The sequence below is a fragment of the Nycticebus coucang genome, chromosome 14, assembly GCF_027406575.1.
Source record: "Nycticebus coucang isolate mNycCou1 chromosome 14, mNycCou1.pri, whole genome shotgun sequence".
NCBI lineage: Eukaryota > Metazoa > Chordata > Mammalia > Primates > Lorisidae > Nycticebus > Nycticebus coucang.
Genome location: NC_069793.1, coordinates 46,948,415 through 47,077,860, shown reverse-complemented (window position 1 = coordinate 47,077,860; position 129,446 = coordinate 46,948,415). Strand labels below are relative to the sequence as shown.

At 46.8% G+C, this 129,446-nt stretch overlaps 3 protein-coding genes, 1 long non-coding RNA gene and 2 pseudogenes across 15 annotated transcripts; 2 read left to right on the top strand and 4 right to left on the bottom strand.

Moving 5' to 3' along the window:
• Window positions 1–14,420: 14,420 nt before the first annotated feature.
• On the bottom strand, window positions 14,421–16,529 carry LOC128565978 (progestin and adipoQ receptor family member 3-like; annotated as a pseudogene).
• A 720-nt stretch (window positions 16,530–17,249) lies between these two features.
• NCR3LG1 (natural killer cell cytotoxicity receptor 3 ligand 1) lies at window positions 17,250–46,145 on the top strand. The gene is given in 5 exon segments (XM_053559880.1): window positions 17,250–17,338; window positions 19,053–19,208; window positions 19,211–19,399; window positions 38,359–38,685; window positions 46,132–46,145. Coding segments are annotated over 5 exon segments (759 nt in total). The 5' UTR covers window positions 17,250–17,265.
• Window positions 46,146–47,958: 1,813 nt separating this feature from the next.
• Window positions 47,959–51,384, bottom strand: KCNJ11 (potassium inwardly rectifying channel subfamily J member 11). Its single transcript, XM_053560740.1, has one exon. It carries the CDS (start codon window positions 50,811–50,813, stop codon window positions 49,641–49,643), a length of 1,173 nt encoding a protein of 390 aa, XP_053416715.1. The 5' UTR covers window positions 50,814–51,384; the 3' UTR covers window positions 47,959–49,640.
• A 14-nt stretch (window positions 51,385–51,398) lies between these two features.
• LOC128564388 (translation initiation factor IF-2-like) lies at window positions 51,399–54,579 on the bottom strand (annotated as a pseudogene).
• Window positions 54,580–55,725: 1,146 nt separating this feature from the next.
• Window positions 55,726–128,312, bottom strand: ABCC8 (ATP binding cassette subfamily C member 8). Of its 12 annotated transcripts, none has more exons than XM_053560736.1 (39): window positions 128,061–128,308; window positions 126,629–126,770; window positions 121,501–121,622; window positions 117,124–117,290; window positions 115,319–115,561; window positions 114,239–114,427; window positions 108,488–108,652; window positions 105,068–105,223; window positions 99,969–100,103; window positions 99,533–99,695; window positions 90,535–90,575; window positions 89,207–89,352; window positions 86,973–87,078; window positions 86,703–86,813; window positions 86,263–86,338; window positions 85,451–85,556; window positions 77,128–77,163; window positions 75,572–75,607; window positions 75,077–75,175; window positions 74,041–74,125; window positions 73,304–73,384; window positions 72,201–72,338; window positions 70,640–70,765; window positions 69,689–69,791; window positions 69,223–69,467; window positions 68,963–69,129; window positions 67,634–67,703; window positions 66,618–66,775; window positions 64,847–64,939; window positions 60,908–61,010; window positions 60,280–60,393; window positions 59,504–59,624; window positions 59,235–59,377; window positions 58,206–58,284; window positions 57,891–57,999; window positions 57,496–57,599; window positions 56,803–56,936; window positions 56,484–56,546; window positions 55,726–55,984 (listed from the first exon to the last, which is right to left on the bottom strand). In XM_053560736.1, exons 1-39 carry the CDS (start codon window positions 128,206–128,208, stop codon window positions 55,901–55,903), a joined length of 4,707 nt encoding a protein of 1,568 aa, XP_053416711.1. In that variant the 5' UTR covers window positions 128,209–128,308; the 3' UTR covers window positions 55,726–55,900. The 12 variants fall into 12 exon arrangements, with proteins under 12 accessions (XP_053416711.1, XP_053416702.1, XP_053416703.1 ...); XM_053560727.1 differs by having other exon boundaries at window positions 55,726–55,965; window positions 128,061–128,307; XM_053560728.1 differs by having other exon boundaries at window positions 55,726–55,965; window positions 77,128–77,160; window positions 128,061–128,307.
• On the top strand, window positions 59,606–62,374 carry LOC128564847 (uncharacterized). Its single transcript, XR_008374163.1, has 3 exons — window positions 59,606–59,674; window positions 60,021–60,176; window positions 62,045–62,374. It is a non-coding gene; the product is annotated as an uncharacterized LOC128564847 (long non-coding RNA).
• Window positions 128,313–129,446: the final 1,134 nt, after the last annotated feature.

Here is a 129,446-nt window from a genome sequence, read left to right as displayed (position 1 = left end):
TGTGATGATTAAGGATGATGAGCTTTTTTTCATGTGTTTGCAGATCGTGCATCTGTCTTCTTTAGAGAAGTTTCTCTTCAAGTCCCTTGCCTACCCTGAGATGGGATCACATGTTCTTTTCTTGCTAAAACGTTTGAGTTCTCTGTGGATTCTGGTTATTAGACCTTTATCGGAGGTATAAGCTGCAAATATTTTCTCCCATTCTGAGGGCTGTCTGCTTGCTTTACTTACTATGTTCTTGGCTGTGCAGAAGCTTTTTAGTTTGACCAGGTCCCAGTAGTATATTTTTGATACTGCTTCAATTGCCTGAGGAGTCCTCCTCATAAAATATTCACCCAGGCTGATTAGTTCAAGAGTTTTCCCTGCACTTTCTTCAAGTATTTTTATAGTTTCATGTCTTAAGTTTAAATCTTTAATCCAGTGAGAGTCTATCTTAGTTAATGGTGAAAGGTGTGGGTCCAGTTTCAATCTTCTACAGGTTGCCAGCCAGTTCACCCAGCACCATTTGTTAAATAGGGAATCTTTTCCCCACTGAATGTTTTTAATTGGCTTGTCAAAGATCAAGTAACAGTAAGTAGCTGGATTCATCTCTTGGTTCTCTATTCTGTTCCAGACATCTACTTCTCTGTTTTTGTGCCAGTACCATGCTGTTTTGATCATGCTGTATCGATTTATAGTACAGTCTCAGGTCTGGTAGCGTGATTCCTCCTGCTGTGTTTTTATTGCTGAGTAATGTTTTGGCTGTTTGAGGTTTTTTCTGATTCCATATAAAACGTATTATTTTTTCGAGATCTTTAAAATATGACAATGGAGCTTTAATAGGAATTGCATTAAAATTATATATTGCTTTGGGTAGTATAGACATTTTAACCATGTTGATTCTTCCCAGCCTGAGCATGGTATGTTTTTCCATTTGTTAACATCTTCAGCTATTTCTTTTCTTAAAGTTTCATAGTTCTCTTTGTAGAGATCTTTCACGTCCTTTGTTAGGTATACTCCCAAATATTTCCTCTTCTTTGGCACTACTGTGAGAGGAATAGAGTCCTTGACTGTTTGTTCGGCTTGGTTATTGTTAGTATATATAAAGGCTACAGATTTATGGGTGTTGATTTTGTAGCCTGAGACATTGCTGTATTCCTTGATCACTTCTAAAAGTTTTGTAGTTGAATCCCTAGTGTTTTCCAGATATACAATCATATCATCTGCGAAGAGTGAAAGTTTGATCTCTTCTGACCCTATGTGGATACCCTTGATCGCCTTTTCTTCCCTAATTGCAATGGCTAAAACTTCCATTACAATGTTAAAGAGCAATGGAGACAATGGGCAACCTTGCCTGGTTCCTGATCTAAGTGGAAATGATTTCAATTTAACTCCATTCAATACGATATTGGCTGTGGGTTTGCTGTAGATGGTCTCTATTAGTTTAAGAAATGTCCCTTCTATACCAATTTTCTTAAGTGTTCTGATCATGAAGGGATGCTGGATATTATCAAAAGCTTTTTCTGCATCAATTGAAAGAATCATATGGTCCTTATTTTTTAGTTTGTTTATGTGCTGAATTACATTCATAGATTTACATATACTGAACCAGCCTTGAGACCCTGAGCTAAATCCCACTTGGTCGTGATGTGTAATTTTTTGGATGTGTTGTTGGATTCTGCTTGTTAGGATCTTACTGAGTATTTTAGCATCAATATTCATTAGTGATATTGGTCTGTAATTTTCTTTTCTTGTTGGGTCTTTCCCTGGTTTGGGGATCAAGGTGATGTTTGCTTCGTAGAATGTGTTGGGTAATATTTCTTCTTTTTCTATATTTTGGAAGAGGTTTAGTAATATAGGTACTAGTTCTTCTTTAAAGGTTTGGTAGAATTCTGATGTAAAGCCATCTGGTCCTGGGCTTTTCTTTTTAGGGAGATTTTGTATAGTCGATGCTATTTCAGAACTTGTTATAGGCCTGTTTAACATTTCCACTTCGTTCTGGCTAAGTCTTGGTAGGTGGCGTACTTCCACGTATTGGTCGATTTATTGCAGATTTTTATATTTCTGAGAGTAGAGTTTCTTGTAGTATTCATTAAGGATTTTTGAATTTCTGAGGGGTCTTTCGTTATTTCATCATTACCATTTCTGATTAATGAAATTAGAGATTTTACTCTTTGTTTCCTGGTTAGGTTGGCCAAAGGTTTATCTATTTTATTGATCTTTTCAAAAAACCAACTTTTTGATTTATTGATCTATTGTATAATTCTTTTATGTTCAATTTCATTTAGTTCTGCTCTGATTTTGGTTATTTCTTTTCTTCTGCTGGGTTTGGGGTTGGAGTGTTCTTCCTTCTCCAGTTGCTTGAGATGTCCCATTAAGGTATTAACTTTCTGTCTTTCCATTTTCTTGAGGAAGGCTTGAAGTGCTATAAATTTCCCTCTTAGGAAAATTTTGCAGTATCCCAGAGGTTCTGGTAATTCGTGTCTTGATTCAAAAAATTCATGTTTTGTTCCAAAAATTTGGTGATTTCCTTCTTAATCTCGTCTATAACCCATCTATTCCTCAGCATAAGGTTATTTAGCTTCCATGTTTTTGTATGGGTATGCAGGTTCCTGTTGTTATTGAGTTCAACTTTTATTACATGATGGTCTGAGAAGATGTAAGGAATAATTCCTATTTTTTTAAATTTGCTGAGGTTAGATTTGTGGCCTAGGATGTGGTCGATTTTGGAGTATGTTTTGTGGGCTGATGAGAAGAATGTGTATTTAGTTTTGCTGGGATGAAATGTTCTGTAGATGTCTGTTAAGTCCAGATGTTGAATGGTTATGTTTAAATCTAAAATTTCTTTGCTTAGCTTCTTTTTGGAGGATCTATCCTGCACTGCTAAAGGGATGTTAAAATCTCCAACTACCATGGAACTGGAGGAAATCAAGTTGCTCATGCCTGTTAAGAGTTTCTCTTATGAAGTGAGGTGTGTTCTGGTTGGGTGCATGAATATTAATAATTGAAATCTCATCATATTGAGTATTACCTTTAACAAATATGAAGTGTCCATCCTTATCCTTCCTTATTTCAGTTGGTTTAAAGCCTATTGCGTCTGTGAATAGGATTGCAACGCCTGCTTTTTTCTGCTTTCCATTTGCCTGGAGTATAGATGACCATCCCTTCACCTCGAGTCTATATTTGTCCTTTAATGTAAGATGTGATTCTTGTATGCAGCAGATATCTTGAGTTTTTGTATCCAGTCAGCCAACCTGTGCATCTTTAGAGGACAATTTAAACCATTCAAATTAATTGAGAATATTGATAAGCCTTTCGAGAGTCTGGTGGACATTTTTAATCCTTTTGCGACTGTGGAAGTTGGAATTTGATCAAAATTTTCTGGGTGGGTTTACTTTTGTGGTGGAGGATTATGCTGGTCTTTATGGAGGTTAGGTCTGAGAATATCCTGGAGAGCTGGTTTAGTTATGGCAAATTTCTTCAACATGTGAATGTCATTGAAGTATTTCATTTCTCCGTCATAAGTGAAACTCAGTTTAGCTGGGTACAGGATCCTGGGTTGAAAGTTATTTTGTTTTAGGAAATTAAAAGTTGATGACCATCCTCTTCTAGCTTGAAAGGTTTCAGCAGAGAGATCTGCAGTTATTCTAATATTCTTGCCCTTGTAGGTGATGGTTTTCTTTCGTCTGGCTGCTTTCAGAATTTTCTCCTTCATATTAACTTTAGTGAAATTAATTATGATGTGTCTGGGGAATATCTTATTTGGGTTAAGTCATGCTGGAGTTCTGAAACTGTCTCCTATCTGAATTTCAGAATCTCTTGGCATGTCTGGAAAGTTCTCCTTCATAATCTCATGGAGAAGAGACTCTGTGCCTTGTGAAGCCACTTCATCACTTTTGGGGATCCCTATAAGATGAATATTGGTTTCCTTCAAGTTATCCCAGAGCTCTGTGAGAGAGTGATCTGTTTTGCCCTCCATTTGTCTTCCTCTTTGAGAGTTCAGGAGCTTTGTCTTCAATGTCAGAAATCCTTTCTTCTGCTTGCTCCATTCTGTTACTGAGGGATTGGGGAAGTTGATCTACTCTGATTATTCATATTGCCAGAGTTTTTCTGTTGATTTCGCCTCATGATTGTTTTTCACTGTTGCCTCTGGCCGTCCCCAGAGTTGTGGAGGTGTCTCTTTAAGATTAGACCCCAGCGGGCTCACTCTATTGTTGCTGGATCTTTGTAGGGAGTGACCCTGTGTAGTTCCTCTGGGGCTGCCCCAGCCAGGGAGTTCTGGTTGTGGAAGCAGCTCCAGAGTGTGACACACCCGGATCCAGCAATAGGGTGGGAGGTGGTGCACATGGTTCTGGGAGTGCCTGGCGCCCAATGACTTTGACACAGAGAGCCCAAGGCTCCAGCAGTCTCTGGCCGGGAGAAGGGCTCTGCACAGAGGCAGGGAGGGCTCCGGAGGGCACACAGCTACCAGAGTCCCTGGCCAGATGAGCGGGTTGGTGTGGAGGCAAGGAGGGTACAGGAGGGAGGACGCAGGGTTGCGCGGCTCCCACAGTTCCTGGTCAGGGCATGCAGAGGCCCAGCGGGCGCAGGTCACAGATCGGGGTCGCGGCACAGCTCTTATGGAGGTCTGGGCAGCGCCAAGCCCAGGAGTTTGAGGTTGCTATGAGCTGTGACGCCACAGCACTCTACCCAGGGCAACAGCCCAAGGCTCAAGTGTGCCAAAACCGGTCTCACTCTGCACCTGAGGGTTAAGGCTGTAAGGCAGGTCAGTCCCCGCCTTTAGGCTGCTCAGTCACTAGGTTACTAGCTCCCGCCCTTTCCTTGCTCTGCGACCCTGAGGGCGGAGCTTGCCAGGGCAGTTCTCTCACAGTGGCTCCCTGTGGCCCACAGCCAAACACTATTAGCTCCGTCCAGCTCAGCGGCTCAGTCTGGGGCCCTAGACAATGCCCAAAGTTCTCCACACTCCTGCTCAAGCTCTCCCCAAGGCAGTTTAACTGAGTGCCAAGTCCAAAAACACTGAAACAGTTCACAGGAAAGGCCTTTCTGGTTTGCAGTCTCACTGCTGCTTATACTTACAGCTGCCAGTGGGATTAGGTTGATAGAACACACGCAACCACTTGCCAGTTTTCCACTGTTTTGTCCTCCTCTTGGGGTCCAGAAGTCCCTTGCTGACTCCCTATATCCTCAAAGGGATGATTGTAGGCAGATCCCACCAGCCAGAGATGCCTGGAGTCTTATCTCCCCAGACTCACCGTGCCCAGTTGCAGGGAAGCTGTTATTTGGCCGCTATCTTGCTCCACCTCTCTCTCTTTTTTTTTTTTTTTTTTTGAGACAGGGTATCACTTTGTTGCCCTGGGTAGAGTGCTGTGGTGTCATCTTAGCTCACAGTAACCTCAAACTCTTGGGTTCAAGCCATCCTCTTGCCTCAGCCTCTCAACTGGCTGGGACTGGGGGTGCCTGCCAGGACACCTAGCTAGTTTTTCTATTTTTAGTAGAGACAGTGTCTTGATCTTTTGCAGGCTTGTCTTCAACTTATGAGCTCAGGCAATCCACCTGTCTCAGTCTCCCAGAGTGCTAGGATTACAGGCATAAGCCACCATGCCTGGCATTCATCTGTTTCTGAATACAAAATTTACTTTTTCGTTTCTTGTGGGTGGTATAATGAGAAGACTGTAATGATGATCTGTTAGTAGGGCGCCGGCCCCATATGCCGAGGGTGGCGGGTTCAGACCCAGCCCCGGCCAAACTGCAACAGAAAAATAGCCGGGCGTTGTGGTGCACACCTGTAGTCCCAGCTGCTCGGGAGGCTGAGGCAAGAGAATCGCGTAAGCCCAAGAGTTAGAGGTTGCTGTGAGCCGTGTGATGCCACGGCACTCTACCCGAGGGTGGTACAGTGAGACTCTGTCTCTACAAAAAAAAAAAAAAAAGATGATCTGTTTTCAAAGTGTGAGATACGAAGGAAATCAGATCTTTTCCTTGATTTTTTTTTTTTTTTTGTGGTTTTTGGCCGGGGCTGGGTTTGAACCCGTCACCTCTGGCATATGGGACTGGTGCCCTACTCCTTGAGCCACAGGCGCCGCCCCCTTGATTTTTTTTTTTAAACACTGTATCATTAGGAGTATTCCTATCTTCCTACCCACTTTTTAATTTGTTTTTTAAATGACCAGTTAGCTGTGAATTAGTAACCCCCCCTTCTTTTTGAGACAGAGTCTCACTATTTGTTTATAATGTATTGCAAGTAATACATCTGACTTCTGGTGTGCAAGTATTTCCTAGGCCTTTCTGGATTTATGACTATACATCTCAAAGTGTTAAAATATTTATTTTACAATTCTTATCATTTATTTTACAAACTTTTTTTTTTTTTTTTTTGAGACAGAGTTTCACTATGTTGCCCTCGGTAGAGTGCCATGACGTCACAGTTCACAGCAATCTCAAACTTTTGGACTGAAGTGATTCTCTTGCCTCAGTCTCCCGAGTAGCTGGGGCTACAGGCACCTGCCACAATGCCTGGCTATTTTTGTTGTTGTTGTAGTTGTCATTATTGTTTCTCAGCCTCAGGCTGGATTCAAACCTGCCAGCCCTGGTGTCTGTGGCTGGCTCCTTAGCTGCTGAGCTGTAAGCCTGTTTTACAAACTTTTTATAATTTGCTACTCTGTGGAATTTATTTTTTATTTTTTGCCCATGGAATTTTTAAATGATTCCTTATTTATTTTCCACATGATTTTAAAATTATGACTTGTCCAAGGGATTTGAAAGTTGGGAGTGAAAGAATAAAATTGCATCTTCTCCTTTATCTCATTGGACATATTAAACGTGCATTTTTAGTGATGTCACAGTATGTGTCATTTAATTAAATCCTCTTTAGATTCCCTGTGTCTGGGGTGGGAAACACATAGCCTGTGCCATCCTGCATCTATTTGGTACTATGTTGCTTTGCCTGCTTTGCTCTCCATTCTGACCCTTCCATGTTAAAGTAATTTGGATTTGCTTCACTTCTGAAATGTTCCCTTTCTGTTCTTGGTGCCACTACTTTCCGACTGTTTCCTTAGAGTAGTGATGTATAGATTACTTCCTTTTTACAACATGTCTGCTAGCTGGACATGGTCACTAATGCCTGTAATCACAACTGGGAGGCTGAGGGGAGAGGATCATTGTGGCCAGGAATTTGAGACCAGCTTGGACAACATAGTGAGACCTCATTTCTGCAAAAAATACCACCTTTTTGTGTCTGTAGTTGTAGCTACTCAGGAGGCTGAGGTAGGAGGATCTCTTGAGCCTGGAAGTTTGAGGTTGCAGTGAGGTATGACAGTGCCACTGTAGTCTACTCTGGGAAACAGACCAACACCCCATCTCAAAAAAAAAAAAGAAAAGAAAACCACCAAAAAAACAAATAACAACCCCCCAAACATATTTACCATGTCCTTTAATGTTTTAAACATTTTTATGATGGTATTTTTTGAAGTATTTTTATGAAACATGACATTTAAAACCTGTATCTTTGTATAGTGATTCCTCGTTCTAAGATACTAAGTAATATATAGGAGTTAGCATCTTTTTTTTTTTTTGTAGAGACAGAGTCTCACTTTATGCCCTCGGTAGAGTGCCGTGGCCTCACACAGCTCACAGCAACCTCCAACTCCTGGGCTTAAGTGATTCTTTTGCCTCAGCCTCCCGAGTAGCTGGGACTACAGGCGCCCGCCACAACGCCCGGCAAGGAGTTAGCATCTTAAATTTTTCGGACTAAATCTCAGTTCTAATCCCAAATGTATTTCTTATTTCTCTTGATATGTGTGTATTTATTCTCTTTGATGTTCATAGTATATTTCATTGAGATTCAAAGTTGATTTTGGGGAAAAGAAAAGCATCTTTGCAGAAAAGTGAGCATTTAAAAGAGCTAGTTATGCAAGCAGGCACTCATTCCTGGAGTGGATTCTGAACAGTATTGGGAGTGTTTCTCAGCCTGGAGAGAATCTCTGACTCATGGTGTGGGTCCCTGACTCCTAATTTCTTTCTCTGATAGAGTCAACCAGCTTATGAGGCCAAGGCACAGCAGTCTGGTGGAGTGAACCAGCTTATGAGGCCAAGGCATAAGAGTCAGTTTCTGATGAATGTCCCTTGTTCAGTTCTTTGACTTTTTTATACCCTCTTTTGTTGCAGGACTGGTAAATTAAAACTATTAGACTCTCACCAAAGATTATAGGGGAAGGAATTTTATTTCAGCTTGTGGAGTCAAGACAGACTAGAATCCAAAATGGCTGAGCTCCCCAATCAGCTCTGTCCCTGTCCTTTTATTGGACTAACAAGTTGACAGACAAAGGAATTACCATATTACCTCTCATTGGAGGTGTCAAATCGTGTGCAGGGTTTACAAAAGTGGAAGCAAGCAGTAAGCGTTAGTTTCCAGGACCCAGGAAGCTAAATATTACAAATTAAGAGCTGGGTTGCCATGGGGAGGACCTTGCAGGTGTGTCCTTGGACTTCTCTGAGAAGTCTTTGTTGTTTTAGACTTGATAGAGTGCCATGGTCTTAGCCTAGCTCACAGCAACCTCAAACTCCTGGGCTCAAGTGATCCTCTTGCCTCAGCCTCCCGAGTAGCTGGGACTGCAGGTGCCCATCACAATACCCAGGTAGTTTTTCTATTTTTAGTAGAGATGGGGGTCTCACTCTTGCTCAGGCTGGTTTTGAACTCCTGAGCTCAAGCAATCCACCTGCCTCAGCCTCCCAGAGTGCTAAGATTACAGATGTAAGCTACTGCACCTGACCCATTATGAAAGAAAATCTAGAAATGTAAAATCCACATGGATGGAAACAAATGAAGCTCTCTCAGAAATACTGATAAGCTGAACAAGGTGAAATTTGCACGGGTGAATCAGAAAGGATGCTATTGACTGTGTTTCTTGTAAGTGAAATAATAGACCATAGACAGTCTGTCTCAAAGTTTTTGTAGTGACCCACATATACATCCCAGCAAGCATTATCCTGTTATAGTTAGTATAGGAAAACATACTTTGATACAGGAAGATCAGGACATGAATAAAGCAATCTTTGATTAGAAGAAAAAGTAACATTGTTTTTGTTACTTTTGCATGGATAATCTGAGTTTTAATCGAGGTCTTTCCTTTCTATGCACTCTCCCATTTTTCCACTTTTGTATTGACTTTTCCACTGTTATATTTCTAATTTACTTCCTTAATCATCAGATAAAAGTTTTGAGTGATGTAAGATTGTTGTAGAGCCATTTTCAGTCTTAAAGTATCATACCCATCAGCTTCATGGGACTTTATTGTCAGGCCTTTTCAGATAAATTCTTGCCTTGCCCCACAACCTCAAGCTATTCATCTTTTTAAGAGAGTCTGCTGTATTACTAATTAAGCCTCAGTGACTTCATTGAAATGGGATATTTTCTAAAATATTCATAGAAAAGATAAAAGAGAGGCTAAATATTTTATTTCAAGGACAATTTGAAGTTAGTGCCCAGAGTGACTGTTTCATTTTTATGTAATAGCTTTAGTGACTTTCTGGTAATTCTATCTGAGCCACTCTGCCCCGTTCTAGGGCCTGAGAATGTGAGAGAGAGTTCTGGAAGCTGAAAATGGAAGGAGCTCCTTTTCAGTGAAAGTGTGGCCTTCTGAAGTTCTTATTCCAGGATCTGTTTGCACACATGAAAGTTGTAAGCCTGTGCAACTTTATAAGTATACTATCTGTGTGGGACATGCTATGCACCAACTTATATAGCTTCCGATTGAAAGATCATATTTTTGGATGACATATGTGTCTTTATGGGTAAGTTTATGTCTAAAATAGGTATGGATGGAAGATAATTCAGTGTCTTCTAAAAAATTATCTTCTGGAATTAAAACATGAAAATTTCTCCCCATTATTGCTTTTCCTTTTAACAAAGAAAACCAGTGCTGATAATCCATATTTTATCAAAATTTACTATGTTTTAAAGCCATTTGGGCCAGGTGTAGTGAGTCATGCCTGTAATCCCAGCACTTAGGGCAGAAGCCCAGAAGTTTGAGGCTGTGGTGAGCTATGATCCTACCACTGGACTCCAGCCTTGGTGACAGAGCTAGACTGTTTCTAAAACAAACAATAAATCCACAACAACAACCAAAAATCTCATTTAGTAAGGATAATTTATACATACTAATTCAAAGTCAGGATTTGAAAGAACTTTTATTTGCTATTACTAATTTTGCAGGGAATTTTGAAAATTTTTCAGTTTAAATGTTGAATAAAAAATGTAACCTTTTATAAATGTGGCTGAAAATGTTCTATTAATTTTAAATTTTGGAAAAATTTCTACTAACTTGATGATTACTTATATTTAATTCTTCTTGGCTTATTTAGATATTTGGACTATTTTCAAAACTACAAATAAATAATTGGATGTTAATTTTATGGAGAATGAGAAAATAAAGACTTTATTAACTTTTTGTTATATTTGATTCATTTCATGAATATGTTATAAAATTCTCCCAATGTAATATTTGTTGGAAAATGTTGTTCTAGGCATCATTTGTATAGGTTCATTTTTAATGACATTAAATATAAAATCAGAAAAATACATAATATTTATTGGAATTTTCTAGAGAAAAAGACAAATTTGACAAATGTTGGTAGAATGGATTATTGGCAAAACTCTAACATTTATAGACCCTTAAGGGCCTTCAAGATTATCTACCAGTGAGGGAACTTCTCCCAGCATTCCTCGTAAATGGTTATCTAGCCTCTGCCTGGAGTCTTCCAGTGATAGCATTGAAGTGGAAATCACAGTGGTTTCTAGGCTTGTCTGTGTACTGAAATCTCCTAAGGGATTAAAAAAATAGAAGCTTGGGTCCCATCTCTAGAGATTGTGATTTAAGTCTTGTGGTGTGTGGTCTGGGCTTTGGAATTTCTAAAAGAGCTCCAGGTGATCCTAATGTGCAGAAGAGTTGGGGAAGCACAACAACCTTTTCAAGGTTAGAGAAACCACTCTGAGGAGGAAATTCTGCTGATGATAGGGAGGCTCTATAAAGGTCACTAGGTTTACACTGTGTAATACATAGGAAATATTTCCAAGAACCATTTAATAAGAGATCTGATACACAGAGCCATGATGGTGGTATAATGTGAAGTACTGGACTGGTCTGTCACTTTCTGATTTTTTTTTTTTTTTTCCCTCTACAGCAGTGGTTCTCCACCTTCCTAATGCCACAGCCCTTTAATACAGTTCCTGTGGGTTGTGACCCATAGGTTCAGAACCACTGCTCTAGAGTCTAGAGAAAAAAGTCTAGAAGTTCTAGACTGTCAGGGTTTAAATTTTTTTTTAATTTCTCAATTTTTTTTTTTTGCCAGGGCCAGGTTTGAACCCACCACCTCCAGTAAAGGAGGCCAGTGCCCTACTCCTTTGAGCCATAAGTGCTGCCCTTAATTTCTCAATTTTAAATAATTTCAGACTTACAAAAAACTTGTAAAAATAATACAGGCATAAAGAATTCCCATATGCCCGTCCCTTTGCTTCACCAAATATTGACATGGCATATTGTTCTACACTATAATTATTAAAATCAGGTAATTAACACTAATACAATTCTATTATCTGCAAATTTTTCCAGTTATCCCACTACTATACTTTCTCTGGTCTAAGATCCAATATGAAATCACACATTGTATTTGGTTGTGTATGTGTAGTAACACATACACATTTGGAAAAAATAAACCTATCCAAAAAAGTTGGAACAATACTACAGTGAATTTTAGTATGCCCTGTTCTTTCTCTCTGTACAATTTATCAATTCTTTTTTTTTTTTAAAGACAGAGTCTCACTGTCTTGCCCTGGGAAGAGTGTCATGGCATCACAGCTCATAACAACCTCAAACTCTTGGACTTGAGCAATCCTCTTGCCTTAGCCTCCCAAGTAGCTGGGACTACAGGTGCCCACCACAAAGCCTGGCTATTTTTCTTATTTTTAGTGGAGACGGGTCTTACTCTTGCTCAGGCTGGTCTCGAACTCGTGAGCTCAGGCGATCCACCTGCCCCAGCCTCCCAGAGTGATACACAATTTTTTACTGAAGCATTTCAGAATTAAGTTGTAGATATTGTGATCCTTTACTCTAAGTATATGAAAATCTTTTAAGAACAAGGACATTCTTTTATAACTGTCATATAACTATAAAATTGAGGAAATTTAACATTGTTACAATGCTGTTAATCTAACATATGATTCATATTCACATTTTACCAGTTGTCTCTATTCTTTCCTTTATAATAATGTTTTTCATGATCCCTGGATTTAATTTAGGATCATGTTTTTCATTTAATTGTTATGTCTGTTTAAATTCCTTTAATCTGGAATAGTTCCTTAGTCTCTTTGTTTTTCATGACATTGACTTTTTTTTTTTTTTAAGAGTCCAGATTGTTTGTTTTGTGGAATGGCCGTCAATTTACTGTATGTTTAGGCCAGTCTTTTCTCAAAGTTTGGTCTCTGCTGGCATTAGCCTAGCATGGCTATTCTCCAACAGTGATGGGGCCAATGTAGAAATCAAGATTACTTATGCCATTGAACATTTTTATAGCATTTAAAAAATAATTTTATGGGGGGGCTTCCCATTCAGATTTCCTTCCTCCACTGCAGGAGGTTCAGTTCTCCCTCTTCTGTTGCCCTCTTGCTTATCATGCTAATTTCTCCCTATTAATAAACTCTATCCTGTAGCTTAAAATTTTTGATATGTCTTTTGAATCTAAGAATAAAAATTGGGGACTCTGTTTTTATGTCTTGATTTCATTTCTCTAATAATTCATTCTTAGTGCCTTTTACAAAGTGTCAGTTCTCCATGGGTGGGACTACTTTTTAAAAAGGGTCCTTTATTACTGCTTTGAACAACATTGATTTAAATTGAGGTTTTTGAGACTAAGGACTGAGTTTTATTTATTCACCTCTGAACAGTTTCACCTAAATCATGCCGGCAGAGTTCAATAAATGGTTGCTGTGGAGTGACTTGAAATAATCCCTTCCTTTGCTACAGAAGCTTTTTCTAGCTGAGCCAAAACCCCACTCCAACTTACTTTTGCTTTCCAGAACATCACAACAGGTCTACTCAGGTACTTAGGTGTTAGCTTTTAGAGATTTAAAGACTGGTACCATGTCTTAAATGCCCGGTCTGCTCCAAGCAAATATGGCACAGTTCCTTTATTCATTTGTAGTGATTAGAATAAAGTTCTGCTGAAATAAGCTCGTAATAAGCTTATTTGAGGTATTCTCATTTTCGGCAGAACTTTATACCAGATGGGGACTTCCCCTCAAGAAAGGCTCCATGGAGGAGGTAGAAGTTGAGAAGGCTTTTAGAATTCTATAGCTGGACCTAACTTTGCACATCTCTACCCATTAAAACTGGTCCAGAGAATGGTGCCTTTCTGAAGGCCCCCTGAGCTAGTTGGTGTCAGTGTGGGATCTCTGCTCATCTCTCAGTCTGTACTCTTTTCATTATATGTGCTATTAGTTCTCCTGCAGATAAGTTAGAATAAAAATACTTGCTAAGTTAGTGACACTAACTGTAAACTCATCTGCTAATTTAATAGTTATTTTGTACCTCTAATAATGAAAACTAAAAAATAATTTTAAGTAAAAATTCACTATACCAATAAGACTACTCATTACTGGGGATTTGCTCCATGCTCTGCCTAGTTCTGTAATTTAATTTTTACAACAGCACTGCAAGGAAGATTTTACTATCTCAGTTTTAGAGGAGTAGAAACAGGCTGGGATGTGAGGTACTTGACCTTTGCCCCACGGCAGATGGCATGGCCAGAAATGGAATCCAGCTTCTGCCTATCCTTTTCTTTTTTTTTTTAATAGGCAATTTTAAAATATTTTAATGTTAACAATGTCTTAAAAATTTTACCAGTAGTGCTGTGCGCACAGTAGGTGGTCATTAAATGCTGACATACGGAAGTGTTTATAGTTGACAGCAATTCACATTCATTCATTCCCTACTTTACAGTAAATGTATCATAGTAAATAAAAGAGAGGATAGCTTTCTTATAATATTTAACATTTTTATAAGAAGCCGAAATGTTTACATAGAACAATTCTCCCTCTAGTCAGATTCCGAATGCCTTTTAAATTCAAAGAAATCATCATAACCAGACTCTCCCCTCTTTTTAACTTAATTACAACTACTCAGTGTTATTTTGTTTGGCCAAAATGACAGATTACCTATTTTAAAGCTACATATCAGACGAGATCGGGCGCGTTCAGGGTGGTATGGCCGTAGACTAAAGCTACATATCATGTAGCCCTAGAAGGGATGTTTTAGGGGAAATACATCCTACTATATTGTAGGACCAAAATATTCTATCACTTAGCATATGGATCAAGTTTATGGCCTTATAAAATAGGCACTTCAAAATAGCATTCCATCATAACAATGGGTATGGCTGAGCCTACTAGCATGGGGAATTTATGTTCCAAAACCACTACACTGGAAAGAAAAACAATATTTTACAGTTGTATAAACTGAGGCACAATTAACTTTTCCTAATATATGTACAAAGGCATTTTGGGAATGAGTTTCATCATCAATCAACATTTTTCTGATACTTAGTAATTCTACTATTCTGAAAATATACCAGTATTTAAAATGGCTCACATCAACTCATTAAGAAACTTGGGTAATATTTTATTTTCCATTAAACCATGTACATTTTTATAAATGTCTCCTTTAAGGGATTTAATTTATGCATATGAAAAGACTAGAGGATAAGAGTTACACTGTATGTTAGGGCAGTGAGATCTATTTTTTTAAGTATATACAATAAAGAGCAAGTTTAATGCTTCAGGTCCAAATATTAGATTAGGTGTTTATCAATACTGAGTCATCAATGGAATGCTGGCACATGCATAAATGAGGGCTAGAGTGCAGATGCGTAAGCACATCATCGAATGGGGCCTCTGCATGACTGTGTTCTAAGGCTCAAGGTTCATTTCAGGGTCTAGGCGGCTTTCTAGATTTTATGGCCTTGAAAGTAGCACCCATACAGGTGGGAACCCCCATCAGGAAATTCAGGACTGCAAAATTCAGAGAGGCAAAAGGTCCTTCAGAATTTTAGAATCAAAAACTTTCTGCAATCCGTTCACAAGAATTCAGTGTTTATATGAAATTAATCTCTGATATTAAAATGTTTAGATGGCCACTGATTCAGTAATTAGACCACAAAATCTGTCAACTAATGGTGTAGTTTATAAACTGCCTCCCCTCTGATAGAAAATGGCAATGCAAGTCCTTCTCCTCTTCTCAATACCGCTCAATAGAAATTTAATGTTTTTATTCTGGCAAACTAAAATACCCAGTGTTTCTAGGGAAAAGAGAACCCATAGCTAAAGAAAATAATATCTTAAATGCCAGTGTCTCATAAACCATGTATTTAAAGTACAGTGATCACTCAAAATCACCATCCTAGCTTGTATTAAGCATTGGCGGTAACTACTCTTGCCTTGATTAGGCACTTAAACTTGATATTTACTGAAAATATCTCCTAGTAATCACACAGGATGACTCCATTTTCTAATGGAGATGAGCCCTTCCTAAGGAAATTAAGCTGGTGTTAAGTAAAATTAATCTTATTTCTACACTAGTTTCACACTCATTGTTATTTAGATGTTTCTTATGATCATCAACTAATTTTTTGTACAAGCAGCAAATTAGTAGTTTTAAGGGCCTGTAAAGCAGTTAATACTATAGAGCCCCAAATACACATTTTCCGTTTTTATAAAGCATTACTCATGACAAGAGGAAACAAGAAAAACTGATGGGGGCCTTACAAATAGTGGGGTACAAAACTCCCCCCTATTTATTGCTTAACAACTGAGTCCAGCGGCTGTACCTGAATTCGCAAGTGTGAAACGTGGTCAGGACAAGGCTTGCTGTGTCTGTACTTCAAGACGTACACTGTTGACTGAAGCCACCAATACAACATCACCACTGCAAGGACATGCCAGATCTGGTGGCTGGATTCGAGGTAGTTTAGTTGTCCTGGAAAGTATCGTTCTGGGACTTTGGAAAGTAGAATAGGAAAGCAAGAAGAGCAATCACATACATCACAATTACACGGGGTGCAAAGTCCTGTACAATAGGAGCACCAATTCCTCCATAAAGCCAAACCCAGTGGAGGGTAGGAATCACTCCATATCCAGAAACAGCAAAATATGATAGAACGCAGCCTCGGCCATTGCTGAGTGAGGTAATTGGGATGAATCTGTGCAAAGAACACTGCCAGGATCAGAGCAAGCACTGTGACCAAGTACACTTGACGCCAGTACTTTTGATACACAGCCTGGAGGGCAGGTAGGCCCGGTAGCCGTCGGTGATGTACGGGTTGTCCTTGAGGGACACGGGGATCTGCTCGTAGGTGTAGAGGCGGATGCCACGGGGCACCAGGACCAGCCAGTACTGGTAGCTGCCCAGCTCAATGTAATGCGCGCTCTTCAGCAGCTTCTGATGCATTGTCTTGGCCGCCGCCGCCGCTCCCGGCTTGGGAGCTCTCCCAGGCCCCGCTTCCCCGGGGAGGGGCTTCGGCGCTGGAGCCCCCGCCCCGGAGCCCGCGGACGCCACGCGAGGTCCTACGGTCCCTCAGCGGATCGGCCCCGCCACGGCCGTCAACGCAGGCGCCCCGCCTGCCTATCCTTTTAAGTACTGTGTGTGGGTGGGAGGAAATGAAGCAGGATAAATGAGACAAGTAGAATGCAGCGTGCTGGAGATAGAGGGGTTTGCATTTGCAATACACACATTTACAGTGCCACTTCGGTTCTGAACTTTGCGGTTAAACTGATTTTAAAATTGGCCTAGATGTGGTAAAAATTGCTGAACGAGCATTTTAGGGTTTACTAAATGGGAAATTAAGGGCCACCTGAAGGCGTTTAAAAGAAGCGTCCTGGAGATTTTATTTGGATTTTGGCTTTAATAAAGTTTGTCATACCCATGGTTAAGAGCCAGAATACTCTGGCATTCGCTAAGTACGGACCCCATCCTGGTCACTGAGGCGCCCCGGGCGAGTCTGATGTCAGTGGAGAGGACGAGGAAACTCCCTGGCCAAGAAGTTGCGCTTGCAGAGGGAGGCGGGGAGAGACCCCGGCGAGGACGGAAAGGACATCGGGCCGGCAAGAAGGAAACCAATAGGAATGCAAATCTCCAGTCACGTCTGGCTATTGCACGAGAGCTGTGACATTCATTTATTGGTCTGTAGTCCCCGTTAATGGGGGAGAAAACTTTACAGGGTGGCGTTCTCATAACTACTGTGGCGATGGCCGGGAGGTTCGCAGCCTTCGTGTCCTGGGTGCTGCTCCGGGTCCTGTGGCACTCGCCGATGACCGCAGGTAGGTGGGGGAGGAGGCAGGGCTGCTGGTCCCTAGATAGTAGTCGCCGGTCGGCTCCCTGGGTGCCCACAACATCCTGGGGCTGCATTTCTAAAGCTCCCCTGCCATGAGCGTTCCTTTGTAAAATGCCGGTTCATCTGTTGATTCAACAGATTTATATTGAAGGGCTGTTAGGTGCAGCGCCGGGCACTCCTGCGGTTACCGCAGCCTCTCCGGCACTGCCACTCCGCGCAGGCGCCGAGAAAACCCGCACGCCCTCCCTTCCTGGCGCGTACTGCGTGCCTGGCGCAGTGGCTCCCGCCTGCAATCCCGGCGCTCTGGGAGGCCCAGGCGGAAGGATTGCTTTAGCACAGGAGTTTGAGACCAGCCTGAGTAAGGCGAGACCCCTCTCTACTAAAAATAGAAACAATTAGCTGGGCTTGGTGGCGGGCACTTGTAGTTCCAGCTACTCGTGGGGCTGAGGTAGGAGAATCGCTTGAGCCCAGGAGTTTGAGGATGCTGTGAGCTATGAGCTATCTAGTCAGGGCGACAGAGAGAGACGGTATCTCAACAAACAGCCACAAAAACTCAAGCTGCATCTCAGAGATGCAGAGATATCTTTATTGAGAGTGGGAGGGGGGTTGTGTTTGAACCCCACGGGGCAATCAAACGCTCTCTTTTACATTTTTGAGAATGCTGATAGACATATTTTGTCTGATCTATCGAACAGAAAACTAAAAGGCTGAAACCTCTGAAGAGATATTTAAACTCATTCCCAACTAGAAGAATAGAAATTAAACAACAATGAGCTATCACTTGACACTTCTTAGATTGGCCAAAGTAGCTCTGGGATGTCAAGGAGTGCTATAAGTGCGTGGAAATATAGGAGATCTAGGTGACCCAAAGCTGGGCGCTCACCGTGGAGAATCAGGCAGCCACATGGAGCAAACTAGCCAAGCATATTGCGATGTGGAAGGGTCTTGAAAGCGTAGTACCAAGAAGAGAAACAGTGAGACGTGTAAGTCAATACCGTTGCTGTACTTTTGAGAATCAAAGCAAGACACAGTCTTTAAAAGAATGAAAATGCAGATGTTAGACAACTTCCAATGGTTGCCTGAGCAGTGAGGTAAATGGAAATAAAAAGGAATTAACAGTATTTCTGTATATTTCAATGAGCAATATGAAAATAAAATTAAAAATATATCGTTTACCACACCATCAAAAAGAATAAAATATTTAAGAATAAATTTAACAAAAGGAACAAAGTATATACCTGGAAATGCAAAATATTACTGAAAGATATTTGAGATGATAAATGAAATGGAAAAAAATCCTGTCTCAGTCTATTTGGACTGCCATAGCAATATCATAGACTGGGTGACTTAAACAGAAACTATTTCTAACAGTTTTGGAAGCTGGGAAGTCCAAGATGATGGTGTGGCTGATTGGGTTTCTGGTGAGGGCTCTATTTGGTTTGCAGAAGGACATCTGCAAGTCTACATCTGCATTAGTAAGTCAATTCTAAAATTCGTATGGAATTGACAGAGATTCAGAATAGCCAAAGTTGGAGGGATCTCGTGGATTGATAAGGGTACATGAACTAAGAATCTATGTACTGAGTCCTTCTTCCCACCCCTAAAAGGTATTTGTTTCCAATTACATGGTAGTGTTTGAGAGTGCCAGGCCTATGTTTTTTGTAAGGGTCTCCCCTAACTGTGTTTCCTTACTGCCACAGATTTTCTGAAAGTGGAGGTGGCAAGGAGTCCCCAGATTGTGCTTCTGAATGAAAATGTGACCATCTCCTGCAAGATTCTTGGTTCTCCACACTTGGACATCAATATTATGGGTATTACCTGGTTTCGGAAGAGTCAGATATCTGGAAAAGAGGTCAAGCGTTTGAACTTTATGGAGATCACCAAAAGGCATTCCGACCTGGTGCCATCGTGTTTCCATGGAGGCTGGAGAAGGGGGATGCCTCACTGCAGCTGCCTAGAGTCCAGCTGGAGGATGCAGGGGACTACCCATGTCAGGTGGTGGTCACTCCTGAGAAGGCACAGGGAAGGGTCTGGATCAAAGTTGTGGGTGAGTGTCTGAGGGAAGTACTCTGTGGTTCCCATGGTGCTGGGACTTGGGATGGAGATGTTAGGTGGGCTGATGGAAGCATGGACCTGGGAGGCAGACAGATAAGATTTGAGTCCTGGGCTTCCATAGACATTTGGACAATTTGGGGCAAGTTATCAATCACCCTGAACCTCAACGCTCTTCCCTCTATACAAAGGTAACCGTACTTACTTAAGAGGATTTTAGGGAACAATCTATGAAAAATGTATAAAATGCTTAGCATAGTGCTTGGTCCATGGTAACTGCTCAGTAAAAGATAGCTATACTAATTATTATATAATTCACCTATTGTGTGCATAGTCAGACTTTACTGAAGAGGTACCTATAAAAAGTATCTGGGAAAGGAAAGAGATGGCTGGGCTCAGGCTCCACAAATCTGAATCTTAATCCAGCCTTGCGGCGTGTACGCAGTGATTGGGCTAACAACCATTTAGTATCTCTGCTTGAATTTTCCCATATACAAAATGGGGTGTTAACTCATACCTGCCTCAAATTAAGATAATGTGTGAAAATGTCCATCTATGTACCTGTCGTGAGGTAGTTCAGTTCTCAGTCAAGACTTAGAACAATAACACCATCCCCCAACCCCGCACCTCTTTGAGCTTTCTTCTATTATAAAATGGTCTGATGATACATGTCTGAGCTTGGTGGATGTATTAGTTTTGTGCCACAAAATACCACAAAGTTAAACAACGTTTATTTTCTTACAACTTGGGAGGCTAGAAGTCTGAGAGCAAGGTGTCAGCAGGGTTGATTTTTTCTGAGGCCTCTTTTGTCCATCTTCCTGTAGTCACATGGTCTTTCCTTTGTCCATGTGTTTGTGTCTTAATTTCCTTTTCTTATTAGGACACCTATCACAGCAGTTAGTATTAGAGCCCATCCTGATGACCTTCTTTTAATTTAATCACATCTTTAAAGACATATTTCCGAATACAGTCACATTCACAGACACTGGGAATTTGAGAAGGATGTATGAATTTTACAGGAACAAAATTCAGACCATGGCAGAAGAGCAGTATCTATGAACCTTCCATAATTATACATAAGACTTTGAATGTATGCATTAATTTTGGGAGTGGGGAAGTATATTAGATAGGATTCATTTCCTTAGGCTTGCTTTCTTTCTCCTTCCCCTCCCCTCCCTTTTCCTCCCCTTCGTCCCTCCCTCCCTTCCTTCCTTTCTTCCTTTCTTTCCTTTTTTCTTTCCCCTCCCTCCCTCCTACTCTCTCTCTCTCTCTCTTTCTTTCTTACCTACTTCCTTCCTTCCTTCCTTCCTTCCTTCCTTCCTTCTTTCCTCCCTCCCTCCCTCCCTCCCTCCTTCTTTCTTTCATCTTACTCTGTCATAGCTCACATGTCATCATAGCTCACAGCAACCTCAAACTTTTGGGCTCAAATAATCCTCATGCCTTAGCTTCCTGAGTAGCTGAGACTATAGGCACCTGCCACAACACCCAGATAATTTTTCTATTTTAGTAGAGATAGGGTCTTGTTCATTCTTAGGCTGGTCTTAAACTCCTGAGCTCAAGCAATCCACCAGCCTTGGCTTACCAGAGTTCTAAGATTACAGGTGTGAGCCACCATGCCTATTTTTTAGGGCAATTTTAGATTTATGAAAAAATTGGAAAGGTAATTCAGAGAATTCCTGTATCACTCCGACTCCTACATATCATTTCATTTCCCCTATTGTGTATAACTCTTTTTAACATCTTGCATCAGCATGGTACATTTGGAATAATGAATGAAACAATGTTTACATATTACTTTTAATTGAAGTCCATGGTCTGTTCTATTTCTTTAGTTTTTATTCAAATGTTCTTTTTCTGTTCTGGGAACTTATCTAGAATATCACATTACATTTAATTATCATGTGTCCTCATGCTCTTTTTGGCTGTTATAATTTTTCAGATTTTCCTTGTTTTTGATGTCCTTGACAATTTTGAGGAATACCAGTCAGATTTATTGTAGGATGCCCATCTATTGGAATTTACCTGTTTTTTTTTATTTTTCATAAATAGGTTTTGGAAGGAGTTCTAGGATGCTTTTTTTTTTTTGAGCCAGAGTCTCACTTTGTTGCCCTCAGCAGAATGCCATGTTGTCATAGCTCACAGCAACCTCAAACTCTTGGGCTCAAGCGATTTTCTTGCCTCAGCCTTTTGAGTAGCTGGGGCTATAGGTGCCCACCACAACACCAGGCTATTTTTAGAGATGAGGTCATGCTCTGGATCAGGCTGTTCTCGAACCTGTGAGCTCAGGCAATCCACCCGCCTCCGCCTTCCAGAGTGCTAGGATTACAGGTGTGAGCCACCATGCCTGGCCTTAGGATGCTTTTTATTTATTTTTGGTAAAATCTTTGCGATTTTTCTGCATAAATCATGTTGTCTTTGAAAAGTGTTTTTATTTCTTCCTTCCTAATTTGCATACTGTTCCTTTTCTTGTCCAGTTATACTAGCTAGAAATTCCATTACAATGCTGAATATAGAAGTGGTAGGGGATATCTTGCCTATTTCTGATCTTACTTTCTCACCATTAAATCTGATGTTAACTATAGGGGTTTTTGTAGCTGTTCTTTATCAAGTTGAAGAAGTTCCCCTTTATTCCTACAGGTGCCACCCTTCCTAGTTTGTTCAGAGTTTTTTATTATGAATGGGTATTACATTTTGTCAAATGCATGAGTTGATATGATCATATTAGCTTGTTAATGAGAGGGATTAGCTGATTTTTAAAGGATAAACTAGGCTTGTATACCTGTAATAAGTCCCTCTTGGTTGTGGTGTATAATTCTTTTTACACATTGTTGGATTAGATTTGCAAATATTTTGTTGAGGACTTTTGTATGTATTTTAATAAGAGATATTGGTCTGTAGTTGTATTTTCTTTTTTTTAATCCAGAAAGCATTTTATATTTAATTGGCCAGTATTGTATCACATATCACCATGATTCATATTAAACCAATCACCCTCTTTCCCTTAGGAATAGCCACCACATTTGGCTTGGGCAAATCAATAATCACAATGGGGATTTTGTCATCACCTCTATCAATTAATCACATGTACCCTATAAATACATACAACTATCATGTACCCATAATAATTAAAAATAAATTTAAAAAAAGAAAAAGGATTTAAAAAACCATCAATAATACCTGGCTGGGGAATTCATTGGTTGAATTTATGAATCTGTGCCTTGTTTCCTATGAGAACAGAACTCAAGGCAGCGTTATGATCATTAGTGGAATTTAGGCCCATATGTCTGAGGCAAATAATAAGGAAAACACATTCCTAGAGTTTTGTACCCCAAACTCTTAACTTTCTTTTTTTTTTTATGCTTGTAGGTACTTTATTCTTTTTATTTATTTATTTATTTATTTTTATTGTTGGGGATTCATTGAGGGTACAATAAGCCAGGTTACATTGATTGCAATTGTTAGGCAAAGTCCCTCTTGCAATCATGTCTTGCCCCCATAAAGTGTGACACACACCAAGGCCCCACCCCCCTCCCTCCGTCCCTCTTTCTGCTTTTCCTCCCCCCCACATAACCTTAATTGTCATTAATTGTCCTCATATCAAAATTGAGTACATAGGATTCACGCTTCTCCATTCTTGTGATGCTTTACTAAGAATAATGTCTTCCACTTCCATCCAGGTTAATACGAAGGATGTAAAGTCTCCATTTTTTTTAATAGCTGAATAGTATTCCATGGTATACATATACCACAGTTTGTTAATCCATTCCTGGGTTGGTGGGCATTTAGGCTGTTTCCACATTTTGGCGATTGTAAATTGAGCTGCAATAAACAGTCTAGTACAAGTGTCCTTATGATAAAAGGATTTTTTTCCTTCTGGGTAGATGCCCAGTAATGGGATTGCAGGATCAAATGGGAGGTCTAGCTTGAGTGCTTTGAGGTTTCTCCATACTTCCTTCCAGAAAGGTTGTACTAGTTTGCAGTCCCACCAGCAGTGTAAAAGTGTTCCCTTCTCTCCACATCCACGCCAGCATCTGCAGTTTTGAGATTTTGTGATGTGGGCCATTCTCACTGGGGTTAGATGATATCTCAGGGTTGTTTTGCTTTGCATTTCTCTAATATATAGAGATGATAAACATTTTTTCATATATTTGTTAGCCATTCGTCTGTCATCTTTAGAGAAGGTTCTATTCATGTCTCTTGCCCATTGATGGGATTGTTGGCTTTTTTCATGTGGATTAATTTGAGTTCTCTATAGATCCTAGTTATCAAGCTTTTGTCTGATTGAAAATATGCAAATATCCTTTCCCATTGTGTAGGTTGTCTCTTTGCTTTGGTTATTGTCTCCTTAGCTGTACAGAAGCTTTTCAGTTTAATGAAGTCCCATTTGTTTATTTTTGTTGTTGTTGCAATTGCCATGGCAGTCTTCTTCATGAAGTCTTTCCCCAGGCCAATATTTTCCAGTGTTTTTCCTATGCTTTCTTTGAGGATTTTTATTGTTTCATGCCTTAAATTAAAGTCCTTTATCCATTTTGAATCAATTTTTGTGAGTGGGGAAAGGTGTGGGTCCAGTTTCAGTCTTTTACATGTAGACATCCAGTTCTCCCAACACCATTTATTGAATAGGGAGTCTTTCCCCCAAGGTATGTTCTTGTTTGGTTTATCGAAGATTAGGTGGTTGTAAGATGTTAGTTTCATTTCTTGGTTTTCAATTCGATTCCAAGTGTCTATGTCTCTGTTTTTGTGCCAGTACCATGCTGTCTTGAGCACTATGGCTTTGTAGTACAGACTAAAATCTGGTATGTTGATGCCCCCAGCTTTATTTTTGTTACTAAGAACTGCCTTAGCTATACGGGGTTTTTTCCAGTTCCATACAAAACGCAGAATCATTTTCTCCAAATCTTGAAAGTACAATGTTGGTATTTTGATAGGAATGGCATTGCTAGCAATGGTAGATTGCTTTGGGAAGTATAGACATTTTAACAATATTGATTCTTCCCATCCATGAGCATGGTATATTCTTCCATTTGTTAATATCCTCTGCTATTTCCTTTCTGAGGATTTCATAATTTTCTTTACAGAGGTCCTTCACCTCCTTCGTCAGGTATATTCCTAGGTATTTCATTTTCTTTGAGACTATGGTGAAGGGAGTTGTGTCCTTAATTAGCTTCTCATCTTGACTGTTATTGGTGTATACAAAGGCTACTGACTTGTGGACATTGATTTTATATCCTGAAACATTACTGTATTTTTTGATGACTTCTAGGAGTCTTGTGGTTGAGTCTTTGGGGTTCTCTAAATAAAAGATCCTGTCGTCAGCAAAGAGGGAGAGTTTGACCTCCTCTGCTCCTATTTGGATTCCCTTTATTTCCTTGTTTTGCCTGATTGTATTGGCTAGAACTTCCAGCACTATGTTGAATAGTAAAGGTGACAGAGGATAACCTTGTCTGGTTCCAGTTTTAAGAGGAAAAGCTTTCAGTTTTACTCCATTCAGTAAAATACTAGCTGTGGGTTTGTCATAGATAGCTTCAATCAGTTTTAGAAATGTGCCACCTATGCCTATACTCTTCAGTGTTCTAATTAGAAAAGGATGTTGGATTTTATCAAATGCTTTTTCTGCATCTATTGAGAGGATCATGTGATCTTTATTTTTGCCTCTGTTAATATGGTGGATAACATTTATGGACTTCCTTATGTTAAGCCAGCCTTGCATCCCTGGGATGAAGCCTACTTGATCATGATGAATGACTTTTTTGATGATAAGCTGTAATCTATTGGCTAGGATTTTGTTGAGAATTTTTGCATCTATATTCATGAGTGAGATTGGTCTGAAATTCTTTTTGCTTGGGTCTTTTCCTGGTTTTGGTATCAGGGTGATGTTTGCTTCATAGAATGTGTTGGGAAGATTCCTTCTTCCTCAATTTTTTGGAATAATTTCTGCAGTACAGGAATAAGCTCTTCCTTGAAGGTTTGATAGAAATCTGGAGTGAAGCCATCTGGACCAGGGCATTTTTTGGTTGGAAGATTTTTTATTGTTTCTTTGATGTCAGTGCTTGAAATTGGTCTGTTCAGGAGCTCTATTTCTTCCTGGGTGAGTCTAGGGAGAGGGTGTGATTCCAAATATTTATCCATTTCTTTCACATTGTCAAATTTCTGGGCATAGAGTTTCTGGTAGTATTCAGAGATGATCTCTTGTATCTCTGTGGGATCAGTTGTTATTTCCCCTTTATCATTTCTGATTGAGGTTACTAGAGATTTTACTTTTCTATTCCTCGTTAGTCTGGCCAATGGTTTATCTATTTTATTTATTTTTTCAAAAAACCAACTCCTTGTTTCATTAATTTTCTGAATGATTCTTTTGTTTTCAATTTCATTGACCCCTGATTTGATTTGGGATATTTCTTTTCTTCTACTGAGTTTAGGCTTCGATTGTTCTCCTTTTTCCAATTCCATAAGATGGCTTGTGAGATTGGTGATGCGCTCTCTTTCTGTTTTTCGAGTGTAGGCATCTAAAGTGATGAATTTTCCTCTCAAAACTGCTTTTGCAGTATCCCACCGGTTTTGGTAGCTTGTGTCTTCATTGTTGTTATGTTCAAGGAAGTTAATGATTTCCTGTTTTATTTCTTCCTGCACCCATCTGTTATTCAACAGAATATTGTTTACTTTCCATGCCTTTGTGTGGGGTCGAGCGTTTTTGTTAGAGTTGAGTTCCACCTTTAGTGCCTTATTGTCTGAGAAGATACAAGGTAAAATTTCAATTCTTTTGATTCTGTTGATATTTGTTTTGTGTCCCAGCATATGATCAATTTTGGAGAATGTTCCATGGGGTGATGAGAAGAATGTATATTCTTTATCTTTGGGATGGAGTGTTCTATATGCGTCTATCAAGCACAGTTGTTCTAGGGTCTCATTTAAGTCTCTTATATCCTTGTTTAATTTCTGTTTAGAGGATCTGTCCAGCTCTGTAAGAGGCGTGTTAAGGTCCCCTGTTATTATGGTATTATCAGATATCATATTGCTCAGACTGAGTAAGGTCTGTTTCAAGAATCTGGGAGCATTTAAATTGGGTGCATAGATATTTAGAATTCAAATGTCTTCTTGTTGTATTTTTCCCTTGACCAATATAAAGTGACCATCTTTGTCTTTTTTAACTTTAGTTGCTTTAAATCCACATGTATCTGAAAATAAGATTGCAACTCCTCTTTTCTTCTGAATTCCATTTGCCTTAAAAATTGTCTTTCAACCCTTGACTCGGAGCTTTAATTTGTCTTTTGAAGCCAGGTGTGTTTCTTGCAGACAGCAAATGGATGGCTTGTGTTTTTTAATCCAGTCAACCAATCTATGTCTCTTCAGTGGGGAATTCAAGCCATTAACATTTATTGAGATAATTGATAAGTGTGGTAGTATTCTATTCATCTTATTTGGTGAGAGTCCATTGCTTAGTTTTATCTTTTGCATCAGTGTGGAGGTTTGGTTCTGTCCTTTAATTTCTGAGTTCTTACTTTGCTGCTGATCCATTGTGGTGGTCAGTGTGCAGAACAGGTTGAAGTATTTCCTGTAGAGCTGGTCTTGTTGTGGCGAATTTCCTCAATGTTTGTATATCCGTAAATGATTTGATTTCTCCGTCAATTTTGAAGCTTAGCTTAGCAGGGTACAGAATTCTGGGCTGGAAATTGTTCTGTTTAAGTAGATTAAAGATAGATGTCCATTGTCTTCTTGCTTGGAAAGTTTCATTAGAGAAGTCTGCCTTCACTCTGATGGATTTGCCCCTGTAGGTCAACTGGCGCTTACTCCTGGCAGCTTGCAGAATCTTTTCTTTTGTCTTTTGGACAGGTTCATCACAATGTCTCTTGGAGAAGCTCGGTTAGAGTTGAGGCGACCTGGGGTCCGATAGCCCTCTGAAAGCAGTGTGTCAGAATCTTTGGTGATACTTGGGAAATTTTCTTTTATAATATTCTCTAGTATGGCTTCCATTCCTCTGGGGCATTCTTCTTCCCCTTCTGGAATTCCTATAACTCGTATGTTGGAACGCTTCATAAAGTCCCATAATTCTGACAGTGAACGTTCTGCTTTCTCTCTCTTCTTTTCTGCCTCTTTTACTATCTGAGTTATCTCAAGAACTTTGTCTTCTACCTCTGAAATTCTTTCTTCTGCATGGTCTAACCTGTTGCTGATATTTTCCATTGCATCTTTAAGTTCCCTAATTGACTGTTTCAGTTCCTTCAGCTCTGCTATATCCTTTTTATATTCTTCATATCGTTCATCTCTTATTTGATTCTGTTTTTGGATTTCCTTTTGGTCATTTTCCACTTTATTAGCAGTTTCCTTCATTATTTCCATCATTTCTTTCATTGTTTTCATCATGTGTATTCTAAATTCCCTTTCTTTCATTCCTAACATTTCTTTACAGGTGGAATCTTCTGCAGTAGCTACCTCATGGTCCCTTGGCGGGGTTGTTCTGGACTGTTTCTTCATGTTGCCTGGAGTTTTCTGCTGATTCTTCCTCATGAGTGATTTCTTTTATCTGTTTCCTTGCCCTAATTTTCCTTTCAGTTTCTCTTGCTCTGTAAGTTCTCGTGCCTGTGGACTAAGGGTTAGATGAGTCCTTTTGGTACAGGACCAGAAGGGTGAGAAGGGTGAAGAGCAAGAAAGGGATGAAAGAAAGGAGGACCGAGGGAAAAGAAAAAAAAAATAGAGAAAGGAGAGGGGATGTGTAAAAGGAATATTGACAAAAAGAAGAGAGGCACAGAAATAGGGAGACAGAGCAATATAGGTGTAGAGTAGGGTACTTTAACACAATGTTAAAAAAACCCCACCTTCTGGGGGTGCCCAATTGGATGGTTCCCTTGAGGTCAGCAGCTCTTTGCTAACCTGATCAGACACAGTACCCCACCTCCACCAAGTAACAAAACAAAACAACATCAAAATAAACAAAAAAACAACCAAACCAAAACAAAAAAAACAAAAACAAAAAAAAACCAAAACACAACCAAAAACAAAGCAGTATGTATATGTTGTTGAATATTGTCTGGGCAACATGTGGTCTTCTGGGGTATGAGATGTTAATCACAGTTCTGATACGACTGGAGGCTGCTGATTTCTCAAACCCCAGCAGGTAGACACCCTAAATCTCTCTTCAGCCCACTTAAAAGGCACTTTGAACTTGTAAACTTGCTGAGCAGAAGCCTTCACAGGAAAGAGCTTGTCGCTGGAATCACTGCTGAAGTGGCTATCCACTGACCCAGTGTGCCAAAACTGGTCTCACTCTGCCCCTGAGGGTTAGGGCTGCAAGGCAGCTCAGACCCCACCCTTAGGCTACTCTGTGCTGGGTTACCAGCTCCCACCCAATTCTAGCTCTGCTACCCTGAGGGCGGAGCTTGCTGGGGCAGATCGCTCACAATGGCTCCTGTGGCCCACAGCCAAACACTATTAGCTCCTTCCGGCTCAGCGGCTCAGACTGGGGCCCTGGACAACGGCCATTCCCGCTCAGGCTCTCCCCAAGGCAGTTCAACTGAGTGCCAAGTCCAAAGACACCAAAACTGTTCACAGGTAAGGCCTTTCCGGTTTGCAGTCTCGCTGCTACTGAACTTACAGTTGTGGGCGGGTTTAGACCGATTGAACACACGCGACCACTTGCTGTTTTTCCACTGTTTTAGTCCTCCTCTTGGGGTCCAGAAGTCTCTCGCTGACTCTCTGTATCCTCACAGGGGTGATGATAGGCAGATCCCACCAGCCAGAGATGCCTGGAGTCCTGTCTCCCTGGACTCACGGTGCCCAGATGCAAGGAGGCTGTTACTCGGCCACCATCTTGCTCTCCTCTCTGTAGTTATATTTTCTTGTGATGTCTTTTATTTTATTATTTTTATTTTTAGAGACAGTGTTTCACTTTATCGCCTTCGGTAGAGTGCCGTGGTGTCACAGCTCATAGCAGCCTCCAACTCCTGGGCTTAGGCAATTCTCTGGCCTCAGCCTCACCTGGGACTACAGGTGCCTGCCACAATGCCCGGCAGTTTGTTACAGTTTGGCTGGGGCCGGGTTCGAACCTACCACCCTTGGTATATGGGGCTGGCACCCTACCCACGGAGGCACAGGTGCCACCCTTCTTTTTTTTTTTTTGAGTCAGAGTCTCTCTTTGTCATCTGGGTAGAGTGCCGTGATATCATAGCTCACAGCAACCTCAAACTCTTGGGCTGAAGAGATCCTCTTGCCTCAGCCTCCCAAGTAACTGAGACTACAGATACTCACCATAACACCTGGCTAATTTTTCTATTTTTATTAGGGATGGGGTCTCGCTCTTGCTCAGGTTGGTCTCAAATTCTTGAGCTCAAACAATCCACTGGCCTTGGTCTCCCAGAGTGCTGGGGTTACAGGCATGAGTTACCCTGTCTGGCGTCTTGTAATGTCTTTATGTAGCTTTGGTGTTAGGATAATACTGGGTTCATAGAATGAGGCAGAATGTGTTCACTCTGCTTCTACTTTGTGGAAGATACTGTAAAAAATTAGTATTATTTTTTCTTTACATATTTGGTAGAATTCACTACCAAGAATCAGAGCTGGTGCTTACTATTTTTGAAGGTGATTTCATTTTTTTAAATTAGTTATTGATTGAATTTCTTTAGTAGATACAGGCCTATCCAAATTATCCATTTCTTCTTCTGTGAGTTTTGGTAGTTTATGTCTTTCAAGGAATTAGTCAATTTCATTTGAGTTATTAAATTTGTGGCCGTGGAATTGTTGGTAGTATTCTTTTCTTATCCTTTTAACGTCCGCAGGATCACTAATGATCTCGCTTTTATTTCTGATATTAATAATAAGTTTTCTTTCTTTTTTCCTTGGTTAGCCTACCTAGAAGTTTGTAAATCATATTGTTATTTCAAGGAACCAGCTTTTGGTTTCCTTGATTTTCTCTACTGATTTCCTATTCAATTTCAGGTCTAACTTTTGTTACTTATTTTTTTCTATTTGCTTTAGGCTTAAATTTTTCTTTCTCTAGCTTCCTAAGGTAGAAGCTGATTGAGATTATTCACTTCAGCTGATATTTCTTCTTCTTACATGTTTTCTCTTTTCTAATATACCATATTTTTCTGTGTATAAAGTATTCTCATGTATATTGTGTATTCACATTTTTTGCCCAAACTTTCAGGAAAAAAATCTTTCATTTTAATTTTTAAATTCCAATTCAAATCTTAAAGCTCCTAGTGTACAAAAACTGTTTTGATATTTTCTAAGGGATTTTCTAATAATTCTTTTTTTTTTGGCCAGGGCTGGGTTTGAACCCACCACCTCCAGCATATGGGGCCAGCACCTTACTCCTTCAAGCCACAGGTGCCACCCAATAATTCTTATAAAAATATTAGCTACATTGCTAGCTCCTGCCTAAAGTGTACACAGAGAAATGTGTTCTTCACTGATGAAAAATGCTTTCATTGCAAGTGCATCATAAGTTCAAAAACCTATTACTATATTCCAGGGTATTATTTTTCATACAGATATCATTATTGCTTTCTAGAGTTACACTTTTAATACATAAATAAAAGCAAAGGAAATTTTTTTTCCTGAAAGTTTGGGCCAAAGCATGTATATAGATACAGAATTAGTACTACCTATATATACACATCTGTGTTTTTCCCTCAAGAATTTGGGCAAAAAGTGCACATTATACATGGCAAAGTATGATAATGTTTTCAATGCTGTAAACTACCCCCTAAGCATTGCTTTTGCTGCATTCCATAAAGATTGATAAGTTGTATTTTAATTTTAATTACATTTCATTCAAAGTATCTAAAAATTTCACTCGAGACTTCTTTTTTAATCCATGTATTTGATGTGTATAGTTTATTTTCCAGGTAATTTGGAATTTTCCAGCTATCTTTCTGCTTATTGAAATCTAGCTTTATTTCTTTGTGGTGTGAGAATATACTTTGCCATGATTTCTGTTCTTTTAAATATGCTAAGATGTATGTTATGACCCAGAATGTGATCTGTCTTGGTGAATGTTCCATGTGAGCTCGAAAAGAATGTGTATTCTGTCAATGAGATCTGGTTAACTGGTAATGCTATTCAATTCAGCAATCTTCTCACTGCTTCTCTGCCTACTGGATCTATCAATTAATGAAAGAGGGGTCGAAGTCTCCAACTAAAATAATGAATTTGTCTAAGTAGTTCTGTTAGTTTTGCATCATGTATTGTGACAGTCTATTTTTAGATATGTACACATTAAAGCCTATTATGTCTTCTTGGAGAATTAAACTCTTTGTTACTAAGTAATGTCCTTCCTTATTCCTGATAATTTTCCTTGTTCTAAGGGATACTTTGTCTGAAATTAATATAAGTACTCCATTTTTCTTTGTATTAGTGTTAGCATGGTATTTATTCTCAATATCTTTAATTTTAATCTGTCAGAGTCTTTATAACTAAAGTCAGTTTCACACCAGGGGTAGTGGCTCCTGCCTGTAATCCCAGAACAATGGGAGGCTGACAAAAGAGAATCCCTTGAACCCAGAATTTTGAGTCCAACCTGGGCAATATAGCAAGACCCTATCAGTAAAAAAAAAAAAAAAAAAAAGGAAAATCAGCTGCTGTGGTGGTATATGCCTGTAGTCCCAGCTATTTGGGGACTGGGAAGATTACTTGCAGGAGTTTGAGGTTACAAGGAGGTATGATCAGGTCACCTGGTCAAGAGAGCAAGACCTTCATTTATTTTGAGACAAAAATAAATAAAGTAGATTTCTTGTAGAAAACATATATTTGGGTCTTTGTTTTTAAAATCTACTCCTAGTCTCTTGTCTTTTAATTGGTAAATTTAGACCATTCACATTTAAAGTAATTGTGTATGTGGTTGGATTAATATGCACCATGTTTGTATTTGTTCTCTAGTTGACACACTTGTACTTTGTTTCTTTTTTTATCCTCTCTTTTTATGCATTCTTTGGTGTTAATTAAGCATTTTATATGACTTACTTTCTGTCCTACCTTTGCATATCAATTATACTTTAAAAATATTTTAGTGGTTGTCCTAAAGTTTGTAATGTACATTTACAACTAATCTAAGTCCATTTTCAAAGAACATACTACTACTTCATTGGTAGTGCAGATACCTTATAACAAGAGTATTCCTAATTCCTGCCTCCCATCCCCTGAAACATCATTGTCATTTATTTCACTTATGCATATGATATAATCACCTGGTGATTGATGATTCAAAATAAGGATAGTGGCCAGGTGTGGTGGCTTACATTGGTAATCCTAGCACTCTGTGAGGCCACAGCAGGAGGATTGCTTAAGCTCAGAAGTTTGAGACCAAACTGAGCAAGAGTGAGACCCCATCTCTACTAAAAGTAGAAAAACTAGCCAGGTGTGGTGGTGCACACCTGTAGTCCCAGCTACTTGGGAGGCTGAGGCAAGATGATTGATCACTTGAGCCCAAGAGTTTGAGGGTTGCTGTGAGCTATGATGATGGCATGGCACTCTACCCAGTGTAGCAGAGTGACACTATGTCTGAAGAAAACCAAAACAAACAAACAAAAAACAAAATAAAGATAACAACAATGTTAGCTCAATTAAAAATAAGAAAAATAAAAGTTGTATTTTACCTTCATTTATTTCTTTTCTGACACCTTTTTTTTCTGTAGATATTAGTTTCTGATCAATTTTTTTTTCTCTGAAGAACTTCTTTTAATGTATCCTATAAAGCAATATATTAGCAACAGATTCTCTTAGTTTTATTTATCTGAGCAATTATTTATACTTCACCTTTGAAGGAAAGTTTTTCTGGATATAAGATTCTAGTTTAGTGTTTTCTTTATTTTTTAGTTTTAATACTTTAAATATTTCCTTCCACTCTCTCTTGCTTGCATTGTTTCTGACAAGAAGTCCAATGTCATTCTTGTTCTTTTTACTCTATAGATAATGTGCTTTCTTCTTATAGCTTCTTTCAAAATTTTCCTTTGGTCTGTGTCTTTCTAAAGTTTGAATACAGTATTCCTAGGTGCAGATGTTTTGGTATTTATCCTGCTTGGTATTCTCTAAGCTTCTTGAATCTGTAGTTTGGTTTCTGTCATTAATTTTGGAAAAATTTTAGTCATTATTTCTTCAAAATATTTCTTCTGCTCTTTTTTCTTCTTCTGGTGTTCCCATTTCATGTATATTATGCACTTTTCAATTATCTCACAGTTTTTGGATATTCTGTTCTTTTTTATTGTTATTATTCTTTTTTTCTATTTGCATTTCAGTTTGGAAAGCTTCTGTTGAGAGTTTCAAACTCACTTGTTCTTTCCTTGTCAGTGTTAAGTATACTGATGAACGCATCAAAGGAATTTACTTCTTTTACAGTATTTTGATTTATAGAATTGCTTTTTGATTCTTTCTTACAGTTTCCATCTCTCTGTTTATATTATCTATATGTTTCTGCATGTTATGTGTTTTTTTCCATTGGTGCTCTTAACATTTTATTTTTTTATTAATTAACTATTATTTTTAGGACAGATTCTCTCTTTGTCACCCCCAGTAGAGTGCATGATGTCATATCTCATAGCAACTTCAAATTCTTGGGCTCAAGTGATCCTCTTGCCTCAGCCTCCCAAGTAGCTGGGACTACAGGCATCTGTCACAACACTTGGCTGTCTTTTAGAGATGGGGTCTCTGTTACTCAGGCTGGTCTTGAACTCCTGAGCTCAAGAAATCCACCCTCCTTGGCCTCTCAGAGTACTAGGATTACAGGTGTGAGCCATCATACTTGCCTGCCGCGCCCACGGCATTACCGCCGAAGCGAGGCGGCGCTGACCGCGTTTAGAACGCCGGTAAGGAGGCTTGTGCTCCACGGAGCTTCGCCCCCAGCGACCCCTGCACAAACGGCATCAGAAACGGTGCTCTACGTGCCAAGTCACCCGCAGGAGCTTGAACGACCGTGGCAATCTTTAAAATTTATCACTTTGTTTTTCTTTAGCATAGGTCTGTGTGTTCTGATACTAATCACAATGTGCTTTCTCAGGGCTAGACCCATTGCACTGCAGGATAAGATAAGGCACGAGCTTGCTAGACTCAATACCGCCTATAAGTCAGGCACTAAGACGTTTAAGTAATAAATACCTTCACAGTAAATACCAATGATTTCAAACAATGTATAAATGTTTTATTAAAAAAAGAATCATTTATAACTAGAATAGACAATGATCCTATACAAATCAAAATAGTACAATCACACAAAGGCAGGGAAAGCAGGATAAACAGAGAAGTAAGAAATTATGCCAGCCTTCCCTTTATCTTGAGCAGTTAGCAAGAAAATGCAAACCTTGTTATCTCTAGAAAGAGGAAGAAGCAAACAACTTCACAACCATGCTGAGACCAGCTCTTTTATAGTAAGTTAAACTTTATACTGTTTAGTCTGGACATGCTTTTGACTGTTATCAACAAAAGGCAGAGCAATTGAATTGTTGTTGAAAATGTCTCGAACAATCAGAGCTTACCTAAGCATGAAAAACTGCAAACATAAAGGAAAAATCTGTACATCTAAGTAAATAATTGTAACTCTCCCACTAACTCAAAATAACTCTTGTGTATAACGCCCCCTGCCTGTAAGAAAAAGTGTATAAGTACTTGCATGCTTTCACAGTAAAGTTACAGCTGCATACTCCGACCCGTAGTGTGTCAGACTGTCATTCCTGCGCCGACCTCTCAACCTTCCTCGTTCCTTCTCCCTGCTCTCCCTCGGACTGAAGCCCACCGACTGGGTGGTCCGCGGCACTTGCCCCTATTTATTATTATTATTTTTTAAGAGACAAACTCTCACTCTGTTACCCAGGCTAGAGTGCCCTGGCAAGATCATAGCTCACTGTAGCCTTGAATTTCTGGATTCAAGCAGTCCTCCTGCCTCAGTCTCCTAAGTAGGTGGGACTATAAGTGTTTGTCACCACAGCTGGCTAATTTTTTTCATTTTGTTTTTTAGAGATGGGGGTCTTGATAAGTTGCCCAGGCTGGTCTCAAACTCCTGTCCTCAAGCAGTCCTCCCACCTCATCCTCCAAGTATCTGGGATTACAGGCACAAGCCACCACACTTGACTTAACATTTTTATCCTAGTTATTTTAAATTCCCTATCTGATAATTCCCAAAATCTGTGTCATAGCTAAATCTGGTTCTCATGCTTGCTTTGTCTTTGTGTACTTTTTAGTATACCTTGTAATTTTTTGGTTGAAAGCCAAATATATATCAGGTGATAGGAATTAAGGCAAATAGACTTTTATTGTGAGGTTTTTTGTTAATTTGGCAAGGAGCTGGGCAGTGTTTAATGTTTACTTAGCTATAGGCGCCAGAGGCTTCAAAGTTTCCTCTATTGCCTTCCCCCACCCCTCAATTCCCTTTTGTCTCTGAGTTTCCCTATGAGCTTCTTCTTTAATACGGTCTGTGTCTTGCAGAGCACTTTTAATCTCCTGTTATTATACTAGAGCTCTGTTTATATGGCAGAAAAGTGTTGGGGAGAAAAAGCAGTCTATAATCTTGTGATTATGTATCTCATTCTTTTAGTGTCCTGAGCCTTTTGGCTGTGAGCTTCAGAATTAATTCCTTCCTTCCTTCCCTCCTTTCTTTCTTCCTCTTTCTCTCTCTCTTCCTCTTCCTTTCTCTCTCTCTCTCTCTCTCTTTTCTTTCTTTTCCTTCAGACAAGGTCTTTCTATATCACCCAGGATGGTTTCCGACTCCTGGGCTGAAGTAGTCCTTCCACCCCAGCCTCCTGAGTAGCTAGGACTACAGACACATGCTGCCATGCCTAGCTACATTTTATTTTTATTTTCATTTTTATTATTTAAGACAGGGTCTTGCTCTGTCACCCAGGCTAGAGTTCAGTGGTATCATCATAGCTCACTGCAACCTCTAACTCCTAGGCTCAAGTAATCCTCTTGCCTCAGCCTCCTGCATAGGTAGGACTACAGGAGCATGCCACCATGCCTGGCTAAGTTTTTCTATTTTTTAGTAGAGACAGGCTCTTGCTCTTCTTGCTCATGCTGATCTGAATTCCTAACTTCAAGTGAGCTTCCCTCCTTGGCTTCCCAGAGTGCTAGAATTATAGGCATGAGCCACCGTGCCTGACTAATTTTTTTTTTTTTTTTTTAATTTAGAGGTGGGGTCTCATCTGTTGCCCAGGCTGTCCTTGAACTCCTGGCCTCAAGTGATCCTCTTACCTTGGCCTCCCATGTTGGGATTACAGGTATGAGCCACCAGGCCCACTCCAGAAGTGTTTTTTAGCTTTTTTTCCCCTTCTTCCTAGATGAGACTAGAAGTTTGTGGAGGCTGGAGTTGGCTAATTTTCCTTTTCCCAAGTCAGATAAAGCTTGGACAAAGTCTTTTCCCTTGGGATCATCCTTCATTATGAAGAATTCTCTGGATACTTTTTAAATGATCACACCCCTCCTCACCCCCACCTGAAAGAGGAGCAGATTTTTTTTCTGGATGTGCACTGTGAGAGCTGGGTGGAGTTCCTGGAGGTAAAACCCATGAAAGTATCATAGCCTCCCTAAAACTGGGCCCCAGGAGGTTTTTCCTTTCAAGCTAGTGCACACTTATCCTTCAGTAATTTGTCAAAGTTACTGCTTAAGTACTTCTACCTGTTTATGACTCCAGCAGCTTCTGCAGGAAATAATTTGGTCTTGGGCACAATTCTTCGAATGTGCCTTTCTCTTCAGTTTTCAGGGTAGCAATTTGCCCTGTCACTTCAGTTTTCTCATGGATCTAAGAAAAGTTAATTTTTAGGTTGTTCTGCTTTTATTCTTGCTTTTTCATTTTCATTTTTTATTTTTTTAGACACAATCTCACTCTGTAGCCCTGGTAGAGTGCCATGGTGTCATAGCTCACAGCAACCTCAAACTCCTGGGCTCAAGAACTCCTCTTGCCTCAGCCTCAGTCTTCTGGGTAGCTGAGACTATAGGCACCCACCATCATGCCTGGCTATTTTTCCTATTTTTATTAGAGATAGGATCTCACTGTTGCTCAGGCTGGTCTCCAACTCCTGAGGTCAAGCGATCCTCTTGCCTAGGCCTCCCCCAGAGCGCTAGGATTATAGGCATGAGCCACTGTACCTGGCCCCTTTTATTCTTGTTTTGAGGATGGGAATGATGACTTCTAAGGTTTTTATATGTCAGAAGGGAAACTGGAAGTCAATAGTGGCTTTTTAAAAGGCAGTATATTTTTCTTTAACACTAATGTAGCTAATCCAAGGCAGATATGTCAATTCTGTGATCATCTGTGACCCAAGATGCTTTTATGGTCATTCTGCTATCTTCAACATGTGGCTTTCCACTTGCATTTAGAAATGGCTTCTTCTTCTTTAGTCATCATATGGTATTCCAGCCTTTCTGCAGGAAGAGTGAAGGGGGCAGGGAAGTAAGAGCACAATTCTTTTCATTAACATACTTTTTTTACTTAAGGACATGTCCTGGAAGTTGCTCAGACTTACTATCCTAAGTTTACATGGCTACCCCAACTTGCAGTGGAGGTTTGGTGTTATAGCTTGCTCTTGCAGCAATTAGCAATCCCTACACAACAGCGTCCTAGGATCTGTGACACAAAATAGCTTAAGAAATTTTATTTTACTAAATTACAGCGTGTCAACATCCTGCTGGTGTTGCTACTAACACACCAGAATACACATGTATTTAGCTAAACAGACTCCCATTCTGTTCACTCTAATGTCCTGAAGGTGTGTCATGGGTCAGACATGGGGCTGATAATGAGTTATTCCCAGTCTGATACTGTAAGTGAGCCAGTCTCCAGCTCATTGCTGGGTATGGTTGTAGCATTACCTAGAGTCTCTATCATAAAAGGCATACTATATTTTTTGTCTCATCTGGTTGCAGGAGCAGCAATGCATAGGTGTGTAGGCGTGGTAGAAGGCAGTTAGTGGAAGACGTGGGGATAAAATGGTAGTTGGGTTCTGGGCCCAGTTCTGTATGACCTTTCTTCTCTGGCAGCTCACCCAGCCGGCAGACTATTTCTGGAGCAACCCACAGCAAAAGAGAATGGAGGCAAACATATTGTGTGTAGGTCAAGTGGGTTCTACCCTGAAGCTATTAACATAACATGGGCAAAGTGGACCCTGAAGGTTCTTCATCGCATAGAGAATTCTGAAGGCATTGTCACCAGTCCTGCCATCAAGAATGAGGATGGTACATTTAATGTCACTAGCTACTTGAACCTGCAGTCCTCCCCAGAAGACAGTGGAACTGTCTACCAGTGTGTGATATGGCATACATCCTTGTCCACCCCCTTGAGGATCAACACCACACAGATTGTGGCAGGTAAGAGTCTTTCTGAGCATTTTCTCTGCTCTTCACCTTGAAGGGGTATAATCTAAGACTTTGGCTCCCACGGTCTAGAGCAGTGGTTCTCAACCTGTGGGTTGTGACCCCCAGGAACTGTATTAAAGGGCCGCGTCATTAGGAAGGTTGAGAACCACTGGTCTAGAGTCTTTGCTGGAGGCTGATGGGGAAAGAGAGAAAGCTTGGGGTGGAGGGACTAAGCTGGTGTCTGGTCAAGCTCCAGCTTGAGTCAACAGTCTAGACAAGGTCCCTGCACCAGTGTGCCAAAAACTGTTCTCTTTTTCTTTTTGCAGGCTCTGAGAAGACAGATGTCTCATGGAATTTACTCTACATTTTACTCCCCACTTTTGGACTGATGGTATTAATTGTAATTATTTGGCATTTTTATAAAAAGGCAAAGGGCTGGCTCAGTGCCCTGAGTGGTTAGGGCGCTGGCCACATGCACTGGGGCTGAGGGTTCGAACCCAGCCAGGGTCTGCTAAACAATAATGACAACTGCAACAAAAAATAGCCAGGCGTTGTGGTGGGTGCCTGTAGTCTCAGCTACTGGGAGGCTGAGGCAAGACAATTGCTTAAAGCCCAAGAGTTTGAGGTTGCTGTGAGCTGTGATGCCTTGGCACTCATACTGAGGGTGACATAGTGAGACTCTGTCTCCAAAAAAAAAAAAGGTAAGGGGCTCCAAAGCAAAGTTCAACCCTGAGTCTTGGAGTTGGCTCTAGGAGTTTGGGATTCATAGCCCTTGGATGGTGTTGGGAAGCTGTCAGGAATGATGCTAAGGTTCTGTAAGTGTGGTATGTGGCTTTTTCTGATGTTGTGTTGGGGAAAAACTTTGCCATCTGATCTCCATACAGTGGTTTGTGACTTTGGGGAGATGCCTTGTAAAGTGTGTTTCTCCATTCTTAACCAGTTTCATTGTGAATTGAACCTGACCTTACTAGTTCAGGCCTTTAAACTCTGTGTGGGCTGTGTTGCTGTTCTCAAATATTCAGAAACTCTGGCTCAAGAGTAGAGTTCCCATTACTAATTGCTCCTATTTTGTTTACACCTTGGTAGAATAACTTACCAACAGATTTCACTGGTTTGACCGAGAATTTCTAACCCTTCATTGCTAAATATTTCTAAATACCCAAACTAAAACATGTTTCCAAACATGTTTACTCCTGGCTGTGACCCAAGTAGCAAATAAAACAGCTCAAGCTTTAGCCCAAGAGACCAATGTAGAAGTGTTGGTTACAATGGTTCTAGATAATAAAATGGCCCTTAATGATTTATGGGCCTGCCAAGGCCAAATCTATGCACTACTTCTACATCTCATTGTAAATGCTTTAGGAAAAGTGGAATAATCACTTCATCAACAAAAACGTCTGTTTATCTAAAGTTGGCTGACTGGGCCCCTGCAATTCTTCTCCCAGTTCCATCTAGGTCAATGAGGAAACCGATATAAAGTGGGTTTTCAAATGTTTATTGTAATATTTGTGATTGCTGTTACATTTCATATTTTTCTGTGGCTCTGATATCCAGGTGCTATTGTGATAACATCCAGCATTAATGCCTTTTTATTTGTGGAGACAAGATCTTGTTCTACTGCACAAGCTGGAATCCAGTGACAGATGATCATAGCTCAAATAGCCTCACCTTTCTGGGCTCAAGTGATCTTTCCACTTCAGCCTCCTGAGTAGCTTGGACTACAAGTAGACACTGGCATGCCCAGCTAATTTTTTTTTTTTTTTTTAGGTTTTTTTGTAGAGACACAGTCTCCCTATGCTGCTCAGGCTGGTCTTGAGCTCTTATAGAGACACAATCTCCCTATGCTGCTCAGGCTGGTCTTGAGCTCCTGGCCTCAAGCAATCCTCCTGCCTCAGCCTCCCAAAGCACTGAGATTACAGGCCTGAGCCACCACACCTGGTCCATTGATGCTTCCTGGAAAAGAAAACAAAGCCTTCAGATGAGCCTGGATCCTGTGGTAGTTTGCAAAGACGGCTGCAATCCTTCACTCGTCCGTATGTGCCATGACCCTTGCCATGTCACTTTACCGTGCCCTTCAGTCATGTGAATTGTTTCAGCCAACGTACTGAGACAGAAGTGAGGTGTGCCAATCTCAAGCCTAGGCCTCCAGAAGCCTTGTGTGTTTTCATTTGCTTTCTCATATGCTTCTGACGTTACTAAGAGAGGGACATGTCCAGGCTAGTCTGCTGGAGGAAGGCCGCGTCATCCTCTTTGCTCTGGCAGAGGCCAGGCTGGGTTAGAAGATGGCCACCCAACTACCTGTGAGCAAATCTAACAGTTCAGCAGTGTGAACAGCCAATGTTCAAATGTGAGAGACATATTTTTAATTTATAAAAGTTTTTTTAATATATAAAATGTTTTAAAATATTTAAAATGTTTAAAGTGTATTTTAAGAGTCACTGTGTTAGACTGGTTTGTTACACAGCAAAAGGTAACTTATACAGCTTCTCAGGAAGCTGAGCCTTGACCAAAAGGAGTGTGATAGCCATGGAGGCTGCTGCGGAGACCCCCTTCGAGAGAGAGCCTGTGTGAGGGGTATACTCAGCCGACACGCTTCGCTGCAGCCCCTCAGGGGTCTGTTCAGTATTCCAGCTGAAGCTGTGCTTTCCCCAGACATTTCCTGCCATTGAGCACAGCAGCAGCTCCCTGAGGGGATGGCCGGGACTTCATCAGAGTTGTACAGTGGGTCCTCAAATGACATTTCATTCATTGTCATTTTGTTACAATATTGATGAGAAAAACCAAACAACTCTTAACTGGGTCCATTGTCTGTGCAAAGTTTACATGTTTTTTCCTTGTCTGTGTGGATTCTCTCTGGATACTTACGTTTTCTCATACATCCCTAAGATGTGCACTTTCAGTGAACTTGTGTGTCCCCCAGTGTGAGTGTGGCGTGGGGTGCAAATGTGCCCTGTGATGGGATGCTTTCCTGTCCCGGGCTGATGCCTGCCTTTCTTGTGCCCTGAGTTGCCAGGATACGCTCTGGCTACCTGCCCCCCTGAACTGGAATAATTGGGTAAATAATTACCTGTTTCTATTAATCTTTTTTAAGTATAATATAAATATATATTTTAATGTGTAATATTAAAAGTGTTTTTATTTATTATTGAAGTTCGGTGATGTTTTTGTGACCAGAAATGTGATGTCAGAACTTAACTCTTGTTTATCAGTTAGCCCATGGTGAAGATGGTTCTGTTCTGTGTCGTGTCCCTTGAAGTTGGACTTTCCATGAAGCTACTGATGATGTTGACTGAGGACTGACTGTATTATCATCTGAGACTCCTCCTATTTTGTCCTCCCTTGTTCAGGTCCCTCTGACTCCATAGGTGTTCTGAACACAATGCATGGGTCCTCAAACTTTTTTTTTTTTTTTATTGTTGGGGATTCATTGAGGGTACAATAAGCCAGGTTACACTGATTGCAATTGTTAGGTAAAGTCCCTCTTGCAATCATGTCTTGCCCCCATAAAGTGTGGGTCCTCAAACTTTTTAAACAGGGGGCCAGTTCACTGTCCCTCAGATGGTTGGAGGGCCGGACTATAGTTTTAAAAAAAAAACAAACCATGAACAAATTCCTATGCACACTGCACATATCTTATTTTGAAATAAAAAAACAAAACGGGAACAAATACAATCACACCGCCTCTAGTGGCCCATGGGCCATAGTTTGAGGACCCCTGAAGGGCTAGGCTGCCACTTAACAAAGTTGAGCCTACTGTCAGGCCCCTCTTGCCTCACAGTCAGCCTTCATTGTGGTCTGAAGCCTTCCCCTCCTACTCCCTCCTTTAGCTTTCACAGGAGTCGCCCCTATGACCTTGTTTGTACTTCTGACTCCGTCTTGCTAGCTGCTTCCCAGAAGACCCAAACTGATGGAGGGCCTGAAGATTTAGAATGAGGGAAGTGGTGTACTCATTGAGGCTTACTGGGGACAGAGAAACCACCCAGAAGACTTCAGCAGTTCCTACACTGAGGCAAGAGGCTGCAAGGCTGCTCAGAGTGCCTGTGTAACTGGAGTAGCTTTTCCCGATGATGCAGATGGATTGGTCAAGAGCAAACTGTTCCAGCTGCCCTCCTTGAGGTAGAACTATAGAATGATTAATTTTCTTTTCTTTATCATTATCATTATTATTATTATTATTTTTGGAGGCAGAGTCTTACAATATCACCCTGGCTAGAGTGCCATGGTGTCATAGCTCATAGTAACCTCAAGTGATCCTCTTGCCTCAGCCTCCTGAGTATCTGGGATTACAGGCACCCGCCATGATACCTGGCTAGTTTTTTTTTTTTTTTTTTTTTGTAGAGACAGAGTCTCACTGTACTGCCCTCGGTAGAGTGTCGTGGCGTCACACGGCTCACAGCAACCTCTAACTCTTGGGCTTATGCGATTCTCTTGCCTCAGCCTCCCGAGCAGCTGAGACTACAGGCGCCCGCCACAACGCCCGGCTATTTTTTGGTTGCAGTTTGGTCGGGGCTGGGCTTGAACCTGCCACCCTCGGCATATGGGGCCGGCGCCCTACTCACTGAGCCACAGGCGCCGCCCCCTGGCTAGTTTTTCTTTTCTTTTTTTTTTTTTTTTTGAGACAGTGTCTCACTTTGTTGCCCTGGGTAGAGTGTCGTGGCGTCACAGCTCACAGCAACCTCTAACTCTTGGGCTTAGGCTATTCTCTTGCCTCAGCCTCCCAAGTAGCTGGGACTACAGGCGCCCGCCACAACGCCTGGCTATTTTTTGTTGCAGTTGTCATTGTTGTTTAGCTGGCCCAGGCCAGGTTTGAACTCGCCACCTGGGCGCCCAGCCTAGTTTTTCTGTTTTTAGTAGAGACAGGGTCTCTCTCTTGCTCAGGCTGGTGTTGAACTCCTGACCTCAAGCAATCCACCCACCTTGGCCTTCCAGAAGGCTAGGATTATAGTTGTGAGCCATTGTACCCAGCCCAGAATGATTTTGATCCTTTTATTTTCAAGGTAGATGGATAATCAAGGACATAGCGGGGATTTAATTAAAAGGGACTAGAGTCTCAGTCAGTACTGTATTACATTTACTTCTCTTTATTTATTTTTTATTTATTACTTTTCTTTGAGACAGAGTCTCACTGTGTCGCCCTAGGTAGAGTGCTGTGGCATCACAGCTCACAGCAACCTAAAACTCTTGGGCTTAAGCGATTCTCTTGCCTCAGCCTCCCAAGTAGCTGGGACTACAGGTGTCCAACACAACACCCAGCTACTTTTTCATTGTAGTTGTCATTGTTGTTTGGCAGGCCTGGGCTGGATTCAAACCGGTCAGTTCCAGTGTATGTGACTGGCAGCCTAGCCGCTGAGCTACAGGAACTGAGCCTACTTCTGTTTCGGTTACTAGGAAGTTACCCCCTTTCCCTGATAATAATGGCATTACTGGGAAAAACTAGAATTGATCAAATAAAGAGCAGACGGAGACAGAGCTACCTCAAAGTTGGTTTGGTTCAGCTTGGGTACTGATGATCTGGGGATGAGGAGTTTGGAACATGTTTGTGCTATCACTAAGGATATCGTTCCATGAAGGGGAGGTACATGAACAACAGGAAAGGGTTAATGAGTCTGTGAGCTGAAGAAAGCTGCTAGGTAGTGCCTACCTGTGCTATATACCTGGTGTGTATGCACTTTGTATCATCCATTCCACTCACTGGCATCAGTGCCCACCAGGTTGGGGAAAGGCAGAAGTTCACACCTCTGTACAGGTTGGCCGGTCCAGGCATCCTGCCCTTCATGTCACTCCAGAGTTGGGCCTGCCCCAAGTAAAACTAGATCATAGGTAGCACTTGCTTCCCTCTCTGTGAAGATAGGCTACACTCTCGGTGGGCAGTCCTGGCAGAGATACTACCAGTCACCTAGATTCCAGTGCAACAAGACCCACTTCTGGCCCAGCTCTGACCAATCCCACCATTCTTCCTTTCTGAAGCTCATTTCAAGCTGGAAGTGACGTTCCTCGGGCCTGCCCCAGTCTTGGTTCTGCATGACTTTGATGTGCAGAATTCATGTCTTCCTTCCCAAAGTCTTCTGCACATCCTGGTATAACACAGAGTATCTGACACCTGGGCCTGGGGAGACCTCAGAGGTCCTAGAGAGTCCAGAAACACATGGGGAGCCTGCTAGTCTCCTTTTGTGACAGCAAACCCCCTGGGAAAGTTCCCTCCAGGGAAAGGTGCCAAGGAGGAGCTCAAATGCAAGACACTCCTGTGCCTCCCTTGGAAAGAAATGGGTCCTGTAGGAGTTGGGCAGAAGGGCAAAGAGGTGTATGATAGTGGGTCTCAGCTGGGCAGCATGGTGAGTCTGGCGACTGGCTAGAGATCCCAGATCCACAGGCGGTAGGCCTGGGCAGGCTACGGTATGGCTAGTGGACTGTTTTCTCTAGACTAGCACAGTTTCACTACAGGAAGAGGGTGGCCTGGCTTCCTTCCCCTGTGGAACTCAGGACTGAGGCCCAGGACACATGTGACACCATTGATCTGAGTTGGGGACAGGTGGGTGGCAGATGTGCCCCATCAGGCCGCATTGCTACCTAAATGGCTGGAAGGATAGCCTGGAAGGCAACGACACCTGTCCTCCTCTAACAAGGGGGAAAGTGAAGGGCTCAGCATGCACATAGACCAGAAAAAGTGCCAGTGAGGTCCCTCTGACACCGTGGCTGTTCTGAACACAATCTAGGGCTAGGCTGTCACTTAACACAGCTGAGCCTGTCAGTCCCCAATCTGGGACTTCTGGGAGGCCCAGGGGCTTCCCAAGCTACATTTCCCCTCTTGTTCTTGGTCTGGAGACAACTTTCTCTCCATGGTGGATTTGACATTCAGAACAATGTGCAGCCCTCCTGAAAGCTGGAGCTCAGGCCCTTGGGACTGTGTGGAAGGAGGAAAGGGTAGGGCTTTGACATTTCATAGATTTAGGTCCAAAGTTTGGACCTGCCACCTACTAGCTGTGAGATCTTAGCAAATTACCTGCTGCTGTAGACTAAATATTTGTGTCCCCCTAAAATCCACATGTTAAATTCTAATGCCCAAGGTGATGGTATTTGAAGGTGGGGACTTTGGGAGGTTATTAGGTCGTGATGGTAGAGCCCTTATACAAGAGGACTCATAGAGACCCTTTTATCTTCTACCATGTGAGGCTACAGTGAGAAGACTGTTATCTAAGAAGTAGACCTTCACTTGACACACCAAATCTGTGTGTCTTGATAGACTTGGTAGCTTGATCTTGGACTTCCCGGTCTCTAGAACGGTGAGAAAGACATTGTTTATAAGCCACCTAGTCTATGGTATTTTGTTGTAGAAGCCTGAAAGGGCTAACACACCTCCACTTCTGATCCTGTTTCCTTGTCTGCTAACTCAGAGGACAGCAACACCTCTCAGAGTACTACTGGGCCACAGTGACACAGTACTTTCCTTCCCCTTTTCAGGGGGTCTGGAGTAGAGCCAGCTTTGCACACAGGTGTGTACAGGCTCAGACTGCTTCCCCTGCTCTTACGTGATAACAACTGAATGCAGTCATGGAGACAGAACAGCAAAAATAAAATTCTCATAGAAGTTTCTGTTGGTCTAGATTTGTCCTGCTTAGGCCAATGCTTTAAAGAAAGGGTGCCCCAGATTGAGATAACACATCAGAGGGTAAGAACACCTGGGGTGGGGACAGGAAGGCTTGGTTCAGCTGTATTCTGTGTCTAGAGCTTTCTAGCTCTTCCCTGAGCTAAGTCTTAAGGCAGGGGGTGCTCCCTTAGAGTTGGTGGAATGTCTAGGACCAGTGGCCCTGATTTTCTGGGATCAATTAGGTATTCTTGTGGCCAGCAGGTGGCGCTGATCCCTCAGTTTTGCCGGCCTCAGGTTGACCATCGCTAGCAGCTTGAGGTCCATGAAGGCATGGAAAAAGGTTACTGTGGATGGAGCCCAAAGGTGGTGCTGCCAGGAGCTCCTCATTAGCCAGTCTGGTTTCTCCCCTTGGCCTCAAGGGCAGCCAAGCTGAGTCCCAAGAACCAGGTCCCTAGAATGCTGAGAAGCTTCTCACCCCTTTGCCTCAACAGAAAATAAATCAGCTCTGCAAGAAAGGGAACTGACACTGGGGAACTGTGTGGGTGCAGGGAGAGGGCTCCTAGAGCTCAGATCAGCAGCGCCACTTCCTGGGCCCCTTGGCCTTGCCTCTGGAGCAGCCTGGGACACACTTTTACTCATCTGACCAAAGTCCTGTCTGTAGGCCTCATACTGTCACACCCACGGCTTGTCCTGTACACCACACATCTGTCCATCCACCCATCATTCATTCACTTGTTCATTAATTCAGCACCTACTCAGTGTCAAGCACAGTGCTGAGTCAGATACAGTCTCTGACCTCAAGAAGCCATGGACTTGGGGATAGGAAGTCAGACCCATAAAGACAGGCAAAAGGAGAACCACCTATAGCGTAGGGGAGGGAAGGGACCATTTGTTTCCCAGAGAAATCAGGGAGGGCTGCACAGAGGCATCATTTAGCCTGGACTTTTGTGGATTTCAACAGAGGTGAGGCCTGGACAGTCTAGGCCAGTGGTCCTCAAACTACGGCCCACGGGCCACATGCAGTGGTGTGAATTGTATTTGTTTCCATTTATTTTTTTTTTTTTACTTCAAAATAAGATATGGGCAGTGTGCATAGGAAATTGTTCATAGTTGTTTTTTTTTTTTTTTAAACTATATTCCGGCCCTCCAACCGTCTGAGGGACAGTGAACTGGCCCCCTGTTTAAAAAGTTTGAGGACGCCTGGTCTAGGCAAAGCAAAGGTCCGGAGGTAGGAAGCTCCATGTTACGATAAGGTGGGGACAGGATGGGGAGGCAGTGGGGGAAGCAGGTGGGTGAGCACACAGAGTCCTGGCAAGAGAACAGCAGGCTGTGAGGTGGGAAAGGCAGTTGAAGCCCGAAACAGCTGGCTACAGTGGCCAGCCTTCCCAGGAAGGAGGTGGGGAACTATGGAAGTTGTTCCACATGGGAAGGAAAGATCAGCCTTTCTGAGTCCAGCCTGGAGGCTGTGTGGCAAATGAACTGCAGAGGCGGGGGTGAGTGGAGACAGGGAGACCAGGTACCAGGTGCTGCCTCAGCCCCTGTAGTCACGGTTTTTCTAAGCTGGGAAGGGACACTGTGTAGAAGGTAGGACCTGGCAGAGAAACGCATCACTGAGGGAAAACATAAAAGCTCCTTCTCTCTGATAGTTTGCTTGGTCAATTTTCTTATCATGTAGGTGATTCAGCAGCAATCACAATAGTTAACATTTATTAAGCACTTGTAGACCAGGCACTTAGGCATTGTACATATGTTTTCACTTACTCCCACAACAATTCTATGAGGTAGGTACTATTAGTATCTTCATTTTATTTTTATTTATTTATTTTTTTTAATTTGGCCGGGGCTGGGTTTGAACCCGCCACCTCCAGCATATGGGACCGGCGCCCTACCTGCTGAGCCACAGGCGCCGCCCAGTATCTTCATTTTATAGATGAAACACAGAAAGGTTAAGTTCCTTGGCCAAAGTCATCTAGCTAGAGCCAGGATTCAAACCCAGGCAGTTGGCTTGAGAGCTCATGCTCCCATCACTACACTAATGCCTACAAGTGTCCCCGCCCCCTCCCCCAAACCCCGACCTTCTAGCAGATCCCTGGGAGAGGAGGCAGACCCAGGGCTATAAGCACTGGTAGGTGTCCAAAGGCTGAGATGCTTGGCCACCTGAGGCAGGAGGGGAATGTCCTCCAGAGCTGGGGGAACAGGAGCCAGCAGCAGGTCCCTTCCCTGGCCTCCCTGCTAGGGTCCATGACACCTCTTGAAGGGTGGCAGCTGCCAGCCCTCCCCCTCCCTTCCCCCAGCACGCTCACTGCCTCCCCAGCAAGAACAGTTCAGAGTTTAGGTCGTGAAGGGGGAGGCTTTATTGACAATGGGAAAGGCAGAATTCTGGCCAAGGACATGCAGCCCTGCTCCAGGGGTCCAGGCTGGGGCCAAGCCTGTCAGGACCAAGTGCCTCTTTGCCTCAGGGACCTCACTCAACTTCACCATCCTAAACTTTCCAATACCTCCTTTTCCAGCAACCCCAAAACACTCAACACATGGCCACCCTCTGGACCAACTAAGTGGTGGCCACCAGTGGAGAACCAGGACCAGACTTGGGTCTGAGGTCCATCATTGTATTGGACACACCTTGTCTTCTGCCTTTGGTGACAGAAAGGGAGCAGGCAGGTACAGCAGTCCCAGCCCATGAAGCACCTCACTGCAGGACGGTGGTGTTGGGGGCAGAGGTCAGGGACATCTCCAGTCTCCCCTACTGCCTTCCCTCCCTGGCCCGAGCCTGCCCCAGGGGAGGGCCCCTCATCCTTGGCTGGTGTCCATTTGTGTAGACTCTGTAGCACCAACCCTCCAGCTGGAACATGCTCTCTCATAACTGCCCTCCCTGAGACTCAGGCCCAGCCCTTAGCCTGGCACTGTTTAAAGGATGAAGGGGTCTGGGACCTGACCACAGGCAATTTCTTATAGTCACAGAAACAGGGCATCAGGCCCTTAGCCTGGAGACTGTTCTTTCCTAGCCACCTGCCCAGCTTGTGGCCAGTTGATCATGGGGACCCAGGACTGTCTGGGGACCCAGCTTTAGAGCCCTGCACTTCCCACAGTCCCCCAAACCATGGGGTGGGGGTGGAGGGGAGGGGCAAGCCAGTCCTGAGCTGGGCTGGGAGGAGCAGGGACAAAAATAGCCCAGTACAGGCTCCTGCTGAGGCCAGAAATAGCTGTAGTGACAAGTGCCTTGTAACACCCAGGGTGAGCAGCAGGGGGAAGCTGAGCCAGGGAAAGCCAGCCTCAAACCAGGCCCCTGCCTGGCTGAGGGGCCTACATTACGTCCACACTACATACCATATACCACACTGCGTGTGCACACACGCATATGGGTGGCGCCTGGGACCACGGCTCAGGACAGGGAATCTGGAGAAATGCTAAACTTGGGCTTGGCCCTGGCGAGGGCCACACTGCGCTTGCGCAGAGGCCCTCTGGCTGAGGCAAGGGTCAGGGCATCCAGCAGGCTGCGGTCCTCATCAAGCTGGCGGGCTGTGCAGAGTGGCGTGGGCACTTTAATGGTGTTGCCAAACTTGGAATAGTCTACGGAATAGCGTCCGTCCTCTTCAGCCACGATGGGGACGAAGCGCTGGCCCCACAGTATCTCATCGGCCAGGTAGGAGGTGCGGGCTTGGGTGGTGATGCCTGTGGTTTCCACCACGCCTTCTAGGATGACAATGATCTCAAGGTCCTGGTGATGGTGCAGGTCACTGGGTGCCAGGTCGTAGAGTGGGCTATTGGCATCGATGACATGGGAGATGATGAGGGGTGCCACCAGGAAGATGCTATTGCCTCCCACGCCGTTCTCCATCGGGATGTCCACCTGGTGGAGGGGCACCACCTCACCCTCAGGGCTGGTGGTTTTGCGCACCACCTGCATGTGGATGGTGGCACTGATGATCATGCTCTTGCGGAGATCACCCACGCGCAGCATGAAGCAGAGGCGGCCATGGCGCAGGGCGATGACAGCGTGCTTGCTGAAGATAAGGGTCTCCGCCCTCCGGTGGGCCTGGGCCGTCTTCATGAAGATGCAGCCCAACATGATGGCATTGATCATGAGCCCCACGATGTTCTGCACAATAAGGACCAGGATGGCCAGGGGACACTCCTCAGTCACCATGCGTCCGCCAAAACCAATGGTCACCTGGACTTCGATGGAGAAAAGGAAGGCAGATGAAAATGAGTGGATGCTGGTGACACAGGGCTCCCCAGCACCCTCAACAGGCGCCAGGTCACCATGGGCGAAGGCGATGAGCCACCAGACCATGGCGAAGAGCAGCCAACTGCATAGGAAGGACATGGTGAAGATAAGCAGAGTGTGTGGCCACTTGAGGTCCACCAGTGTGGTGAACACGTCCTGCAGGAAACGGCCCTGCTCCCGGATGTTCTTGTGGGCTACATTGCAGTTGCCTTTCTTGGACACAAAGCGGGCCCTCCGCTCTCGGGCTCGGTACCTGGGCTCCGCAGGGTCCTCTGCCAGACGTGTCAGCACATACTCCTCAGGGATGATGCCCTTTCGGGACAGCATGGCTCCAGTGATCCCCAGGGAGCAGCTTCCCCCATGGGGGGTACACCCCCTAACCTGGCCTAGGGCTCACTGTGGTGTCCCCTCCTTGGGCACCCTCCCACCCTGGGACCACCACTCAGACTGTGCTGGCCTCACTTCTGAGATGCCTCTCCCACGAGCCTCTTACACTCCCACCTGGATCATGTTTCACTTCTATCAGCTTCACACTTCAGCCCACTTGCCCATTGCCTAGGGAGCCCCCCACCCCGTCTGCTCTCACCTGACCTCCTCCCAGCTCTCCTTCACCTGCTGAGCACCCCTTGGGCCCCTCCCCACTCAGCCTTAACACCTCAGAACTTAGCACCTCCGGATCTTTCCAACTACTCGGACCTCACTCAACCCCCACGCGTCTTCCGCCTCACCCATTTCGGTCCCCGGCTCCCCTCCACGCTGTAGCTTCATGTCCTGAGCGCCCCCAGTCCCTTCTGCAGGTATACCTCCTATTTCCTAGCCCACCCCTCCGGGAGCGCCCCCGCCGCTCTTCTGATTCCTCTCCAGCGCTCGTCCTCTCTGTCTCCTTGGGCTCCGGCGCTCTCCGGAGTCACCACCCCACCCGGCTCAACTCCGGATCCCCTCAGCTCCCACACGACCCTGCCGGGCTAGCTCGCGGTCGCGGCCTCTGAGCTCCCAGCCGCCGCCGCCCGCCCGCGGCCCCCGCCCCGCGCTTCGTCCCCGCCCCGCCCGCTCGTCGCCGCTGCACCTGCTCCTGTTCCTCAAGCTGCAGCGGTCGCCTCCCTGCCCCCTCCCGCCAACCAGGCGCTCGCGGCGGGCTGTTCTGCCATGTCGTCTGTCCTTTTGCGGGTCCGCGGAGACCGACTTGTGCCAGGTAGGGGGAGAGGACCGCGGGCGGGGGTCGCCCGAGGAGCGGAGCGGGGGCCGCGGGCCGGGGGCCGCCAGGGGGAGCCCGACCTATTCCCGAGCGGGAGAGGGGGCGGGGACAGGAGCAAGCCCCGCCCCTCGCCTCACCCAGCTCCCGCACCCCCACCGCCCTCCATCTCTACACTCGCTAGTCTGGCCTGGGGTTGGGTGGCTGTGTTGTCATTTCTGATGAATCAAAGGGGATTCCTTCTGTCCGTGCTCTTTGATATTGAGGTGTGTGGAGGGAGCAGTGACCCCCCCCCCCCGGTCTGGGGACCGCAGCCCCCGTCGCCCTGTCTCCCCTCCTCCAAATTCCCATCCATATTTGGGTCAGTATCTGCCTGTAGGTGAGCGCTGGGTTTTGCTGATTCTCACAGGGAAAGGAGGAAGCGAGGGGCAGCGCCATCAATCCCGGGGCTGGGGAAAATTAGGTGGCCCCAGGGCTTCTCAACTGACAGCTTCTTCCCTTTGGAGGATGCTCTTAATCTTTTCTCAGTCTTGAATCCTTTGAAAGTCTGATGAAATCTCGGAATTCCTCCCATTAAAAAAGAAAAAGAAAAGTATCTCGGTAGGTGTGGGGCCACAGTTTAACACTACAGGGGATGCTGGATGCTGTATCCCAGAACCCTGGGAGGTTCCATCTGTTCGATTATGACCATCCCTCCTTTATTTATTTACCAATTTATTTATTTATTTAAGAGACAAAGGTCTGGCTTTGTTGCTAGTTGGAGTGCAGTGGCACCATCATAGCTCACTTTAGCTTCGAACTTCTGGACTCCAATGATCCTTCCACTTCTGTTTCCTTGGTAGCTGGGACTATAGGTACACCACCATGTCTGGCTAATTAAAACAAATTTGTTTTTAGAGATGGGGGTCTTGCTATATTGCCCAGGCTGGTCTTGAACTCTGGTGGTCATATGATCCTCAGGCCTCAGCCTCCCCCATGCGCTGGGATTACAGGCATGAGCCACAGTGCCCAGCCTATCTCTTCTTTAAAGAGGGTTTGGGCTGCTGGCACTTGCTTTACACTTCCTTACACACATAGCCTAATTTCTTACACCTAGGTGATGGGAGGTATCTAGGTCTGAGTAGGTATATTAGGACTGGCTTGGGTATTGGGGGGACCCAAGCTCTTGCTTGGCCTAGACATGGTAGTGTTTCCATGTAGGCATTAACCTAAGGTTGCCCTTTCCTGTGGCTTGTACCCCCAACCCCCAGTTCTTTGATGGGGGAAGCTAGGTCTCTTTTGTTGTAACAGCTATGACTTCACCCCTTCTGGGGCTCTGGTCCTTATACAGGAGCCCCTGACCTAAGTGTGGCCATTATTTGGAGTGGGGCCTGAGGCTGGAAAGAGAGGGAGAATGGGACTGTGGACATGACTTTCAGATAGGATTTTCTTTTCTTTTCCATACCCACCTGCAGGCCGAGTGAGTATCATTATAAAAGGTGAGTTTGATCTTGGGCTATGCTAGCAGATGTATAGTGCCTAGAGTGGGGAGGGTGAAACAGGATGAGCAGAGTGGGGGTCTCAAGGAGACAGGGTTGCATGGGAAACCTCTGATATTCAGCCATCAGAAAAGGAGCCTTGGAGAGTCCCCCAGGGGGGTTGCACACTATTACAGAAACACCCAAGGTTGAAGGAGGATGGACTAGTAGTTTTGTGTGGCCCAAAAGAAAGAACCTAAGTGGAACAGAGGCAGGCTTTGATTTCACATATGTAAGAGTCAGTTCTTATAACAACAACAAGAAGTAGCCCACAACTATGGGGTGTCCAAGTCAAGGCTGGTGGCCTAGCAGGGAAATTATAGAGGGATTTGGGCCAGGGTGGCCTTGGGCATCTCTGCAATACTTCACTGGGGTTCCACCCTGCCCCTGATACTTTCTTTCTGTCCCTTGGGAGGGGGTGGCTTTGGAGTAGTATTAGCCATGTGGAGTCCTCCCTCTGCTCCTGGGAGACCCCCAGTAGAGGCCTGCTGGGACCCTTGGACCATTTCGGAGGTGGGAAGGGGCCCTGCCTCTCAATGTGGCCCTGAAGCCTTGGCAAGCTCTTACCTGCTCTACCCTTCCAGGAGGGTGAATCCTACACCCAAAGGACTCAGCCTTCTGCTCAGCTCCATTCTGCACTTGCTCATACCTGTCTCCCCAAACACTGCACTTGGCAGGTGCCTTCTTACTCAAAACCCTTCTGCACTCCTCTTTGGTCCACAGGCTTATCTCACATTCCTTGTCCTGACATTCAAAGCTCTTTGATCTGCTGCCCTTATCTCCCTCTCACCTCCCTGACAAGCTATCACTCCCTAGCTCCTGCTGCTCTCACCCCACCTAGCCCATTTCTCTAACCCTCTGTCTATCCAATCCCTACTATCCCAGGCAGCCTGCCAGACCCCACAGAGCTCTTACTTTCTGAGCTCCTTTGGCTCCTGGAACATCCAGAGGGATCTGGGCCTGGGCCTGTCTAATGACTGGTGGGTTTTCCTTATGCTGTGTATCTCTCACCCCCTTGTAGCTAAGAGGGGATGCAGGCGCAGCTCTTAGGTCTGCCACCCAAGGCCTGATACAGCCAATGTTGTGGGTGCTGTATAAATGATAATACAAAGACATGTAGGCTGGGCACTGTAGCTCATGCCCATAATCCCAGGACTTTGGGAGGCTGAGGCTGGAAGATTGCTTGAGTCTAGGCATTTGAGACCAGCCTGGGCAACACAGTGACATCCAATTTCTATTAAAAAAAAAAAAAAAAAGATGTATATGAGCACCTTCTACTTCGGCTGTGGGGAGGTGTGGACTCTTGTTTCATGATGCAGTGGAGACAGGACAGTTGTTGTTTTGGTCTCACTGGTGTCTGAGCCCCAGCATCTTCCAGCCACATCTGAATGGCTTGTGGCACATGTACTGTGTTTTCCCTCTGAAGGACCCCCCTTCTCTTACTTCTGAATGTCCCTGTTTGGGGGATGGAGAGGGAAATGTGATCCAGGTCAAGCCAGTCAGTGTATCCCAGTTTTCTGACCACAGTGATTAGGTGGGGGTAAAGATGTGACCCAAGTTGGTCCATTGAGATTTGCTCCTAAGATTTTTGCTGGAACTATTGGGAAAGGCCATCTTTTTTTCTCCCTTGGGTTAGCCTGTAGTAGGATATTTGCTGGAGCTGCTAGTAGCCATCTGTCATCCAGAAAGGAGAGGAAAATGGATTCTAGAAATGGAGACACATCCCTGATGTCAAACACCTGGATGCAACCAAGTCTGAAGTAGCATGCCTCGTAGAATTTTCAGTCACATATGGCAATAAATTCAAGTTTTTGTTTAAGCTACTTTGAGTTGGGCTCTTGTCATTTGCAATGAAAACAGTGATAATCTAGGGTACCCAGTCCCTGCAGTTTTAATCCAAGAATGAAAGTGAGAAGAAAGGGGACCAAGCTGTATGGCTATCTGTTAACCTTATCTGATGAGGTTATCACAGAAATGCTATTACTCTTGCTATGGTCTGAATTGTGTCCCCCTAAATTCACAGGTTGAAGCCCTAACCCCTAATATGTAACTGTATTTGGAGATTGATCTTGTGAGGAGATAATTAAGGTTCAATGAGTCATGGGGTGGGGCCTTAAACCAATATGACAGGTGTCCTTATAAGAAGAGAAAGAGAAATAGACAGACAGACAGACACCAGGTGTGCATGTACACAGAGGAAAGGCCATGTGGGGATACAGTGAGAGAGTGGCTGTCTGCAAGCCAAGGTGAGGGGCTTTAGGGGAAACCAAACCTGTGAACACCTTGATCTTGGACATAAGCCTCCAGAACCACGAGAAATAAATTTCTATTGATAAAGTCATCAAGACTGTGGTAATTTGTTGTGGCACCCCAAACTGACTAATATAGCCCTCTTTCACATCTGAGGAAACATACTTTTGCCCATGCTCACATAATTTCTTCAGGTCTTCCTGATGGCAAAGATGAGCTGGCTCTATAGCACTCACCTTCCACTGCCAGCCCTTCCTCCCAGACTCAGGGCCTCCAGTAAGAAATAATCAATCTCTTTATTTACAAGTGATTTACAGTTAGAAAACCCAGGCAGGGGGTGAGGCAGGGCAGGCATATGGGATGGCACTTGGGCTCTGACAGGTTACTTGTCTGCATGGACAAAGGAGGCGAAGACACTGTCCTTCTGGCTGAGCAGTTTCTCTGGCTTATCGAACTCAAGGATGGCACCACGCTTCAGGACAATTACCAGGTCTGCACTCAGGATGGTGTGGACGCGATGCTGAGTGGGACAGGAGGGGCTGGTCAGGGTGGGGGGATAAGGGGCCAGCAGCTGATGGCCCCTCCTGCAGCTTGGGGCCACAATGTCCTATCTCTGTGCTGACTGTCCTTCCTGGGGTGGCTGTGACTCCAAGCCCTCCATCCACTAATACCACCCTTCTTCCCTCTCCAAGTCCCACCTGTGTCCCACCTCCAGGCTTTAAGTCTCAGGGATCCCCCTCCCCACTACCTATGGAGAAGGAACCCCAGCCTGGCTCACAGGGCCTTGGCGTGGGGCAGACCTTGGAACCTGGAGAAAGAGAGGGGAGGTGTGAGGGAAGTCCAGGTGCAAGTCCCCCACACCCCAATCCTGCAAATCAGGCTCCCCGGAAGCCCTCCAGACTCCTTGGCCTGCGCTGCTTCTAGGGGCCTTTCTTGATTACTAGAACCAGGTAAGCCCAGGGGCTGCCCACTAATGACAGCACCAGGAGGAAACACTGTCTCTAGGTGTCCCCTGCAGCCCATCAATGATCCCCTTACCGCAATGGTGACCACTGTGCGGTCCGCAAAGGCTGTCATCACCACCTTCTGGAGGATGTTCTCCTGCCAGGTTAAGGCAGAGGCTATTGACTCACCTACTCAGTGGGTGGGTCTGGCCTGGCGTTGGATGTGAGGCCCAGTCCTAGCCCCAACCGCAACCTCTCACAGGTCCTACTCCCATGGGACCCACTGGGTTCCCAGCATGGTGGGAGCTCAGCTCTGTGTCTGTGTGTTAGGGTTACATTGTGCAAACTTCTCCCTAAGACCTCACTGCAATCCTCCTTGAGACTGGCATCCCACAGATATGCCCAGCACCAACCGTGGCCATGTCAATAGAAGCTGTAGCCTCATCCATGATGAAGATGCTGGTCTTTCTCACGAAGGCCCGAGCCAGGCAGAACAGCTGCCTCTGGCCCTGGCTGAAATTCTCCCCACCTTCTGTGATGATGGCATCTGAAAACGGCCCCGAGATGGGGAGCAGGGCTGAGTTAATCCTGTGCTGTGAGTGGAACAGATGGGATGGCTTGAGGGGATATTGGGAAATGTGTGTATGGGGGCAAATATGCAAGTGTGTGTCCATTAGCACAGTGTGTGCAGGACTGATGGGCCCAGCACAACTACACAGAGGCCATCTGTGTGGACTGTGGTGAGCTCACCCCTTTGAGGTGAGTGCTGCTTTGTCTCTGGCCAGGTCTGGAAGGAGCCGTGAGCAGCATGATGTGCTGCACCTGAGTGGGCCTTGGTGGGGTGATTCACTGAAGCCAAGGCTTGGCCACCCCTCACTGCCCCAGGAGCTGCAGGGAATACCCCAAGGCTCTGCAGATTGCTGGCGTGGGGGCAGTGTCTTCCTAGTAGTCTTAGCGACTGACCTGTATTTTTGATATCTGTCTTCCCATCCCCCATCCTGCCAGACCCCTAGACTCCAAAATCAGGGGCTAACCTGAAGCATGGGTGTGAGGCATCCCTCCCCTGCCCTGGAGTCCCCAGCCTCTGCTTGGCCAGGGGTAGTTACCGAGGCCGCCCGGCAGCGCCTTCACCACCAGCTTTAGCTGGGCTATCTCCAGGGCCTCCCACAGCGTGCTGTCACAGCACTTCTTCTCTGGGTCCAGGTTAAATCTGGAGGTGGCACAGAAAGCCCCAGTAGGGAGGGGAGCACAGTGATGCCTCCATCCCTGGGGCTGCAAAGGGGACAGTGAGTGAGCATGCATTGACTTGGGCACTTGGCTGAGGGGAGAGTGCTGAGGTGGTGGCATTGGGTGGAGGACAGTATCTCAGACCTGTGGGTAGGAACCCCCTGCCAGAGCCCACCTAAGCCTGGTGGGAAGGAGAAGGGCATGAGGAGGCACTCCCCTGTGCCCTGGCCCCTGCCCTGGGGCTGGGGTGGGCCTGGCAGGTGTTGGGGCTCACCGGATGGTGCCGCTGAAGAGGACAGGGTCCTGCAGGATGATGGACAGGCGTGAGCGCAGGGTGTACAGAGGCAGTTTGGCAATGTCAATGCCATCGATGATGATGCGCCCTGTATGGAGATGATATACAGGTGGGGCGGTCCTGGGGCATAGTGTGGTGCTGGGGATAGGCTCATTGTGGGACATGGGTCCACTGAGGATGCAGGGCAAGGCAGGGACTGCTGGGGCTCTTGTGAATGACGTCTGACCACGCAGCAGGACTGTGGTCCCATCTGGTGGCTGTGGGGACACATGGAGTGCCCTCCATACAACTCACCTTCGAACATGTCCACCATACGGAAGAAGGCGAGAGAGAAGGAGGACTTCCCACTGCCTGTGCGGCCACAGATCCCGATCTGGAAAGAGAAACGCAGGCACGTGCTGGGGCTCCAGGCTGCTGGGAGGAGCCTCTAGTGTTGGCTCTGGGGGTGTGCACAGATAGGTGGGTCAGAGTGTCTCTTGTTGGCCTGGTTTTCTGACCAGCTTCTTTTTGGCCATGGCAGGTTTGGGCTTATTTCCTGAGGTGGGTACAGAGAGGGCTCACATGGGGACTGGAAGGCAAGTGCAGGGCAGAGATGTCCGTTTGCTGGGTCCTTGGTGTGGCATGAGTGTGTTGAGTACTTGGCTGCAGGGGAGTTGGGGGCTCTGGTATGTCTCTATGTGCATGGGTGTAGCAGAAGGACAAGGGGGCAGCTAAGTGTGGCATGCAGGGATCTGTGTGCTCCCGCTTAAACTGGAGCCATCTCTGACCCAGTGCTCTTAGATAACAAGAGAAATTACAATAAAGGACCACTACAGAGACAGAGATGGTGACACAGAAGGACAAGAGAGGCAGAGACAGATGGGAGGAGACTGAAGCAGGGCCAAAAAGGAACATCTCAGGATCAGAGGTAGTGAGATGACAGACAATGATAAAGCGAGAGAGGCAGACCAAGAGATAGAAGGGGAGTGAGTGGGACACGAGAGCTGGGCCCGAGTGCCAGTCTGGAGCGTCTCCCTATCCAACAAGGATGGGCTTGCCCTCTACCCCAGGGCTGTGTCCTGGGGAGAGGTCCCAGCCATCTGTGGGGTGGGGCACTGTGAGCTGGGAAGTCCGGGGCATCCATCTCCTTGGAGGATGAACGAGGAGACAGGGCCGGAGGCAGCAGCAGAAGGGGAGAAGAAGGGTGGGTTGAGACCCTTGATGTGCCCAGGGCTGAAGATGGGAGTCTGAATAGGTGAGGCCTGGAGGGGCCTTGGTAGACCACAGGGTGACTCTGCACAGCTGTCGGGCCCACATGTTCCCTGGTCCTGCCCGCAGTCTGACCTTCTGCCCAGGAGAGATGAGCGCGTTGACATGCTTCAGCACGGGCTTCAGGGAGCTGTCATAGCGCACACTCAGGTTCTGGATCTGGATCTTCCCTCGGTCAGGCCAGTTCTTCGGGATCAGTGATGGTGCTGGGGGCAGGGCTGGGCTCAGCCAGCAGGCATGGGCCACACCAGGGATGTCACCACCCCAGGCTCCCTCATGGTCCCCACCCCAACCAGCTCCTCCTCTGAGCCCTTGCCCTGGAGCCCTCCTCCTGCACCCCTCACCCATGAGCCCCTCGTAGTTCTCTGCCTCAGTCTTCAGGAGCCCATGGATACGTTTCACAGCCCCCAGCTGGAGCTCCATGTCCGCCAGGTTTCTCACCATCCAGTTGAGGTAGTTGGAGACCTGTGGGGAGCAAGTCCTGTCTTCTGCCACCACCGTGGCTCTTCCTACAGGTAGGGAGGGGGTGGGCCCCAGATTCCTCTTTTTTTTTGTTTGTTTTTTAGAGACAAGGTCTTGCTTTGTCACCCAGGCTGGAATATAATGGCAACATTATAGCTCACTGTAACATCAAATTTGGGGAATCAAGTGATCCTCTTGCGTCAGCCTAGCTTGGATGACAGGCATGCACCACCATGAGTGGATCATTTTTTTTCTTTTAGAGATGGGATCTTGCTATGTTTCTCAGGCAAGTCTTGAACTCCTGGGCTCAAGCTGTCCTCCCACCTCAGCTCCCAAGGTGCTGAGATTCCAGGCATGACCCACTGCTTCCAGTCCCCTGATGCTTTTTATGTCCATCAGTGGCCTGCTCAGAGTAGCTGTCCTAGGAGCCATGGGGAGGGTAACAAGGAATATGGTTCCTCACCCACTGCCTGTCCGAAGCCTGGGCCTTGGGCCCTACTAGTCAGCCTTCCTGCTTACAAGGTCCTTCTGGCATCAAACTCAGATGAACTTGGGGTAAGGCCTGGGGGTGTCCCATGTCTCAGTTAGGGAAGGTGCTTCAAGATTCCCTGAATGCTGGTGCCTGACCCTTCACCTGACCTATCCTACTGTCACTCACCATTAGGGCATAGGTGAGGCCCAGGCCCACTAGTCCTGCAGAGAGCTCCCTGTGCAGGGAGTTGGAGATGGAGGTCACGGCTGCGATGAGCACCACGCATGCACCGATGTACTCCTGGGGGGAGAGGAGCTGGCCTGGGTGCCTGAGGTTGAGCCTCATCCCACCCCCTGGCCCATCTCACTCTCTTTCATGGCAGGGAGCAGCTCAGCCAAGCCTTCATCCCAGCCCCACAACTCACGCACACATTGCACAGTGGGGGCTCCAGGAGCGACCATGCACCAGACCCTTACAGTCCCCCATGCCCCAGCCACCTGCACACACCTGCACATCCATGCTGCACCAGCTGGCCCCCACACATATCCAACACATGTGTGTCATGTGACTCACTGCAGACACACTTACCACAACTACAGATACAACTATATGAGCTGCTGGTACACACCCCAGATACACAAGGCAGATGAGGGGAAGGGGTGTAGGCGAGATGTGGGGAGGGCCCCAGGGCTGGGGAAACAGGAGGTTCAGGGTCCACACACTCTGGCATCCCATCTTCCCCCACCTGCTCTGGACCCACACTCCTATCAGAACCCCCCTTTCAGGGGCCCCAGGTTGGGGTGATGGCACTTGCCATTCGGACTTCCAGCCATCTGTTGGCAGCTGTGAGGAAGAGGGAGGCGATGTTGTTGGAGTCTGTGTATTTGAGGAGCTTCTGCTGGAAGCGGGCCTCGTACCTGGAGGGAGGAAAAGGCGGTTCTAAGGGAACAGAGTTGCCCCATGTAGCTCCTGTGGCCCACCCTACCTAGAGGAGGGGCCTCCTGGGCCTCCTCAGCCCCCAGACATGCTACTCGGCCACCATACTCATGCTGGTCCTCTCTGGAACGCCTCCCCCTTCTACTCATTCAAACCTGTCCAGAATGTCACCTCCTTCTAACTCTTGTTTTCTACCCAAGACCCATTCTCTCTAGGTCTTCCTTATTATACAATAAAGGGCACCTCCCTCTGCCCAGTTTCTCAGGCCAGAAACCCAGGGATCATGTGGCTTCACATCTAGTCCCAGGGCATGTCTTCTTGAGCTGCCTCCGAGATAATCCTTGCTTCCATCCACTGTCTCCTGCTTCCTGCCCACCACTACTCTCACTTGGGCTTCTGTGTCAGGTTCCTGATAGGTCCCCCTGCAGTCCACTCTCTACACAGCAGCCAACAGAATCTTTCTAAGTCACAAACCAACTCTCCCCTGTTTAGAATACCAATGACCTCCCCTTACTTTTAAGATAAAAGCAAGTTGGTTCCTTTGCCAACCTCACCCCCTGCCACAAACTCTCTTGCATACTATGCTGCAGCCGCTCCAGCCTTTTAAAAGTTTTGTGACAATGCTAAGGTCTTCTTCACCCCAAGACCTCTGTACATGCTGTTTCCTCTGCCTGGAATAATTTCTCCCTTGCTCTTACCAACACTGGCTCCTTCTCAACCTTCAGGCCTTTGCTTAAATGCTACCCTGCTTCCCCGAAAATAAGACAGTGTCTTATTTTCAGGTGTGCTCCCAAAGATGCACTAGGTCTTATTTTCAGGGGACGTCTTATCTTTCCTGTAAGTAGGTCTTATTTTCAGAGGATGTCTTATTTTCGAGGAAACAGGGTACCTCCTCAGAGAGGCCCTTCCTGGCCACTATCTCACCTAAAGTAGATTTCCCCTTTTATCCTCCATCTCTGCAGTCTATATGCTTCATCCATTCCTTTTGCTGTTTATGTTCCTGCTCCTTCCCTAGATCCCATGTGGATGGAGACCACGTCTGTTTTGTTCACCAGTGTACCCTGACACCTGCCACTACCGATAGACGTTTGTTGAACGAATGAATGGAGCTTTCCTGACCCTCTAACACAGATGGGATCTCGGGTCCTCATCGTGTTCTCTCTGCATCATGATGCGTGGACTGCCTCACCCTTCTGACTAGCCTGGGCTCCTGGCAGCTTTCTCTTTGGCTGTCCCCCCAGACTTGATGAGTCCAGCTCAGAGGACTACAGGAGCACTTGTGTGTTGATAAATGAGAAATGAATGAAAAGCTATCTCATCACCACTGGTTTGATAAAGTCCAAATTCTGAGGACTCAGAAGGACCCAAGATGTGCTTTGTTGGACATTTATTTGCTTTTCACTCCCAGAAAGTGTTTATTCAGTTTTGACTATTTTTGGGTGAAGGGCTTGTGTCTGGGGAGAGTGAAGTGAGTCTCTGAGATGGGAGAGCGTGTGTGATGGCCTAGCCAAGGGATGGAGGTGTATGAGTGGGTGACGAGTGTGAGACCAGTGTGAAGGTGTACGTCTGCAGGGTCTTAAGTACATGTTGAAGGTGTATGTGGGGAGGGGGCATGCCTGTGGTGACAGGAGTGTGAGGCACTCACTGTGTGTGTGTCTCAGGGTGTGTGTGAGTGACAGGAGAGCACATGTGAGATGGGAACTTCTCCATGGGTGTGTGACACCGTGGCTGAGGACTGGAAAATTGTTCCGTCTGTGCAGCCACCCAAACCCAGGTTGGAGTCCCAAGGTCATGACTTCAGGGCTGTATAGGAGGATAGTAACAGTAAGTTCCTACGTGAACTGAAACAACCTCTGAGCCCAACCCTGAGCCTAGTACTGGGCACTTTTGAAACTCTTTTGGAAAAATACAGGCCCTTTGAGAAAGTCCAAAAGGTTAGCCAGTCTGGGTTCCAAGGCCAGCAGCAGTTTGCTCAGTTTGTGTCACCTCGGATTGGTTACCCAGCCTCTCTGGGTTTCATTGCTGCCTCTGTAAAAGTGGCTACTCGGACTGATGTCATGAGGCACTGTGAGGACTGAACACAACGCACATACCACACTTAGCACGGTGCCTGGCATGCGGTAAGTGCGCAATCAAATGAATGCTAATTAGCTCTCAACAGGGCAGGCTGCTGGGCTAAAGCCAATGAATTAACACATACAGGATGATTAAAAAAATCTTTTGTTCAAATTTAAACATCATTCACTGTGTCAGTGAAGGGTGTGGAAGGCCTCACGGGGCAACAGTTCCTCTGGCTGACTGCAGGCTTGCCCTGAGCCACAGGCTTGCTCTAAACCAGTTACAGGAAGCTGGAATCCAGCCACAAGAGGTCTGGCCCACTCTAGGAAAGTCAAAATCTCACCACGCAGGCCCAGCCTAATAGTCCTCTGGGACAACAATTTAAAGAGGGACATCACCAAAACTTAGAGCAAAGGCTAGGCCCAAGGGTATTGAGGGACTTGGAAGTTGAAGGAACAGGGGAAGTTCAGGCTTGAGAAGAAGGGGAAGCTGAGAGGAGACTCTGGAGTCTTCTGCCAGTCTCCAAGCAGCTTCCGTGAGCAGCTTAGCCAGTGTAGGCTTGGACAGGGGCAGGGAAGAGCTCTGCTCTGCTTTGATCTACTCAGACAAAACCCTTGAGAGGTGGCCTCCCACTGGCCTCAGGGGCCCCAGTGAGTTAACAGAGGTTGCAGTGCTGTACCAGAGGCCTGGCACCTCTCCCAGTGCTGAGGCTGGACTTCAGGGATGGGGAAACGCAAGGCTCTCTGGACCTTCCGCTGGTCTTTGAGGCCTAGTGTTACTCCTGGACATAGGGCTTGGTGTCTCATGGTTACTGTCATACCCTGTGCAGCTGTGCCATCCTAAAACTAGCCTATTATCACTCTCTGGGTGAAGCTTAGAGACAAGAGCCCAGGTACCTGGGCCAGGGATCTCTGCAGGCCTGTCTGTCTATAGGAGAGATGTTGTGCAGATCAACTGGAGATTTGGGGAATAGAGAGTGACAGCAGCCTCCGATGCTCCCATTTGGATCAACATCACAACTTGGGTCAGAGAGGATGGCAGGGGTGCTGAAGTTTTCAGGCAATTCCTCCAGTCTGGTTAACTTTTACCTATCCTTTGAGTCTTAGCTCCAATGACAGCTGCTCCATGAAACCCTCCATGACTACTTCTCTTCCATATTCCCAAGCCCTTATGCCTGCCTCTTCCAGTGCACCTGGCACATGGATTTATCCAGGCCTGCTCAGAGTTTGGGTTGAGTTTATCCAGGCCTGCTCGGGGACCTTAACCACTTGTAGGACCTTATATAATCTCTCTATGCCTCAGTTTTCCTTATCTGTGCAATGGGAACAATAATGCTTAGCACCTAGAGCTGCAGAGCAGAATGAATGGGGTTGGCACAAGCAATACTCAGCACAGCATTGGGCACACAGGACATCCTCCATAAAGGAAGGCCTCAGGGCTGGTCTGCACGATCTAAGGCCCTTTCTGGTACTGATACAGAAAGACTTGTCCAGCCTTGTTGTTTTTCATTCTCTGTCTTTTCACAGAGGCCCTGGGCTTGTCTGCAGGGCTAGAATTTTCCTCTCTGCAACACACAGCTGGAGCCCATCTCGCCTGTCCCTGCTGATGAACATCCCCTGGGTCTTGGGGCTTGAGGAAGAGTTGAGAGAGATGTGTCTTGAGCTTTGCTAAATGGAGCCCTAAGAATTGAATCTCATGACCTGGCCCCCTGGCCCCACCCTGTTCCACTCCTACTTTGGGGAATAATCTATACGTGTACCTGAAGGCCCGGATGGTGGTGAGGCCTTCCACAGTTTCAGCAAAGTGTGAGAGCAGGGGGAGCTGGGTGGTGTCGTCCAGCTGCTGCAGGTCCCTGTGCCAGGGAAGAGAGTGGAGTGGTTAAGAAGGTGGGCTTGGGGTTCAGTCCGGCCTGAATCCTATCTCCACCCCGACTACCATGTGGGCAAAGGGCTTCACCTCTCCAGGCCTCAGCTTCTCACTTGTGAAGAGGGAAGGCAATGGTGTAGTGAGCATTGAATAAGAGATCATTTGTGTAAGCAGCTTAGACACTGCCCACCAGGCACAGTTACTGCTATCCTGAGCATTGTCCACTTCAAGTCTGTGAAACCCCTGCCCCGCCCTGGCTACATAGCCTCATGTTGAGGTGAGGTGAGGATGGGCAGGCAGCCTAGTTCCCTTTTTGCAGGTGAACAGCCTAAACTTTGGGACAGCTGGCCAAAGGAACAGAAAGACCAAACGCAATGCTTCCAACCTGTGCCCCCCTTTCCTGATAACCACACATCAAAGGCCAGGATCTAAAGACAAGGCCAGAGGTTTCTATAGCAACAGAATTGCCTCTTGCTCCGCACAGCTGCACCTTGACAAGCACATAGTGCCAGAGGCCAGTCTGGGATGCAGGAAGTAACTTTCCTGGACAAACCATCTCTAGGGCAAGATGGGGTGCCAGAGGAGCAGGGTGGCTTCTCTGGCAGAAGAAACAAACTTTTTAGAACAGCTTGTACAGTGTTTAAAAAGCCACTGTAATTTTGTGAATATCAGCGCACTCTGTTCCTTGTGTGGGTGCTGAACGATTCTGGATCATTCAAGCAAAAACCATTTATATAAATGTTGATGCTTTTGGGCAGGTAATTGTGGCCAAAATGCATCTAAATATAATTATTATTATTGCTAATTAGTATTTTGACTTGCGTTTTTAACAAACTTAGGAAGGTCCTTAGGTGCACTTAGGAAGGTCCTTAACTTTTGTGATCACAACCTCTACTCAGAAATACATTTTACATTGCAAATCATCACACACACACAACTACATGACCAAAATGAAGGTTTCATGAAGCAAAGACGCTGTTAGTACGTGAATGCAGTCTGGCATTTTCTGTTCTTTTTCATTTTATTCTAAATGCTGGTTTGGGTCCATAATATTGATTTCATGACCAGCTGATAGGCTCTAACTGGTAGTCTGAGAAACATTACTGCCAGTTTCCTTACAATTCTTGAATCTATGAATATAACAGGCTCACTCTCAGAAAGACTTCCTAGAGAATGCTCTTAGAAAATTCTGAGAAGGAAAGAGTTGTGTGTGACTCCAAGGCTCACCAGGGCAAATGTGATCAGAGAGGCTCTCTCAAGTAAGGCTTCTGACCAGCTCTGCAGTTGAGGGGGCTGGGAGGCGTGATTGCCATTAACACCCCTCACATCAGGTGGCCTCTGATTTCACACATCAGCCATCAGCCTGGCTGCTGGAATCATGCAACCCTCCCGGGAAACATTTTGGCAAAATGAATGAAGGGCATAAATGTGTTCATGCATTATCCATTCTGGGCTGTATCTCCCAAGGAAATAATTGAGAAATTAACTGCAGTGTGTGCTGACAGATGGTTATATTAGGGTAGAGGAATAGGATATAGATATTTCTATTTTTTATTTTTTTTTTCTGGGGGGGACATGACTCTACTACTTTTATGATGATTCTATTGAGAGCACAAAACTTCCCAGAGCAAAGCACCTCCCACCCTTCAACCCCCTGCCATTACCTGGATGCCACCCGGAAGTACTTCTGGATGAAGTAGCACACGACAGCCAGGGGCAGGAGGGCCACGAGGAACACAGGTGTGACATATGAGATGACAGCCAGGGCTGAGACACAGAGCAGGGTGGAACGGCTCAGGCACTCCAGCGTAGACGGGATGTGCTGCAGAGGGAAGGGAGAGAGGTTGCTCTGTGTTCAGTGTTACCTGTACCCTCACTTACTTACAGGCACACATCTAATCTCTCAGGTATCCAGTAGCCTCCCCGAGGGCTGCAATCAGGACTTTGCTTCCTTATCATCCAGTACGATGGTAAATAAAGAACACGGGTTCTTTATTTATGAAAAAAATTTGTCATAGCCCATGTCACAGAAGCCTATCGTGTTTTTAAACCAAGTTGGCCAATCATTGGGCAGTGATGATTTTAAACTTTTTTCACAGAAAAAGGCCTTTGAGGCCGGGCCCAGTGGCTCACACCTGTGATCCCAGTACTCTGGGGGTCTGAGGCAGGTGGATTCCTTGAGCTCATGAGTTCAAGACCAGCCTGAGCAAGAGTGATACTCTGTCTCTACTAAAAATAGAAAAGCTAGCCTGCGTGTGGAGGCAGGCGCCTACAGTTCTAGCTACTTTGAGGTTGCTGTGAGCTATGATGATGCTATAGCTCTCTACCCAGGGTGACAGAGTGAGAATCTGTCTCAAAAAAAAAAAAAAAAAAGAGCACAGGTTGAATCAAAATGAATATTCTCTACACAGTCAGCCACCTTAGCTCAGCATACACTGGAACCTTACTAGAGTGAGCTAATGGAGGTGGGGCAGGAGCCAAAGGGGTCTGGTTCCTCTTGGCCTTATCATGAAGGTTCACCAGGGAGGCCCCATTGGGCAGCATTAAAATCAGATGGGGTGCTGATTCCTCCCCCAGGGCTTGGATGGCCTGAGCTGCGGAACCAGGCATTGGATAGGGAAAGCTCCCAGGGGCCTGCCCTCTCTCAGGACCAGGGAATCTGTGGCACCATCCTATGTACCTGGTCGATGGTGTTACAGTCAGATGAAAATCTGTTTAGGATGCTCCCCAGTGGCGTGGTCTCAAAGAACCTGAGGCAACCAGAACAATCACTCATTAGTCCATTGATTTACACCCTATTTATTGAATGGGGTAGTTATTTATTGAAGTGTCTCTGGAGTCATTCCTCTATCTGGCTTCCTGGGAGCGGTTGCCTTTGTGTATCTCAGACATCTGGCCTGCGTCCCTGAGAATCCCTGCTGCCTAAAGGGGTGCTGGCCCCTCACTAGCCTCTCTGACTCACAAGCCCCTTTGGGACCACTGCTGCCTTTCTCAGCTGCTGGTTGAGACTGACTCAGCAGCTGTCCTTCTGGAACACAGAGTCCTCTCTAGAGTGACAATCTGCCCAGGGGAACGGGACCCTGGGGCAGTCTGTCAGCTGGTTGGCCCTGCGAGGCCATTCTGGCTCTCAGCATTCTGGCTGTGACCTGAAGTCAGCTTAATCCCAACCAGAGAATCTCAGAACCACAGATTTGGGGCAAATAGAGGGTAAGTAAACTTGAAGGCCATATCTGTGGGCCACAGAGAGTTCATAAGACTGTAAAATAAAAAGTGTGGTCAGATGGTGAGGCCTGGCATGGGTAAGGGGCCAGATAACTCATTTGCCTATTGTATCTTAAAAAGAAAATTAAAAAAAAAATTTTTTTTTTTTTTTTTTTTGGCTGGGGCTAGGTTTGAACCTGCCACCTCTGGCATATGGGACCAACGCCCTACTCCTTGAGCCACAGGCACCACCCTAAAAAAATATTTTTTTCATAGCCCATGTCACAGAAGCCTATTGTGTTTTTAAACCAAGTTGGCCAACAATTGTGCGGTGATGATTTTAAACTTTTTTCACAGTAAAAGGCCTTTGAGGTTTTTATCCATCCTGTTAGAGGAGATTAGAACAGCCCCCCTGCCTCCAGCATCAGAACCTGCAGGCAGGCAAGACAGAGGCCAGGGAGAGAAGAGGGCAGGGAGCTGCCCTTGTGGGTGGGGATGGGCAGAGAAGGGAAACTAACCTTTACCCAGACCTGCAGACGCTCGCTCGTGTTAAAGGGCTATTGTGACAATTAGATAAGCTACTCATGTGAATGTGTAGCCTGGTGTCTGACTGAGTAAATGCCAGTTTCTTCCTGCTTCTTACATGAGAAAGACACTTTTATACATGTACACACTGTCTCCTTGACTCATACCCACAAGCCTGTGACAGAGGTTGTGTATCTCCTTTTTATAGATGGAAGAACTGAGGCTCAGGGAATAATGACTGGCCCACAGCCCTGGTGTGGCTGGGGGAGACCCCCTGGCTCACCTCATAGGGGCCAAGATGATCCGGTTCAGCAGGCTTCGGTGCAGCCGCTTAGCCACCTTCAGCCCTGTCCACTCCACAGTGACAGACGTGACAAGGCACAGCACGATGCCGAGGCTGCAGAGCACTGTGAACACCATGGCATAGACAGTCTGGTCGAGCGCACACTCCTAGGTGGGTGGAGAACAAGCTGGGATCCTGGGGTGCCCATGCCCCCCACCTCTCCCCATCCCCAACTCCTACGGGTGGGCTGCCAGCCACACCTGGCTGAGGGAGCAGTTGCTGGCTGCTGTGGGGTTCAGGGTCAGGGCACTGTCGGTCCACTTGGCCAGCCAGTAGTCGATGGCCACCAAGACCATGTGCTTGAGCAGCTGGGAGAGGACAAGCAGTGACAGGAGCAGGATGCCGGCAGAGGACAGGTACTCGGCACAGGCTTGCCATGGGATCTTGGCCCGCTGGTGCAGCACCGACGACAGGTTGTCATCCTCCTCACTCTCAGCTGCCTCCTCTGCAGGCCGCAAGAACCCACCCTGTGGTTTCACATTTCACAACCGAGAGCAAACCAGGGGCACTTTATCCCCACTTACAGATGAGGAAACTGAGGCGACAGAGGGGAAGAGATTTAATCACAGGCACACTATGTCACCACACCTGGGCTCTAAACCTTAGTTGCCCTGTGCCTGATCACACCTCACATGGTAATTTCATTTCCAGTCACACTGCTTGTACCTTCCTCTTCTTCCTCATCCTGCAGAAGAAGGCCATCTCTCGAGGACATGGCACGGGGCAGGCCCTGGGGTGGTTCTGTGGCCTTTCTCTCCGTGACAGTCTCCTGAAAGATAGATGAGGCCTGACCAATGTCCTCAAGGTGTATTGGGGGGGGGGAAGTGATGACCAGTGTCAGGTTTCCAGGTTATCCCTGCCTAAAGGAGATAACCATGTTTGTCTTACCAGGATTTACTTTTTCCCCTTCATAAACTAACAGCACTCCAATATTCCTATGGGTAACCACCTTTCCCCATTCTTAGTCTCTGGGATTCAGGTGGAGCTGGCTCCAGGGGTGGGAATGTGACCCAGAACTGGCCCATCCTCACTTCTGCAGCCCTGACCACAATTTGTTTGGGTGCGGAGGAGCAGCATATGACCAAACTGGACCAATGAGAGTTGCCCTGGGATTCTGGCTGAACTTCTGTGGAAGGGGCACTCTGTTTCTAGCACAGCTGTCGGGCTGGGCCATGGAAGCTGACGCTGCTGATGACCCTCACCGGCTGCCGTAAGAATGAAGCCAATTTGAGGGAGCAGAACCATGAGACGGGGAGAAACAGATTCCTGAGGACATTGTTTGACCACCTGGACCCAGCTACACATAAAGCCATGACACACCTTGACTTTTTGGTTTCTTTAACTCCCCCTCATTTCTTTGCTTAGCCCATTTGAGAAGATTTTCTGAAACTTTACAACTAAGTAGTGCCTGACTACCTCCGGTTAAGGAGAGAGCGCTCACTGGATTCTGCCTAGGGTACTTGGCACAGGCACCACTCTCCCCTAGTAGCAGCAAGTTAATATGGGCTCCCATATCTATCCTTTGGGGGCCTTCCTGGGGTGGTGAGGATGGGAAGGCCTCTGTGAGGTCAGACCTTCCCATCCAGGGTGGTGGCCTGGCCCCCAGAATATACCTACCTTCTCCAGCTCTTGGTCCTGTCGGTTCATGAGGGTCTTCCAGTGCTCAAAGAGCTGGCACTCAGACCTCTGGAAGTCCTTTAGGGTACCCTCCCTCTGGATGGTGCCATCCTTCATAGCGATGATCTGGAAAGGTAGAAACAGACCCAGTTGGGTGCTGGCCGAGGAGGACAAGTGGTGGTTATATCCTCCTGACTGTGGAGTCTGCGATGGGGGTGCACACATCCCTTTCCCCACTACTAATGACCTCTGGCCCACCCACTGAAGTAGGCTAGTAATGTTACCCCTCTCCCACCAATGTTCTCCCAGGATTAGAGTTTGGTACATCAGGGAGGGCAGTGCAATTGCAGAGCAAATTCTGGTCAAATCCTGGTCAAGCCGGCTGGTTATCCACTAGGACTCCATCAGTGGAAAGTGTTTTCATGCACTTAATGGGCTAATTGCACACTACCCATAGCTCTTCCTTAGGGCAGGTCTGGTAAGTTCTATCAGTACCTAGCAAAGCTCTTGTTGGACTAAGTGTATGGCCACACCTCTTTGAAATCAATAACACTTTTTATTTAAAACACTCAATGGCACCATCCATAGACCTGCTATAATTCAGATACCCAACCCTACTGCCCTCACCTCCACCCACCCCACCTGGGGTTTGGGGAGGATTCCTAGGAATCCTGTTCACTGACACCTCAAGAAACCCAGCAATTGTGTATGGGTCATCTTTGGGCTCAGGACTGTCCTGAACTACCTTGCCAGCCTGGGCCACCACAGAAACTCAGAAACAAACCTTCTAGACCTGTTTTAACAGCTTTCTAACAACTCTGGATTGTTTTGGGTCATTTTTGTAGCAGAAGAGGATCTCATTACACATGGAAAGAAGACTTATTTAAGGAAAAGTAAGCAGAGCTGTTTGGCACAGGCTTCAAGCTCAGAGAGGGCCTCAAATATTGGCCACTGTTCAGGAGATAATTTATGTAGGAATAGGCAGGGCCTAGATTTCAAAAGTCATGTGATCTTAAAAATTAAGTGCTTTCCAATTAATTGAAAGGTAAGTATCTTTTTATCTACTGAAAAGGATGGGGATTTAGTGAATGTGGGGTTTCACAGCATTGCATTCTATTGATAATACTGAAGTTTCTATGACTACTGTTATTGTTTCCATTCTTCCTATATGATACCAACTTGAATCCATACATCCCCAAAGTTCAGAGGGTTGGAAGATGGTTCTTCCATTCAAATATGTATTATGCAAGGCCAGGGGATGGGTCATCAAACTAAGCAGCAATCAGAAAGTTCTTCCCAAGACTTTCCAAGGTTTCAGGCCTGAGTGCACCATGAGGCCCCAGGCTGGGATGGGGAGTGCCTGTAGGTCTAGATGATACCAAATCTCTGGCCTGTACAGGATCTGCCTCAGCTGCTCAGCCTGTATGAGGCTACCCTGTGTGGTCTCTTATGCTTTGTGGCCCTTAGCAACTGCTACTGAGATACCTGATTGAGTCCTTCAAAGGTGCCTAACTGCCTCCCCACCCTATCCCTCCATAGCCTGACCCCCTGTGGCCCTCACCCAGTCTGCATGGGGCAGGTACTGTAGCTTGTGGGTCACTAGGACCACTGTCCTCTTGTCGTCCCTGAGTAGCTCAAGGATCCCAGCCTGCATCAAGTGGTCACTCAGATGGATATCCAGAGCTGAGAAGGGGTCATCCTGGATAGAAGGGAGAAGGGTGGGGGAGGGGTACAGTGAGTACGAAACCCACCAGAGTTGTATCAAGTCTGGTCTGGGGAATGGTGCTAGTTAGTGATGTGGCCTTGGACAACTCAACTACTCTCTCTGGGCCTCAGTCATCTCATCTTAAAGTGGGACTGTTGTCCATTGTCACTCTCAGACAGATCTAATGACTTCATTAGACCTTCTGGACCTTCAGTGGCTTCCCATTTTCAATAAATCCCAAACTCCCCAGCATGGTGTTCTAGGCCCTTTACAATCGACTCAGTCTTCCTTTCTAGACTCATCTTTCAGGTGTGCTTTCCAAGCCCCCACATTTCTAGGTTCCCAAAGAGCCTGCCTTTTCAGGCCCAAGCTGTTCCCTCTGCCTGGAGTGAAATTCTGCCTTTTGTCTGCCTGGTGAATCCTGTTTATCCTTCACTTGCCCAAACACTTTGCTGTGTCCTGTTCTGATGCCCAACCTACACTTCCTTTCTCTCTGTTCCAGTGACATCTTGCACAAAGCCAGTTCTGACAGTTATTTGTCCACACCTGAGTGTGAGGCCCCAAGAACTGAGACTTTTTTGTGCTTATGCCTGGTACAGCTTAACAAATTTGTTGAAATGAAAATCCATTTTACTTTCTATAACACATATTCCATATATCTGCCACTCATAGGACGCATAAATGTTGACAGGTTGGGGCTGCCCTATGGACAGGCAGCATGGAACTACAACTTGCCTACCCTTGTGGCTACTTTATAGAGCTCAGTCTGAAGTCTGTGATGGGTCATTTGTGTTATCTTTGCCTGCCTCAGTTTCCTATCAATAAGATGAGTAGGCTATTATACACGTATCTCTGGCAAGAGAGGTTTGCTCCTGGAGCTTGTTAGGTGATGGTGTGTGTGTGGGGAGCAAGCCAGCCAGTGACGAGGGCCCCAAGGAAGTGCCAGCTGGAATACTCACCAAGAAGACAACACCAGCATGCTGGTAGAGGGCTCGTGCCACACTGATTCGCTGGCGCTGACCACCAGACAGGTTGATGCCCTGTTACCAAAGGGGAGGAACAGATCTTGCCCTCAACCATTCAGGGAACACGGTCCTGGCCTCTGCTGGACTATGAGCTCTTTGGGGCAGGGGCCTGGTTCTATCCATCTCTTTGCCCCTCCTCACCCTGCAGAGAGAAGGAACTTGTACACGTTTACAAGCATGACCCACAAGACTTTGAAGATTCATCATGTAGGTGCTAGGGACCATGTGACCAGTGCAAACCACACAGAGGAAGTAGGGGATTAAATCACATACGAGGAGGACTGTCCTGGGAGACTCCTATTTGTCTAAGTTTGTGGAGGGGGCCCTCAATTGGAGAATGAATGGGAACAATACAGTCCTAGGCCTACTTCAATACTATGTGGGCTCTCAGGATAACCTTATGGCATGGAAGGAGATGTCTAGTCATTCCCCCCTGTGAAGGTGCTAAGCTGACCTCGCCCACCAAGCAGTACTGAAAACCTGTCAAAGAATCATCATCATGTTTGACCCGCTGCAGCAACTCTTTAGTCTTCACCCTCCTACTTCCCAGTTACCCACTCTCTCTGAGCAGGGTCTCAGGGCACGGGGGTGGGGGCGGGGGGTTATGGGTGTGGAGCAGGGGAGGTTGGGGGTCCTGACTTTGAGAACACCCCTTGGAGGCTGCTACTAACCCGTTCCCCAATCTGGGTCTGGTCTCCATGAGGCAGGATGTCGATGTCTGGCTGCAGGGAGCAGGCTTCGATGACCATCTTGTACCTGGGGTGGGTGGGGGTAGGAGAAGCACTGATCAGCCTGGTCAGACTGGGCTGGAGCATTTGCAGAGGGTCATTAGTCTCTGGGTAGCTGTGCCCAGGGGGAGCAATTGCTTTGATGGGCCTCCTGCTTGTGTGTAAACAAACACCATGTGAACCTGAAAAGAGCTGAGGTCAGCAGCTCACACAGCTTTGGGACAGGTTAAATATTTGAAGGATGAAATTGGATGGGAGCAAATATGCTGAGTAAGTGATGAGAGGGTCCATGTTCCCTGCCCAGAGGGAAAAGCTGCAGCCAGCGCCCATTCTCTGCGCACTGCTGGAGGCAATCACTGCTGGTTGATTTAGGTAGTAATGATGATGGCTGGTCAAATATTTGCACAGCCTGTTCCTCTCACCCTTCCCTAGCCAGCCCATAGCTTGGGCAGGTGCCAGGCAGCCTCCATGGAGGCTTGGCAACAAGGATGTATTAAATACTTAGGTGTCAGGTAGCTTTGAATTTGAGACTCATTCAGTCAGTTACTGGCTGGGGAAGTTACTTAACCTTTTTGGGCTTTGGTTTCCTCATCTGCAAGATGGGGATAATAATAGGACCTCCCCACTGAGGCAGTTGTGAGCATTAGAGGAAACCATGAGTACTAAGATCCCAGTGCTACGCCCAGCACCTGGTAAGCACTCAGTCAGAGCTAGCCCTGGTATCCTTGAGGGAAGACAGTGCAGGAGCCATGCAAATGGCAAGTCTGGAGATCTGGTGAGAGGCAGCAGGGCTCACTCCCTTCCCTCCCCTCCTACCCTCTTGCCACAAGAGCTGGTCTGCCCTGAGGCTCTCCAGATGGACCACAGAGAGCAGGCCTGGGTGAGGAGTGTAGGGGCCAGGGTTAAACTGGGCTGGCTAATGCCAGAGACCAGTTCCAACCACCCACCGCCAGCCCGCCTCCCTCTGAGAGGCTTTTACCGTTGTTTGTTGAAGGGACTGTCAAAGGTAATGTTCTCCTCCACGGTGGCGTTCAGCAGCCATGGTTTCTGAGAAGCGTAGGCCACCGGGCCTCTTTTCCTGGGGGAAACAAGCAGGGTGCAGTGGGGCTGGGGTGCAAGCTAGCATGCCCCCTGGCTTCCTCCCTCCTCGCAGAGTCCTCGAACCACTGGACTGTGAGGTCCAAATGGATGTCTCCAAAGGGAAGAACGTTTTTTAAAAAGCAGAGCCGAGGAAACCACATTTTCTGGGTTGTGGTTTTTGAAGGCTCCCCTCTCCCCTCCCCAAAAGGAAAAGAAAACTACCAGATTAAAAAGGAGCGGGTAGGAGGGAGTAGCTTGACACAGGGAAGCAGCGGCAGCTCCCAAACCACTTGGCAGAGCCCTGAGGCTCTCCTGGGGTGACGTGGCTCCCCCAGGCCTGAGAGCTCTCTGAGGGAGCCTGCCTAGGGTGGCAAGTGTTCCCAGGACCTGGTACCTGACATCTGAGTCGGCTGCCATCTCCTGCTCTGGGCTGCAAAAGGGGAGGAAGACACACCTCAGGTTCCGCAGGAAGATTCGGGCTCCCTCCAACCCAGCCTGTGCCTTCATAGTCCCTTCATAAAGTTTCTAAACAGTGAAACTTTAACTGAATCTCCAGTGGATAGTGGGGTGTGGCCATCCTGGGGGAGCATCCACTGCCTGACCATGTGCCAGGAGGGCCCTGGGGGCCCAGTTAAGTTAGGAAGATGGGGGAGGGGCACCACTGGTGCAGGTGTTAGGGGAAATTTCCCAGGTCAGAGGCGTGTGAGGCCCAGCAGCGCCTCCTCCAGACTCATCCTCTGCATTTGGGCTCAGAGGAGCAGCCAGCCGAGCTCTCAGGCCAACATGGCTACACAAGAGCTTGGCGGGGAGCACTCTCTGGCCAGAGCCAGGCCAGGCAGGGGAGCCAACACCATCACCCTTGCTTTGTGGGTGGGAACCTACAGCCAGCAGAGCTGAGAAGGGCTCCAGGCATGATTTGTAGTCCCGAGTGCCCTGTCAGAAGACAACTGTGGAATCTGGGGGTCTGCCAGAGAAGATGTGTCAGCTGTGGCGCCATGTGCCCTGGACTGGCCAAGCTGCCCCCGTGTCAAACATTCTGCCACTTTGTTCTCATCCACACCTCAAACTTATCACATGCCATGAGGGCTGATTCTTGGCTCAAGAAATATGGCCACTGCAGTTCGAGAGGCTGGGTCTGTTATCACACCCTGGCACTCGGGGACAAGGTGGAAGAAAGGGCAGAGAAAATGCATGGAAGCGAAGCCTCTCTGGTATTGGAGAGTGAAGGCCAGAGGCACTTACTCGCAAAGCTGAGCCAACCTTCCCAGCTCTGACTTCATATCCCCTCTAGTGTGTCTCAGATGCTCTCAGGAGCCGTGAGGGGAGGGAGGGTCAGCTGTTGTAGACTTGCACATTGAATATAAAGCAATAAGAACAAATATTCTGTCTGGCCTGGGGGACACCACTGCCTCTTCCTACAGTCAGGTTTCTTACCTTTTTTTTTTTTTTTTTTTTTCATGATTACCCCTGGACCTTTTTTAGACTTATTTTTCCTAATTGACTTTTCCTGCCACTTTTCTCCCCCAGTTCAGGATTTTAGTATAGTCACAAGGTTGTGCAAAGATCACCACTAGCTAACCGCAGAACATTTTCATCCCCCCCATAAGGAAACCCCATGGGAATTAGCAGTCACTCTCTTTTTCCCTTCCTCTCCCACCAGTCCCTGGCAAGCACTAATCCACCTTCTAACACTGTTTCTAAACAGTGAAACTGTAACACACGCTGATATCTATTTGGTGCTTTGGATAGACACAAAGCCTTGTACTGTCTAAGTGTTTTCTCCCCCCAAGGACCAAGTTTTGCCCTCATTGGAAGTGCATGCCTTGGCCTCATGCCTCTGAAAGTATGTAGGCTGCACACCCCAGAATCCATGCTCAGCATTCCCCACCCACAACTCACACCCCACCCTGCTCCTTCCCACCCGTTTCCAACCCAGTCCCAAGGCTGTACCTGGGGTCTTCTCCAGTCTCACTGTCGTGAAGGCTGCTGGGGCACAAATGAGTAACACCAGTTACTTCCCACCCTTCTGCCTTTCCACATGCTGGGTCTTAGGGGAGACACTGTCCCCACCTCTCCCACCCACCTGCATGGTTTCTAGATGGCTTCCTTGGGACAGACACTGCTCTCTTCAATCTTTGTCCCACTGATAGTACCTGGATGATCACCCCCCAAGTAGCATATGCTAAGTCAGTGTTCTTGGCACTGACTCAGAGCAGCCGCGGGGATGGTTGGGCATCAGGAAGGTTTTATAGTTGGAAAAACTAACGCTCAGGAAGGTCAAGTGACTTGTGCAAGATCACAATCATTTCATATGGTATTTTTCAAACTGTGGATGGGGACCCAATAATTGGGTCTGAAATAAGTAGGCTACAAGTGCATTAAGTGACAAAAAAATAAAGGAATAGATGGTATCAGTATGCACTGCATGCAGTCAAAATCTGCATTTTTTGGTGAATCTTTTCCTCTTATCTAACAATGCATAAATATAGTGGACAATATTTATGTAGTGCATAAAATGCATTTCAGACTGTGCAATGCAGTAATGACAAAATTAAAAAAAATACCAGGTGAAGTAACCTGAATTGACTGTGGTGCCAACTTTGCCAATTCTCTTTCCCCTGCCTCAGGCCACCTCTCAACCTTCCAGAAGCAGTCCCTTGTCAATGAAATATGTACTTTGGGCATGTACATTTGAGGAAAAACAATCTGCTTTGTTTTCACACAGACCTTGCTCTAATCATACGGAAAAGAACTAAAATTCATTGTGATAAGCACTATAGCTACTATCTCTTTTAAAGCTCAAAAGTAACTACCCATAAGAGGTTTATTTTGATTGCCTCCATTTTACAGATTAAAAAAGTGAGGCTCAGAGAGGTTCAGTAACTTGCTTGATGTCACACAGCCAGTGAGGAGCAGAGAACATAGATGTGAGTCCAAACATTTATGCTCTAAATGTTGACACTGCATGATAGCATGATATCCCTGTGACTTCCCATGTCATAGCTCGGATTAATGCCTCCTGTCAGGAAAACCAAGATGGACAAAAACAGGGATGGAGAGAAGCCTGATCCCGGCTGGTGAGTGGCAGCCCTACCTGGAGACACTGCTGTCCATGTCATCACCAGTCCGCTCTGTTCCTGTTCTCTGATCTTTGTGATCTCATTTTATTCTCTTAACCTAACCTAACCTTGCATTCCCCAACCACCAGACAGCTGTAATTTACAAAGTACAGATTAGCTGGTATGAAGTGAGACTGATTAAAAACCCTGAAGCTTACAAATTTCAACTCTGTGGCCACAGCTCAGATAAGTTTATCTCTGGAGTCTTCCGGCCCTGACTGCTTCCAGAGTAGCAAAAGGCTGTTATTTATCCATCTGCCCAGCACACAACTAGCTCTGCTGGCCCCAACTCAGTCTGCATCATTGTCTGGGCTGCTCAGTTAGCTCTCTAACGGACTACCTTACTCTCTAATCAGCTCCTTTGTGAGTCTTTCATTCCCAGTGGGGTTTTAAGGCAGGAAGAACATCTTTTTCAGCCCCCATGGGCCTGACATGCTGTATCTGTAATAAAGGGAGGTTGTGAACTGACATAGTAAGCATTTGGAAGAAGGAAGGGAGTGGGTTGTGCTCATTGCGGGCCTTCTCCACGCATTGTGAGAAGTTGTGTGTTCTCATCCTTTCATCCATATGATAACCCTATAAGCCTGTGTCCATTTCACAGATGGGGAAACTGAGTTTTGAAGTTTGAGTAACATTCTGAAGGTGACAGACTGGGAAGAGGGGATGCTGGGGTATTAATGCAAGTTCATCTTCTCTTCCCAGCCTCCTAGAATGGGCCTCTCTAAGGATTTGTATCTGTTTTGATTTAAAAGGTAAAGAATGGTACATCTGGCAGGCACTTGACCTCATTGATTGCTGGGTTCCAAAATGAGTGCTGGGGGCCTGCACTTGGCTGAAAGGACCATTCCCCTCAGTTTTCTAATACCGCACCCTTGGAGCTGGCTGTGCCAATCTGAATCAGGGCACAGAGCCTGCCCACTGGGGGCTCACAGCCTGGTAGGGCAAATCAGATGGGTACCAAAGTCAGGAAGTTACAAAGGCCAAAAGAAAAGTAGGAATAACGAAGTATTAGGAAAATCAGGGAGAGAAGTACACACAATCACATATACAGATGCTAGAGAAAAAACCGGAAACTCTGGGTGATAGGATATTGGGTGATTTTTTTTTTTTTTTGTACTCATCAATGAACTTCCATCATTTAGTGTATTTTTATGTAAATTGTCAATTTGTATAACAGTAGTATTTGACCATTTAAAAGCAATTTTTTAATTCCACAGTTATAAGCGATAAATCTTGAGAGAATATTTTAAACATGAGCATTTTACTTACATCCGACTTATCCCATCATAAACATAGCTAGAACATTAAAATATGGTTGTTGGGAATATTAGGTGACTTTTATCTTTATAACTGGGTATCTTCTCCAATTTAATGCACATTCCTTTAGAATCAGAGAAGAACAGAATTTATTTATTTATTTTTGGAGACAAGCTCTCGCTCTCTTGCCCAGGCTGGAGGCAGTGGCATCATCACAGCTCACTGCAGCCTGGAACTCCTGGGCTCAAGTGATCCTCCTGCCTCAGCCTCGCAAGTACCTGGGACTAGACGTGCCCACCACCAGTTAAGTTTAAACTTAAACACCTAGCTTAAGTTTAAAAGTTTGGAAAAGGAGGAAATCTGAGAAAATGGGAAAAGGCTCACAGAAGAAGTGATAATTGAGCCAAAGGGTGGGAAGGACTGAGACAGCAGCATTAGGAGGAGGGAGCTGTGGGCTGGCAGAGGGTGTGGGATATGAAGACAGGCAGCGTGGAGGAGAGGAAACAATACGGGCTCTCAAGTTTGAATCCCAGAGGCTTTTCTACTTACTGGTTGTGGAATCCGAGGCAAGCCCCTGGACTTATCTATAAACACCTCACAATGCCCCTGGGAGAATATACCATAGACACAGCTCACAGCTGGGGAGAGGGAAGGTTGCAAGCCTAAAGAAGGAGGAGGAGTATCGTCCTTCCGGCTCAGGATTAGTCCCAAATGTGCAGGCAGAGGGGGAATCGAATCCCCAAAGCTCATTTAAGATCCTAGCAGTAACCGTTATAAAAGGGAAGAAGTAGAAACTGAGGTTGGAAGGGTGAGTTAGGACTTACAGGGTCTGCAGCCCATGTGTCCTGCCTGGACAGACCTGCTGTGGTTCTGCAATGCTACTACTTTTCACCCACATTGTCCTTTCTGACTGATGTCATGGGGTCCTAAGCAAAATCTTCAAGAGAGGAAAGACAGGGTTTTTCTCATTGTCCAGATGAGGAAACTGTCTCAGTGAGATGAAGTGCTCAGCATCACAGAGAACTAGTTACTGGCAGTGTCTGGATGATATCTGGAGGCCCTGTGGTTCCCCAGCCTGGCCAGTCACTTCCACACAGAGTCCCTTTCTGCCCACTGTCTTACCACACCCGCTTCTTCTAGAAAAGTCTGGTGCACCTGAGCCCCTGACATCCCTCCCACAGGCTTCAGGAGCTCAGTATGGGCTGATCAGGCCACAGGGCAGTCCTGAGAGAAGGCAGCCTTCACACCAGCCACCACCACAGCGAGTGGGCATAGAGGGACATCCTGGAGTTCCGTGGGGGAGCCTCAGCAGGTGGGTCAGGGGCAGTAGGCAGTGCCAGTGACTGGACTTGCAGCTCTGTATGGGAGGAACCTCCTCCCACCCACTGCTTTTCTCAGGGCTCTGCTTCCTGCTGGCTCCCTGGGGGCATTTAAAGCCATTTTACTGCAGATATTACTGGCCCTGTTCTTTATTTCTGGGGAAAGAATTTCACCTTTATATATCTGCCGATATTTACCTTTTACTAAAATGTTTTCCTCTTAAAGATTAAAGAGGGAGTTTGCAAATTCCCAGGTTGACAGTTCCTTGAAGCAGAGAGCCAAGGAGGGGCAGCTAACTTACTAAAGTGAATGCTAGAGCACCACATGGTTCTCTCTGAGACCAAGTGCTGGGCTGCTGACACACACAGTATCCACTCAGGGCTGCTGTCTGCAGGACCTCAGCTGATGAGCCCTCCACATCCACGCTGGGGCTCTGCAAGCCTCTGTCCACCTAGGACCTGTGACCTCCCAGAGGCAGGGACCAGGGCTTTTCTTCTTTAGGAAGTAAAATATGTCCTGCACTGGGCACCTGGTGTATAACATGGAATAATCCCTCAAGTTCTCAGTGTCATGGGGGAGACATGCATTAGCAAATATCATAATACAGTGTGAGTCAAGCCCTGATAAGATTCACTCATTCCAAATATTGTTAGAGAAATCGGGTAGTGAAATTATGGGTTAGAGAATAGCTTGGGCAAAGGCAGGTGAAAAGGAGAAAGATGTCAAGATGTACTTAGAATGGCAGTCTTTTGAAGGTCCTAAGTTATTTCTGGTTCATTCATTTAGCAAATGAATTCATTAAGCAAAGCACTGTGGCTACAATGAGACAAATAAGATACAGTCCTTGTCCCCAGGGAGCTCACTAGAGTCTGTCCCAGGAGATAGTCTGGAGTGCAATGAAAGAGCAGTAGGGAAATTTTGTTCCTGGCAAAGAAGCACACTGTTGAATAATAATATTTATAATAATATTTATAGGGCACTTACTACATGCTAGGTTAATCTTCACATCAGTCTCATGGGTAATAAGGCAAACTGGTACAGAAAGGTTATGGAATTTTCCAAAGCACAGAGACCAAATGTGAACCCAGGCAGCTTATTTCCAGAGCCTCTGCTCCTCTCTGCCATCCTGTTCATGCGGTCATGGGAGGAATCAATGAACAGATGTACAAACAAAGCACCCATCTCCCCAGAGCCCATCCTGTGCCTCCTAATCCTCCAACTTGTGCTTTTTGGACTCTTTGTAGCTGCCTGGTCATTAGGTCTCCTCCAGGTATGGCTGTAAAACCTCAGAGAAGCCTGGCGTCACCCTCGCCTCTGCCTGCAGTTATGCAGACTTGGGAGAGGCTGCCAGGTCAAAAGCTATTTCGCCCTTGGCTCATGTTGTAAGCACATGAGCTCCCTGCAGATCTGGGGCCTACATCTGAGGCATAGCACTCCTGCCAGTATAGAAGGAGGGTCCCAGTGTACAGTCCTTATGCTTAATTCCTTGGCCAGGACAGGTGAGCCAGAGAATGGCGTACACATCCAGGGTTTTGAGAGACAAACAGCAGATGAAGCCAACTGAAGCCTAGTCTCCTCCTTCTCCCTCTAACTGGTCTCCCCACCTACGGTATATCTCTCTCTAATCCACCATCCTTTATCACAAGCATGATTCTTTTACAGCCTTTGGGCTAAGTCTTACTTCCTAGGCTTGGAATGTGGATCTAAGTCAAGTTCACTTCCTGAGTCTTGTCTGCCACCATGCACCCCCACCCTGGGCAGCACTCCTTTGTCCATGCTCTTCCTCCCGCCTGGAACACCCTCCTTTCTGGCCTCTGCATTTTCCATCTGATGAAATCACACTTTTCTCTCAAAGCCCAAACACCAAGTCTATAGTGAACCTTCTCTCCAGAGTTAATTGTTCCTTTCTGCTCTATTATGGCCCTGAGCTCCTTTCCCCTCCCTTTAAAGCAGGGGCCATGTCTTAGTCATTTCTGCATTCCTGCTGCTGTGCACAGAGCCTGGCACACAGTAGGTACTCAATGTTGGGTGAGCAAATGCATCAATGTAGAGAAAGTAGAGCATGAGTTGAGTCAGGAACAAATGCTCACAACTTCCCAGGGTTGACTGTAACCTAAACAAAGCATCCTACCGTGCCTGGGGATGGGGGAGCTGCTCTGTGTAGGACAGCAAAGAGGATCCTGGGAGGTGAGAGCCTTTCTGCTACAGCCCATCCCCCAGCCTCAAACAGAGCCGGGAGATGGGCCCTGGGCTGCCCGTTGAGGAGGGTAAGTGTTGATGAGAACAGAGTGGTGAGGACCCACGTGGTGACTTTGCTGAGGAGGTGAGCATGTGTGTACAACCACAATGGCCACTGGACTGTCAGGCTAGCTATGTCCCTTCCCCTTCAGGGCAGCATGAAAAGCCCATGTACTTGTACACCGAGGTGCAAATCCCATTTGTACCATTGAAGAACTGTGTGGCCTGGGCAACTTCCTCATCCGTTAAATGGGGATAATAAAAATTATCTACTGTATGAAGTCTTGTGAAGACTGACTCACTGTCTTATGAGACAGCACCTGGCACATAAGAGGTGCTCAGTGTCAGCTTCCCTGGAAAGCCCCTGTATCCCCTGGGCTGGGGCAGAGGCTTCTAGAGAGGGGAGCACCAGTTAGATGCTGAGGGTTGGTACAGCTTGGAGCAGAGTGGGGGCCATGTCTGCTACCTCTGCAGGGGACACGGAGAGGAGCAGACGCTGGCATGAGGGAGCATGAGGGCAAGGGGTGAGCGGGGAGGCAAAGAAAGTGGGGCCACAGGGACAGGTCCAGAGGGGGGTTGGACTTTCATGGTGAGTAGGACACAGCCGGGGAATCCATGTGGAGGGGCAGTTCCAGTCTCTGAGCTCTGTAATCTCATGTAGAAAAGGCCTGCCCTCCACGTGCAACTTCTAGAACAGTGGTTCTCAACCTTCCTAATGCTGCAACCCTTTAATACAGTTCCTGTGGGTCATGACCCACAGGTTGAGAACTGCTGTACTAGAATAACTCCTGGGACTAGGACCTGGGGACCTTGCCTGAGGTGATGACCAGGCTTGAGGAAAGAACCCAGGCACATAATCCCTGCTTCACCCATTGACCAGTATGTCACCCAGCCTCTCTGAGCCTCAGTTCCTGCTTCTGTGAAATGGGATAATAACACCACCTCATAGTGTAGCGGGAGGCTTCAGTGAGACCAGGCTTACAATGTGCTTAGCACGGCTGTGACCCACAGGAGGTGCCCTGCAAATACTGGTTGCTCTCCTCAGCCTGCAGTTCACTGGGCCTCCTGTCTTCTTGCTGTAGATGTGCAGTCAGCCGCTAGGCAAGGGCTCCTCATTCTAAAGGCTCGAGGGGCAATTGGTATAAGGGTCTGGCAAAGTGACCACAAACCCAGTGCCTGGACCTTGCCAGTCAGGCTGTGTGAGAAATTCCCCCCAATAAGACGGAGAGCAGAGACAGAGATCCCTCTGTCCCCAAACATACCTCAGCCCTCCATGGAATTAAGGCTCAAGAGACCAACTGAAGTCACTAGAAACCCAAGGGGCTCATCTGCCAGCCCACTGCCCCACTGAAGAAGAAAATTTGTCACCTGCTGAATGTACCACTCAGGAACATTTTGGAAAAGCAGGAAGCAGGGGTGCATGGTGGTATTCAGACCCAAAGGATCTCTCCCTGCTCAGTTCTGCATTCGTGCTCATGAAACACCTGACATCTGGAATGATAATTTCTTCTGAGAAATGACTGCTAGGAAAAGCTTGCCCTTCTGCTGAACCGGCTGTAACTTTTATCCCTACATGAGTGCCACAAGCCTCAACCAGATGCCTTTTTTCCTTGGCCACCGGAGGTTCAGAGCTAGCTGCTGCAGGTGTCTGCTGCCCAGGTTTCTGAACACCATTTACACCTTCTTCCTTTCCTAGTTCTTTACTTTTTAAAAAAGGTTCCATTTTATATGCATCTTTTATCAACTACTTTCAAGTGCTTGTTGGAAGTAGGTGGGTAAAAATAATAGAGTCAATTGATTAGGCCTGGGGTTTTGACTCTTTAATTAAGATAGTGATCTTTGCCCAGAAACCAACATTTGTCTGGGTTATCTCTGGACCATCAAAATATCCACTGAATTTGTCAGTCTTCTGATGACCAAACTGGAAGCAGTGCTTTGCTGCAATGTCCCACACTGGGAGGCAGTGCCAAGGAGTGTGGAATTTGGAGTCAAACAGAGCTGAGTTCAAATTCCAGCTCTGCTACTTATTAGCTATGTGAATTCAGCCAAATAGTGTAACCCTCATTTATAAAATGGGAATTGATAATAGTACTTACCTTGCTAGTTGCTATAAAGGTTAAATGAAATAATGCATTTAAAGATTTCAGCAAAGAACCTGACACAGAGTAAGGGCTGACTAACTGAGGATGATGATGAGAGACTAACAAGTAACAGCGTTTATCGAGTATTCTCTGAACACACAGGGGGCCCTTCAATCAGTGCTTGACGCATCCTCCACTGAGAAGGATGGCTGTAAGGAGTGTTCTTTGCTAACTGAGTCCCAAGGATGCATTTGTTACCTGTTCCAGAAGACAGCCCCTGAGATCTTCTGCATCTCCCCCAGCGTGGCTAGGAGGAGCGAGGACTTGCCGCAGCCTACTTGCCCCACAATCATGGTCAGCTGCCCTGCAGGGAAACAGGGTGGCAGATGGGAGCGGGGGCCAGTGGGTGTCTGAACACTATCACCCAGAAAGGCAGAAAGACAGATACACCCAACCCTGGGGTCCTGTTTTCTTTCCTCTTACCTAGATTTTCTAAGAAGTTCCCTCCCACTTTGAGCCTTTCCTTCTGGAAATCAATATTCTCCTCTGGCTCCCCAGATCCTGCCTCTACTCTGATTTCCTGCCCCCACCCTTCCTAAGCACTTCATTCTCCCTCCCAGTGCTCAGCTCCTTGTAGTTCCAACAAACCCCATCATGGGTTCTGCCCCCAACCCACCTCCATATGGTGCTCATGGTGCTGCACCTGCCAGAAGGGCCTCCCACTTCTCAGATCCAGGACCTTGATCATTCTCAGAAACCCCATCCCCTCCATCTGCCTCCCTTGCCTAGTCATGTCTGATCTGTCTGCAAGGGATGGTTTGACATCAAGGCCCACGGTCTTACCCTGTCCTGGGTGTACTCCCACCTAGGATGCGGATGCTTCAAGGATGTAGCCCACCCCCATCTAGTCTTCATATCCCACAGCACTGCTCCCTGTCCTGCTCCCAAAGGCGAGCAGAGAGCAGATACTCAGTCACGTGAATTTGCCTTTCCTCTCCACCCCCTTCAGCAGGACAGAGGAGGAGGTGAGTGGCCATACCTTGGGGGATATGGATGGTGAGTGGCCATACCTTGGGGGATATGGATGGTGATGTTGGACAGTGTGGGGATCCCATCGGGGGTCCATGTGAAGTAGCCTCCGATGATCTTCATTGCCCATGCCCCGTCATCCAGAATAAAACAGAAAGGCAGATGGCTCTTAATGTGAATGGTCTCTGGCCTCCCCTCCCCCATGAAAGCCAAAGACATCAATTCCAGTCCTAGGATCACTTCTAGGAGAGAGGGGGACTAGTCTTCTCAGGCTGGCCCCTACCTGAGGTACCCTCCTGAGAGGAAGGCTGGGGTCCTACTTGGTTATCCTTGATTTGGGGACTCTTCTGGACCTGCCTACAGGCAGGCAGGGTGACCTCTGTGCAGATGACTCAGCACCCAGGTCTCTAGCCTTCCAGATGCTGAGCACCCCTAGGAGATGGTGCTGGCCAGGAACAGAGATGCAGGGTCTAGGACTCACCTGAACACAGCAGTTGTCAGCATCCCCATCTGCGCTGGGGGCCAGCCTCTGTAGCGGGCCCATGAGGCAATCCTCCCGGGCTGGACGCTTGCGGTTCACAACCTTGAGGGGCTGGGGATGGTTAGGAGGTGAGGATCCACTCAGTTGGGAGCTATGTAGGGAAGGGAGCCCCTCTTTCGGGGAGAAAAGGCAGAGGCAGGATGGAGCAGGGTGTGAGCTTCAGGCCTTCGAGGTCAATGCTGGGAGTGGCAAGGGAGGCCTGGCACTCACCACTGCTTGGTACTTGCTGGCTTGGCCCTGGGGTGCAGGCTCGCAGGGGGCACACTGCTCCTCATGGATCTCTGCACTGGACAGGAACTCACTCAGCTTTTGCACACTGCAGAGAAAGCACAGAGACACCCCTCAACCCTGCCACGGGCAGAGGAGGGGGGGAAGGAGGGTGCAGCCTGAGAGAGAAGCTCTGAGAAGCTCCCAGTCCTGCAGTGTGGCCCCATGAAGCCCACACTGGAGGAGGGACAGACCAGTGGGGACAGACCAGTGGGTGTCTCTGTAGGGGCAGGTGATTGGTGTTACCAGGGTTGGTTAGGGTTAACCAGTCAGTGGGAATGGGTATGGATTAGAAGTGGGGTTGGTTAGTTTTAGGGTTAGTTTAGCATTAAAGTTGGCCAGTCAGATTGAAGGATGGTCAGTGTTGGGCTTTACTAATCACTGTTAGAGCTGAGGTTGGTCAATGTGAAGGTTAGTTAGGATCAGGATTGATTGTTAGCGACAGCTCATATTTTGTCAGCACGTACTATAATGCCAGATGCCGTGTTAACTGCTTTCTAAGCATTATATAATTGAGTCCCCATAACAACCTGGCGGAGGTGTTGTTACTCATGGAGGAGAAGACCATTCCTCCCCTGAATTTCCCTGTGGACCTGGAGGAGGCACTGGAAGCTTTGCTCTTCCAGCTCATTTTCTCCCACCCCTGGAGGTGTGGAAGCTGCTGGGAAGCTTGAGAATTTTGTGTCCTCCTTTCTTCTCTTTTGCTAAATGTCCAGAAGGCCTGGGGCCAGATGAGACCCTAACTCTCAAGGCAAGGACAGTCTGGGGCTGTAACATTGTGGGGTCTTCTGCTCTGTGTGCTGCCCCCTTGATGGGAGGGGCAGGCTGCCGGGCCTCTGTCTGTCTCCCCTACCCATCCTCCCTCTCCAGCACTCTCCCAATAGACAGTGATCAGACAGGATGGGCTGGCCCTCATCTCTGGGGCTAAAGCTTCAGCTACTATTCTGCTCCCACCTTCATCTCAGGGCCTGAGCTTTTCTCATCAAAAAGGTGTCCTGTTTCTGGAAACAGTGGGATTTGTAGTGTTTGAAAATGTGAACGCTTTGGGATCAGAACAACAGCTTTCTAGCAGGTGCACCGTCCTTGAATGTGTGGCTTCCACACAGAATCACAGGGCTGGAAAGGGGTGGCAGGGGAAGGGGTGATCCTTAGATGTTATAATGCCATGGCCAATAAGCTGAGTCAACAGCTGACCCTGGAAATGGGAGGTAATCCCTTTCTAGCCAGCTACTTCCTGGTCAGATACTCCTTTGACTATAATTTTGCTGAGTCATGTGCCCCCTTCCACCTTTGAACCCATGCTACAGCTTTCCTGTGCAAGCTACCCCCTCTGTCAGCTACTTTATTCCATCAGCAACTCCTTTCTGACAGCTGCCCGGGACTGCCAGGATGTGGGATGGGGTGTCACCTTCCTCAAGGCTAGAGAACATGTGTTACTGACTGGTCTCTTTGGAGATGGGTAAGGACATAGCCAGCCCTCCCCAGAGGTACGGCAGGTTCTTGCTTTCAAGGAGCTATTTCAGAGGCCTGAGGCGATCTTCACACTCCAGGTATGGGTGGCATTTTCCAGCCGGAGCCTCAGCCTTCTACCTTCAGACTCTCATTACAAAGAGGGTACTGCCTCTGGGAGAGTGACAGCCCAGAAGAGGGGGGCCTCACAGAGCTGTGGGCCTCTTGGGGCAGGACCTGCAGTGTCTGGGGGGAAGCTGCTTCACTGACCAAGGCTGTGAAGGCTCAGGAGGGAAAGAACAGGGATGCTCAGCCTGGGGAAGATAAAGGTTCAGCTGATATCTTCTGTCATGTGGGGGTGGGGATGGCGCACATTGTGAGTGGCTCTGAAGGGTGGAATTAGGACCAGTGGGTAGAACTTAGGAGAATGCCTCGCTTGGTTCAACATTGAATTTTTTGTTTTAAACAGAATCATCTTAGAGGTGACCATGAGTACCCTCTCCTTGGAGGTATGTAAGCAAGTCCTTTCTCCGGGACAGCATACCAGCAGGGCACCTGTGGCCAAATATCCCTCTAACCAACCATGACTAGCTTCAGGAAGGTGCAGACCAGTGTGTGTGGGTGTGTCCTGGTACCAAACAACTGTGGTTCCAGGGGTCACTAGAGCAAGCCCTGGGGCTGGCACAAGAGCTGCCTGTCCTGTGCTCTCGCCCAGGCCCTCCTCTCACCTCACGAGAGCTTTGACTGTGGACCGGACCACACTGGACAGCAGGAACAGCGGTGTGACCAGGATGTGGAAGAGCGACAGGGAGGCAAAGGCCACAGAGGGCGAGAAGTCGGCCTCTTTGAAGAAGCTGACGTGGCCCACAAAGGTCTGTGGACAGAGCACAAATGAGGCCGGGGTAGCTCAGGGCCTGGGTCCCCTTCCACACTAAAACACTCGACCTCAGGGGAGGAAACCAGAGGGCTGGTGGGGTGGGGGCACCTAACTGACCTTTGCTGTTAATCTTCATCATCCTCATATTCACCTCAAGGAATAGTCCCAGAAAGTGGTAGAGGGCAAGGACTGCTCCTTCCCTGTCCTGTCCCCTCCTTGCTAAGAGGAGCAGGGAGGAGGCCTCCATTTAGGTCAGTGCTGCCCTTTCTTAGATAGCAGCCTGGGTGCACATTTCCTCAGTCCTCCTCAAATAATGTAAACACAGCAATTCCCAAACCACCGCCTGGCGGAGCCTGCCCCGCCACACCACCAGGCTGGCCTCTGCTACCAAGGCTCCCCAAAGAGCTCCAGGGCAGGAAACACTCCAATAAATCACATCCAAAGTGAATTCCCAGGTGCCTGACAGGCTGCAAACTCAGAACTCAACACAGCTCAGGGACACTGGCACCAGGGGAAAGAAAAAGACCTTTTTAAAGAACTGAAGCTATCACAGAAGCCTGGGTGGAGACCCGGCCAGGGGGCTGCCAGCGTGGGGCCCCAGCCTGTCCGCAGGAGCTCACTGCCTGCCCTCCTCCCACACACAGCTTTTGTTAAAATCACCTTAGAAAAACCACTGTGGTGATATTTAGTGACATGGAGAATTGTGTGTGGCAGATTCTTAAATTTAAAAAAGCAGGTTACGAAACTCCATGCACAGCAGTCCTATTTTTGTAGAAAACGACATATCATATGCCTTTAAAAAAGACAGGAAAGAAACACACTGAAAATGCTACCAGTGAGATTGTGGGTGATTTTAATCCTCTTCGTGCTTTCCTTTCTGAATTTTCCATTATTTCTACAATAAACATATTTCACTGTAATGATTAAAAAAATTTCATAGCTAATTTTTAAACACTAAGTATAGGGTCTTCCAGGCCTGGAGGCAGACACCACTGCCCCTGGGGTAGAGGAGGAACCCGTACCCTGAAGAAACTTTCCATCCATCACTCTGTTTTCAGCCCTAGTTCCCAGTCTGTCTACTGAGTTCTTTGGACAGAAAGGCCAAACCTGGGTGACTATTCACTACAGATGTACCTCCCCTCTACCTATTCCCAGAAGTTGGAGAAACGATTCACTTACTATAAGGACAGCAGCAATGGGGATGGCCGTGTTCATGAAAACTGCAGAGGAAGCAGAAAGGTGAGTTTAGTGGGAGGCAGAGACAGCTATACACAAAGATGCCCAAAGATGCCCCAAGATGCCCAAAGATGCCCGAAGCAGGATAGCCTGGGGCGGGGCTGGGGGTAGGGCAGGGGCAGTCTACAGGGTGGAGCTAAGCTGGGTAGGAGCAGAACTCTAGCTCTGTGGCCCTTTCAGAGGGCCTATTTCCCTTAGGACTCTTGTCCCTGGCCCTGTCTCCAGGATTTAAGCCTTTAAGTCACTCCATGTGGACAGAGTGAAGTTAGCCCTATGGGAAAAGAGTAGGGAAAGGATTGGAGAGTTGGCTGTCTGTGGCCAACAGCAAGGTTAGTAGCATGTGTTTCTGGGGGTTTCAAGCTGGTACTCCTACCTCTGCCTTTGGCCCCTTAGCTCCAAACCAGGCTCTCTATGAAGCTTAGGGGCTTCCTGTCTCCTATGGCTCTTAGGTGAGACGTGAAACTCATTCTCTCTGAGGTATTAGTAACTAAAGACAGCTTAAGGCAGCATGTCCCTTAGAGTCCATGCCCAGGTGGGGCAGTTGGTTTGAGGCAACAGAGGTTCCCTCCTTAATCTGTTAAAAGTGTGGCCCTCAGATCTTTGATGCAGACTCCAGAGAGCAAAGAGAGCTAGCTGGACTTGAGGTCAGAGAAGGATGGAGTCCATGTCCTGGGACATATCATTTACCTTCCCTATGCCTCCGTTTTCTCATCTGATTTTTGTAAACTTGCACTTACTTGTTCATATACCCCAGCTCTTTCCAAGGTCAGAGGGGATGATGTAAGTAATAGGGTCTGTGAATCCTGAGGGCCGCCTGAATGTCACACCTCACGGGCTACTGGCTTGGTCCTGTGCACAGGTCACCTCTGCTCTGTTCCTGGGTGGGATAGGCCTAACCCAAGGCCTGAACATCCAGAGAAAGCGAGAAAGCAGCCCCCTGGAGTAAGATAGAACCATCCCAACTGCCACCTTCCCATCTCATCCTCCTTCTTTTAAGGATCCTCTCCAGGCCAGCTCAGAAAGAACTTTGCTTCTATAATTAGCTGAATTAAAGCAGAAGGACCAGGAGTCAGGAGTCAGAGGCCATGGGCTCAGCCTGTGCACACAGACCCTGTCTAATGCATGGTGAAGTCTTTTGACACTCTGAAGACGTTCAGATGGTCAGCATAGATCGAAGAAGCTGATTGCCCATGTACTCCCAAGACTCCTGCACCAGCTAGTACATACAAAGTACCTGGTAGAGGTATGGCTCTCAGCTAAGGGAACCCCCAACAGAGTGGAAGGCCATGGCCTCTGCCCTCAGTGGGCTGCCAGTCTAAGGATGGGAACAAGCACTATGTCCCCTATAATGGAGAGACAGAGACATGTCCCCAGGAAGCTCCCCATCCTTGTGGAATTCCTAATCGGATGGGGGAGACAAGGCCCCTGCCATTGGAGAGCTCCCAGGCTCATGGAGAATATGGGCTGGCATCCTTTCAGCACTGCTGATCTCTCTGCCCATAAGGCTTTTATCAATATCACACATGGCTGTGCTTTAACAGCTCTTCCTGATGAAGGCTGGACGGTCTCCAGGTACCCACCACAAAGCCACAGCCCTCCTGCATTATTGACTTTCCCACATAAGGAACCCAGATCTGGAACACAGGACATAGGTGGCTATCACTGGACGCCCATCAGGTCTGGGTGGCCATCACCACCCACGTAGTTCTAAATACAAGGTAGCCTTGCCCAGGCCCGCTAGGACCAGTTACTCCAGGGAGCTCCCCCAGGGCACGGACCTCTCTTCTGCTCCTTTCTGGCCTATCTCATAAATCTCCTGTGAGGAGGGGATTAAGCTACATGATGCACCTGTGCACCAGCCCTCTGTCCCCTGCTCCAGGCCAAGAGATCTCTCTCATATTCTAGGGCTCAATTCCCAGCTATAGAACAGGCTGCAAGTTGGACTGAAAATTGGTACTCTCTTGGAAAGCAGTCTAGTGCTTTATGGCTACAGCCACACAGAAGTTCAGACTTTCTGATCCTATAATCCACTTCCTGGGAATTTATCCTGAATAATCATTCTAGAGAAGCACAAAGCTATCGGCAAGATGGTATTGCCTACAGCACTGTCACAGCAAAACCAAACTATAACCACAGCAACAAACCACCCCAAATGAAACAAATTAGAAACATCCAACTGGAAGGATTTAGTAAATGATGGTACATCAATTCTCTGGGAGATTTTTCACTTTTTTTTTTTTTTTGCAGTTTTTGGCCAGGGCTGGGTTTGAATCCACCACCTCCAGCATATGGGGCCTGCGCCCTACCCCTTTGAGCCACAGGCGCCACCCCTCTGAGAGATTTTTGTAGTCAGAAAATATGTGATATTTTAGCATGTTTTCCCTGGTCAAAAAATTTTTTTAATTTATATATATTTTTTCTATTTTGTCGTTTTTATCCTTGTAGCTGCCTAAACTCCTTTGAGAAATAAGACAAGGTATAAATAAATTACAAAATGAATATTCCAAAGCTGATATAGCAACACGGGGCATGCTTCTGAGATAATTAATTTTTGTCCTGCCTGGCTGCTGTGTGGAGACGCTAAAGAATGAAAATGTGATTTTTTAAATTTCCTTCACCCTACTCTGCCTCTGTGCAGGGAGTTCTGGGTCCCCTTTGGGATGGGGATGGGGGTTGGGGAGCAGGATCATCAGTGGCTTGTGTTTTAAAGGCCTCTCTAGATCCTGGAGTGGATGTGACTGGGCCTGGGATATCAGTGCGGAGACTGGGAGGTCTGGGGGTGCTACAGGGACAGGCACCTCTCTGAGCACGGCACGAGGCCCTGTTTCCTAGCTGAGGCTGGAACAGGGGGGCAGGGAATCAAACACACAGCTATTGTGGTGGAAGACCTGAGGCCTTGCCCCCACTTTCCTGAGCCACATAAAGCTCTGTAACATTTCAGGTGGTGAGTGGGTGAGAAATATGGCCAAGAATGGAGCACATGACTTGCCTTGATTTGATTTGGAAAAACCAAAAAATGAAGAACATGGCAGTACTTAAATCTCAAATGTTAGGGAGCAAGAAATATATTAAATAATGTTAAGTGGGATGGAAGATTCCAAATCTCTTGTGTAAGTGTGATGCTGTTATGGAAAAGTTTAGTTGTGTGTAGGCAGGCCTGAAAGGCTGCCATCAAAAGTGAAAGCCCTTCTGTAATAGTGAGGAGACGTGGACGTTTTTTTTTTTAATCCCCTCCCAAAAATGTCCTTCAAGACTTATTCATTCCAAAACATTTTTTTGAGGGTCTCCCTGTTCTAGGTATTGTGCTGGGTTCCATTGTGTCAGCTTTTCATCTCTTCCTCCTGCCTGCCTCAAACAAAACAAAACAAAGCAACAAATCAACATACCAAGCAGGGCTCAGATCACCCACACTGCCTGGCTTTGCCCAAGGAATGCTGCCTGGCCTTATGGGCGCCAGCCTGGCATTAGAATACCAGGAGCTTTTCATTTCCAAAGTCTTGACAAATATCTCAGAAGCCAGGGAGGCACAACCAGCCATTTGTGCCTCTGGTTAGTTTCAACTTTGGTGCCTGCAGAGGGCTGCAGGTGCGGTTGTGCAGGTGCACTGCCCGGGCCTAACTGCAAGATGCACCTGCAGGGGTGGGGGGAAATGTATTTTGAAGTGCCCGGGGCTATTTCCCATTCAGTCTAATGGTCAGCAGAGTCAACACAGAGAGAAGAAAATCATGTTATCGGTGTGTCTGGTGCTGCTGCTGAGGAAGTGCGAAGGAGGCCCTGCAGTCAGGCTAATTTTGGCCTCTTTAACTGATGAGAATAGGCTCTCCCTCAGCCACCCTCCTTCCCCAAACCAGGCCAGGATATGCACACACAACTCACTGTGGCTGCACCAACTAGTGGAAGGAAGGGCAGATATTAAAGAATTTCAGACAAGCTGGAGCAGGAAGGGGGACCACCAGGTCTCGAGGTCACCTTGTCCCCCTACGCTGGCTGTTTTGAGTTAGGGCCTCCACTGAGGACAGAGGGGAGCAAGACTGGCAAAGAAAAGCCAGGTCCTGGGTTGTGTGCCCTGTGAATGGGCACCACACCAGCACCATCCTGTCTAGCCTATGACCTCCCCCATTGATAGCTGAGTTAGGTTTGTTTGTTTGTTTGTTTTTCAGGATACAGCATGAGGCTAGTCACACTCATCCAAGGAGACGTCACCTGACTCTGAGTCTAGCCCTGTGAGAAAAGCTCTGAGTATAGAATATTGAAAGCGACGCAAACTCATCTTTTACTTCAGCTTCTTCCATGGCTCCCCCTGCCTCACATGACGCACAAAGTCCTTGTGTGTTGGCCTTGTTATCCTCTCCTCATCAAGTTATGTTCGAGTCTTGAGCATCACTGTCCTCTTCGCTTCTAGGTCTTTGTGCCTGGGACACTCTTCTCTTCAACGGGCTAACTCACGGTCACCCTTCAGAATTAGCAACAGGCTTCACCTCTGACAAGACTAAGACTAGGTTGGGTACAACTCTTAATGCTTAGGGGCCTCCAGAATACCCTTCTCCGTTCCTGTCACTCATGACACTGTTGCTGTCTGGCTTTGCTGTGGACTGTACGCAGCCTGTGGGCTGGGACTGCTATGTGCTCTCCCACTGCACCCTCATGCCCAGCACAGTGCCTGGTACAAAGAAGGTGCTCAGTAAAGATTTCTTAAAGAAGTGAATAAAGAAATAAAAGAATCAGGTGGCGCCTGTGGCTCAAAGGAGAAGGGCGCCGGCCTCATATGCCGGAGGTGGTGGGTTCAAGCCCAGCCCCGGCCAAAAACTGCAAAAAAAAAGAAAGAAAGAAAGAAAAGATTCATGGCCAGATAAGTAACACAAAAGAGCAAGAAGGATATTTGGAACTGACCATGTGGCTCTGACCACCTGCACAGCCACTGTTTATGGGCTTGGTCAGTCTCCCACAACATTGGGAAGGCCATGCCTGCCTCTTCTTCAATGTTCAGGCTTTCCGTAGAGCCTGGCACTGAGAGAAGGCTCTGGAATGAGTGCTGCACAAAGAATGAACTGGAAGCATACAGGTTGTTTGACCAGGAGGACCTAGGACCCCTTTGTCACCTCTGTAAAGCTTGTCCTCAGATACAGACGAGGCCCCCAGAGTTGTGCTGCTCTGTAAGGAAAGAAGGAGTGAGCTGACTTCTAAAGGGCATTTGCCTCCAGCTTCCTTCCACTTGTATTCTTTTCGCGGCAATCCTACCCTCTTGCAAGGTCAGCCCTGCATGGATCTCCCCAAGAACTCCTGCCCTCCCCACCCCCATGGGGGTCCTTCTCTGTCCTCTGCTATTTACTGACTGAGGAACTCTACTGAGTCATTTTACTTCCCTGAGCCTCAGTCTTCTCTGCTGGAAAATGGAACAACAGAACCAAACACTGCACCTTGTTGGTATGAGGGCGGAGTGAAGTCGGGCTTGCCAGGCAGCCAGCACACTGCTGGATGCGAGGTTTTGCACTCACTGCTGCACTGCTCTGTGTACATCAGCCCTGACTTCTCAGCAGAGCACAGACTCTTCGAGAACAGCAAGCACATCTTGTCCCTTGCCTCCTTCCTGGTGCTGAACACAAGGCGGGATGGGCTTACTCAGCACCCACTGAGCAACTTACATCTCTATTTTTCTTCAAGAGGGTTTTAACGCTGGGGACACTGTGCCTATTTCTATTCCAGCCCCTTGCGCTTCCCTGCACCAGCTCAGGGCTCCACAGACAGGAGGCCTTAGGGACACTCCTGGCGAGACCATCAGATAGCATGTCAGGGGTAATCTTGCCTGCCTGGCAGTCTGCTGCCCTGGTGAGCTGATGGCCAGACTAAGAGCCCAGCAGGCATCACCAGGATGGGCCCCATTGGAAAACGTGACTCTGTAACTCCTCTGTGGCGCCCAGACCCCATGACTGGCGCCAGGGGTGAGAACAAGAGATGCCCCATTACCTCATGCCTAATGACCTGTGTCTTGATCCCTGGCAACAGAACGCAGGAAGTCCAGGAGGAGGTAAATGAAAACGCACTCAAATCATATGCCTGCTGCCAGGAGGTGCCCGCTCCTGCCACCTCTCTCTCCTCCTCCCAGTGCTGACTAACACATCCTAGGAAGGGCAAACACCCTGGGCAAACAGCACTTGGCTTTCAGAGCTCTCCATGAGTCTGTTTCCCTTTCCATTTCCCCTCTTCTAGGGACCAGCCGCCTCTGTTTACCTGTCTAGTTGCAGGGACAGGTGAGGGGCCCCGGGCAGGCTCCTGGTTGGCTCTAAAGCCCCTAACTCTTTCCAGAGTCATCTCAGCTTTTGACAACATGTACCAAGATTCTCCTGGCCCCAGGTCCATCAAATGAGATAGTTTGTCTTCTGAGGCTCCATGGGACAAAGAGCTCGTTCTGGACACTTAGGCATCTTATGATGTTGTTTACATAAGGAAATGTATCCCGGGCTGCAGTTTCAAATGCTGGAAACGAGGCTACATCTCCTAGGAGCAGTCAGAGAAGCTGCCACCTGCCCCCAGGTACATGGCCTAAGGCCGCCCCCACTCTGCTGCCTGCTGGGCCAGGAATCTTGGGGACCCACTGTCCTTGCTGCTTCTTTTTCCTCTCTCCATCTCAGCAGCGGCAAACGTGCTCTGCTCACCCTGACATACCATTGCCGGGAAAGGAAGTCCCCTGGCCATTCAGAGACCCCCTTCCAGCTGTTCCCACTGCTGCAAACTGTGACTCTAGGGCTGTCCACAAGCGTGGGGCTACTGTTCACATAACTGGTCCCCAGGGGCAGGCAGGCAGAGCTGACAGAGAGAAGAAGGCTGAAGTGGGCCTGCGATAGGGACACTGGCTTTGGCGAGCTCCCAGATGTTCCTTCCCAATTCCCTGTCTACAGAGTCCTCAGCCTGCACGAGGGATGAGGATCAAGGAGAGAGATGGGGAACTCCAAGGGTCTTGGTGAGGAATCCAGTGAGCAATGGCTGTCTGACATGCTCACAGCTCCATACTAGAAAACCCGATCTTAGCAGGGCTTCCTGCATAAAGATACCATGGCTTGTGCCATGCAGAGTGGATGGCTTAGCTACCAGACTAGAGCAGGGACATGCTGAGGCATGAGGTACAGTGGTCTGGCTGGACATAGGGAGGCTGGCCACCTAGGGTGCTCAATTCCGGCCCTACCCTGTGAGAACCCTCATCCAGTAGGGTGTCCATCTGGCCCCGTCAGACCCTCTCCAGGCAGCATGAGTGCCAGAACACACAGATGACTCTCATTCTCCACAAGGCTGGCTCCACCATCCTAACTGGGAGATATTCCCAGCACACCCTTCATCATTGTCTCCCCCTTCCACCCCCACAAGTGTGTCTCTTCTGGGGACATCACAAGAACAAATTTTAACTGGGGGAGGTGGTCAGCAGCCTCCTCGAATGTCCTCCCCCATTTTCGACTCTTGTCAGAACCCATTCTAGGTTGTTTCTCTTCTAAGAGAAAATAATCTTACAATGGTGCCCTGGGTGTCCTAAGTCTTCTTCACCCTACGTAGCATAGGCCAGGAGTTAAGAGACTTTGGAGGATCTAGTCTTAACAGGGCTACTAATCTCAGGAGCAACCTCAGGAACACAGTCCTCTCTGGGCCTCAATTTCCCATCTGTAAAATGGTTCTCTCGGAAGGCATTTTTCATTTATTATCCTTGCCACATTCTGTGTAATTCCCACAGATCTGTCTTCTAATTCACATATTCTCTCGTTAGGTATGCTAATTCATATAACCTGTATATTGAAATGGTTTTGGTTTCTTTTTTGTTTTTTCTCTCTGCGGGCTTCTATTTGGCCCTACTTATCATGATGGCTCTTAAACTGGACAGGTCAGAGGCCTAGGGTAGAGTCTGCAAACTGCTAAATATCCACATCCCAGTCATGTACTTGGGAAGTATCCACCATGGGGTGGATCCCCGGATCCACAAGACCAACTGTGACATAATTTGGGCCAGGGCCCCACACGGATGACCTGACTGCCATAGCCCTTTCTCTGTCCAGGTAACTATTGTTCTCTGAATTAATTTCAATAACTAAAATGTTAACTTCTAAAAATTCTCTGGGATGCTTTCCCTTGATCCTTTCCTGCGTTGCCTTGTGGGTTTTCACCTTCTTCTAGCTCTTTAATTATTTAAAATACACTTATTTTATTATCTCTTTTAGATTATTCTATCATCTCTAGGTATTGAGAGACTAACTCTCATATATATATTTTTTGCATCTGCTGACTTTCATTCTGGTAGTTCATTTTCCTCCTGTGGATTTTTATTTCTTATTAGTTTATGGTTCAACAGGAGCATTTGCCATAGGAGTTCCATATTCTTTGTAAAGTGGTTTAAATATGTGCGTCTGCTGGGAACCCAGGAATTTTACCAGTTTGGGCCTTTTCTTCTCCTTTGGCATGGGGTTCCCAAACCACTTGCTTAGTATACATTGGTCCCTCCATCTTTGAGTACCTTAAGTTTGGGCTTCTGGTGTTTAAGGATAACTCACTGTTTTCTTTTGTGTGACCTCACGTGGGATGGAAGCTTCCTCATAGCTTCTCCAGGGCAGTGGCTATTGGGTCTGACTTATGAAAACTCCTCACACTTAGGAGAATGCGAAACTGATGTCATTTATATGCTTCCTGCTGCCTGTTAATGCCATAGCAGCTCCATGAGGAATAAGACCTCGTCTGTCTTTCTCACCACTGTATGCTGAGGGCCAGCACAGTGCCCAGCACATAGCACCCTCTCAGTACATGTTTGCTGGATAAACAAATGAGGAATTCCCAGGGCTCAGCTATCAGAGCCGGTCTGAGGCCTCCTGGGTTGGATAATCCCAAAGCCTCCCCGTGTCTGTCCCCCCGGTCCCTCTCCTTGCATGCAGGCAGCAGCTCCAGGACTAGCTGCTTGGGGTGGACTCACTGGAGATGGAGGTGTAGATGGCAAAGGCCCTGAGGCTGGTCATCTCCTTCCTGCGGGTCTCCTCCACCCGCGTGCGGAAGATGTTCTCCCAGGCGTACAGCTTGAGCAGCTTGATGCCCCGCAGCATCTCATTGGTCTGCTTCAGCCTCTCGTTGGAGTACTCCTGCAGGGGTCGCTGAGTCAGAGAGGAGCCTCCTCTGCCCACAGCAAGGCCCTCATCACCGCACCCAGCTGCATCCTCACAGGGAGGCTCCGCAGCCTTGCCATTCACTCCCCTTCCGAGACAAAGAAGCTGAGGCCTGCACAGGTCAGGTGCTCTACTCAAGGTCAGGGGCAGTGTGGTGAGAGGGAAGAGACCCACTGGTGTGAGGGGAGAGGGGAAGGTAGACACAGGGAAAAGTGAGAAAGGGAGCCGGGCACACCTCTGAACACTCACCAGCGTGCTCCTCTGGGCCTGGGAGAGCTTGGTGGCCACGAAGTACTGGACGGGAGCCAGTAGAATGATGACAGCTGCTCCAATTAAGGCACTGACTCCAAGGATGTAGTAGAGGAGAATCACACCTACGATGATCTGAGGAAGGGGTTGTGGGGGTAAGTTCCCTTTGACCTCGTAGCTGCCCGATCAGAGGTGTTGGCAAAATTCCTCCTTCCCCTAGAGTGGGACATGCCTTGGTGCATAGGTTGCTAAATCGTTTTAGGGAGAGGGTGCAGGGAAGGAATTGTGACAGAGCAGTTTCAGAAGGATGGGTTCCATGAAGGGTTCTCACACAGCAGGGAGTCTGGGGCTGGTAACTAATTGCATTCATCTGCAAGGCAGGCTGAAGCTTTAACTTTCTCCGAGTCTACCTTCCAGATAGAAGTCTCAGAGCTGAGACTATATGGTGAGTGTGACAGCATCTTTTGTTCTGTTTGCTGTCCATCTAGGGTGACATTCCACTCTCACTGGGAAAAAGCCCTGCACGAACAAAGGGCACAACTGCTGCGTCTATGCCAGACGAAACCAGCCCCGAAACCAACCCGGGGCTGCGGGCTTGCTTTGTATGCTGTGTTGCTGTGGCTTTCACGTTTTAATGAATCCAGCAGGTATTCCAGGAGAATTCTTTTTGTTTCCAGGTTTATGTAAATGACTATCTACTTCTGAATATTTATGAGAAGCATAAATTGCTCTTGCCAGTCCCCAAAGCATCACACTGACAGTTTCTCAGGTTGCCTTCAAAGGCAGCCCCTCTAAATACAGGGTAGATTCTCAACAGACATGCTGGCTTCCTTAGTTGAAAAAGAGGGAGAAAAAAGGCTGCCTGGCCTGGGCCTACAGTCTCTGAGCCCTACCCCAGACTGGCATTAAGCTCCCTGCACCACCTCAAGGACAGGAGTAGGTGGGAGGCTCCATAACTTCTGCTAATCACAGAAAGCCTCTGGAATTAGCAGGTATGTTAGAGGCTGGGCAGTGGTTCCTCCCCACCTGCCTCTCAGTATTTAATGGAGGGACACAGGAGCACTCTAGGAGATGCAGAGCCCTTCTACCCTGCCTGCCTGCTCCCACCACCCTCTGGACGGCTATCCTGGCAGTAACTGCACTGAAATGGAGGCAGTCAGCATTTTCTGCAGCCAGTTTGCATGGTGCCAGACACTAAGAGAGCACAGGATGCCGCAGCATCATTAACAGGGCACCTTGTGGGGGCAGCACCCGACTGGCAGTAGCTGGAGTTGGAGCTGGGGATGCAGCTGCTGATGTTCCCAGGCTCCCTATCATGCTCCCTTCCTTCCGCTCCCCAGACACCTTGGTCCATTCCACTCTTCTGCAGGGGTCTGACGGTCCTCATGGGGAAGAATACCAGAAATCAGGGATTCTGGGTATGCAAAACAAATGTGAGGAAGAAAGGGCCATTTTGTCTCCTACTCGCAGGTTAAGAAAGCAGTCTAGTGCAGATGGCAGAACACAGTCCCGCGAGTCTGTTGCCCTGAGTTTGACAGGAGCATCAGCAGTTAACTGTGCCATCTTGGGCAAGTTACTTAATCTCTCCGAGTCTCAGCTTCCTCATCTCTAAAATGGTCGTTATAATGCCCACTTTATAGGACTGTTGTGAAGACTAAATAAACCTCTATGAGAAGCACCTAGAATAGTGTCTGGCATATAGCTGGAGGTCAATGCCAGGTGGCTAAACCTCCTTAAAAATAAAAAGGCAGGGCATGGTGGCTCATGCCTCTAATCCTAGCATTCTGGGAGGCTGAGATGGGAGGATTGCTTGAGCTCAGGAGTTCGAGACCAGACTGAGCAAGAGTGATACCCTGTCTCTACTAAAAATAGAAAACTAGCCAGGTGTTGCGGCAGGTGCCTGCGTCCCAGCTACTGGGGAGGCTGAGGCAAGATGATCACTGGCACTTAAGACTTTGAGGTTGCTGTGAACTATGATACCAGGATACTCTACCAGGGGACAGAGTGAGATTCTATCTCAAAAACAAACAAACAAACAAACCAGCCTCAAGGGAACCCTGTCAGGGGGGAACTACAGAAAGGAGATATGTGGGTAAGGTGCTGCTACCAGTTTGCTATGTGGCTCAGGGTCAGGCCCCTGCCCTCTCTGGGCCTCTGATGCCCATGTGATTAGGAAACACAGAGGTGTCCACTGTGGCCAAATTCCTTAATGGGGTGCCCATGATAAACTTCATGGTGGGCCACAAAACCACTGAAATTATAGGCAAAATGTGTGAACAAATATTTGTTTTTTATAAGAAAGTTTCATTAGATTTTCAAAAGTATGTGTAGATTTATGGTCACCTAGGGCTGGGGGCAGGGACAAGGAGCGACTGCCAATGAGTATGGGCTTCTTTTCTAAATTTGTGATGATGGTTATACAACTCTATGAATACGCTAAAATCCACTGAACTGTATACTTTAAATGGGTGAATTATACATATGCTGTATATGTATGTGTGTGTGTGTATGCATTTGACCAAAAAAGATTATGAACCAGGGAGAACCCTCAGGGCTTAGACAGGAATGAGGCTCCTGTGCTAATTTTAATATTACAGAAATCCTCATGTGGCCTGTGGCCAACCAGGCTGCCCACAGAATCCTGACCACGTCAAGTTTCTTTGCCACAGGGCTGGGATTGCACCAGTTCCCAGTAGTTGAGCTCTTGAGCACTGGCCAAATCTATAAGTCACAAGGTATGGTTGTTTGTGAATTAAAAACAGAAAATCAACTGACACTTCATGATAAACAAGCACAGGAAAGTAATCAATAGAGATAAAGACTTCTCTCCTGAGTGCAAGTGCTGTGAAGGTGAAATTGCACAAGTGAGAGGGGCTGGGACAGGGCCAGGCACAGGGAAGGGGTTATGACTTTATTCTAGTTATATTATGAGCAATGGTGCATGAGCAACAAACACCATAAGTACCAGGAATAATAGCAATACAGCTGGTTTGGTAGACAAAATTATACACAATAGCTGATGCTGCATTAAGGTGACACAACAGAGTCTCATGAATTTTCAGCAGCTGTGTACATGTTAGCATCATCCCAGGCTGTCTCTCTCTGCTCTAAGCCCTTACAGGATAGGGGTTCTTACTTCATAGCCTGAATTTTTAATCAACGAGAACAGCACGGTCAGACATATTCATTTCTTACAGTTCTAAAAACACTTTTTAAAAATTAAAAAAATATTTTAGAAACACGGTCTCACTCTCTTGGTCAGGCTGGACTTGAACTCCCAAGCTCAACTGATTCTCCCATCTCGGCCTCCTAAGTAGCTGGAAGTATAGGGGTGTGCCGCTACACCCAGCTTAGAAAGGGTCTTAAGGAAAAAAGGCTGGCTGGTGACTTTATCAGATGAATGCTCCAGGCCTTTCTGCAGCTTTTGCAGTCATTAATCTGTCTTGGTGGCTGGGTGGGGAGCATCTCGGTGTGGGTAGGTGGTAATTGAGGGGTGGTATGTATGGCCGTGTCTGTAAAAAAGAACATCCGATTCCCTACATCCTCATCTTATCTAGCTGGCTCTCTGTATGGATCCCTCCTCTTATTTTCCTTTCATATCTTTTCATTCTAAGCAGACAAGGAGGACTGATTAAAATCACTTAGACTGCACGGTGCCTGTGGCTCAAAGAGGTAGGGCGCCGGCCCCATATGCCGGAGGTGGTGGGTTCAAACCCAGCCCTGGACAAAAACTGCAAAAAAAAAAAGTCACTTAGATTAAGGTTTCTGAAATCTGCAGCCCAAGGAGTAATGGATTCTGGATTGGAAGTCTCGCTCACACCAAATGACTACAAGTTAGAGGGATCTGATGCTCAAGTAAATGACCACTCTGCTGGGCCCTCCAGAGAGCAGGCATCATCCCCATTTCAAAGATAAAAAAACTGAGGCTCAGTTAAGTATTTTGCCTCAGCATAACTTTTACTGTATACCAATCAGTCTGTCTCACCCAGACCCGGATGCTTTCTGTTATATCACAAAGTCCCTCTGGAACCTGCAGGCCCTCTGGGAATGGGTCCAGGATTCTTGTTTCTTGGTTGAGCATCAGAGTGCTATGACTCATTCCCAGCACAGAACAAGCACCAGACTCCATGGTCTGGATGGGAGACGGAATAGACAAAGCCAGGGGTCAGGTAAACCATGCCAAGGATTCTCTTACTACTACTGGGGGGGAAATATGTTTTCTCCTGAGGAAGCCCAAAGATTATCTAGCTTTTAACAACGCCATGTCTTTTATTTCCATGCTTCTTGGAGAATTTAGAAATGCACAAAGAAAAAAAAAATCACTTCTAATCCCATCATGCCTCCTTCCAGTTCTTTTCTCTGAGTGAATCTCTGCAAATGTATACATATATTTATTTCCTGCAAATGTATACATATATTTATTTCAATTTAGTAGTAAACAGACAGCATATACTAATTTGTAACGTACTCTTTTTGCTTAAAAATACACCATGAACGCTTTTATCTAAGTTTTTTTTTTTTTTTTTGAAACAAGGTCTCATTCTGTTGCCCAGCTAGAGTGCAGTGGTATCATCATACCTCACTGTAACCTTGAATTCCTGGGCTCAGCAATCTTCCTGCTAAAGCCTCCTGAGTAGCTGGGACTACAGACAGGATCTTGCTATGCTGCTTAACTGGTCTTGAACTCCTGGACTCAAGAGATCCTCCTACCTTGGCCTCCCAGAGTGCTGAGATTCCTGGCGTGAGCCAGCATGCCCAGCCACAAATACCTTTCGATGTTAGTTAAGTATTTTGCCTCAGCATAACTTTAACACCTGCAAAAGTGTTCCATGTATGATTATTCTATAGTTTATAAAGTTGGCTTTATTTTTAGTCTTACTGATACTGCCTTCTCTGGTAATCAAGAGAGGTAAAAAGGCTTTTTGTAGAGTACAAGAGACCCAGGAGCTATCCCCCACGGAGATCCCAAGGGGAGTCTCCTTGGGGAGGTGGAAGGTACATAGAATGGAAGATGGTGAGCTCCTTCTTAGCCACTGCTAGTTTTGTGTCCTATTGCCATCACTCCCTGTCCCCCCACCTTCCCAGCACACATCTGGTACCTGTACTGGCATAGCCCAAAGGTTTGGGCACAAGAAGAAAAACCACATGAGTTGGTTGGTGTCGATGGCAACCAGGTTACAGATCTGCCCGGCAGTCATTTCCCCCATGGACAGGTTGGAGGTGGACAGGTGCATAATTTTGTTGTAAATCTTGGTCTAGAAATAAGAAGCAGAGTATTTCACATTTGTCATCATCATCATCATCCTAATTACCACCCCAGATGCTACATGTCTGTTGTGTGCCAGGGGCTTCTCAGACGTCTCCTGTGGAGCCTGGAGCAGCTCTGTAAGGGGGAGTTGTTCACTGTCCCAATTTTACAGATGAGGCCACGAAGGCTCAGAGCGGTAAAGGGCTTTGTTATAAATCCAAGTAGTCAGGAAGGCAGCATTCAAATGAGGAATCCATGCCAGCACAGCAAGCTACTTCCCCAGCAAGAAGGCTTCTCCCTTGGGGACAAGACTTAATTAGTTCTTAAATCTTAAAAGCAGATCTTCATGTCCAGCCAGTTGTATTCTAGATTTACCAGAGGCCAGTGGAGAGCACATTTCAGAACCATAAAAATGATGAAGTAGGGGCAGCTGTCTGTTTTAAAGTGGCTATCTCTAATCTGGGGAGGGTGAAGGTTAGGTACATCCTCCTGTCATAATTGAGCTTTGAAACAAAACAAGAGTTCAGCCTCAGAAGGTCTGAAGTGCTATACAATCTCAAGTGTCAGTCAGCCTCAGTACCACCTGGGGAGAGCAGCCACCCGAGGACCTTCCCAGGGCAGACAGGGAGCAGCCATGGCAATGACTGCCTCTGAGCTATAAATCTAAATGCTTCATGTGCAGAGAGATCATGCCTTCCAGAAAGATTTTAATTTTCAGGCCATGCACACTTGAACTAGGAAAAATGCATTTCTGTCTTAAATGTTCTAAGGATGCCTGCTCTTGCGTGAAATTCTATTGTGCATTTTGATGTAAGGTAGATGCCCAGCCCTTAATTCTTCTTTTGTGTAAACCCAGGCTTTTTTGTAGATCAGGGTTTCTTAAAGCATGAAAGCTATTCTATGTTTTTCCGTGAGTCCACATGCCATGATTTAAAAAAATGGCAAGGATATGTTTGGACAAATCTGTGCATCTTCTAGGTTATGTGAAATCAAGCTTCAAAAGATAATCACCTAGTTTCAGTGAAGTAAAGACACAGAGCAATCTACAGATAACACATTATTAAGTAAAGATCAGTATATATGGAAGTGGGCAGCTGACTAATAGCTAGTATGTCATTTTAAAAATTACATGTATAACTAAGGAATTTTGCTTAATAACTTTTCATGCAAAAAGTGTGTTTATTTTGGGCGGCACCTGTGGCTCAAAGGAGTAGGGTGCCGGCCCCATATGCCAGAGGTGGGGGGTTCACACCCAGCCCTGGCCAAAAAACAAACAAACAAACAAAAAAAGTGTGGTTATTCTCAAAGTAACAAGGAAACTGACTCTCATCTACAAGGGTAAATTTCTGTAAATAATTTTCTAGAAATCTCTGAAAGAAAAATAACTTTATTTTTCTTTTGTTTCTAAAATTAATGCTAGAATTTCCTATTTGTGGTATAGTGATCAATTTCTCATTAATGCACAAAAGTAAAACAGTTTGATAAAAATGGTTACATGCTAACACATTAAAAAAATTTTTTTTGGCCCTTTTAGTGTAATTGGAAACTACAGGGCTGGTATGTGATTTATGACAGACCCATAGTAAGTAGATCTAATTACAAAACTGTCTAACCATAAAATTGAGCACAGGCTGGGATTTGGGGAGCGGTTTACTAAATGGAGCAACAATTTGGTTCCTCTGTAGTCCCATCTTAGAAAGTCTTAGAAAGGCTCCATGAGTCTTAGAAAGTCTTGGGTTTTTCTGGTCTCCTTCCACCATTGTCCCATGATGACATCCCTGAGGAAGTTCTTTGTTTTCCCAGTGAAAAACCACTGGGGACAGGCAGTTTTGTCACATACAGCTGCACAGGTTGTGCACTGCAAAACTTCAGGGAACACCATTCACATGGACTACCCAGAGACAGCCAGAGTTTGGACCCTGATGCTCCCCCCAGCTTGAGCCATACCCTTCTCCTCTTAGTCCTTTTTCTGTAAAGTCTCTGACCCTGGTTCCCACATGACCAGCCAATGTCCATGATTCAAAGGAACAGTTTTGAAGACTGAGGTAGTTTTGGGATTTCCCACAACTCTGTGAAAAGTCACTGTGTATGGCAGATCTGCTAGCTAGTCCCCAATGTCTATTCTTCCCTTTGTGTGGGGAATTTCTGCCATTGGAGTACATGGCTCCAATGAGAATGGCCACACTCTTTGGCCTCTCTAGGTAGGGCCATCTGGCTGATTTCTCACGAATAGGATGGGAGAGGGTATGTGCAACGTCTGCATTATGATTTTAGAACAAAGCAGCATTCTTTTCTCTTGTCCTTTCTTCCTTCTTGCTGACTTAAATGTAGCCATGATAGTGACAGTTTCAATAGCCATGAGACCAAGGCTAGAGAGACAAAGGCATATAAAAAGGCTGGGAGAGCAACATTATAGATGAAGCCAGGTCTCAAATGCTTGTGTAACTTCTGTGTCAGCCCTGACTCCATGTGACAAAAAAACTTCTTTTTTTTGGAGTTTTTGGCCGGGGCTAGGGTTTGAACCCACCACCTCCGGTATATGGGGCCGGCCCCCTACTCCTTTGAGACACAGGCACTGCCCCAACAAAAAAACTTCTATTTAAACTACCTGCATGCAGGGTCTCTCTATTCCAATAGCTGAACCAAGATTCTAATGAAAACTCTGGGACTTGGACAATTCTCATCACCACCTTCTTCAAAGGGGTCCTGAATATGCCCTAACTTTGCTCATCCTTCTAACAAACTCCAAGAAAGAAGCCACAAAAAGCAGGACCAAGAACCTAGATCCAAGTGACCTATCAGACCAAGTAAGTCTCTCTCATCAGTAAACAAGATTTAAGAGCTCAGATTGATCTTAGAGGCTATCTAGACCTGGTACGTCAAACACATTCCTATTTTTGCATCCAGAGAAGACTTTCTGACAGCAGAACTCTGGAATGGTATCTAGAAAAGGGTTCTAAGGGTGCATTTGCACTCAGCAGGAGAGAGTGCTGTGATTGACTGGTGATGTCAGTCCAAGGGCTGGATCTCAGATCTAGTCCAAGGCTGACCCAGAGTAGAACTACATTTCCTAAGAGCAGCCCAAGACACTTCCCACTATTCCACACTGCCTTGTCAATGGTTATTGTTCCAAAATACTTTTAAAGGGAAACAAAAAATAAATTCACAGGCAGAATTATTCTTGAGTGTCTATGAGGATGAATAATACTCATGGACATTATCTTCAATAATGGTTTGTATTACAAAGTGAAAAAAATAATCATCCAGTTACCTGTATTGCTCCTCTCAAGTTAATTCCAGTTTCAATGGCGACATAGTAAGATGCTTGCAGAAATGTCCTTTGCAGTAGGAGGGCAAGGAACAGAAGCACAGCTAAGACGTAGGCATTAGCAAGGAACTCTTGGGATGAGACAAAGTAGACCCCGAGAAATTGTGTCTGTTGGAAAGAGGAGTTCAGATGTGGTTGTCATTGCCAGTAAAATCACCATGATTAGTAGACATCACTGTGCCATAACAGCCATGCATGTTACAGGAGCCTCCACACTTGCAAAGCCTTATGCAATTGTTTATGAGGGAAAAATCAGACCAACAAATCCAACTAAACATTCTCCTAACTACATGGAAGGTTGCCTACACCCTCTTCATCTTCCCATGTAGGGGAACAGAATGGAGCCAGTTCTAACCTTGAGCCCATAAATATGACTCTCAGCATTGTGACCACCAGGCCCCAGAGCACACTCTGAATGGGATAAGAATAAATAGAGCAAATCATGGAGCAGCCAAACCAGATATGCTAAGTCTCATGATGTATGTTCTCTGCTATAGAAACAGAATTAGCAGAGGCCTTTTCCCGACAGCCTGCTCTGTAGTAATTTTTGGGCAGAAAAGACAGTGGAAAACGTGGCTCCCCGGGGAAAGATGGGAGCTCATCATTTACAATAGTCTGGAAAGATTACAGACCCAAGCCTGCTAGCCTCTTGGGCTCTCAGGACCTTCTGTGAGATGTAAGATTCTCTTGCTGAACTTCCAGCAAGATCTCGGATGATAACCAGTGAGGAAAAACAAACATTTTGATTTTGTTGCTAAAGATACCAGGGAATAACAGTGGTCTGTTTCCAAATTCAGCATCAATAGCTTTGATCTTGGTGAGTCCATCACACCCCAGCCGAGCCGCATCAATATTTCTAGGAAGCCAGAACCCTCCCTTTTCTCAGACACTGCCTGAACCATCCATGCTACTTAGAAGGGTGTGGGAGCTGCCATGGGGTAAAGAGGGATGGGGTCGAAGTGATGGGAAGGATGCTGCAGGCACGTCCTGTCCACCACCAGGATGAGGATGACAGGGCCATTCCCTGGAGTCAGAAACTCTTAAATCTTGGATGGGAGATCTAAGCAGGGCTTCCTGAAGGTAGAAAGACCTCACCTCTCAGTTTAACAGAGGATCTTGAAACCAGCCCTCACTGCTCTCTGGAGCTCTGTTGCTATTTGCCACTGCCTCTCCCTTGCTCTGTGGGACAGGGGTCTCTCCCCGTTGGGACAGCAGGAAGCAGCCACAGGGAGACCAGTGAGGGATATATGCAAGACTCTAAGAGGGAGGTCCTACTGTGTCCCAGAGACCCTGACTCTCTGTCCTGTTTGCCAATGCACCAAAGGGAAGAGGCAGAAGAGGGCACAGAGAAGATGGGCTGGAAGCAGAAAAATGGACCTTGAAATGCCGGGGAGACCTGACCTTACTGGGGAGGGAGAGGCAGCAGACAAACTTATCAGGTGCAAACTTATCACTGCACTCTTACGATGCCTGTATGAGAAGGGTGCCGTTATTAGCTTATTCCATAAACGAGGAAATGGAGTTTTAATATCCTTTGTGGTTGTTCCAAGGTTGCATGCTGGTTAAAGGGACATGTGAACATGAACCTGAGTGATGTCAAAAACACTATTACAGACCCACCATCTAGGCCTCATCCAGCCCTTGATCTCAGGTGGTTGTGTGACCATCCACAGACCAACACACTGATCCATCTATCCATGGCCTTTGACATGGTGCTTAAGGGCCAGGACTTGGAGGTCAGCCATATCTTTGTTTGAATCCCAACTCATCACATATTAGCTGTTGTGCCCTTAGGTGAGCTCCTCAACCTCCCTGAGCCTCACTTACCAGCTTCCTCACTGACAAATGAGGCTATGAAGGGTTCATACTTCAGAGATCTGTTGGGAAGATTCAGTGCATGCATGAACAATGCATGTAAAAAACACGTAGTAAGCCTAAGTGTGCTCAATACCTGGTAACTGGTGCATTATTCATTGCAGAACCATTTCCCATGTGTCTCCTGGGTGTCAATTGGGGGGCTGGGTGCTGAGCACACAGAGGCCAGATAATGCAGCTTCCTGTCTTGGTGGATGTGGGGCCAAGTCACGGAAGAGATGAGGGATCCTTAGATGCTAGATGCACAGGATGTTATGGGAGCACAGAGGAGAGGGAACTGAGGCAACCAGAGGAAGGCTTCCTGGAAGAGGTGACATTTAAGCAGTCTTGGTGGATAAGGAGGAGTTACTGAAGTGAAAGAAGGTATTCCAGGCCAGAGCACTGCATGGACTTCATCGTGAAGAGGCTGATCCAGAGATCGGCATCACAAAGTCACAAACACCAGTACCCATAAGTTCATTAAATCACCCATAGTGACAACCACAAATATGGCCTCCTATATGGGGACACACACACAGAGACACAAGGACAAACTGAAGAACACACACAGAATTATAAGACATTCCTGGGAGAACTCATTCAGAAACAAACATACACACATTCACAAACCCACACATTTCCCCACTAAGGTTTAGAGCTCTGGCCCTCAGATCAAACCCAGACTGTTCTTCCTTTCTCTGGCTCAGCTGGTAGCCCAGAGTGGTGCTGGCAGATTTCATACACCAGCAGCTCTTTATGAATCCAATTCCTTTGCCCTGCCACCAGATCAGCTGCATTCATGGCAAGTGACAGATTGGGAGTGGGGGTTGGGCCAGAGAGGGGGCTGGGAAGTTAGATCATGGGCAGAGCCTAGCCTGGGTCCCAGCCTTACCCGGGGAGTGGCAGAGGGGAAAGGTGCAGCAAAAGATCTAGCAGGGTATAGACATTTTCGGTAACTAATGAAGATATAAGAAATGTTTGTCCTTGCAGATACCAAGGACAATGTGTTTCTTGCCAACTGTGTGTATCCTGGAAGGGAAGACACGACAGGCAGCCGGTGATGATGAATGAACCACGGGTGTCTGGCTGTCCTGACTGCAGCGGGATGGATTCAGGCTGGGTAGAAAGAAGGGCTTCCTTACTCAGACTAAATGCTACAACATGCAGCCGGGGAGCTTCCTTCTTTGTCATTCATGAAGTCTAGAATAGCACCCAGCCCTTTGGGTTAGTACTACTGGGAGGCAGGGAAATGCCCCACATGACCTCAGTAAATGACCCCTTTCTCCTACTTTCTGGGCTCAGAAGCCTAAACGAGAAATAAGCCATATCCCAGGCAACCACATGATTGAGAGTGTTTTGTTGTGAACACTGGAGACTATATTTACTTTCAACTCTCGTTTCTATGTCGGAAATTTGCTGATTGCATTTGGGCTGCAGAGAACAAATATTAAATCTGATAAGGCCCGCTGCCACTGGCCACTGAGGCAGGGCCATCTGTCTCAGGGATTTGTATGCTGATAAATAACTGGGACAAGAGCATTCCAATGAGAGGGTAATAAACTCCAGGGTTTGTGTATAAATAAAGAGAAAAAAATCGCAAAGGTAACATTCAGAGGGATTAAAATTCTAAGCACTCTCACTGTCTCTTTGGCACATCCTACCCCAGTGCCCTCTCCTTGGGAGAATCCCACAGGCTGCTGGGAAACACAGGAAGAAGGGGGATGGTGTGGACAAGCCGATAAGGGCTCTGGCCCGTGTCACTTCCCCCTAATATTAACAAACTGGCTCCATCCTGCTGTAGGATTGTCGATCTTACAATTGTGGGGTTGCCTGTGATCAGACTAAAACTGAAGGTGACACTCCTGTGGACAAGAGAAGCACCCACTCCCTCTCTCTTTTGGGGGGGGCCAAGTAAAATACAGAGGCTCAAAAAACTAGAGAGGGCCTTGAAAACCACTGAAGTCTAAGCAAAAAAAGTCCTTACATTCTCGATTAAAAAGGAAATTGACCCATCTCAGCCTGGCAAATTTCAACCCTCAAATTCTCCCTCCTACGAAGCTGTGCGTAACCAGTGGCTAAGTCAATCACTCCCTTTTCCAACAATTCCCGGTAAATACCTCCTAATATTCATATGTAACACATGGTATAAAAATATATTTAGATTTTTCTCTCCTTTGCTGGAGCCAGAGATGACGGCTTGGCAATAATAGTCTATTTAGCATTATGGTTGTAAATACCTAGTCGATGGAGTAGAAAAGTCTTGGATTCAAATCTTATGTTACTAACTAGCTGAGAGACCCTGGGGAAAGTTATTTAACCTTTCTGAGCTTCAAGTTTCTCATCTGCAAAATGGAAATAAGAATACCTATCTCATGAATTGTATAGCATGTGAATTATATTACAGTAAAGCTGTAACTAAAATATACACACTCACCCCCAATTGTAGTTTTAGGTATTAAATGAGATTTCACATGCTAACTCCCACACACAGCCAGGTATGTATAATGTGGCCTATACGTGGCTATTATTATAGTTAATAGTCCGTGTTCATAACCACTGACTTCATATTCCCACAGCCCAACTCAGGCCTGGCACACAGTAGGGCTCAATAAACACTTGCTGACTAAATCAGATATTAGAGACTTGTTATATCTCAAATTTCTGACCAAAAGTGCCCAGCTGACTAATCAAATCTCCAGAAAAACTGATATAAACCTCTGAAGATTAACTGCTATCTGCGATTTTGGAGCTGATGAGATGAATCAACATTACACAAGGGGAATCATAAATTATGAAGATCCCTGGCTACTAATTTTCTGCATTAATTTTGGACTGTCTGTGGTTAAAATGTCATAATTCAATCCTACTGGGAGAATAAAACTCTGGGTCTTATTAAGGGTGAAAAGTTTTCCATTTTGTGGCTGTGTAAACCTAAGTGGCTACAGAGAAACAGACAATGAAAGTGGATGCTCTGGCCCCAGGCACGGAAAATCACCCCCTAGAAAGGGATTTCTATCTCTTTTGCCCAACAAATTTCAGTGTGTAGAGTCTTTGCCTCTGGAAACAGCACTGGATGTCATCTAGTCCAGTAAGTTTCAAGTATTTTTAACCCTTTCTTAAAAGAAACTAATAGTAAAATCCAACATATTGATAAAATTTTGAATAAAATTTGGAATGGGGAGAGAAAAAGCCCCACTCCTGGAGGCGTCCCACTTCTGTTGCCCCCAACAGCAGCCCCCAAGATACCCCTGCAGGATATATGGAACCGAAGAAGACAGGTCCCTGAAACGTTCTCAGTCTATTGAGATGATATGAACTGAAAGTCAACAAACCTAGCAAACCACAGACACTCTAGACACTGGACAAATGCCCTTCCTGTCATTTTCCGAGTGACTTAACTATTAGGAGAGGTATTATGGGGTGACGGTGTCGGGGGGAGAGCAGGGTACAGAAAACTCTTGGGGCACTTGTTCATCTCCTGGAGTGAGTTTCTGTTGTCCAGACTCCGAGTATCCTCTGTAGGGGGTGGCTGTCCAGGTGTAAGGAGCCACCCAGCATGGCTGTGGCCCACATACAGGCCTCATGCACTCTCACCCACAACTGATCACACAACTGAAAACCTTGCAGGGTGTTCAACCTGTGGCCCGTGGGCTACAGGCTTCTTTTGCCTCTCTGTGGTGCTGGATATCATAAAAAGTATGCACAGATCTTTTTTTGCCAATAAGGTTTCACTGGCATATTTACTCTGTGGCCCAAAATAACTTATTCTTACTTGTGTGGCAGATAATGAAGTTTGTTCACCCTGTAGAAGGTGTCCTGCCCTACCTCTGGGTGGCCTACCTTGGGTTGGAAGACGTGGTTCTCCTTCCCAAGGTGATCCACGATTCCAAAGATGCACAGTGGCCCAGCAAAGCCCAGGAGGTCAGCCAAGATGCGGAAAGTGCTGCTGAGGACCAGGCGTCTCCCGAAGGCATGGCACAGTGCTTGCCAGATGGCCCGGGCACCCTGTGTGCTCTCCGCATCCTTCCGCTGCCCAGAGAGACCCATGGCCAGGTCAGAGTGGCTGAAGGCGCATTCATGGCAGGGCCCAGCCTCCCAGGATGTCCCTGGCTCCTGCTGCCTAGGGAAACCCACTAGTCACCTCCTCTACAAAGAGACAAACTCCAGGAAGAAATCATAGAACCACCATGTGCATTCTATGGTGTGAGCCCAATCAGCACCAATATGGTCTAGATAGGGAAACTGAGGCCAAACGGTTGTTCAAGGTGACAGCGCTGGTCTGGGCCTATGTGATGAGCACAGCATGGAGATGAGGGAGTGGCCATGTGCCATGGGCTGTTTCCAGGTTTGTCCCATGCCAAAGCAGAAACAGTGAAGGAGCGTTGGATTGGGAGTCAGGAGACTGGCTCCGCCACCTGCCAACTGTGGGTCAGTTCTGGGCAGGTCACAGCCTTTCTCAGGGAATCAGTTTCTTTTTCAGTGACATGTTGAGATCTGTATCACAGATACAGCTCATACAGCTCTCTTATAAGGATCAGGCCACTAACAGCCCTGCCCTCCAAATTGAGTGAAAATTCCTACCTATAGTCATTGAGCTCCAGAAGAAAGAGGACAGGGTACAAGAGAGTCCAGTAGGGTCACTTCCTTTCTCAGGGCCTCAGTTTTCCCAACTGGGCAAGAATATAGGACCAGATAATCCTAATTGTAAGAGCCATTCCAACTATGACTAGCCTATGAATCTCTAGTCTTACGCTTGTGCGTAGTTTACCATGTGACTTAGGGCAAGATTTTTGTCTGCACTGGGCCTCAGTTTCCCTTCCTGTCCCACCAGCATTTTGACCTGATACCTTCTGAGGTCCCTATCTGTTGGCTCTAAACCAGAGCGCAGGGAATGGGTGGTGTGGCCCTGTCCCCACTGACCACCTGGGCGTTAAAGGCCACGCAGAGCCGCCGATAGTTGGTGAGAGCTCGCATGGCGATGGGCAGCTTCCCAATGGCTCTTAGGTCGATGGGCTTCTTGTGGGCAGTCTTGATGAAGGCATTCATCCACCAGTAGGTGCCCTTGGATAGCAGGTTCACGAACGGCTGCAGGAAGCGTACCCCCAGGTCCTGTAGGTCCTCTGGGGGCTTCACCTCCCTTGGCGTCTTGAAGAAGATGTATCTCTGTAAGCACATAGGCCATGGGACATGGGTAAGTGCAGCTTTTCACTACTCCCCACTTTGTCCCAGCAAGGATCTGAGGTTGTGACATCCACACTTGACCTCTAACAGATGAGCCAACACTTGCCCATAATTATTCCCAGGAAAAGGACCTCTTGGCCACCAATGTCAGGGCTTCCTGACTTTTTCCCTATTCATTGAGGTCTACTCTGAATTCCCCTGGCTGGGCTGGGTTGGGTTTAATTTGAGTTAGGAAGAATAGAAATTTCCCATAAACTGTCTTCTTTACAGATCTGAGGATACCATTTATGTTCACACAGAGTTCACAGAACTTGAAGTTCTGCAGATCCGGGTTCATATCCTGCCTCCTCTGCTAGCAAGCAAGGTGTTTTTGGACAAACTGCATCTAAAATGCATCCTCATTTATAAAGGGGGTGACACTTGCATAACAGGGTTACTGTGAAGGTCAGTTGAGGAAGAAAATGCAAGGGCTTATGCCCTGTGGATCACTAACTAAAGCAGAAGAGTCAGAGAAACGCAGGTTAGAGTAGTAATTCACACTCAACGGAGCAACCCAGATTAGAAAGGGCCACAACCCCCCATTCTGGCTGAAGCGTAGAGAGTTTTCCCATATGCTGCTGGGATATTACAGCTTTTCTGGAAGGTAATCTGCAACATCAATCAAGATTTAAAATACAAAGACTCTTCGATCCAGCAATGCCACTTCTTGGACTCTCTCCCACGGAAATAAAAGCAGCAGTCCATAACAATATAGGTACGTGCGATACACCATTACTTGCGAAGGCAAGAGTTTGGCAACAAAGTGAATGCCCACTAATAGGGAAAGAGATGAATAAATTATGGTTATCCACATGATGGAATATTATGCAGCCATTAAGACAATTAAATGAGCCAGACCAGATGGTTTGCAGGGAGTCCCAAGAAATATCTGTTAGGTAAGAAAAGCATAATTCAAAAGATAGTGCATGGTATGATTTTGTTTTTATGAAACAAATACTTGCATGTATTGAGAAAAATAAAACCTGAGTTAGATATTAGACAGATGTGTGTTATATTAATAAAAACAAAGTACGGAAGGATAATGTTAGTCTGGGTTACCTGGGAAGGTGAGGGCAGGGGAAGGAGATGGTTGGAGCCCGAGGTGGGGAAGAGAGAAGGAGGTGGGGCAAATAAAAATGATAACAAAACATGAGATGTGTGCGCACTCACATTACTCATTCACATGTACCTGTGACTGTGAGTACATGAAAGCACAAGTTCCCTCCCCCCACAAAAAAAGAAACTGGAGAAAACAGTCTCCGAAGATTTTTCCCTCTCTATGGGTGTAAACTCAGCCTTCAGTCTCAGCTGCCACATTCTGTCACCTCCTCTCTCTCTGGGAGCCTGGCCTCAATGCCCGTTTTGGGGGGCAGGTGAACCAAACTGGCTCCTTCTCAGGTGTGGCTGAGAGACAGAGTGGGGGCCTGCACTCAGGCAAGGAAGTGCTCAGAAGCTCCGCCCCCACCTCACCCTGGCCCAGGTGTGTCTGCAAGTGGCCTGCTCACCCTCACCCTGATGACGTTGACCTCCACGAGCAGCAGCATCCCGTAGAGCACCACCAGCAGCCCTGTGAGGCAGAAGCGCAGCTGTGAGAAGCCGATGGCGTGGTCGTAGAACTTGACAAACTTGATGGTCTTGGTGATGAAGGCCAGGGTCCAGTAGATGAGCAGGGCTGCCAAGGAGAGACAGGAGAACACGGGGAACTTGTGTGTATGCCACATGTGCACGCTCATATGTGTGTGGGAGGGACGGAGAGAGAGCGTGAGCATCAAGGAGGCAGGTGTGTGAGTGTGCACATTTCTGAGTAAGGGGACACACAAGTGTGAGTATACCAGTAGGCCACTTGGAGATGATGTACATACATTATAACCTTCATCACAGGCATGCTCAAAAGCATCAACTAGTCAAACCGGTCAAATTTCCCATAACAATAAAGGATAATGAGAAGCATAGGAAAATTATTTCTTGAATTTCTCTAAATTACAGGCACTGTGCCAAGTAAGCACTTTAAACACATTGTCACATTTATGACTTACAATAATCTTTCAAAGACAGTATTGTTGTCACCCCCAATTTATTGGACAAAGGAACTGAGGCTCAGGAAGATTAAGTAACTGATCCAAGGTCACACAGCCATTAAATGGCAGAGCTGGGCTGGCCTAATGCTAGAGCCCATGCATGCAAGCTCCACGCTATAATGACTTACATGTGGGGTTTCTGAGGTAGATCTTGAAGGTCATTCAATCCAGCACTTTTATTTTACAAATGGGGAAACTGAGGCCCAGAGACAGGAGGTGACTTTGCTTAAGCTCCATGCCAGCTGGAGGCAGAGAGAAGGTGAGGGCCCAGATCCCTGTCTCCACAGTACAGAGCCCATCACAGCATGATGACGAGGAGCCCCAGGGACTGGAGGAGACAGAAAAAGTGATTCATAGTCCTGTGAGGCAGTGTAGTAAATACGGTGGTCAGAGATGTGGCCCTGCAGCCAGATACATGTGGGCTCAGACCCCATGATATAATAGCTGTGTGACCTAGGATATGTCACTTAACCCATCTGGACCTCAGTTTCCTCATCCATTAAATAGGGGTAATCATAGTAATATCTTGAATGGGTTGTGAACACTGTATGGAAAGCTTTTAGCACAGTGAGCTTGGCATACAATGGGTGGTGCCCTTTGGATACCTTATTCTCCTTCAGCCCCATGACCCCACCACCATTCTTTTTCTTTTCTTTCTTTTTCCTTTTTGAGACAGGGTCTTGCTCTGTTGTCTAGAATACAGTGTCATCATCATAGCTCAGCACAACCTTAAACTCCTGGGTTCAAGTGAATCTTCTGCCTCAGCCTCCTGAGCTGAGCAGCTGGGACTACAGGCACATGCCATGATGCCCAGCTAATTTTTTCTATTTTTAGTAGAGATGGGTCTCACTCTTGTGCAGGCTGGTCTTGAACTCCTGAGCTCAAGCAATCCTCCCACGTGGGCCTCCCACAGTGCTAGGATTACAGGTGTGAGCCACCATGCCCAGCCACCAAGTTTTATTTTACCTCATACATATCTTGAATCCATTTGCTTCTCTTTGTCCTCAGGGTACCACCCACATCTCAGCCACAGTCATGTCTCCTCTGGACCCCATCAAGAGCTTTCTCACTGGTTCTCTATTTCCTTCCCCTCTTGTCCTCCTCCAACTTAGTCTCCATAAAGCAACAGACACGAGTGTTGAAAACCTCACAGTACACCTGTGTTCACAGCAGCACTATTCACGATAGTCAGAAGGTGGAGGCAACCCAAATGTTCATTGATGGAGGAATGGATAAACAAAATATGGTATATCCATACAATGGAATATTGTCCAGCCTTAAAAGGAAGGAAATTCAGCACATGCTACAAAATAGATGAGCCTTGAGGACATTACAGTAAGTGAAATAAGCCAGTTTCAAAAGGACAAAGAGTGTATGATTCCACCTAGATGTGGTACCTGGAGTAGTCAAATTCATAGAGATAGAAAGTAGGATGGTGTTTCCCAGAGGCTGGAAGTCTGGACTGAGGGACAAATGGACAGTTATTTATTTATTTATTTATTTATTTATTTATTTAGAGGCAGAGTCTCACTCTGTGGCCCCAGGCTAGAGTGCTGTGCTGTCATAGCTCACAACAATCTCAAACTCTTGGGTTCAAGAGATCCTCCTGCTTTAGCCTCCTGAGTAGCTGCGACTACAGACCCCAGGATGATGCCTGGATAGTTTGTCTATTTTTAATAGAGATGGGGTCTTGCTCTTGCTCAAGCTAGTGTCAAACTCCTGAGCTCACCTGCCTCATTCAGCCTCCCAGAGTGCTTTGATTACAGGCATGAGCCACCGTGCCTAGTCCAGTAGTTATTGTTTAATAGGTATAGAGTTTCGGTTTGGGAAGATGAAAAAGTTCTGGAGACAGATAGTGATGATGATGGTACAACAATGTGAATGTACTTACTACCACTGATTTGTATATTTAAAAATAATTAAGATGGTAAATTTTATGTTATGCATATGTTACTACATACAAAAAACCCTCCAAACGATCAACTTCCCACTGCTCTTGGGATGAAGATGGATGCCTAGTACAGGCTCCACCTGCTGCTCCAGCCCTTCTGGATTTCCTAATGTGGCTTGCTCCTCCTGCCTCAGGGCCTTTGCACATACTATTCCCTCAGCCTGAAGCACTCCTCTCCCTTCTCCCAGTTAGTTTCTTTAGCTCTCAGCTCAAACATGACATTTTTAGAGAATACCTCCTTGGTCTCATTTGGGACCATAGGGTCATGGCTCCTTCATGGGACAATATAAGCCATGGGCTCCAGACTTATGATGAGACATCAGCCTCCTCAGAGGGATAGCTATCCCCCCAATACACACTGACTTCTATCCATATAGCTCACAGAGTGTACCTCCCTCTCTCCTTTTCCCTGAGCTAGAATTTCTGCCTCTGTGGTGTCTCCTCTCAAGGGGAACAAAATTCCTACAGATGTCAGTGAGATGCTGTGATTCCCGAAAATCACAGTCTGACTCAATGACACAAGTATGGATGCAGCCTGCTGCCAGATGTATAGCCCTGGCCTTAGACATGCGGACTGAGCCCAAATGCAGAGGAAGACCTGTGAATATATATCTTAGACCTCCAGAACACAGTCTGAGGAAGCTCGGACCCTCAGTTACCTTAGTAATGGTTAGGAGCCTGCTTGGATGCCAGCTTCCTGTTTTTTGCCCCTTGACCAGCTATGTAGACTAGCACAAGTCACTTAATCTCTGAGCCTCAGTTTTCTGATCTGTAAAGGGAAAATAATAATGGCATCTACCTAATGGGGTTGTTGTAAGGATTAAACAAGTTAATATACATAAAATGCTTAAGGTAGAGCCTATACATTGTAAGTGCAAAATGAGTGTTTGCTGTTATTATTTTTAACCTCTCTGAGTCTCAGTGTACCAACAGGGAGGTTGTGGGGATTAAGTGGGACAACGCATACGATGAGCTTAGCACAGAGCCTGGCACACAGTACATACTCCATAAACATCAGCAGTCATCACATTGCTTCTGCAGGGGACCCCAGCCACACAGTGGCAGAAGCTCTAAGCAAACAGCCCTTCCTGAGTTGGCAAACCTCAGGCTCTGGTCCTGGGTCCTTTCTCTTCTCTCTCTTCTTCTCGTCCAGGCTTAAACTTTAGATGCCACCAAATGAGCCCAAGTGCTGAATGTGTATCCTCCCCCTGAACACCCAGTTCATTTATCTAACTGTCCGCTTGACCCTTGAGTTAACTGGGTCAGCGACATCTCAAACTCAATATGCCCTCAAAGGAAAATTTGATCCCCAGTCAAACCCCAACTCCTGCTGCTCTGCCACATAGGTTTTTAGCACCCAGGTGCTCATGCCCAAAGGGGCTCTCCCTTGCTCCTGCCCTGGTCCCTGCCGTTCTTCCCCTTGGCCATTTGCCTTTGCCCACACTGGCCTCTCTGCCAAGTGTGCTCCTGTCAGAAGGCCCTGGCACCTGCTGTTCTTGCTGCCTGGAATACTTTCCCCCTGCTTGCTCGTGCTCGTCAGAGACCTGCCCTGGCCACCCTCCTAGACAGTATCGTTACCGTCGCCCAGCTTGATTTTCTTCACAGCATCACTACCACCTATTCATCTCTTTGTTTGTTCATTCACTGTCCTTGCTTGACCGTCTTCTTTGCTAGACTGTACACTTCACCAAGGCAGGGATTTTTTCCTTCACTTCTAAATGTCTAGCACCTAGAACAATGCTTGGCACATAGTACACCCTCAGATAGATTATGAAAAGAATGAAGGCAAGCACCCCCCCATCTCATGCCCACCCACCCCTGCCCTCCCCTCTCCCTTCCCTGCCCTTTCCTACCAATCAGGAGCTTGGGGAAGTTGGAGGTCTCGATGTTGTGATAGTAGACCACAGATGTGACAGTAGCCATAAACGCCATTCCGGCTGGCATGTACAGGTGGAGATGGCGGGATTCCGTTACCCTGAGATGGAGGGGCCGGGGAGGGGGAGAGAGAGAAAGACAGGATAAAGGTGTGCTGAGTTCCATAACATAGCAGCCAAGGCCTGTGCTTAGGGCTCAGCACACAGTAGGGCCACCAGGTCATATCTGCAGCCCCATTCCATACACCGGCAGCTCTGCCAGCCTAGACCCCAAGCAGGCCTTTTAACTGAGGGGTCCAGAAGTCTGTACAGAGATGCTAGGGGGCTTGGTGTTCAGACACTGGAACTCATGGCCTTCTCTGCCTGGGTTTATGTGGGTAGAACCTGGCACTGGGAAGCAGACTTTGGCAGTGGAAGCTTCAAAGCCCAGATCCACTTCTCTGGGAGTAAAAACACCTGGGTCTCTGCCTCTGGGGTCCTTTGAGCAGCGTGGGGACTCACTTGGCATTGACACCCCTCCCCGGGTGTTGTAATAACAACACTAATGAGAGTCAATAATTATTGCGCATTTACCCTGCCCACGCACCATTCTAAGTACTTGATATATATTAACTCATTGAATCTCCATAAAATCCCATGAAGTGGGTACTTTTGTCTCCTCATTTTATGGCTGAAGAGACTGAGTCAAAGAGAGGCATGACCAAGGTCACTGCTTCGGTTTGCTTCCCCACGATAGGCAATGGAGCAGTCAATACCAGCTCATAGCCTCCCCACTTAACTGACAGAGCCTCTGGTGGGAGGACTCTGGGTTGGTGACAAGACCCACAGACATCCAGAGCTTTCTCACAGATCCCAGTCTTCCCCATGACTGCTGAGGGGGCCACCTTGGTTGGTCCCAATCATTTCCTTCCATGATTTCCTCCTCCAGATAGCAAAATCCACCCTGCCCAGCCTGGTATACCCAGCCTGCTCTTCTTGCGCTAGCCCTGTCGGGACCCTCTCCATTCCCAGACGGCCTGCTCAGCGTCCTGCCTCGGAGCTGCCTGAGCTTGTGGGCTCCTACTATCCAGCCTGCTGAGATCTCTGACCCAGAGAAGCTGATGGTAAAGAGGGGCCCACTGTCCCTAGAGCTAACTAATTTGGCAGGCTACAGAAGTGGTCTATAGATGGACAGAGGTTGAAGGGGGCACAAAGGAGGGGATGGGCAACCAGGGACAACGTCACAGAGGAAGTGGCACCAGGCTAGACATTGAAGGATGAATTAAGAGAATATGAGTTCAATGGACAATGAGGAGGGCTACAAGGGGAGTCATGTTGGGACCCCAAGGGGTCTGGTGGATGCAGAATAGTGTGGGCTATTCACCAAATAGCATCCTCTTCTTCCTTGTTAAAATTAAAACAGTTTCCTCCAGTAGCAATATACTTAATACCAGGGAATAGATGGTGATTGGTTTAAGCAGCCATCCCAATACCCCTTTGCCAGTGGTTGGTCTAAGGGTGGCCACACATAACCCACTCCTGGCCAATGAGATGTAAAGGCAAGTCTGGGGAGGATGAGCTCCCTCATAAGGGAGAGACATATCAGAAGTATGCTCCTTTGTCTTTGCTAAGTGATGCATGGAGCTTGGCAGCCACTTTGTGATCATGGGGAAGATTTGGGTGACACATGGAGGATGGTATTGAAGATGGGAAGAGACTAGGTTCCTGAAGACATCAGTGAGCCACCAAACCAACCAGAAAAGACAACTTCCAGATTTCTCATTCAATGAGACTATAAATGTTGATATTTTAAAAGCCTTGATTAGTGGCTATTCTCTACAGAAGATCTTCAGACTAATACAGGAGGTACTAGAGAGACAAGGCCAGAAAGCGGCCAGTCACCAGTGGGAACACTGCAAACAGCCAACACCCTGCCCAGGGATCTTCAAATTCTTGCTTCTGTCCTCCTTAAAATAATTTAGAAACACTCTATACTCTCTCATACATTTTTTTTTTTTTTTTGTAGAGACAGAGTCTCACTACTTTATGGCCCTCAGTAGAGTGCCTTGGCATCAAACAGCTCACAGCAACCTCCAACTCCTGGGCTTAAGTGATCCTCCTGCCTCAGCCTCCCGAGTAGCTGGGACTACAGGCGCCCGCCACAACGCCCAGCTATTTTTTGGTTGCAGTTTGGCCGGGGCCGGGTTTGAACCCGCCACCCTCGGTATATGGGGCTGGCTGAGCCACAGGCGCCCCTCTCATACATTTTTTAAGTTGGTATCTAAGATATTATATGTTTAAATAAACTATTTTTGCAATAGAAGGTAGGAATGTTAGAATTTTGTAAGATGAAATAAGGTAAGGATCAACCATAATTGGAATAAATATTCCATGGCCTGACTTAATAATAAAATAGGTTTTAGTTGCTTTGCTGAATAATACTTGTACACTGAATTTAAGTTTAAAAAATTAGGTAAAGTCTTACATACAGGCTTTATCCACTGTACGATGATCTGGGAAAACATTCTAATGATATACTGCACCCAAAAAATGTAAACACATTTTAAGAAAGGAAAAAACCATATTAAAATTGTAATTTTTCAAGGCATGTTTGAATTCTGCAATTATAAGAGGTGCTCAAACGTGGCTTGTATTCATCTTTTGTTATAAGTATATATTGAGTATTACAATTTTAATACAGAATAACTGTATTTGCACAATAACAATTTGCACATTATTTTAAATTGTACACAAACTTTATGGCCACCTGTATATAGTTACATATATTACATACATATTATATTTATATATATATTTTTTAAACCTCCCTCACTAACCTATCTTGCTGTAGTTATTCTGAATTCAGAGCAACACATACAGAAATAATACACAAAGGAAGACAGGAAGCCTTGTAGCTTTAAGATGGCTTAGTTAGTCACTAAATGAAACTTACCCTAAACTGAACCCGAGGTTGAAGACTGCTGCCCTAACCAGCACCTACTCTTACCTGCCCCCTGAACTTCCAGAAAGGTCTGGCAACAAGTCTGGGGTAGACTAGGGATGGCAGAGGGCAGGGTCTGTGACTCTTCCTCCTGTCTGTCCCTTCCCATGCTGTCCCTTCACGCTTGCCTGCCCAGGTGTGTGAGCCCACAAAGACCAGGTGACAAGTGCCCTGGGGAGGAGATGGCCCTGCACACTGAGCTAGAGTGGTTTGTAGCACAAGTGCAGCCACATGCAGGAGGGGCTGCTGACAGCCAGCAGGAGGGAGTCCCTGGACCAATTCATTCCAGTTTCGCACATTCTGGGAATACAACATCTGGCCAGGGCTCTGCCACTCTGGGCACTGCACCTCATCCATGCTCCAGTTTCATCCTCTATAGCCCCATGGAGCAGGCAAGCCGGGGACTATGATGCTAGTTTCACAAGTAGGGAAAGTGAGGCCCACAGCTGGTACGCAGTGGAAGCATTAGCTGACTTCCAGCTAGTCCACCCAGCATTTCCTCCTCTGCGGGCAGGGTGTTTTCCTCTGTCACTCTGGCTAATTAAAACCCAGTGAGCATTTCTGGTCTGAGGGTATCCCTCCCTTCTGTGGCATCTTTGGAAAGGGTGTTGGAGATGGTGGTGAGAAGTTATGTAGCAGTATGCCCTCTGGTCTTCTTGATGCTCTGGGGACTCAGATAATCAGGAGATGCTGGCTTCAAGGTGAGCAGTTATCACATAGATCACTGCTGAAGCCAGGAGGCAGGGATATTGGGGCTGGAAAGGTGTGGAGAAGGATGAGGGACGCCACCCGCCTGCCTTCCAGCTGCAGGGGGCCAGGCAGGGCTGGCAGGAGTAAAGTCTGGACACAGTCTGATCCCAGCTCAGAGGGGCTAGACCTCAGATACTTAAGCCAAACGTCCCTCCCCTCCACCAGCCCCTCACTCTGCAGTTTCTAGTTTTTCCTTAGTGAGAAGGCTGTTCAATCTCTTCTGTCCCCCACTGCTGACACTAATTCTGCTACAGTTACTTCTCACCCAGATTAATCCAATCACCTCCTAAGTGCTGTTTCTACCACCAGCATCTCCCTGACTCCAACCTATCCTGGACACCCCCACAGGTTTGTACCTAAAAGTGCTGTGCTGACGACATCGCTCTTGTGTTCCCAACCCAAACCTGTAGTGTGGGATTCAAAGCCCTCCTGAGATGCCCCCAACCCAGTTTCTAAGCCTCAGCCTCCATTGGTCCCCTGCCCATGTTTAATTCTGCAGCCCCCAGCACTGCTCCCATCCCCACCCACTGTTCTCCTTGGTGCTTTTGTTCCTCCTTCCTCGTTCTGGCCCTCCCTCCTCTTACTCCTCTGCCTATCAGTAATCCTTCCAGACTTAGCTCCAAAGGCCCCTCAACTTTGGGAGGAGCTTGCCCAACTCTCTCTCTCCTGCCAGGTGCTTACTTGTAACATGATTTCACTTATTCTCCTAAGGACTTAGTGTTTGTGGGGCTTTGTCATGTGCTGCGTACTGTGAATACAAAGATGAATAAGACCCAGATTCTAACTCTGAGACCTTTCTGACTCAGAGGAGAGTTTTACAAATAGATATAAACTTTAGCATACAATATGATCTGTGCGTAGAAGAGGTGTGAGATCCAGAGGAAAGGTGGGCATGGGGAGAAGGCCTTTGGGAATGAAGCAGGTGGGGTTGACCATGAGGACCTTGGACGCTAGGTGCAGGATCTGGGACCACATCTTGTAACCAGCTGAAAACCAAGGAAAGGTCTTAAGCAAGAGTGAGTGATGTACTTAGATTTTTTTTTCCCCCCAAGAAGATAACCTGGCAGCTTATGGAAGAGGTCCAGCCTCATCTCCAGGAGTTGGGGCATTCTCATAGGCTCCAGCATTATTTCACTGAGTTGTGACCTGCAAATCCATGTTCCCTCTACCCTCCTGGACTGAGGGCAGGGCCTAGGTCTTGCTTGTGTCTGGCACCTGGCTCAGAGAGCCTGGCACACAGAAGACACTGAATAAAGAATTGCTGGAAGTCATAGCAAACCATTCTGGTTCCTGGAATGCAGGTAAGCTGGGGTCCCCCTGGGCCTTTCAAGAAGCACTCTGGAGCACAGCCAGCCTTCTGAGTCCACAGTCACTCACCCATCAGATAGCACACCCTCTGCAATCTCACACACGAGGACGAAGAGCAGCATGAAGGTCAGAATCCAGCGCAGGTCGTGCCCAGGGAAATGCAGCCATGTGCTGTGGTGGATGTGCACCTTGGAGCTCTGACTGCCCCACCCTGCAAGGAGGAATTGTCAGAGGCGGGAAACCTGGCCCACATGGAGGAGGGTGCATGGACCCCAGGGGAGGCTTGGGCTGAGTCCACAGTGTGGTGAGGAGAGTACACATGTGTACATTTGTGTGTGAGAATTCCCAAGGGTAGTACACATGAACTAAACATCCAGGTGTGAAGCCTGGGCCCTCTCAGGCTGGTCCTCTGAGTGTCTCCATTTTATATGCTGACATCTCGTGTGTCAGGTTATCAGGTAAATAAACCATATGGTTAATAAGAGAAGTGTAAATACTGTTCTTTGTTGATTTTTTGATACACATGTGAGGATGTATGTATGTTTCCTTCCTATTTCTGTCTCATTATTTGTCAATAACTAGTAACTCTGCCTCTGCAGCAACCTCTTTTTAATTTATTTTTGTAACAATCTTTCCTTTCTTCCCCAAAGATGCATATGAATTTTAAGATTTGCCCTGCGTATAAATTTTGAGATTCTTTTTTTCTTAATTAAAGTGAGTGAACAAATTTGGGGGGCCAAGCGACACCAGATGAATTAACATAGCTGACAGGCCTGGGAGATTCAAAGTCTTGGTGAGGGATGAGGGGGACCCAAGTGGACAGGCACGTACTTCTGTCCCGACAGTAAAGCCCAACTTTGCGAGCAAGGGCGCTGGGGTCCCAGAGTCCACGAGTCTGAGCGACTTTGCACAGAGCTTGAGAAGAGCTCCACGGACACTCGATCTGGTGCGGAGGCGGGGGAAGGGGACCTATGCCCCCCAGCTCTCGCCTCTCCCCTTCCAGGGCGCGGGGATCCCAGGACTGCCAAAGACCACTGACCACTGTCTAGCTCCGTCCCGCCTTTGAAGCGCAGGCTGCGCTCCTCCAAGGGCCCAGCTGCGCCGACAGGAAGGGTGCTTTGGGGGAGGGGTGGCCCGGCTCTCTCCGCTGCGCCGCGGAGGGTGCCCCGACCACTCCCCCACCTTCCAAAGCGTGCGGAGACCTCGGCTTTCCCCTTTCTCCATCCCAGCTCTGGCCCCGTGGAGGCAAAGCTTGGGGTTCCCCCCGGGTCAGGAATATCCGCTGCGTCTGGTGCGGGCTGGGGGGCACCCCAGGGAGTGAAGGTCTGAGCGAGTGTGAGCGTGCGGGGACTGGCGTGCGGAACATAGGGCGAGGGACCCGGGGCTGGAGGCGAGCGGCGGCCGCGGGGCCGGGAGGGGCCGCGGAGCCGTGCTGGGCGCTGCGCCTCCTCCTCCCGCCCCGCTTCTCTCCCCTCCTCCGCTGCTGGCGGATCGCGCTCACCGATGAAGAGGATGGGGAAGGTGATGAAGAGCAGGAAGACGTGCGGCACCACGTTGAGCGCATCCACGAAGCAGCCGTTGTTGAGGACGCCCTGGTCTACCCGGTAGGCGGCCGAGTGGTTCTCGCTGCCGCAGAAGGCCAGGGGCATGGCGGCGCGGCAGCGGGCGCGGGCTCCGGCAGGCTCCGCGCGCCTCCTGCACCTCTGTCCCCAGCAGCTCCGCCGCCGGCCGGGCCTCCAGGCTCCCCCCTCCGCGGCCCCGCCCTGCCGGCGCTCCCTCTCCCCCACCCGGCCAGCTCCGCTACCTGCGGGGCACCGGGGCCGCGCCCCGCGCCCGCGCTCCAGACGTGGCCGCGCCCCAGAAGTGCGCTGCGCTAGGGTCTCTTAGCGCCCCGCTGCGCGCGTGTGCTGGGGGGAAGGTGGCAGGGCTGGTGGGGTGGGAGGCACGCTCGAGTCTGGGTGGGATGGTGGGGTGCTCGGAAGAGGGTCCTCGTGGGCCCGAGTGAGCGGGTTCGGGGTCCCGAGTGTGAGTTCACCAGGACATGGTGTGGGCGGATGGATGAGGTGAGGTCAGAGGGTACGTGCAAGTCCTCATCCCTTAGAAAAGCGGCCAAGAACGCTGCTTTGGGAGGCGCTTGGAAAGTTTCAAAAGTGGTCCTAGGCGTGAGGCACTCCTAGGTTCTACATGGCCGGCGCTTTCGCAGGAGGGATAGCCCAACGATGCTGCTAAGCACAGGTTATAATCGCTTCCATTTTTCCGATGAGGAAGTTCCTAGGGAGCCGAAGGTAAGTTAGTTACAGGGCCGACCCAGGGTCTCATGGCGGCAAGTAGGGAATCGTGGCTTGAACCCGGTGCCTCAGATGTCCTCATGCTCAGCTTCACCTCCTTTACTTGCGCCTCTAACTCAGAGCAGCCTCACAGCGACTGTGGACCAGTGGATACAATAGGTGCCAGCCCCAGGCTGAGAAAGAGGTGTTTTACTACTGGGCATGTATCCGGATTCTTAACCTGACCTGGGACGAAGTGAAATTGTAAAGACAATGTTAGGCCTTCCTATACGTCCTTGGAGAGATTTTCACGCCAAAAAAGTTTATGTCATGTGTCAAAAGAACAGAAAATGGGATTTTTAGGTTAGATTTAAGAAAGAACTTCCTAAATTAGAATAAAAAGCGGAAATACTCACGTGCTCAGGAAAGGTCAGGGGAGTACAAAGGGAAGACCCCTTGAGCACAGGTGGGGTTGGCTGGACAGCCTGAAGAGAGCAGGAGCTTAGGGTCTAAAGTCCTTAGGCAGGCTGGGACTTTGGGAAGCTCTCTGAAGCTGAAAGACGTTTCTTACAGCATCAGCCAAAGTAGGGAAGACTTGGTGGGAATCAATGTCCAAGACA

Bases quoted from the DNA above. Each gene is read 5' to 3' on its own strand.
- ABCC8 (XM_053560727.1), bottom strand. From the start codon at position 128,208: ATGCCCCTGGCCTTCTGCGGCAGCGAGAACCACTCGGCCGCCTACCGG. The intron at 67,704-68,962 runs GTGAGCCAGGGG...TGGTTGCCTCAG, and splicing joins ATCATCTTGGCCCCTATGAG to GTTCTTTGAGACCACGCCAC. The intron at 58,285-59,234 runs GTCAGACTGCGG...TTCTCTTTCCAG, and splicing joins TCATCTCTCCTGGGCAGAAG to ATCGGGATCTGTGGCCGCAC.
- KCNJ11 (XM_053560740.1), bottom strand. From the start codon at position 50,813: ATGCTGTCCCGAAAGGGCATCATCCCTGAGGAGTATGTGCTGACACGT.